Genomic DNA, 144,179 nt, shown 5'->3' on the forward strand with positions numbered 1-144,179 from the left:
CATGCTAATGGTTTGTCAATTTTATTTATCTTTTCAAAAAACCAACTTTTTGATTCGTTGATCTTTTGAATTGTTTTTTGGTTTTCAATTTCATTCAGTTCTGCTCTGATCTTAATGATTTCTTTCCGTCTGCTAACTTTAGGATTGGATTGTTCTTGTTTTTCTAGTTCTTTAAGGTGAAGTGTTAGGTTGTTCACTTGCCATCTTTCCATTCTTCTGAAGTGAGCATTTAATGCAATAAATTTTCCCCTCAATACTGCTTTTGCAGTATCCCACAGGTTTTGGTATGATGTATCATTGTTTTCATTAGTTTCAATAAACTTTTTGATTTCCTGCTTGATTTCTTCTTGGACCCATATGTCATTAAGTAGAATGCTGTTTAATTTCCATGTGTTTGTATAGTTTCCAGAGTTTTGTTTGTTATTAATTTCTAGTTTTAATCCATTGTGGTCTGAGAAGATACATGGGATAATTGCAATTTTTTTGAATTTATTGAGACTTGATTTGTGACCTAATATGTGATCTATCTTGGAGAATGATCCATGTGCTGATGAGAAGAATGAATATTCTGAGGTTGTTGGGTGGAATGTTCTGTAGATATCTGCCAATTCCAATTGGTCTAGAGTCTTGTTTAGATCTTGTGTTTCTCTACTGATTCTTTGCCTAGATGATCTGTCTAATATTGACAGTGGAGTGTTCAGGTCCCCTGCAATTATGGTATTAGTGTCTATTTCCTTCTTTAGGTCTAATAGAGTTTGTTTTATAAATCTGGCTGCTGCAACATTGGGTGCGTACATATTTATGATTGTTATGTCTTCTTGATGGATCAGTCCTTTTATCATTAAGTAGTGTCCCTCATTGTCTCTTTTTATGGTTTTTAGTTTAAAGTCTATTTTGTCAGATATAAGAATAGCCACTCCAGCTCGTTTTTCTTTTCTGTTTGCATGGTAAATCTTTTTCCATCCTTTCACTCTTAGTCTGTGTGAATCTTTATGGGTGAGGTGGGTCTCTTATAGGCAGCATATAGTTGGGTCCTGCTTTTTGATCCAGTCAGCCAGTCTGTGTCTTTTAATTGGGGAATTTAAGCCTTTAACATTAAGAGTTGTTATTGAAAGGTGTTGATTTATTCCTAGCATTTTATTGGTTGTTTGGTTGTCTTAGGTGTCTTTGTTCCTTGCTTTCTGATTTACTGTTTGGTTTCTTTGTTTGTTGGTTCCTTAGGTTGTAGATAGTGTTTTTGTTAGCTTGTTTTCTCTTCATGAATGCCATTTTTATTGTACTAGCGGGTTTAGATTTTTCTTAGGTTTTTATGGCAGTGGTAGTTATTTTTCAGGAACCAAACCCAGTACTCCCTTGAGGATTTCTTGTAAGGGTGGTCTTGTGGTAGTGAACTCCCGCAGTTTTTGTTTGTCTGAGAAATATACTATTTGCCCCTCATTTCGGAAGGATAGCCTTGCAGGGTAGAGTATTCTTGGCTGGCAATCTTTGTCTTTTAGTATTTTGAAAATATCATCCCATTCCTTTCTAGCTTTTAGGGTTTGTGATGAGAAGTCTGATGTTAACCTGATTGGGGCTCCCTTATAGGTGATTTGACGCTTCTCTCTTGCAGCTTTTAAGATTCTCTCTTTGTCTCTGAGTTTTGCCAATTTGACTATGACATGTCTTGGTGAAGGCCTTTTTGGGTTGAATACGTTTGGAGATCGTTGAGCTTCCTGGATCTGAAGATTTGTGATTTTTCCTATACCTGGGAAGTTTTCTGCCACTATTTTGTTGAATATGTTTTCAATGGAATCTCCATTTTCCTCCCCTTCTGGAATACCCATGACTCGGATATTTGAGCGCTTGAGGTTGTCTGATATCTCTCTCAGATTTTCTTCCATGTCCTTGATTCTTTTTTCTTTCTTTTTGTCTGCTTGTGTTATTTCAAACAGCCCATCTTCAAGTTCAGAGGTTCTCTCTTCAACTTCGACAAGCCTGCTGGTTAAACTCTCCGTTGTGTTTTTTATTTCGCTGAATAACTTCTTCAGTTCAGCAAGTTCTGCTACATTTTTTTTCAGAACATTGATTTCCTTGTATATTTCCTCTTTCAGATCCTGTATACTTTTCCTCATTTCATCATGATGTCTAGCTGAGTTTTCTTGTATCTCATTCAGTTTCCTTAGAATTATCACTCGAAATTCCTTGTCAGTTATTTCAAGGGCTTCTTGTTCTATAGGATCTAGAGTATGAGATTTATTAACTTTTGGTGGTGTACTTTCTTGATTTTTTGTATTTCTGGTGTCTTTTTTTTGGTGTTTATTCATTGTGGCAGGGGGTTTCACAGTCCACCGGTTTGAGACTAATGACTAACTAGGATGTTGCTGTGGTTGCCAATTTGGTATGGCTCCCGCCGTGACTGCTCAGTTGGCCTCTAGTGTCTTGTGTGTGTGGTTGCCTCAGGTCTTGGGCTTCTCCGGGGATCCACCTTTCTGGTCAGCTTGTACTCTGCTGGGCTGGTGGATCACGTACCACAGGGTGTGTGATCTCTGTTGAGCTTTCACTTCCTGTACAGGACTTCTCCCCGTTCCGTGTGCTCTGGCCCAGGCTGTTAGATCGTGCAGTGGCGACCCCACCGGGTGTGTGGTTTCTGTCGAGTCTCCGCCTCCCTGGCCGCACGTCTCCCCCCTCTGTGCACACTGTGCTGGGCTGGGGAGTGTCTTCTGCACCCCTCGTCTATCAGCTGGGCCTTCAAGACCCTGCTCAGCACCGCCTCGCCCAGGAAGTCTACCAGGTTTCTGCTAGGCACAGACGACCGGTCTCTCTGGGTGCCTTTGTAGCACTGTGTACATCTTTCTCGGGTCTTGTTCACCTTTGTATCCCCCCGGTATAAACCGAGTCTAGTGCCCGCCTGCAGCCTGCTCTCCGGCAGGTTCAAGCGGACCTGGGAACTCTCCTACCACACTATTCCCAACCAGAAATTCGTTAGGCTTTTTTCCAAACTGGTGGTCGCAGAGATGTTATCTGCCTCCCAGTAACAGGAAGTTTACCGGGGCCGGAGTCCAGGGTGTGGTGGAGTGACAGTCGGCCCGCCCGTACTTCCTAGCCCTCCCAACACTGGTCGGGACGCCCCACACCCCCAGCCCCACCAGAGGACCGCGGAGGGAGTGGGAGAGGAGGCCGGCCGCAGGGTCCGGAAAGCCCCGCGCCAGGCCAAGCAAATGGGCTCAGTGATGGCCGAGCAGGGCGGAGCTGCCCGCACCTGGGAAAATGGAGGCAGCACTGGGGCACTGAGTGGCCTGGTGGTGCAGGCAGGAGCCGCATGGGCATCCACCCCCCAACAGAGCTGTGCCAGGGATCACTCACAGTGCTGTGCCAGGTCGGGCGCTCGCTCTGTCTCTGGTTTGTTGCCTTCCGTGTTCTCGGCGCTGCCGCCTCGGGCTGTTCAGTCGCGGCGCCGCTCGGGCGCTCCCAGGAATCTTCTTTACTGCCGGCCTGAAACCTCGAATCCTGAATAGGGCAGCTGGCCGCCTTCAGTGCGGCCCCAGCCTCCGGGATCCTGGCTGCATCCACAGCAGCCCTGGCGCCGTGTTCCCTGTTTCAAGACTCGCTTTTGCAGCTAAGAATCAGTTCTTTTCCTGCTCCACACTTCAAAGCTGTTGCCTGTAAATGAGGCAGCCTCTCCTGCCGGGGGCAAAGTGGCGTTGAGCCCCCACGACCGGCCAGCAGCAGCAGTCCTCCAGTTTCTGAGGCTGGGAAGTCCAAAGTCCATCTGGTGGTATCTGCCACTGTTTCGAGACACCCAGTAAGAGGCTCTCTCCTTTTTCTCTTGAGGACCTATATCAAAACGCTCCATCTTCAGTTTCTGACAGTCTTGCTGCTTGTCCCTAGTGTCACACTGTCATTTCTGTACCAAACAGCACTACTGATGAGGACCAAACCCAGGACCTGGGCAGCATCCTGCTGAGCCAGCCAAGACCACAGATGTGTAGACATCTTTATTTCATAGCATTGACCTGCCCAGACATGACCCACGTAATTCCACAAAGATCTTCTGAATCAAGACGTTAACAGTAACAGGTGTGATAAAAAGCCCTCCGTGGAGGATCAGGCATCTTCATCCTGTCTTCTCAGCCTCCATAAGGGGAAAAAAATGAATACTTTACAAAGCTATTTCATAAAACGTGATGTTAAATGAACAACAAATTACTTTTTCTTTTACTAGCTTTTAATGCTAATAGTGCCATTTATTCCTGACCTTCAGAAATATGAGATATTTTAAATGACAACATAAAAAGAGTTCTTGTTTGAAAACGCAAGCTACTTTAGACTGCATATTATTACTTCTAAGTACAGCGTGTGTTAGCTTCTTTCATTTCAGCATCCCATGGATATCTAACTGGTATATATTTCAGTTGACATTTATTGTTCTCCTGCATACGTGTCAAATTCCTTAATGATGACTCTGACAAAGGCGTAGCGCTCGGTATATATAAATTACATTTGCTACCATATAATCAGTGTTATCTATTAGAATGCTATTTGTGACAAATCATGTTCAAAATAAAAATCGAATTGATTTTTTCTGTTATTTTAATATTGTGCCGCTCACAGCAAGCCTCTGATTGAATCTTAAACACTTTAATGCTCTATTTTTGTTTGAGGCAGATCAGAAATGGAGTTTTTACTATTCACAAAGCTAAAACAATTTATAAAACAACAAAATCAAATTTCAAAAAGCATCTTTATTTTCAAACCAAGGGAATAAATTTGGTAAAGCTATCGTTACAACTTAATGACAAAAGCCACGCACTTACATTTAATTTCTATGCATCCACTTTCATCCAAATTAGATTTTAACTTTAATGCAGGGTATGAAAAGCCTCTACAAGGCCTTTGTTTCTATCTCTTTTCCAAGCAATCGCAGGCTTTCTCCCGGCTGATACGAGCTCCGTAGCATGCTTTGTTTCCCTCCATCTTGGCAGTGGTTTGGGTTACATTCTCAGTGTTCTGGGTGCAGAAGGTTCTGTTTCTGAGATCCTTCAAAGGGGTATCTCTGAAGGGGGTGCCTGTTTGACCCACATTACTTACAAAATAAATCACAACTAGATCCTGGCTAGCACCATCCTCTTGGGTTAATCTGTGGTTTAGAGTGGAGTGGCTGAATTAGGGCCCAGGGGCCCCTATTTTTGTATACCCTCCAGGTAAAAAATGGTTTTCATATTTTTTTTAACGGTTTCTTAAAAATTCAAAAGATTAATAATATTTTGTGATACATGAAAATTATATAAAAATATTTCAGTGTCTATAAATAAAGTTTTATTGGAACACAGCCATCCATTCACTTCCATATTATCTGCAGCTGCTTTCCCAGTCAAATGGCAGAATTGAGTAGTGGTGATAGAGACCATAAGCAAATAGCAGTGTTTTTAGGCAAACTGGCATTGGGCAGGGGGTCTGTTACAGCTGACAGACCCCAGACCCTGGAGCCAGGGTCTAGGATTGTAGAGGGCAGAGGGGCCTGCAGCCAGACAGAGGAGCCTGCAGCCAGACAGAGGGCCCCGGGGAAAGTTGCCTTTGTGTGGCCTTCAGGAGAACACCATCAGAAAAGAAGTCTATAAGACATTGAGCTGGGTGCTTAGCTCCCCTGGGCCATGGAGTGCCTGGTGCCCCTTCTTGATGGTGCCCCAGGCTGGTCAGGAGAGGCGAGGTGCACCCTGCCCTCTCAGCCTTCGGAGAATCCCAACAAATCTAATTTGAATCCAAATGCACACATGAGTCTTTTGTTGGAGACACAAGTTTGCCTCTTTGGGGAGGCCATCTATATTTTGTGGGGGAAAGGGCCTGTTTTTGGAAGCCTGATGGAGGCTGGTGTACCCCACTCTCCCCATCCCCACCTCCTGCACCCACTTCCCCATGAGCTGAAAATAAGATGCTGCCAAGGAGAGGGCAGACAGATGGGGGCTCTGCCTGCATGGGAACCTCCCCTAAGGATTCTCACACTTGTGGGGTGCTCACCGAGGCCAGGCACCAGGGCAAACTATGTATATTTTAGGAAGAGGTCATTTGCTTAAGGAACCCAGAGGCCTTCTGGGAAAAGAGCCTTGGGGTAGGACGGAGGCTAACAAGCAAGGCCTAAGAACAGGGTGGGGAGATGAGGGGGTCCCATCTTCACTGAGCCCGTTAACTGTCACCTTTTTTGTTATTTTTGTTCCTTTCTGGTGTTTTTAGCTGTAGTCAGCAGGAAACAGAAGGCCTGCAAGTTTTATGCCTGCAAAATGTCATGCTAAGCCCTTTGTGTATGTTATTTCATTTAATCTTCCAAAATAACCTCGGGGAAGCTATTATTATCATTTTATAACTGAGACAACTGAGGCTTGGAGCAGTTACGTTTCTTGCTCAAGATGACTCAATAGTCATGCAGCAAAAATGGGTATGAGGCCCCCCCGAAAGCACAGCTTCCAACATCTTTACCCCATTATACCGGCTCCAGCACGTTTATTCTATTTTTGTGTTCCTCTTTTTTACCCTCTCATCTGTTTTCTTTCTGAATTGATTCTGTGTTGAAACCATGACTCATGTAGAAGTACCTCATGTTACTGTGACAATGGACACAGAGGAGACCTACAGGGACATGGCAGTATGGCATGAAGGTTAAGTGTGCATACCCTGGCCTCAGACTGCCTGGGTTCAATTCCCAGCTCTGCTACTTACTGTCTTTGTGACTTCGAGCAAATTGTGTAACCTCTAAGTGCCTCAGTTAACCCATCTGTAAAATGAAAATATTCATTACTAATTAAATAGGCTCGTTCAGGTGAAGCAAGCACTCTGTACTCATTAGCGCTGCTGCTGCTGCTTCTGTGTTTACTGTTGGCTAATCATGCCTGTTCTGCCTGCCTCACAGAGTAGAATCCCAGCAAGAACAATTTCAGTGATAAGTAGAGCATTTCTTTAGGGAGCAGGAGCTCTAGGTTCTGAAGCTTGTCCTGTCAGTAACTCACTGTGTGGGCTCAGAGACATCACCCCCTACCCACAGCTCATGTCAGCTGTAGCAATTTTTCCAGGTCTCTTTACCCCAGTGGTAGTTGAGAATACCAATATTTACAGAGCACGTGTGGGCCAGGTTTACCTACCTAACCTTCTCATCTTCATACACATTCCACTGGGTGGGCTCTTTTGTTACCTTCATTTTACACAGAAAGAATGTGATGCCCAGAGAGGTTAAGGAAAGCGTTCACAGTGACACTGCCAGAAAAACGCCAAGTTGAGATATGAACTCAGGGAGTGTGACTCCTGTCCACACACTACACAGCTGTGCCTGAGCAAAGTTAGAGCTGTGATTGAGATCCTGTTTGGAGCCAGCTGGTCACCACTCTGTGATCCGGGGAGCAGGGACAGAGAACCCTGGTGTAAGTTACCTCCCAACACCAGCCTCCAGGGGAACTGACCATTTTTTCACAGAAAGGGAAGAAAATGACCCCAAAGGAGTGTGTTCATTGCCATGAAGGTCAAACTATCCTAACAAAAGGCCCAGTTGGCCCAGGGAATTTTGTCTTATCAGGTAACGGAATTGTTTTTAGTGGCAAGAATGAGCTCATTACTGATGCAGCTTGTGCTAATAATGATAATTTGCTGAGCAGTAAAATCACCTCTCTACCTCCCAGCCCCGACAGATGACGCTCTAGAAATTATAGGCTAGGGAGAAACAGGATAAAGAGTACGAAAAGAACTGCAACATGGAACTGCTTAAACAAAAGGAGTTACAGATTTGAACTTGGTGACCTTAATTATGAAGTTGCAGAAGAATTAGACACTATTAAAGAAAATTTTTAATTGTTTGTATTCAATTTTGTTACCTCGGTCACTGGGTGGTTGTTTTTTGTTTTTGTTTTCTGTTAAACAGTTCAAGCCGTTTTTTAAAAGTTGATGTGAAATGAATCAGTCAAGGACAAATACTGGTGCACGACATGATTCAAGGGATAGTTACACGATGAGGGCAGTTGCAAGGAGTCACTTCAGTCCCCACATCTCCTTCATTTTATGGGAAAGACCCCAGTAACTTTAAGCCTGGAGCAAACATCTGCAAACTCCATGGGTTTGGGAGAAGGGCCAAGCAGACACATCTTCTGTGTCATTCATTTCTGAAGGACTGTGGAGAAGTGGCAGGCTGGGCCACAGTGTCCCAGGCAGGGGAGAGACTGATCCACTGGTTTCCTTTCTGGGATGGTGGGGGTCACTCTTCCAGGGTTTTAAGAAAGCTGGAAAAAGTCCCAATTATTCCCTGAGCTTTGCCCCAGCCCTTCGAAGAGAATGCCAGCTGCCTTCTATATTGAGATGTAACTTTTTTTCTTTAAACATATAATCTCTAAAAAAGTTAAAAATTTTATTAATCAATTCAAATAAAGATTTTTTTAATGACATTTTTTTTTCCTGATTATGAAAGGTATACCCATTGGCTGTGGATAACTGGAAAAAGCATCAACAAGAAAATAAAAATTACCAATAGCACCATCATCCAAATGACCACTACTAGCATTAGGGGTTAGTGCCCCTCCCTTTTTCAAACAACAAAAAAAATAGGATTATATTGTATGTGTGTGTAATACACATAGATTTGCTGCTACTGTACAGTTTTATGACCTCCTTTTTCTGTGTACTGTATCCTAACTATCTTTTCACAACAGTATTCTTCCATTATATTGGTAACGAACAAGTCTCACGGAAGGGCAATCCTTGTCCCATGTGGGTCCCAGTGCGCACCACTACAGGATCGCCAATTGCACCCACCAGACAGAACTTAAAGAAGAGCCTTTTTATTTTAGAAGACATCAGCTGGGAGACAGAGGGTAAGTCCCAGCTGCCTCTCCAATTGACTGAGGGCTGGGATTTATACAGGAAAATGCCATCAGGGAGACAGGATATCCTCAAGTGTGATGGACAGCTCCTTTGTGCTTTGAGAGATCGAACTGGGTGAGGCGAGGTGTCTGCTTTTGATATAATCTTAGTTCATCATTAAGGGCTAGCTATAAAGGGAAAACAAAATTAGTTCTACAAAATATACACGTGTGGAGGATTTCCTATGTTTGCACACCATGTTTAAGTAATGGGATGTACTGTAATCCCAAATCCTGTGGGCAGGGAGTTGTTGTTTTGTATGATGATCATGCTTTACACACATTCTTGGTCGTGTCTGTGAACAAGAGTTCTTAGCCATTCCATTTCTGTGCCAGGGACCTTCAGGCTGTGTGGTGAAACCAGTGAACCTTGTCTCAGAATGTCTTCAAATGTATTAAGTAAAATACATACCATTACAAAGGAAACTATAGATGTTTCTCAATTTACAATGGGGTTATGCCCTGATAAACATATCGTAATACAAAAATGTATTTAATACAACTAACCTACCGAACATCATAGCTTAGCCTAGCCTAAGCCTACCTTAAATGTGCTCAGAACACTTACATGAAATTTACTGAATACTGTACTGAAGGTGAAAAATAGAAAACTGTACAGGTGCTTGAAGTAGTTTCTACTGAACGTGTATCACTTTTGCACCACTGTAAAGTCAAAAAATCATAAGGCAAGGACTGTCTGCATATTAAAAATACTAAATATTATAAAAAGTGAACCTGTGAAATAGCCACATAAATGTTTCTTTATTCACATACTAACTAACAATATGTTAGAAAGTGGATATAGTAGCTCTAACTACTGTAATAAAGTAGTGATGAGCATTAACATTATTCCAAGTTGTTTGCAACCAATGCCATATGATATGACAAGATCTGTAATTTCTACCTGGCTAAGGTGACAGGTACTGCTGTGGCTTGTTGCTTATACTCATAAATTAAGGAAATACTAAATTTCCCTTGAAGGTTAGTGAAAACAAAGATGTAATTTTTTCTCATCAATGTTCTCCAACCTCCTGATTTCTACTCATGGAATCTTGGGAGTCCAAGGAGCCCAGGGAGCCCAGGTAAACATTCCATCTTTGGACAAAAATCCAGGAGTAGCTTGCTGCACCTTTTGGCTCTCCACACTTTTGAGCTTTTTGATCCAATGGCCTTGTTGCCTCAGAAGCTGTTTTCTTCTGAGTGTCTCAGCATGTGACTTATTTGGAAATAGGGCCACTGCAGGTGTAATTAGTTAAGATGATGTCATACTGGAATAGGGCAGGCTCCCAAGCCAATGTGACTGGGGTCCTTGTAAGAAGATGGCCTTGTGAAGACAGAGACATGCAGGGAGAATGCCACATGACGAGGAAGGCAGAGACTGGAGCCATTCAGCAGGGAACACCAAAGCTGTTGCAAACCACCCAGGCAAAGAAGAGGCAAGAGAGGACTCCCCATCAGATTTCGCGGCAAGCATGGCCCTGCTGACACCTTGATTTTGGACTTCAAGCCTCCAGAACTGTGAGACAATACATTTCTGTTGTCTTCAGCCACCCTGTTGGTGGCACTTTGTTAAGGTAGCCCTAGCAAACTAACATAGCTGGTGTCTGCCAGCTGGAAACTTCTGGGCACTGGGATTCTGAAAAACCAGGGCTGGAGTGGGCATGGCATCTGTGCCAGTGTTGGGGACATGCCACACCAAGACCCAGGATGGCTGATGGGGACTGGCTGGCCAGAGGGCTGGGCTAGACCTTCAGTGAAGAGCCTGGCCAGCTGCACAATGTCACATAGGGGTTAGAAAGAGATGGCCCCGACCTGGCTCTTCTCAGGGTCAACATAATCTGGAAAAAGAAACCCACAAAAAAAACCCTTTAGCATGCTGAGAAATATCCTCTTTATTCTCACACGACAATAAAAGGTCTTTAACATTAATGATGTGCTATTGCCAACAGGTCAGGGTGCAGGCAGCAGTTAAAGAATTCTTGTGATTAAATTTCCTTATTGCCCATTGAGGTGTGGGTAATGTGAGGACAGCAGGCTTTTGAGTCCCCACCGAAGGTTCACCCCTTCCTGGGAGACTGTATGCTTCTAACCTTCCACATACTTTGCTGAAGACAGTGGCTCTAGATGATAAATCTTCCTGTTGCATGCCAAATTTGGCCTCTGAGAGCCACACATCACTGGTGCTGTGGGGTCCTCTCCCAGGGGTCTTCTAAGGACAGGGCAGCATCTATCTGGAAGAGAAACCATCCACACTAGTTGCAGGCTGGCAGCCCAGCTAAGCAGAGAGGCCACTACAAAATTTTATCCCTTTGAGAAAATAGTAGGAAAGAAAGAAAGAGTCCTTCCTTACCTGGAATAGAGAAATCTGGATATTTTGGCAGCAGCCCTTCATGCTGCAAAACTTTTGGAGAAGGAGCAGGAGGTTGTGTGGTCCTAACTCCATATATTCTAAAGTAAGAACCAAAGTCATAGAGTTACTCCTATTACTACTAATAAAAATAGGAATAAATATAATATATGCAGGTCCTGTGCCAGCATGGCATGTTTATTTCTAATCCTTACAATTTATCCTAAACATTAGGATTATCAACCCCACTTTACTGAAGAGAAAACTAAAGCTACAAGAGCCACCCCATACAGTGCCCTGGTGTCCCCTGCCATCCCCCTCCCTCAGCACCCTTGGGCCTTAGGCCACTGCCAGGACAGGTGGCCCTCTTGGTTTTTACTTCCGATCACTCCTTGTAAACCAGCAAAGACCATAAGCAGGGCTGCTGGGGATGCTGAGCACAGGTGGGGAGCAGAGGGTGGCTGCCTAGGGGGAAGGCCCTGCAATTACAAAGAAGCATCTGCTATAAAACAAATCAGACCCCAAATAATCCTAGTGCTGAGGTGGGGGCATCTGGTAAACCCCTGGCCCAGATCTGCTCTTCTCCTTTGATCTTGCTGCCTGTGGTTATGATTGAGCCAGACTTACTCCTCATATGGTTTCAGACGTGCTCTCTTGGCCTGTTCCATGATGTCCAGGAAGTCCTTGTAGCAGTTTTTGGCCATGATAGCATACCTCGTGGCACAGCCCAATTCAGTGACCCTGGCTCTGGGCAGGTAGCCTCCCCAACCAGGGATTGGGGGCTCCTGGAGAGGTTTCTTTACATATTTGCATTCTGTAAAAAGACATCATGCTTCCTGAAGGCTTTGGGAAGCCACATAATGAGCAATCAATGAGCTCTCAAGTTAGCTGGCACCCCAATAGTTAACCCAGGGTGAACCCCTAGGCCTGCAGGTGTAATGAGAGCATCCACTCACTACTAGATGGTTGATTCTGTGTGCCAGGTAGGGGCTTTACACGTAATACAATTCTCTCACGAACTGTAAGAGTGTGGTACCATTATTACCTCCACCGTATAGAGGAAGAGACGGGGACCTTAAAGAGGCTAACAGAGACCTGGCCGAGATTACATAGCCAGGAAGTGGTAGGGCCAGAATTCAAACCCAGCTCTGTGTGATTCCCAAGTCCTTTAACAGATTCTGCTTCTTTCTCAGATTAATAACAAAGCTTCAGACATCCCTCTGTGACCATTTACATAGGGAGCAAATCAAGAGAAACACCTAGGTTAGGAGAAAGCATATCGTACTCAGCACCAGGAACCTGACTTCAGGTCAAGACTCTGACTCTGGCTGGTGGGGCGACCTCAGGCAAGTTTCACTGCCCCAACTGCCTCCTCCAGTTGCTATATCAAATTGGCCACTGAGTCCCAGAATTTCACAACTGGAAGGCACCCTAGGAAACACCTAGTCCATCCTTCCCTGCCCTAGATGAATAAACTAGAACCCGGAGAGGTGACGCAAGCTGCCCTAGGTCACACAGCAAATAGTCACCCAGCTAGACTAAATCCCAAACTCCTAGGCAGATATTCTTTGTAATGCTTGGAAAATTTTAAAGCACAGCAAGATCATATAAATTATCATGTGTTCTTGAAAAGCCCCCAAACAATTATAGTCATAACAATAAAGGCAACCAATCCATTATTTTTCCTACAGGCCTTTAGACCTTGAAATTATCTAGGTCAGATCATTGCTGTGTTTACTATCATTATACAATCATGTCATCAGTTGATGTTCCGTGCAAAACCTCTTCCAACACAGCCAGTACCTCGAGGAGCTGGACTCAAACTCAGGTCTGACTTCAGAGCCCATGCTCCGACCTCAGCCAAATGCCACCACCTCTCAAAGCGTCACTCTCCCCATCTTTAAGATGGGAATAACAGTCTCTACCTCATAGGGTTGTTGTGAGTGGTTAGTGAAGTAATGGTGCCCGGCACAAAGAAAGCAGTTAAAAACTGGTAACTACTAATCCAGAAGCTGATGCTAGAACATTTGTTGTGACTTGCCCAGGGGTTCTCAGTTCTCAGACCAACACCCTCTTCCCTCTGACTAGATCTGTGTCCCTCTTCCCTAGAAATATGTCATTTTCATTGTAAGAAACTGAGCCTCTCTGTTTTGCACTGACTCCTGGGGAGCTGGAACTGTGCTGGCTTCTGTGCTCTCTGCAGCTGCTCCGCTGGCCTGCTAGGATCTGCACTTGGGAACAGGGGTGAGGGAGAGCTGGCTTCAGGGAACCGGTACCCAGAATCATGGGGTGGTGCTCCCGGTAGTACTGGTGCAGCGCCCGCAGGACCGTCTCTGGGGAACTGACGGGCTTCAGTTTCGGGGCAGTGGCCACTGAGCAGCGAAATTCCTCCAGCTGCTCTTTATAGCGCTGTGTGTTCTCCTGGAAGGTTTTCAGACAGTGGTCCACGTTGTCCTCACTGGAGGTGCCCTGGCAGCTAAGGAATGGTACAAAGCCTGCAAGAGCCAATGGAATCCCAGCCTTTAGCAAGGCAGGCCAGCAAGAAATGTAGAAGCTGCCTGAACTCCCCAGAATTTCAGCCCACCATTTGGCATTTCTTCCTTGGCCAACAACACTGCATTTTTCCAAAGACAATTAATACAAGTAATGCTGCTGTTTCCACTGTGGCTGGGCCCTCCCAAGGCCACAAAAAATGACCTTGGAGCTGGGGAGAGAAGGCCCATTTCAAGAAAGGCAATGACAGTAATATTCTTTGATAGCCAAGCCCCTAATGTCAGCTCGAACGGCAAATGGGGAAAGCATTTAATGGGCCAAAATGATAGTCTGAGGAGTAATTGAAATTATTCATCTTTTTAAAGAGAAAGCTTATTTTCCTTGACACTTCCCAAATGCAATTTGGGATCTTTCTTGCTGGACCATCAGGAAATTGCAGGCTTATTAAAAGCAGAGACCTATTACACAAAAAGGTAAATTCATTATCTGCAAGACCCACCCCTAGAACAATTTTTCACCACTTCCCACAAAATAACATATAATCATTACAATTAGTATGGGTAAAACACAACTATTTATTCAAACTGGATGCTGAATCCTAAGTACTATAATATTGTCAACAATAAAACCATTTTATGAAAAAAAAAAAAAAAAGGAAAAAATGAGGAAAACTGGTGAAGAACTTGGTTTTGAACTGCAAAATAAATAAATAAATAAATAAGTATTTCTCATTATTGAAGCCCAACATTTTTGCCTTTATCCCTTGATAAAGAAAACCTGGCTTCAGGGTTGAAAGAAGCCACCCCCCGTCCCCAGCAGCCTGCAATGAGTTGAGCCACCTCTGGAAGAATCTAATTACTAGACTGATCTTGACAGTGTTGAAAGTCTTCCATCCACCATGCAGTCTCCCCAACCCTTGGGCAATTAAAACATACCCCAATGTCATGGGGGAGACCACAGAAACCCAGGGGCCTTGCCACAGTGGTTTCTCAGCCATCCGCATAGATTTTATATATGCATATATTTGAACACACGTATGAGAATACAAAGCTACCTTTATTGAGTCTCATTAAGGACCGAGACACTTAAATAAGTTAGGTATGCTGGTTCCTTTCATCCTCTCAACAATCTTAGGGTATCCCATGTAGTGGGTTGCACTGTATCCCCCAAATAGAGATATCCAAGTCCTAACCTCTGATACCTGTGCATGTGATCTTATCTGGAAACAGGGTCTTTGCAGATGTAATTAAATCAAGGATCTAGAAACGAGATCGTCCTGGATTTAAGCTGGGCCCTAAATTTGCTGGTTGGTATTCTTGTAAGTGAAAGAAGATGAATATTTGAGACACTGACACAGACACACAGGGAGAAAGGTCATGTGAAAAGCCATGTAGTAATTTGTCACAGCAGTCGTAGAAAACTAACACGGCCATATCAGAATTTTTTACTTACCATAGAAAGGCAAGTTACAGTCGCATAGATAGTGACCAAGCCCAGATTCAAGTGCAATTTGACAGAACCCAAAGCCTGTTCTCTTAACCAGCCAGTAGGACCAGAGTGAGCCTGGAAAACTTGAAATACTCCCCAAGGACCACCCTCCTGACAGTTGAGAGCTGAGGGGTTACAGGGACCCCTTGGTTTGTCACCCACAGGGATGTGACTTTTAAGTTCTCAGTAGCCCAGAAGCCTGAGGAGGAAGAGCCTTTAGGTAGGAATGACCAATTGTAGGGCATCAGACTTTCAGTGCCAAAACCAGGACAGTCCCAGGCAAACCAGGGCAGTTGGCCACCCTCCCTTTAGGGGACAGAGGAAAGAATGGAGTGTAAGAACAGCCCTTGTGGGAGACTTGAGAAAGCCCAAGTTCTCAAGTCAGGACAGGACACCCATTTGCTCACTGTCTCTCTCCTCACAGTATTGTGTCATCCTGGCCCAAATTTATTCAACAGGCACTAAGTGCTTCCTGCGTACCAGGCATACCCTGGGAGATTTGACCTAAGTTTTCTCTCTCTGTTTATCAGAACCTGGCCATCAGCCACCTTCAGCAACAGATTGCTCTCAATGTGTGTCTCAAAAGCTACGGCACCTGCACTGGCCCAGTCAGCTGGATAGAGATGGACAGTAGGCCAAGGCAGGGCCAAAGACCAGGACCATGGGTCTCCTGCCTGGCACGGCTGCGAGGCAAGGCCACACTTACCACTGTAGCCTGGTGTGATTGGCAGTTTTCTCATGAAGGTCTTGGAAGACTCCATGATTTCACACTCTGTTAATGAAGAGAAGAGGAAATGAAATGGTCTCATCAGAAGTCCCTGCCTAAAGAACTTACTGCACGAGTGTGAGAGCCTTTGGGAGTAAAGGAATGACTCTCCCAGGAGCTGGAGCTGAGAAGTAGTATCACCATCTTATCCAAAGCCAGCAGATATAGCTGGCTTCTGTTATAAACCAGTACCCTGGTACCAAGGGGCCACTGTCTTTTGTGTTAATTTAGATAACAGGTGTGCAGATCATCACCCACCAGTGTCTCCCCTCCTCTAAAAGCCCCCTTCCATCCATCCATCCAACAATCATAAACTATACACATACTGTGGCCATGAAATGTGACAGAGGTTGGGACTACAAATATGATTAAGACGGGGGCCCCCTGTAGAACTTTGGGGGAGGGGAGAGATGAGGCACACACCCCTCCAGAGCCCCCTTTCTCTATCCAGGTGGAATCAGTTGCAGAGATTTCTGCTTCCCCCCACCATCACCCCTAGGACATGCTGCAACCTCTTGAGATATTTTTGGTTGTCACAACTCAGGGGATGGCCAGGAGGCTACCATATAGAGGAAAGCCCCCCACAACAAAGAATTAAAGCAAGTTCTGGCTTGAAGGAATCAGGAAGCCCCAGATGGCTGGAATGGAGTCCCAGGTGGGTAAGCAGAGGGTGGTATGCTGGTGGGTTCACTGAAGCAGGAGGTTATGCGGGTGCTGTCTCTGGAGTGAGACCCCTCCCCTCCTCAGAGATCACCGGTGGTCCTCTCAGGGCCTGGATCTGGGTTCTGTGAATGCTGCCAGCTCCTACCCTGCCAAGCCAGTCCACCTCTTTAACACAGTGCCCTCGAAGCCAGGGGAACGGGCTTCCAGGTGGAGGGGAGGGCCCCAGGCATGAGCGAGTCAGCAAAGACGGGGATTGTTCCAACAGTTCGGCCCCCACCCGGCCGAGCAGGGGCCACGTCTAGGCCGGTCTAACCCCCGGTGCCACATGCGGGGCACCTGAGCAGAGGCGCCAGTCCCAGAGTCCGACAGCCCAGGCTGGGAATCCACGTCGGACAAATACCGACCACCTGCTGAGCAAGACGTGTTCTCAACGCTTTACACGTGATCACTGTGCCCTCTGCAGCCCAGGGCAGAGATGCCATTACTCTACCCATTCCCAGATGAGGGTGGCAAAGGCAACGTCCCTACAACACCCGTGCCATTTCATGCCCGCAGCCTGCCCGAGGGGCGGCTCCTACTGCAGTCCCATTTCACGGATGAGAAAAGCAAGGCACCGAGGGCTTAAGTAACGTGCTTGAGGCTTCTCGCATCCAACGGGTAGGAAGGGGTGACCCCTCAACTCTCAGGGGCAGAATGTGGTGCCCCAAAGTGTGAGGCTGGGGTGGGAGCCCACCCGGGGAGGCCAGAAAGCGCAGACACGGGCCCTCCCGTGCTCACCCGGTGGCGGGCTGGCTGCGGGCGGCCGGGGCCTTCTGCCCACCCCGGTGGCGGTGGCGGTGGCGGTCGCGGCTCGGGGCGGTCTTTGTGCGCTCACCTCGCGGGGGCGGCCCCCGAACCCCCGAGGCCGCCCCTCCCCCCCGCCCTCGGGGCCCCACAGGGAGGCGGGAGAACCTAGTGAACTGGGGGGCGCTCCCCCCAGCGCCCCTCTCAGCCCGGCCTCCGCTGGCTGTAAACTCGGGAAGTTGCCCAACCCGTATTTGGCCTCCGAGCTGTCCTCCACGTGTGGTCCCCCCCGCGGGGTGGCCAGGGGTACGTAGGGCTCAAGGTCAAAGCCAGCACTCTTCCGGTGTAGACACGGAGCCACTCCAGAGGGTGGAAGGGGGTGTCTGAGTCCGGCCAAAAGTCAGGGCTGTGTGAGGAGGCGGGGGGCGGAGGCAGCCCGGGGCAGGAGTGAGGCCTCGTGTCCCTGGCGGCTGCCACCTGCAGGAGCTGCCCTGGGCGCAGGAACCCCCACCCCGTCTGTCTCCTACCGGAAGGGGCCAGATTTTCAGGTGGTCTGGACAGGTGCAGAGGCAGAAAAGGGCATGCACCAAAATGAAGGGACGCCTGGGGAAGCTCGTTTCTTACCATCTTTGTTTTAGGGATGAAAAGAGGGTCTGAACCTTCATCTCACTGGATGGGAACCCACCACGATGTCAACCGCGTGAACCAGAGAGAGAGGGGAGGGATGGCTTTACAGACTGCCAGCCCCGCTGCTCCCGTCACAGAGAAGGAAACCGAAGCTGCCTGGTGCCGCTGCTTTCCAGTGCTCATTTGTTGTCTGTTTACTGCACCTCCCAGCCTAACCTCCCTTTACTTTCCTGGAAATTGAACTGCAGATGAAGGCCGGTGGAGCCAAACACCATTTATCCCCCTCTTAGAGTCCTGGGCCCACCTCAAGCCATCTGGAAGCTTCTAGAGCCAATTCTGGAGGATAACCCAGGTGTTAGAGCATGGAATAAACCCAAGGGTCTCGACACAGACAGTTTCATGTACCTGCTAGGATGCCAGAGGGCGGGGCCCCTGTCCCAGGCCTTCCGCATTCTTTAATGACTTGCATTTGGGTACTGTGGAATTGTCAGTGGCCACCCCTGTTATCTGCCTTCTCTGGCTAGACCACGTTCTTCCAACTCGGAGGGAAAAGGGGCTCTGTGGACATCAATGGAGACTTGGTTCCCAGCAGACAAAGGGGCTGGTCTTGTTGGAATGACTTAATAAAGCTTACAAAACCTAGGAAAGGACCTGAAAATCTATCTCCACCTGAGATGGGGTGGAGGGGAAGATCAGCAAAAATCTGTCTATAATTCTATTTACAAACTCAGAATGGGGGGGGAAAAAGTTCTAGGCCATGTGAGATCCAGAGTTTTGCTTTATTAGACATCCGTGAAGACAAGAGTTTGCAGACACAATCCTGTCAAGTTGTGAACTGCTGCAAAGTTCTGTGAAATTTGAATTTATCTTGTGAACAAGACCCCAATGACTGATATTTTAGGATATTGGTCTGTATTTCAAGCAGATGAGAGGTGTGAGTGACATTATGGCCAACAACTTTTACACTAGCCATCCATTTAAGCCATCTCCCAGCATAAATATGCAGCTTTATCACAGCTATTACATCTCTACAATGTGCAATTCGATCTTCAACTAATAATGCATTTTGACTCCTGTTTATATTAATGCATGCGATTCTTTGCTACCCTGGCAATTCACCAGACCTGGACTCTAAAAGCTAAACTTGGTCTAAATAACATTCTAAGGGTAGGGCGGGTTCTGTAATCTGAAATCATCTTAGCCATCATTCTGCAAAAGCACTCATGGCTCCTCCTCTTTCCTATCTTGTCTGTGTGTAACTTGTCTGTCATTCAAGATTTATTAATGCCTGCCGTGTACAGAAAGGACAGTTATGAAAGAAACTCTCAACAGTTCTGCTTCCAAGAAACATGAACATCAGACAATATGCCAGGGACGATTGAGTAATGGGTCAAGACAACAGGCCTTCCTGAAACTTTCTACGATTAGGAAACATTTGTAAGTGTACTTATCCAGTGCTCTTATTCTAGAATATTCAGTGGGGGAGAGGATGGATTTGGGGTTTCATTTGACAAGTTTAACTACTGGGGCTGCATCTCTGAAGCCAGAAGAAAGTTCAGGAAAATTATCACCCCCTCTCCATCACCTATTTGCCACCATTGCAGATTTCTATCAGCTCATTTCAGAGTACTAGACAAGGAGACATCCATAATGCAAGGCGGGAAAGGCTTGACACTAGCAGAGGATGGAGGGGCGTCACTATATTACTCACACTTACACTTAACCCAGTAGAAAGTCTGGGTTTGTGCTCTGCTTGATTCCTTCGTTTGACCCTGGCGTACTGAAAACATCACTCACGGTGGTGGACCACACTTTGCCCTTAGAGTGACTGCATTGCCCCACAAGGAGAGGTTGAGGACCCCGCAGAACACAGAGAGTTTCCATAAGCTTTTCTGCACAGTCACACTGCTTACAGAACCAGAATGTTCAGTTCTCAAAGTCTGGACAGGAGAATCGATACATTATCATTAAATATGATCTGTGACTCTTTGGGAAGGATGTGTATGGAGAAGGGTTTGCTGAAGCTGTTGATCCAGGTGGCCCATGTGTTCAGAAGAGTTTTCTGACCCTAGGCAGAGTTTTCTATTGCTCAGTCCTGCATACATAGTCCACAGCTTGGTATCAGCACAAATCGATGATTAGTGAGCACAATTAAGAAATGAAACTGGAAAGTAAGTCAATTAAGGACAGTAAGTAAATTAAGGACAGTAATGTCATCAACAAAAATCAAAGAACATTTTCTTTTTTTGAAACAGGAAAAACACATTGTAGAAATAAAGATTCTGTACAATATTCTAATACTGTATGTACAAAAATTATATTACTCATAACTGAATTGAAAAGTCTTATTTGGAGAATATGGCTGGCAACACCGATGAAAGATCCACCACATTTAGCTTTTGAAGCAGGGCAGGCAGCAAGAGAACCCTAGCAAACACACTTTATGCCTAGGTATGAAATCCTGCTACCAAGTTATGTGACTAGCTTTCTCTAGTTCTATGGTTTGTTCGTGTTTCACATTCTAGTAGGGAATTCTGCAGCAGGCGATGTGAAAAAGAAGACATGCTGAAATGAAATTTGAAATGCTACTTAAAATCTGCATGTTGGCCACGATAATGGGTTTGTGAATCCAACTTGCATTTGAAGTTCATTCGCTCATTCTCTATTCATTCATTATGCATGCCTCCACTGATTTAAAATTAGAATGAATTCCAGCAGGTGGAAAAGACAGCTTTGAACAGATCAAATGGGCTGTGAGTCAGATTCTTGATTCTTTTTCCTCAGTTGGCTCCTGAATATGAGAGAAAACTGGCTTTGTACAGTGGGGAAAGAGAAAACACAGACCAGCAGTTGGTTCCTCAGTCAGCCCTGTTCTTAGGGTAACTTATTGCAATCTTTTTCCTCCCCAGGCCCTTCCCATGAGGGTTAAAAGTGCCACCCCCAAGCCAGGTGGAGCCCCAACCCCACTCACCAAGAGGGCTAGGTGTGGGATCACTCCACATGTAAACCCTCTCCCAAAGGGAACCCTCACGGGAAGACCAGAGGCTGCAGGCTGTGGTCTGTGCTTCATCTTCAACAAAACCTGAAGTTGGTCTCTCAAATTTCAATTGAACCACAATCACCTGTGGTATATACTAAAAATGCAGATTCTGGCCCCCCTCTCCAAGAATCAACTTCAGTTAAAAAGGGATAGGATCCAGGAACCTGTTTTAAACAAGCACCCAGGCAATTCTGATGCAGGTGAACAACAGACCTGCTTTGGGAAAAAGGGGGAAAAAAACCCTCTTAATTCATCAAGTATTCATCTTCAAAGTATTTTTAGACAGACCTTTAAAAACTGAGGATTGCAAAGAAACATTTCATAGAACATATTCTCTTCCCATATTGCACTAATGTATTCCTTTCAAAATGTGGGAATAAGTGGCCAAAATTCTAAGGGGCAGGAAGGAGAGCAGGAAGGTGGGAGGTAACTTAAAATCCATATGCTTTTCAAGGCAAGGGGCTATTCTGGACTTCTGGACTTGATGATGAGAACAAGGTGAATGGCAACCTAATTTTCTCACACAGAATTCCCCCTAAGATTAACTAGAATTACTTATGAACTCAGAAATCAGCACGTGGCATTCTTGGAATTATATCACAGCTTATAATTTGGGATCTGTCAGTAACTCCTTAATATCCATTTCCATCAAAGCAAGTTTTTACCTGCTGAAAAGCTGAGGGATCAGATCTCCTACTCACAAAAATCCTAGTGACTACTTTACTGAGCCTCCTTGGAATTTAAATTCTACGAAAACCTAAAATAGTGCCCAGTATAGGTAGCAGTCTCCCACCTGTTTCAAATGCTCCCAGTTGCACTGAGTCACCACTTTTAATCACATGTCAATGAGAAGAAATTAACTGCATATGGGTGGCGTTTTATAGTGACTGCGATCCAAAAAATTGTAAAAGTCTCAGATGAAGATCTCCTCCTGGCTCGAAAATCTCATTTCAAATCTAGGAAGGTAGCAACGGGGCATCCCAAGTTCTACTTAGCAGAGATCTGTTCAAAGCAAGCTCAACCACTGCTGCAGAAACGTACTGATTCCCTTGTCACGTGCTGCTTTATCACTTTTGTTCCTATGAATATTAGCTGTTCTTCTAGAATCCTTGAATTTCCTATTCCCAAACCTCACTCTTAATTTCTGACAGTTTTTCCAACTCCAGTGTGCCCTCAAAAATCCCTAATTATTTCTAGTCCTGGTTGTCTTTATCTTCCCTGCTGAAATTCAGGTGGGCGATGGTGAGAGTCAAGGTGAGGGCAAGAACAGTCAAGGTTGAGGTCAGTAGATGCAGATGAGTTGAGTCCAAGGGGGCAGGTGGCGGGGAGGGAGAGTTAGTAATTTAAGAAGTCGATGCCGACTTTAACACTCTTCGAGGTGGCTATATCGATGGCCGTGGCCTTGATCTCGGTGTCCCCGAACTGCATGAGGGTCTGGATCTCCCTCCGGGCGGGCACCGCCGTGCTGCTTGTCCCCGTGAGATCCAGGCGGAGTGTGCCGCACTTCTTCACCCCAGGGTCAGTGATGAAGCTGACGTTGTCGTGCTCAGAGCTGTAGATGTTGATGACAATGACCAGCTGGGAGGGCTTGGCAGGGGTGTAGCTACGTTTGACCAGCTCACCCAGGGCCACGGACTGGTCGGCTGAGATGAACTTGTCAAAGACATCGGTGCACCAGCGAGTGCCGTCCTTCACCAGCAGCTTCTCGGGTGGGTGCTTGCCCTCCACATAGCGGTTCAGCACGCCCACCCCGTAGGTGAGTGGTGACCGGCGCACCTTGATGACAGCGGGGTCCAGGCCAAAGAGCACGGCGCCCTTGAGGATAGTGAGGCCCACGTCCTGGGGGATGATGACCCGGCACTTGTCACCAAAGGCAGCCTGCACGGCCTGCTGCAGGAGGGGCGCTTCGGCAAAGCCGCCCACCAGGAAGAGAAACTTGACGGTGGACACCTCGGGCTTCTGAAACAGGTCCCCTGAAAGGGAAAAGGAAGGGAGAACGTCCTGTCAGCGACCACCAGCAGGCAAGGTGGTACTGGGCCACCTAAGTCTGTGGGGAACAGACAAAACCACTCGGGCCAAATGAAGGTTGGGCTTAGTCTGTGCTCACTGAAGGGAATTTTTGTAGAGCTTGCCTCTTAAAGAAAGGGAGTTTGCATACCAATATGCTCAGGAATAAAAGCCAGAGCTGCTGCTAACTAGAAACCCGTTTTAACAGACATGTAGTGATAGTTTTAAGTAGGATTTGTTATGCATACATGAATGCTCCTAAAGCTCTCCAAACCTGTGGTTCTGTTAAGTCAAGGAAGGCTGATGTAAATAGTATTCTCTGATTCTTATAATAATCCCATCCCACCCCTAAGGGTTCTCATTTGGTAGGTGAGGGGTGGGAAGTGGATAGGGGAGCTTGGATACTGAAAAAGGTCCCCAGTGAGTCTGATGTGTGCCCCTGGGTGAGGGCCACCAAGGTAGCAGGATAACAGCATGGCCGATTCTGTGCCCTCTGGCAGGAAACTTCCTTTGGTTCTTACAACAGTTCCTTCTCCCCTAGCAGGGTAAGGATTCCTACTTTGTCCAGATTAGACAAAGAATATGCATTCCCTAGGGCCTGTCGCTCAGAGCTCCCAGCTCTCTAACTTTTGAGGTCAAACTGAAAGTCCAGGTGAGGACATGCTCTCAGCTGCTTTCCAAGGAGAGGGACACAGAGCCTGTGCCCAGCAACCTCCCGCATACTTGCCCAAGTTCTGCCACTCCTGAGGGGCCCTGGGTCCCTGCCAACCTGACTCCACATGCACTGGTTGGTAATGTTGGAAAAGGCTTTGCCCCACCAAGTAGCCAAACCCTGGCTGAGACTTACGGAGATGCTCAATGATGCTGTCGATGGTCGGCTTAAAAAGGGCATTCATGGCATCGGGACTCATCCTCAGCATGCCCTGTGAAGACCACTTCACAAAATCCACACTGTGGGAGCGTGGCACAGAAAGGAACCAGCAATGAGTGTCTACACAATACCCAGGCATATCTGCGCAAACATATGCCCTGGCAGAACATCTGTCACATCTCAGGGGCAGAAAGGGGTTTGAAAGTCAAGAGTGCCTTTGGAAATCCCCTAAACTGTCCAGACCAGGACCTTTAGGAGCCCCAAATCTAAGATGTAACCTCTTCTATTTCTCTTTGCTCTTGGCTGTGGGTGACCTTTCCTTGCGGTAGTAGAGGCCAAAGTCTAGTGCAAGGCAATTAGATAAATAAAGGGATCTCTCTGTTTTGGAGGAATGCATTTTGAATCTAGCAGTAGTTGGATTCGAGCATGTTAAATGCTCACATGAGGTGTTTATCGCACTGCTACATAAGGTGACAAGTGTGTGCATTCAGAGCCATCTCCTCTGCCTTCCAGGAACCTGTCACATGACAGGGATGAGTCTGATCTTACTGCATGGCCCTACCAGTCTCTGTTAAAGGTGCAGTATGTCCAGAGGTAGCAGCATGCAGCAGAAAGAGCACTGAACAGGGAGCTGGGATTGCGGGCCTCCATTCTGGCCACCTCCACCCGGTAGCTATGGGACTTTGGGCAAGTTGGCCTCCATTTTCTGAATCTGGTCTTCTCATCTGGAAGTCAAGGGTAATAGAACTTGCCTTACCTCCCTCACAGGGCTTGTTGTATAGATCAAGTTAAATACCATCTCTGTGAAAACACTTTGGAAACTTTCTGGCACTAAACAAATGACAGGGATTGTTTATTACCCAAACCCACAGTGTGTACCCCGCCTATTCTAGAGTTCAAAGGGACCAAGCTAACAGTGTTTTTGCCCCTGAAGGAAAGCACACACTAGCAACACAATCTAGATGCTGCCAGATCTCCCAGACCAGTTCTTTCCATAGTGTAGGCCAAAGGACAATGTGGTAGGTGTGGAGTGACCCCATGGCTGGCTGTAGCCAGTTTCCTTAATAAAAGGGTTGACAGGCCCCCTACAACTGTGCAGGCAAGACTTGGGATTCCACACAGAGAGCAGGTGCCCAGTGGGGCAGAGAGAGCATCAGCCCCTTAAGAGAGTCTGGCTTGGCCCTGCTCCAAGGGCAGGAAGACCTGGAATCAAATCTGCTTTGTTTCCCACTAAAAGGAACCAGGGTTTCTTATGGCCAATTCCAGATATGGAGTAGGGAATGTCTGAGATGAGCCAGGAGTGTCTTCACATACTGGAAGGCAAAGACACTGTCAAAAACCACTAGTGTCCTGTCAAAGGGACTCGGAGCCAACCTGAAGAGGCTCCTACTGGCTAACATGGGAGAATTTGAGCATTGACAAGGATATAACTGTCATGGTTTAAAATACACCAGATATGTTTAACTCCATGAATTCTTAATGATACTCCCCTCATGTACCCATAAAAGAAAAAAAAAATGCATTAGCCACTTTGGAGGATATTAGGAAATCAAAATTTTTTTTTTAACTTATAAATGGAGAGAAAGAATCAAGCATTTTCTTCCTTTTTTATATGAACTGTACTTCAGGTAACCAGACCACTGAGGAGAAAAGTTTCGCCCTGCAGAAAAATTCTAGCTAAAATAAATGAAGAAGGGGTGACAGACCAAGATGATAATCATGTGGCAACCCTAAGGAATCAATGGACCTAAGCAATGATCATCAATGGCTGCTAAAATCACACAAGAAGAGACAAGGGGACATTATGTGTCCCCTGCTGTGACGCCGTAGGAAATACCACCACTCATGAAGTAGACTTGCCAAAAATTTGAACTTGAATTTGATTAAACCTCTAAATCAATCTCCAAAAAATGATACCAGGGGACAAAAGAACATGTTTGCAACACTGTGGGCATGCAGTGAGCAAATCTCAGACTGTAGGAGGCTCTGTAGGACAACCAACCAGTTTAGACATCTAATAAGATGTAAAGGGGAAAAAAAAAAAAAAAAAAAACAGGAGGGGAACCTATGCACGAAGTGGGACTTGAGGGGCATATCACATAGTCACTATGCACGGCCCTCACTGGGATGCTGATGCAAACCGAAAAAAGAAATGTAAGAGACAATTGGAAAAATGTTAATCTTAACTGGATATTTAACGATATTGAAGAACTGCCAATGTTTAAGTGTGATAAGGTATTGTGGTTATGGTTTAAAATTGATTTCCTTTAGAGCTACATACTGACATATTTATGAATTAGATGATAATCTATCTGAGATTTTCTTTAAAATACTTGTGGGAGGGTGGATGAGGATCTAACTGGCCAGGAACTGACAACTGTTGAAGCTGGATTATTGGGTTCATTTTACATGGTAAATGTTTGACATTTTCCTTTATAAAAAGGTTATTAGAAAAAGATAACTATAGAAGGTGATAGACATAAATTTGTTTGACTGCGGTAATCATTTCACTATGGATATGTATATCAAAAAATTTTGTAAGGTTAATAGAAACCTATGATTTTTGTCTATTGTTATTTTTATTTCTTGGTGGCTGGCTGGTGCAGGGAACTGAACCCTTGACCTTGGTGTTATAAGGCTATGCTCAAACCAGTTGAGCTATCCAGCCAGCCCTTATTATTTTTTAAATTCAGCTTTAAATTATCTTTCAAATAGGTTCATTTTGCAACCAGCTGAGCCACAAATGGTTGCCGGCAGCCAAGGGACTCAGAGTTGCAGAAAACCTAGACTCTCATGGGATACACTCAACAAATACATACCGAGCACCTACTGTGTACCAGGTTCTCATCTAGACACTGCAGATACAGCAGTGGCAGAACTAAACTTCCCTGCTTTCATAAAGCTTGCATTTCTTAGTGCATACTACTAGCTCATAGGTAATATTTCCCAGGTCCCAGGCATCGTGCTAAGTACTAACATACATGCATTCATTTCATCCTCACAACAACCGGTTGAGGTCATTGGAATTGTTATCCCCACTTTCCAGATAAAAAGACTGAGGCATAGAGATATCAATTCACTTGCCCAAGGCCACACAGCAAGCGTGCAGAATTGGAACCCTGCCATCAACACGATCCACCCCCTAGAATGTTCTGAGCCAAAGGCAAGCCTGACTCACTTGCTCTTCCTCAAGGCGTGCTCCACGCTGTGCCCACGGAACTTCTTGTAGTAGTCAATGAAGGAGAAGGGAAGGGTGATGTTCAGGGGGTTAGTCCGGTCTGGGGCAGCCGCCCTTTTGCGAGACTCAAATGCGATCATTAAGTCAACCCACGCCGCAGGACGTTTGATTTTGAATTGTTCAATAAAATCCTCTCCAAATATTTTACACAGAAGCTTTTCAAATTCATAATCTACTCCTAAGGATCCATAGGGTCCACCTAAGTAGAAAACAAAATAGGAGCCCATGATAGTTAAAAAATGCTCACAACTGAGTCTAATCCCTGAGAAACAGTCCTCCCTGGCGTTTGTCTCAGAAGCAAGCAGCCTGAAGCTGGAACTTTTTACTTACTCTTCAAGTAGTATGTAAAACCCTTGGCTGCTTCTCATTCCATGTGGAGAAATTTTTTTCTGCAGAAATCTGTCATCAACGATCTGTCTTAAATCAATACATTTTAAATAAAATCAGTACTTTCATCTAACTAGGAGCATCATGGCATTCCCACCCAAGAAATCCAAGGCAAGATCTGGAAAATCAGCAGGACTGTCTAGTCCCTGTGTAATCTACTAATTATTCTTTATCCTTCCTCCCCTTCTACCCCCAAAGGAAAAGCGCATGTTCTTTGGTTTGACAATCTTGATCCAGCACCGGGTATCCTGAGTCCTTCCTAGAAGGCTGACCTTAGCGCTAAGACCTTCCAGAACTTTCAGAAACAAACTCCCTTGGCCAGGATCTGAAACAGGCTCACTTTCTGCCAAAACTCAAGTTGCAGTGGTCTGTTTTGAAGAACATTTAATGTAAAGCATTTTGCTTTACAATTTCAAACAGGCATTAATGCTCTTTCCCGCCTACAATCCCACATACTGGTGGCACTGAGAGAATAAAGCGCTGACAGGAATCTGAAATGACTGGAATAGAACTGCCTGGAAACAGCTCGGGTATGAGAAAAGTCACCATGCAGTGGCTCACCTGTTGCTTTATACAGTTCCTTAAGGTGTCCCTCTGGTAACCGGATTTGATGAACTGTCAGGTCTACAGTGCCACCGCCACTGTCCACAACCACATACTTGTCACCTGGTACAAAAACAGTCATATTTTACATAGACCACTTGTCAACCCCATCTGAAACAAGCTGATGGGTGATAACTTGGCATACCCAGCTAAGTACCTTCCACACTTCTCATTTGTACCATGGTTTTGCTGGTTAGCAGCACAGCAAGTAATCCATGATGCAGAGAATACAATCATGTGTGCCCAGGAGGGCCAGCCAAGCATGGATGATGAAGAACCCAGATGAGCGACTCCTTAGGTCTAAAACACTCATGTCATACAGTGCTGCATACCTGGCACACACAAGTGGGCAACTTCCTGCCATGTGAATAGTGCCATAAATTTTATGGCACTATTCACATGGCAGGAAGTCTTGTGTATTTAACACAAGACTTACTCTGGAACTGGTGAGTTCCAGTCCCTACCTTTCTTCTGAAGAGTCTGCATGATTTTACAACATGCAAAATTACAGCTCCCAGAAGAGCTCTCCCTGTGTCAGTGTTCTTTAAAACCCACTGATTTTGAACATTTTTGAAAAGTGCAAAACAGACGAATGGGAATGCATTTTTGCTAGCAGCACAAAAACATCCAGCAAGAGCAAGGGATATTGAAGGACGCTACCTTCCTCCAGCTCGGACCAGATTTCTCCTATGACATTCTCCACCAAAAAGGTACGACTCTGCCGATTACGCCGGATGTGTTCCTTAGCTAGTGGCCAATGGAAAGAAAATGACGACAGGTAAGAAAGCACGAAAGAACAGACAGTCATCTACAGTCAGTGCAGGCAGCAGCATGAGGAAGTTTAGGGATGAAACATCTAGTGACACTTGATCAGAATGATTACACCAATACAATGTCGGGAATCGCAAAGCCAGCTCTCCCAGGAGAAGTAGCTGTTTCCACCAACCTCCATCTATCCATCTGCTTGGCAGCTTTGGACCACGCCCAGCTGAAAAGCTCACCTTGGTGAGATTCCTTTCCTCCAGTGATATTTTGCGGGGAATGAGTTAATAAAATCTGTTCCAGGGAGGAAGCTTTCTGCCAAACAGTCTGCAGTGCACTCAGTTAAACAATTTCACATCAAGTAACTTTGTCTGATACAAGGAATGTGGGGTATGTTTTCCTAATCTGGATCCTGGATAAATGGATCGAGAGCCATTTCCTTATCCTGCTGAAATCAATATGCTCTTCAGCCACCAGGTGGAGCATCTGAACCCGGCAAAGCCCTGCACTGCCGCCTTCTGAACACGGAGGGACAACCCCTGCTGGAGTCCACAGCCCTTGCTGGGGCTTGGGCTGCTGAGTGGCTGGGACACCTGTAAGGCAGAGAAGGCACAAATCACTGTCCTTATGTTCAGATGAGGAAATTAGGACAGGTGAGTTTAAGGGACTTGCGGTTCCCACAACTCTTGTCTTATAGCTTGAAATTAACCCTCAGACCACAGACCTTCATGCCTTTGAGATTTAACAGGGAAATTTGAAAAAGCAGACTAATGGAATGCTTGGAGATGAGAAGGTGCTGTGAAAGGGTACCTGGGAAGCAGCAGAGCACAGCCCAGGTGGGAATTTGAGCAAATCACTTAACCCCTCTGGGCCTCAGTTTCCTCATCCATAAAATGGGGATAATAACAGTAGGCCAAGTCCCTCATGGGCAGAGCAGGGACTGGTTCTCTAATGTAGTAATGTGTCCTCAGCACCCAGTGTGACAGCCAGCACACAGTAGGTGATAATGAAGACCAAGCACCTAGTATGAGAGCTGGTAGTCAACAAATGATAACCACTATAAATGATTTAGAGCAGCCCCCTGATGTTTCAGATGAAGGATCTGCTGCCCACCACTCTGCTGCCCCCTCCCCAACGTTTTTTTTTTTTAGTCCCTAAACTGGTGCTGCTGATTTTGAATCGCCGTACAAATCCCTCTGTTGCTGGTTATGCAATAAAGCACTCTCGACCCTCTAGCCTTTCAGCAACAAACACAGTGTTTGCAAGACAACTTCTCCCCTGGAGATTAGAATGGCAACTACCCAGGCTGCTCTAAGTTCTTCAGGGCCCGGTTTAGAGTAGAGAGGTAGGCATCCCCCAGGTAAAGAGTTCCCACAGGCCTGGGGAGGCTCCCCAAACTCGGGGCTTCTCTCCTTCTCTTCAGCACTGGCTCTAGATGAACTCATGTTACAGACCTTGAAGCAGGCATCTGATTTTCTAAATGATCTAGACAGCTAACAAAATGGCATTCATAAGAAACATCCAAGAGAGACTAATGAAACATGCTCTGAGCGCTCAAAAAATTATCCCATTTTTCAGGCAAATTAAGCCCAAGATTGTGAAAAATGTATCCTTTATTGATCTCATTAAATCCTTTAGGAGTAAAACAACACCGATGGCAAAGCCTGCCATGCCGGGAGCCCAGAGCCAGCTCCGCAGCTCTCCAGCGCGTCCCTGGGGCAAGCAGCTCAGGGGCTCCTGATGACGTAAGCCCTCGGCCTGGCTGCCCCCGACCGCGCCCACCCCCTTCTGGGAGAGACGTTCTCAGTGGTGCTGCTTCACTGCCCCTAGGAGGGGTGGTGGCCAATGACTTGAGGATTTTTAAAATCAAAAGACCCTCTGAGCACAGGGGGACAGCAGCTAATTCCACAAGCCACAGGACATAGACACAGAGCAGTGTGGGGTAGATATGACATGTTAAAGGAAAGAGAAACCCTAGGGGCCGGACTGTGGCTCACTTGGCAGAGTGCGGTGCTGATAACACCAAGGCCACGGATTCAGATCCTATATAGGGATGGCTGGTTAGCTCACTGGGTGAGCGTGGTGCTGACAACACCAAGTCAAGAGTTAAGATCCCCTTACCGGTCATCTTTTTAAAAAATTATAAAAATAAATAAAGGAAAGGAACCCCAAAGCTGAGCTCCCGGAGAAGGTCGTCATTGAAAAAAGGTTTCCCCCTAAAATGTGAGTGTTACACTTATAAAGTATTAAGAGCTATGCTACAATTGGCTAATTCTGACATGAATTTCTGTTTATGAACTAAGAATCACCTTGTAAGAAAAAAGCCCAGTCTTCCCTCTTTTTTCCAATGAAAACAATGAAGAAGGAAACTAATAAATACCTGGTCCTGAGTATTTAAAATGTTAACGCATTTGCTATATAAGAGTAACGACAGCCTTGGCATGCGAGGAGAGGCTGAGCATTGCCAAGAGAGGCTGAGCTTTGCCAGAAAAGGGCAAGTCCAGCCCCCAGATTTGGAGGGAAGCCTGTTTCCACTCATTCCGGGTAAATCACATCTCAGGCACTAACACAGCCACTGGCAGGAGGAGGCAGCAGCCTGATGACAAGTGAACCTTTGCCACTGCCTTATGGCTAAGGTTCACAGACTCCTAAATCCTGGGATTAAAATGCAGAGAGGTGGCCTCTGGGGCAGAGTTGCCTCTGTGAAAAGGAGCAGAAGACAGCCCAGTACCATCTGGACAGAAATGTGCATCTGCTCTGGGTGAGTCTGGGCCCAGTGCTTCAGAGAGCACAGAGATGGGCTTCAGGTGTGGGGACCAAGGAAAACCTGGGAACAAGTTTGTGAGGGGACAACTCAGTGACAATCCTCACTGATGTTTCCCTCTCATGGGGCCTTCTAGGGCAACCTGGGGGTGAGTTTCTGCCTCTAGCCCTCATCTGGGAACAAAGCAGAGCTCAGAGCTGGTGCACAGCACGCCCCCACCCCCAGCAGCGATCCCGATCAGTGCCCAGCCTCACGTGGGTACTTCAACCCTGACCTAGCTTGTCTGCAAACTCTGTAGCCCTGGACAGACCCCCAAAGCCCTAGAAACCCAGGAAAACAGTTCTAGAGACCAAGACAGTGACCAACTTGCATGCAAGTAACTATTAAAGAGAAAAAGCTCCTTAAAATACCCATCCTGGGTCTCCTCCCTAAGCAGGTGCACCTCCCCACAACTAAATGAGCATCACCCGGGTCAGGAAAAGTCAGTCCATTTCGTCTATATTTCAGACTCTCAGCTAAGACATATAATGAGCTCATCACACATGAAGTGGCCCGGTCAGTGAGTCAGCAATAAATCAACAGTCTTGATGGAGGTATTAATAACAGGCAAATGGGATTAGATTAAGAATCAGTTGACAGACAAGAAAGATTAAGAGCCTAGTAAAACGCAAGGCCAAGAACTGCTCTCAGGCATCCTTCAGGTGCTTGGAGAAAAGCCCCTCTGCCCCCTACACTTGGTGGGTGATAAACCAGGGTAACCACTGCTTAGTTTATGGGGTCCTTGGAGGGGCCAGGTAGGGGGGCTGAGCATGGAGGTGTTTACAGCCAACCTCCTCCTGGAGTATCTCGATTCTTCATCACAGCACTAAGTGCCTTTAAAAACGTCAGAGGCAGGGAAACACCCAGGAGTCAGAGTGGGAGAGAGCAGGAGGGAGGGGAGAGAGAGAGCAGAGGTACCCTGTGCAAACCCAGCTCCTACTGTGTCACTGCCGCTGTACCCATTGACCACCGCCTTGCTGCTCAGCTCGATCATCTGGTGTAGCCGCAGCTTCCGGCAGTAGATGGAGGCCGCCTCGGGCTCCAGGGCAATGAGGAGCTGCTCCGAGTTCTCAGGGGAAACCAGGCCCGCCTGGAAGACAGAAGCAGAAGCTGGGACCCAACTCCCTGGACAGGCCACTCAAAGGACACCCAGCCTGGGCTGACACCCCCAAGGAAGGGACACTAGTGCTCTGCTTTTTGGGGACATTCCCTACATAGGCCTCTGCAGAGCTTGACATCAGGTGGCACTGGGTACAAGGCCCCATCCAGGTACCCAAACTGTATAGTGGTCAAAGGAAATGCACAAGCACCCTCAGGAAATGCAAGGCTCTCTGGCCACGGGGCCTCTTGCACTTGGGGCTTGCTTGGAGGGAGTCAGGGAGAGTATGGACTGTGGGGTGCAGATGGGGTTCTACATGCAAGAGGTGGAGGGACAGAGTAGTGAAGGTCCCAAAGCTTTGAAAACCATCAGAGGATAGAAGGTAGATGATCTGTTTCCAGTTACAATGGGCTCCATGGTCTGAGCGAGAGGGAGCAAAGCCCACCCATTGGTGACCTCTGAAACAAACAGGACATTGCCAGAGCTCAGCTAGGCAAGCATTTGGTTCTGCTCTCCATGAATCTGACCTCTTATCTCCAGAGCTCTGGGACGGTTCCCGCTATTGCCTGCTGGGAGTGACACATGAGCAGCGGCTGCAGGAGGAAGCCCCTCCTGGAATCCCACATCATCCTTCGTTTTCTATAGTGTGGATTGAAAGTCAGCTGGCAAGGTATCTTATTCAAAGTCGTTATCCCTTCAATAGTTTTTATTATACATATATATTACACATAATAGTAAATATCCCTTTACTAACTCGGTCCCCAAGTTCCCATCTGTGGCTTCTAACTGCAAACATTTGGGACCTCGACCTGCAGTAGGTAGAAATGCTTCTGCCCTGTGACATCTGACCTGTCCCAGTCACAGCTCCTCCAGGCCTTAAGAAGGGCTCCTCCTCCAGCCCAGGAGGCCCGGGGAGCAACCCTTCTGAGGATGCTCAGAGAAATGAGCCTGGCTTGGCCTTGACCCAGGTCTCTGCCCACCTCCCATGGCCTGGAGCTGGAGCAGGAGGTCTCACTTGCTTGGGGAAGCTCTCCAGACATGCAGCGTTTCCTTGGTTGCCAGCAGGATGGAAGACAGAAGCACACTTGGTCCCTGTCACAACTGTGCTTGCTGTCTTTGTTGCCATTTCTTAGGGGATCTCAGGGTGCTGCCTTCGTCCCACACCCACTTTTGAGGAAGTCCCCCAGTTCTACACCAGACCCTTGAGGTTCAGTGGATTCTTCTTGTAGACCAGGGACAGGAGGTCTCCTAACATCACACATGCACAAGTAACCTCCCACCAGGATGAGCCAGCTCACAGTCATGGGCGAAGGGGCTTAGGAGGATTGATTATTGGGCAAGGAGGGAAGGAGAATTCAGGTTAGAATATTAGAAATTCAAAGGATCTTCAAGGCATTCACTTTATGTAGAAAAAAGCCAGGGCCCAGAGAGGTAGGGTGACCAACTGTTCCAGTTTGCCCAGGACAGAGGGATTTCCCGGGACCTGAGACTTTCTGTGCTAAAACCAGCACAGTCTTGCTCAAAGGTATCCAACCTGTAAGTGGCAGAGACAGCCAGTCGCAGGTCTGGTACCTTGCAGACCAGCACTCTCGAATCCACCTGCAGCTCTCCTGCTCTCAGTAACTACAGTCACTGGGGGAGCTTCTAACACTCCCTCCTGAGCTGGTTAAAAGGTACGATCTCTTTACCCATTTGCTCCAGGACAGTATCAGATGACACGCTGCCTCAACAGGCAGTCAGAAAGTTCTCCATAGTAACCACACCCAAAGTAAACCCAACTGATTAATTGATTATGTCTTAGTGAGACACTACCAGCAGGCAGGTGACTAAAATGCCTCACTTTGCTAGTACCAAATGCCTCACAAGTGGTAGAAACCCTTCTGGAAGATTGACTTCACAGGCCAGATGAGAACCATGCCTGTGTCCTGCACTGTCCACAGTGAACAGCCCCTGCCCAATTGCCTGGTGCCCTTGGCTATGCCAACCATGTGGGCAGTGTCTATGCCCATTGGCTCTGTCCGTAGATCAAAAAGGCTAGGTCTGCCCCTATGTGACATCAGTCAACAGGCCACTGACTCGGATGCATGCAAAGATTTTCCACTGCTCCCTACTCAAGTGGTTTAAGGTTCCCTTTCCCCCAGCTTCACTTTCTCCCGTGGTCACATTAGACATCCTTAGCACAAAGGTTAAATCCTTAGCTGAAGGTCAAAGTGCGCAGTGAAAGAGGACATGGGTCACACACATGAAGTACCATCAGGAATGGTGAAACCTCTAAGCCTTAATCCCAAGGGTCCCAGCAAAAAAAAAAATCCAAAATAAGATCAAGAGGAACCCCTTCTAAAGGATAGCTTGTGTGTTGATTTTTCCACTTTTATGAGGTTGCAGATCCAGGGCCTCATAGAAGCGTAGGAGCGAACAGGGCCAGCTGCCGCAAAATGGGGTGAGGAAGGACAGACTTGGTACAGAGAAGCAGCTGGGCCTCTCTGCGTAAGATTCTCTTCCAAAGTCTAGAAATTAAACTCAGGGGATGGCAGGGAAGCAGAGCCCTACAGTGGGGCCCCAGGACTCAGTGGGAAGGAAGAAAGGCAAAGACTCCACCAACTCAAAAGCCACATGACTATCATCATGTCCCATGGGATGTCACTCCACCAGGTGGGATTTGCAGCAGAAAGGCCCCCACATGGCCAACAAGAGCAACAGGGTCCTGGGACATGACTGTGGTGGCTGGGAGGGGAGACAGAAGAGCGGCACAGAAGCTCGTCATTCACTCCCCATGCCTCTCCTGAGATCCCGAGCAGGAGCTGACTTAGATGGGAAATCTTTACATGGAAAATCAAATCAAGTGCAGAGGAAGGAAGGGTCTTGAGTAAAATTATCTGACTCGAGGCCATCCAAGCATGCCTGGTGTGTGGTGACAGTTCAGCAGGATGGTCCCCAGCTGGGATGCCTCCATATCCTGAAGACATTCGGGCTGACCTGAGTCTGCCCCAAGCATCATGGGCTGTACCCTCGGGGGAAGCCTTCCACTTGTCCCTTCCCAGCTGTGCTGCCCTCGGCTCCACAGCAAAGTCTTTGACCCATTTCCACAAGGGGCTCCCCACTATACCTGGGAGAGGATACAGATGGGGAGCGGAGGTAAAGGGGACCCCACTCCAGAGGTGAGGAAAAGGCGAGGTGAGAGAGGGGCCCGGGCAGTGTCTGGGAGGCCCAGGACAAAGTGACCACACTTCTTTGCTTGAACCAGACTATCATGTTCCCCAGCGGCAGTGAGGGGCTCTGTCCCTACCAGCAAACTCCTATGGAGGCCACCAAGGAGAGCTGAGGAGAGAGGGACAGAGGAGGCAGCTGGCTCTGTACAAATTCCAGCTCCCAGGATGCCTAGATCTGCTTGTGGACTCCAAGAAAAGGAGGAAATGCAAAAGAATCGCCCAGACTCTCAAAAACCCAGATGTCTTTATCTCTCAGCAGGAGGACCCAGTGCCCGGAAGTATAGGCTTTGTTTCTGCACCAACGCCTGCAGTCACTCTCAACAGAAGTCCTCTGGCCCTGCAGCCCTCAGGAGACCTGTGGGTCTGTTTGCTGCAATTAGGCCAGGGTCAGCTGGAGCAGAACACTTTCGCTCTGCCTTTGGAGCTGGCACCTCACGGTTAAAACTGTGATGTGAGCTTTCCCTCCACTGGGGTCCCCGCAGCACTTAACATAGCCTGTCTCCAACTACACAGATGGTGCAGACATGTCTGGCCTCTCCTGCAAGATGGTGTGTATTTTAAGGGCAACAGCCAGGTCTTCCTGCCCCATAGCACACAGTAGGTGCTCAGGAGGGAGCTGCTGAATGAGAGAGTGGACCATTGCCTCCAGTCAGCCTCTATTCTGTAGTTTCCTGGCCCTCGTCTCTGCTGAACTTGAAGCAAGCATTCCACAGGCGTGACCTGGGGGTTCTACAAACACAAAGTGTCTGAACTCAGAACATGCCGCCCCACTGGACTCCTCCAAGAATCTGGGGCAGTGGGAGCCCCATCATAGCAGCTTTTAGGAGCCCTCCTTTGTGATCACCTGCTCCACCCAGAGGAGGTGAGAAAAGCGCACTCCAGGGAGGCCCAAGGAAGTGGTGCTCACACCGACGACCCCGCTCCCGGGCCCTCCTCCTCTGCCCTGCAGTCGCCTGGGAAATCTGCCAAGGGACTGTGTCTGCGGCTGAGAAAGATGGCCAGACTAGTTAAGTGCTCTGCTGGCCTGTCGTCGGGCTACGAACCAGCTACAGCTGCACCAGTTCTGGGCGTTAGGCAGTTTTGTTTTTCCAGATGTGATTACTTTTCACTACAGCTTGTTCAGAAAGGGATGCAACTGCAAGCTGTGTCCCCGTGTTAGACAAGATCACCATACATGTGGGAGCATCACTTATTTAACAGGTTTCTGGAACCTACTAGAGTTACACATTTTAGGCAAAATGCCTTTAGAAATGAACTGGACTATTTCCTACCCACGACCCCCCCAGATGCAGTGAAACTACCTCCTGGTTCTCAATCTTTTCTAAAGGCCTCAGAAGAGGGATCAGCTGTTCTTTCTGCTGCCATCTTTTCACTGAACGCTCTTAAAGGGTCTAAAGGTGTCTCGAGTCTGAGAATTATAAAAGATAGAGATTTAACCCATTTCTTCAAAAGCACTTGACACCAGATATGTTTCAGGAGTTTCACAGATGAAACTGTCTGTGCACACTGCCCTGCAGCCCTCATGGGCAGCGAGTCATAGACCATCCAAGCCAAGGCCCCGAACTCAGAGCTGCCTCTCACGATGCCAGATGCTCCCAGAGCATCATCCCACAGCTCTGCTTCCAGGCCTCTTTCTCCTCCATCTGTCAGGTGGGAGGTTGAAGCTCAGCCCCCACATGACTGTCCCCTGGACTTGTGCTCAGGAAGCCTCTGATAAGCCTCCATCCAGCTCTTCTGCCTGGAGTCAGGCAGATAGGATGCCCTTTGGGTGGAAGGGTTGGTGGCAGTCACCACATTGTAGAAGGAAACAAATATCCTCCTGATTAAATAAATACCCTTCCCATAGATGGATGCCTGGTGAGCACTCCCAGAAGGTCCCACAGCCCTGACAAACTGACCAGTCACTGCACCTCTTTCTTTTTCAGGCTAAAAATAAGAATTGACCTTTGACGGGTCAAACGTTTGTCACTGAAATCTTCCTGTGGGCTGGGAAATGACAGTCACAACTGTGAATCTTGAATATCCTTCCTGGGAAAAACTCAGAACGCAGGGCTGTGTCTTCACAGACAGTGGTGACCCAATGTCCCACCTTTGGGCAGTGCCTGAAGGGTGACTCTGTGAAAAAGTTTCATGATGCCCAGGGTTTCTGTGAACAGCTAAAGTGCATTTTTTCTCTTCCTTTTTACAGAACGTGTCTCTTTCTGGAACTTCCACCCTCTTCCTTCATCCCTATAAAAACAAATCTATTTTTGGCAGCACGAGCCAGATTCTCACGCTGCACAGAGGAAGGGAAGGGGAGAGCGTCAGGGGACGGGGCGCTCCCACCCTTGACCGTGTGTAAGTTGAACTCTGCATGCTGCTTGGAGTAAAGCCCTGAGCAAGCGCTGAACACAATTCATGACGCTAAGGTTCCTGTGGCCATTTTACTATATTCTGTGGCCCAGGGTTGATTCTGTGGGTGTTTTTTAAAGAAAGGCTCACACATATGGCCACAAACTCAACACCAGAGCTATATCTCCTGGGAAAGGTGGGCAGGATGTCTCCTGAGAGGCAAGATGTGGACAAGAGGACATACCCTGGTGACCTGCCACAGCCCAGCCCTCAGGTTTAAGACTCATAAAACTGACTCTCAGCACACAGAGGGTTGACCCAGTCCCCAAGGGTGGGTTTTCATACAGCCAGCGGTTTAGGTACAACAGGCACCAGCTCTGTCCCAGGGATCAGAACTGCAGGCCAGTACAGCCAACCATTCTTGCCAGGAAGTCAGAGCCTTATGGATGCCTGTCACGGCACACACTGTCTGCAAACAGTGTGAGAGCTGGAGGCCATGAGGGTCTGTGGCACCAAGGGGACCCCAGTGCCCATGAGGGCTGGGCTGGCCATCAGTGCTGGAGTACTCTGTCTTCATGGTGACACACACCTGCCATTGGCTGGCACACTGCTTGGCCACATCACTGTCCTCCTGCAGTGACAGCCACCTCTTCACCCCCTCTGTGGTGCCCTAGTGCTCTCTGCATGGCTCATACAGTGAAGTGCACAGAAGACAGTCGTATTTCCTTTAATCCCTGCAGATATGCAGTTTTCAGCCCTCATGCCAAGCTGAAATGGCCAGTTCATAGCCAAAGTCCTCATCTTTATTCCTGTCTTATTCAAATAGTCTTGTTTCCTAATCCTTTTCCTCAAGGTTCTCACTTCCATTCACCCATAGAGAAATGTCTCCGAACCCCAGCTTGAAATCCTAGCCCTGGAGAATCTACAGTGGAAATTCAACTCGGAAATGCATAAAGCCACAAAGAAAACCAAGCCCAGCTCCTGTCTGGACTGACCCCCGATTTCTCCCCCAGGAGGAAGCTAAGGAATGGGAAGGCTACTTGCTCCCCATGCCCCACCCCCACCCCCAGCCATGGGAGCCTATCCACTGCCTCCTAAGGAGGCCTGTGAATGCTGGGGGGGCTACGGTCACCACTGTGGGCATCTTGAGTCCTTCTCCTCCGGCCCCCACCCTTTCCACACTCACCTGGTAGGCAGCTTGTCTCATGAACTGCTTGGCAGGCTGTTTCCAGATGGCAGGCACCGTGATGACCCATCTGACATCAGAGTTCTCGAACTCTGAACCCGCCTGGTCACTCAGCTCCTAAAGTCATGGAAAATAAATGCAGCAGGTCAGCAGCATAGCTGGTCCCCGGGTACACACCTCCTGTGGCTTCACTGCGAATCCAGGCTTCCCACCACCTCTTTACTTTTGCAGGGGCAGCTGGCCAGTGTAGGGATCTCAACCCGAGACCTTGGAATTACTAGCACCAGGCTCTCCCAAGTGAGCTAACCAGCCAGCCTCGCCACCAACTCTTGAAGTGTCTATTCTGTAGCCTCCTGAACGTATCAGCTTCAGGGAGCATGCATCTGTTTTCTGAACATTCAGCAAGTGGGGAGCTCCAGCTCCTCTCACTCACTGAATGTGACTACAGCAGGAGAGAGGTGCATCAGAGGAAATCTTTTTGGCCACTTCCTAGTCATGTGACTTTGGACAAGTGGCAACCTCTCGGACCTCAGATTCCTTATCTGTACAATGGGTATAATGATACCCAACTCACAGGTGGATGAGAGGGTTGATAACTTACTGAGAACTTACCATGTGTCACTGCCTTATTAAGCAGTTTGCACACCTTATCTCTATTTACCCATTCGAGAATTCTTTTAGGAAGGGATTAGAATTGTGCCCCTTTTCTACAGATGAGAATACTAAGACTTAGGTTGCTCAGTACTTTTTGACCAATGTACAGCTGGCAAAGCCTGGATTTTGACCCAGATCCAGGTCTATATTGACTCTAAAGGCCAAGGTCTTAACTAAACTGTTAGGTGTGGTCTTGTATCTAGAACAGTGCTGGGCGCACATTGGTAATGATTAACAACTGGGGGCAGCTGTCATCATAGCTGTCATCACTGGCACGTACCTCACTGCAAGTCCAGCACCGAAGGGAAGTTTTCCTGACAGAATGGGAAGGATATGAACGACATGACCTAACCAAGAACCAAGCTGCCCTTAGCTTTTGGTTAAGGTTAAACCACATCAGTGGGGCCCATGTGGGTAAATGGGAAGGGTGGAAGCATCAGAGGTTTCCATCTGGTCCATGTAGACAAAATATGTCACTGCAATACTTCTCAGACTCAGTATTCCCATCTGTAAACTGGGGACAATAAAACTAACCCACAGCATCAGAGGTGAAATTAAATAAAAACACACATGGAATGCCTGGCCCAAAGAAGACCTCTGATGAATGCTAGTTGCTTCTTTCCTTCCCTCTGCCCCCAATGTCACGTTCACCAGACAAATCTGAAATCAAACCTAAACACACATGAAGGCTCCTCTGCATTTTTTTTCCTGATGATGTCTCGTTTTCCCTATTATTTCAAATAGTTGTCTTGGATCTGACCCACCCTCTCACGGAACTAACTTCCTCTTTGATCAATAAACTTCTTTTTTTGCCTTTTAAATTTTTTTTAAATTTTCAATTGGGGTAAAAATGTACGTACCATAAAATTTATCATCTTGACCATTTTTAAGTGTATAGTTCAATATACATTCAGTAAACTTTTTAAAAACATGTTTTTAAAAACACATCTGCTTTGGTCCAACATAAAGCACCCATTTTTCAATCATAATATTTTATTTCCTTGCAGGTCTGCACTGGGATTTAAAAAGCAGGTGAGCGGTGTGACGTGTGCAGAGGATTCTGAGCACAACGCAGATCACCCGGCGGGCTGTTTTAAACTCCTCAAACAGGAAAAGGGCTCAAAACACGAATGACTTCCTTGGATTGTCTGGAAAGTTTAGAGGAGCAGTTTGCTCCCCAGTGGGTAGAGAACATCTTGGAAGGAAAGGCACCTGATATGAAGTGAGGATCTCATTGTGTCGAGCACTTTCCTGGCATCCTTTCTTGAGTGACCAGACAGCTTCATTGATGTGTTTCTCAGACACTCCACTTTCGTAGATAGTCTACCTTAGCTTATTCTGTTCAGCATGTAATAATCTCCTCCCTTTGCATCCACCGGTCCCTAAAACACCAGCCAGCCCCTTGTGAAGGGCCGGTTCCTATACATCTCCCCAAACAGCTTTTTCTTATGGAACCTATTCAGGGCATGTTCCTGCTGGGAGAAGCAGCTACCTCTGAAAAGGCAGGTGCCGGAAACTTCCCTAGAGCCTCTGGCTGAGCTGAGGAGTTCACAACCAACCACCACGCTCCTTTCCTCCTGGCAAACTTGAAACACAAGCCAACGTCACAGACTTTCTCAAGTCCTAAATTTTCCCCTGGGTCCCCATGGCTCCTCTTCCTCACCCAGGGGCTCCTGAGCACTCTGCCTCTCTCCGTTCCTTCACGTGCTCTCAGACTTGCCTTGACACCCACAGACACACCTCACATGGTGCCTGGGCCACAGCACTGAGCCCCGTCCCTCTGCCATCTTTGATCTTCTGGCTGACGCAGGGCCACCTGTGTGCTCCTGCCCTCTGCTTTTCTGCGACCTGGAATGATGGGCTCTCCCCTTTTCCAGTTCCAAGCAGGCCTTGGGCTGGTCACCACCATCCTGAACACAAACCAGCCCCCTTCCCCCTCCCATGCCCCTCCCTCTCCTTCCCCTTTCTGGTGGGATCATTTCTTCCCAGGACCCACTCCTTCCCATCCTCAGCCCCCCAGCTTCTTGGTTGTCATGTTCCCTGAATGACCCCACCATGTTCAGAGCCTCATGCACCTTCTTCAGGACTTGAGTCAGCTGCTTCCACCTGGCTCCCCCAACCCTGCAGGTTCTTAGGACCCCTGGAGTCTCCCTCCCCCATGCTATGGTCTGACCATGTCTCCAAAATGCATGTGTTGGAAACTTAATCCCCAATGCAGCAGTGCAGGGAGGTGGGGCCTAATGGGAGCTATTTAGGTCATGAGAGATCTGCCTCATGAATGAATTAATGCCAGTATAAAAAAGGCTTATGGGAGTGAGTTTGCTCTCTTTCTGACACGTGAGGACACAGCATTCATCCCCTCCAGAGGATGCAGCATTCAAGGCTCCATCTTGGTAGCAGAGAACAAGCCCTCACCAGACACCAAACCTGCCAGCATTTTGATCTTGGACTTCCCAGACTCCAGAACCATGAGACACAAATTTCTATTCTTTATAAATTACCCAGTCTGTGGTATTCTGTTATAGCAGCACAACAGACTAAGACACTCTGACACTACCCCATGACCATGTCATTCCCCTACCAGAAATCCTTTGATGGCCCCAAGAACTTCTTGCCCAGGAAGAAGTTCCTTAGCTTGGCATTCACGGCTCTGCACAGTCTCATCCTGAGCTCAGTGTTCTGGCTCTCTCCTCCAGCCATGCCCATTTTCCACTCCCAGCTGCTTGCTTCCTGGAGCTGTTTGCTACGCTTCCAGTCCCCTTGTGCCATTCCATCAGCTTCAAGTACCCACCCTCCAGTTGCTGCCGTGAAACCTCGCCCCAGCCCACTTCCTGCAGGGAGCCTTCCCTGACGCTCCCCACTGGACAGTGTCTCTGCCTCCACCAACACCCAGAGTTACCCCCTTGCAACCCTGACCACACACTGCTGTATGCTGTGCTGATCTCTACACTGCTGCAACTTGTGTAGGATCTGGTACACAAAAGGTACTCAAAAAAACAAACAAAAAAGGTACTTGAATGGACGAAAGTAGTATCATATTCTCACTTCTTCCTTGAGTCTCTCTGACCTTATTTCTAGAATTCACTAAATTTCTTCTAGTGACCATATCATACAAATGCATTTGAAGTTCCCACTTCTTTTTGGATAAAGCTCAGTACATCAGGACTCTTTAATCATCTGATATACACCCACTCATTGCAATGCCTTTAAGAGGAGACCCTGAGTAGACAGCCATATTTCACTCCAAAATTAGCAGTTTGTGGCATCCTGAGCCATCATGGTCACAAGTACCTTTACAATCCAAGGGTACTTACCCTACCAGCTTCCTCCATAGGGTCTGGTGTGGGCATAGAGTAGGAGAAATAGCAGCCACCGTTTACCAAGGGTTTACTATACATCAGGTCCCGAGGGAGGCACTTCATGTCCAATATTTCATTTAATATCATGCAACCCACAAGGTATGGTTACCTGCTCCACTCTTCAGCTTAGAAGTGGGTATCAGAGAGATTAAGTACCTTGCCCGAGATCGCACAAATGCTAAATGTATCTCCTGTCTCTGTTTTTTCTACTGCAAAATAATTCACATATCATAAAATTCACCCTTTTAAAGTGTACAATTCAGTGGGTTTTAGTGTAGTCACAAGATTGTCCAACCCACCCCACTATCTAACTTCGTCATCTCCAAAAGAAACTCATTCCCTTTAGCAGTCACTCCTGATTCCCACTCCTCCCAGCCCTGGCACCACTAATCTCCTTTCTGTCTCTATGGATTTGTCAGTTCTGGACATTTCATACAAATGGAGTCATACAATATGTGGCTTTTTGCATCTGGCTTCTTTTGCTTCATATGTTGTTTTCAAGGGTCTTCCACGTTGTAGTACGTACGTATCAGTATTTAATTCCTGTTTATGGCTGAATAATATTCCACTGTATGGATATGCCACATTTTGTTTATCTGTTCATCAGTAAATGGACATGTGGGTTGTTTCTACTTTGTCATAATTATGAATACCACTGCTATGAACATTCATGCATACAAGTGTTTCTGTGGATGTATGTTTTCATTTCTCTTAGGCATATAGCTAGGAATGGAATTGTTGGGTCATATGGCAACTCTATGTTTAACCTTTTGAGGAACCGCCAGACTGTTTTCCAAAGCGGCAGCAGCACTGTACCTTCCCACCAGCAGTGTCTGAGGGTGCATCATGCCCTTCTGACTGCAAAGCCCATGCTCTTTCCCTAAAGGCTGTACCTCCTCTCCTAGCTAGCAGGTGCAGCAACCCTGGAGATAGAGCTGGCTCGTGTGTCACCGCCTAACACACCACTGACTGGCCATCAGTCCTACCTTCAGTGCCTGCTCCTTAAAGTACTGCAGGGCATAAGCAAAGATTTCAAGGGCTTTGACTTTCTTGCCATTTGCTGCCATCAGGTCTGTATCCATGGTGAGGTCCTGGTAGGGGAAGAGGAACAAACTAGTAAGAAGACAACAAAGGAAAAACATGCCTTCTGGCTTTGGGGACTGCTGCCTGGAGATCTGGGGAATCCCGGTGAGCAGTATTTGTGTTTCCCCATGTTTGAGGAGGCAGACTAGGATGGCACATCCCCCAACACAGGCCTGGCAGTATTGTCCCCTGCTGCATAGGAGGCTCTGTCTGTTCCCTCCAGGCCCTGCCTTCCCCATCCCCTCCTTCCCTCTCTTTCTCTCTCTCTCTCCTGGACCCTCTGGGAGCAGAGGTTTTAGGGAAAAAGCAGAGCCCACGAGGGGAAAGTAGGCAGCAGGCACCACTCGATGCAATTTACATACTATTTCCACACATGGACACTCATGGTCACCCTTGGGAGTCCCCTGATGGAGGCTTAGATCCTGCCAACTCACTGCGGTACATGATGCTAAACAGACACAAAGCTTTCATTCCCCGACAAGCTGCCAACCAAGGCACCAAAATAGCAGAGCTCCTATTTTAAGGCTCGCCCTGTCTATTCTGCTAGGAGCCCAGCATCACTGCCTCTCTTTCTCCACCAGAAGCTCAAGCAGCTGCTCAGCGTAGTCCTTGGATGGAGGATGCTCTGTAGAGCCCAGATGCTGGGTGGAAAGAGGTCATTAAAAAATGATGACCAAAGTCCCCATGGGGTGGAAATGGGCAGAGCGCAGAAGAAACAATCAGGAGGAAGCTCCCAGGTCTCCTCAAACCAATAAGCTCATTACTGCCAGGAAAAAAAAAATCAGTGGGGCCTCTGAATTGATCTAGGCAGCGTAATTAGGTTTTGCCTTCGGTGTGAGAAAGAGCATTGAGTTACTAAACTGGCCTTGTGCAGCCCATGGTCCTGTCCTGGCCTATCTGCACATGCTCACCCCTTCCAACCAGCACTTCCCACTCCTGGTGCTCAGCAAAGATACCCCAGATTTTGGGCAGTGGCTCCCAGGCTCAGAAAGGTGGTCGGGCACCAGGAAGCCACAGGCTCTAAATTGAAAAAATTAAATGGAAAAAATTCCTGTGGCTCCACCTGTACAATCCTGATACTCAGCATCGAATCCCATCAGGAGAAACGGGAAGGATTCTAGCAGAAGTTGGTCTGCGTCCTAGAGAGATGACCACCCTGATGAGCCTTGGGGGCCAAGGTGCTGGCTGCTGAGTTTCCCATTAACATTTGTTTCGTCATCTGCACAGACTATCAGCAGACAAATGAATGCAATTATACTTGGCACTAGCAATTTACTAGAATTTACCATGTATCAGGCATGGCTCTAAGAGCTCTATGTATTTTGATTCCTTTAATCCTTATAACAGCCCCGTGAGGAAGGCACTGTCATTGTCTCTGCTTTACAAATAAGGCGAAACAAGGCGCAGGGAGGTTAAGTAGCTGCAATTAAGTTTCTCGAGGTATTAGAGGCAGGATTTAAGCCCAGGCCACCTGGCCCAGAGTCTGTGGTCTTAAACATTATCACCACCCTGTCTCCCAAAGTACCGAGTATTAAGGAAAATTTATGAGATAAAATACTTAAATTGAAAAAATTCTATCCTATGTCCCGACCTTTTCTATAAAGGTTCAGGGTGGGGGTCACAATGCCTATTTGGATTACACATCTTACAGAACACTGGCTTGCTCAGAGCAGACCTGAGGCCATTGCTCTGGGAGTTGCGCCAACAGTTATTGGGCACTTGATGTCCTGAGCTCCCCCTCCGCCACACAGAGCGTTGATGTGCCAGTTCTTACTGGTTGTTACTTCCAAACTGGTTAGCCACTGCTCTGAGCCCCCCAAATGCCCCTGGCCCCCAAGTTGTTTCTTCAGGATCCTCGGATCTCCCAACAACCCGGCAACTGAAGGGGGGACTCCTGGCATGGCAGGGGGCCCCTAACACCCTATACCCCTGCTATAGCCACTCTAATTGGTCACTTTCCAAAACAAACAGGTGGCTAAATATTCTGAATAGCTCCCTGCCCACATGTACATCAGAAAGCCCCATGTATTCCATAAAAGTGTTGTGTGCTCCAGGTTGTTTCTAAAATCATGATAAATGAACATTAATTTCTGCTTGGGAGAAACTTGAGGGTCCTTGGATTGGAAAGACACACACCCCCCCACCACCACCACCACCGCAAGGCTGGAGGAAGCTCAGCTCTCCAATGTGGAGGACTGGGGCCGGGAGAGAGGCTCACTCACCCCAGTGGTGTGCAGCTTCATCTTGAACTTCTCCAGGTACAGCCACTGCTTGGCCTCGCTGGGATCCAGGTCGTGGTAAAAGTCCCTGGCGGCATACCCAAAGCTGTGGAATTTCCTCTCGGGAGTCAACAAGATGGTGGTTGGCGTCTTCTGATTGGACACACCAGGGTCGCCTCCTTCCCATCGTCTGCCACCAAGGGAAGGCAAAGGTTATGGGACCTTCATTCAAACTCCTAGTTCAGGCAGCACAGATGTGAGCACCTACTGTATGCATGACTGTTATAGATGTGGGGGCTCAGATGCACTTTGGTTCAGCTGGTTGAGTAGCGACTAGAGACACAACTTGTTAAAAAGACAAATAAGGTAGGTAGCTGCCAAGTTCTTGCCCGGTAACAAGGTCTGCCTTTATCCTCTCATTCATTGTTTATGGACATCTACTGGGAGCCACATCTAGCTGGTGACACAGAAGCAAAACATTCACGTTTCTGCCTGCACATAACCCACAGTCTGGTAGGTAATGTATTGTTTGCTTGTTTGTTTTTAATTTGCGAGCACTCAACAGCAGATAGATAGCTGGCTTGAGTCCTCTGTAAAACAAGGCAGGGTATAAAAAATATCTTATCCATCTTTTTTCTTATCAGATGGAAATGAGCAGCCCAGGGAAATGGCCGGAGGGGGCACAGAAGGCAGAGGTGCCAGCTGGTGGAGCAGAGAGGAGAATGCAGGACTCGGGGGAGACTTGTGGAAGTGAAGGACAGACAACTGGATCGCAAGGGAGAGAAGGACACTCCAGGCTGCTCAGAGGCGGGCAAGCGGAGGCGTGCATGGGGAATGCTAAGTGACTGAGCTGGTTAGAGAAAGAGTGTGTAAATGGGAAGAGTGATTGTGTAAATGGGAAGGGTGAGAAACATGAGGACTTAGAGATTTCATCCATGAATAATGGGGAGCCACTAAAGGTCTCAGAGCAGGGGCATGACAGAATCAGAGCTGTGAGCAAACTGGACTCACGGAAGGGGGACAGGAAGCCACAGGGCTGAAGACGAGGTCAGGCTAGCCTGGCAGCAGAGGTGAGAGAGCCATAGAAAGAGAGAGGTGGGGATGGAGGGTGCCGAGCAGTTCCAGAGGGAGAACAGGACAACTGCCATGGTGGTGGGCAGGAACCCAGGCACCCGAAACTTCTAGGTTTGGGGGCCTAAAGGAGAAAGTACCAGTCTCAGAGCTAAGCCCTGGCCAAGGAGGAGGCTGGAGGGGATGGTGGGAGCTGCAGCTGGACGTGCTGGCATTGAACTCCTGTGGAAGGGGGTGGGGAATGCAAGCCTGGAGTTCACGGATGAGGTCCTGGCAGGAAACAGACCAGGGCACCTCCACACAGCGGTTACGGCCACAGCGACACGATAGGATGGAGTGCTGAGGGGAACAGCAAGGGGGAAAGGTCCACATCCTGCACACTGTACACTAGGGAGGAGTCAGAGGAGGGAGCGATGGGGACAGACAGAAAGGCAGACACACAGATGCGGTGGAACAGGGCCGGGGAAGCTTCTCTTCCTTCTCTGGGATAGAAAGAAAGGGAGGAGAAAGGGAAGCAGGGTGGGGAGGGCAGGTGGGAAGCCCACGCTGCCAAGAGGCCAGGCCTGGCTCTGGGGCTGGCCCCAGCTGGCCGCTAGCCGTGTGACCTCAGGTGGAGACACAGCGTAGGAGGGAAATGAGCCGCCCTCCCTTGCCCCTGGGGAGGTGGCCGCCCTCCCAGCTGAGCTCATTAAGCATCAGTAGGACCACCACAGTCCAGATGGAGCACCAGCCCCCACTGGGACTTGCCGCTCAAATGGGTCTGGAATTGTCCCCGGCCAGTTTCCCAGTCGAGCTGCATCAGGATGCAGCTCCTACCCTGGGAGCCAAAGTCCCCAAGGTGACTGCATGGACACACAGGGACAGTCCCTGTGCCAGGCAGCAGCCCCACACAGAGCCTCTCACAAGCACACCTGTCATGACTATTAACAGTGAGATTTTTGGTGGATAATGACCCCATGAGCCTTTTCCCTTCAAATTTTTATTCCTTCGTTTCTATTTAAATACAAAAAATTAAACTTTCTCATTCATAACTTTGTCAGTCTGTATCATGGTTATGTTAACATGTTCTGATTGAAATAAAATTCCAATAGAACCAACCTCCCTCCAAAATCTCTATGGTAACTAAGATAACGCCTCTAGGGGCCCAGAACTATGGTGATGCTTCCTAAGTATTCCTCCCGAGCAAGTTCAAAGTTACTTCCACTCTTTCTTTTTTATTTTTGCTGCGTGACTATTTTGTGGAAATAAGGTTTCTTAGAACAACTGCGTAGAAGCGCATAAACACAAACATTGACTCTAGCTCCTAATGGCAGGTTTTTCTCCACTGGGGTCAGTTGTCAGGTCACTCTGGCTAACGGGTAGAATCCTGGTGGCACATGAACACCGAGGCTCTGGGGTCAGCAGGTCCACTAATAGGACCGGCTCTTCATTATTTCCTGATGAGATAACACTCTTATAACAGCCTCAGGCTGAACCACATCTGGTTTTCAATAGGAAAGCCAGGGCCTAAACCAAGATTGGGTTGGGGGTCACTTTTATCATGACCTGTGTTTTACACAGCACCTTATAAAACACCTAAAATCTTACTCTGGGAGCAATAACTAAATTCCACAATTACTCAGTTAAGCCATCCCCCTTCAAATTAGAAAATTGGGGTGATAAATCTCAGGTTCTCAAAGCTTTGAGGCGCTGCAGACTCTGCAGAAAGGTCATGGGTCAAGACTGGAAGAGCCCACATTGGTGCCAGCACAGATCTGAGTCCTCGTGGACACTGGATCCTATGTCTGGGCAGACACAAGGGCCTGCGGGGCTGCTGTGTGCACTGGGGAGGGGTGGGAGCATCTGGCAGGGAGCGTCCAAGGAGACCCAGAGCTACTTCACCTCAGGGTCACTGGGCTGAGATCCACCCCACCCTGCTTCCTCTCAGGCCTGGTGCTTTCTGCCTCTGGTACTGTCAACCTATGAATTCTCTAAACTGGGAAGAACTAGCACCTTCCTTGCTTACATTTTACTATGTGCTAAGCACTTAATAGGAAATCTCATTTAATTTGCACACACCCTGTGAGGCAGGTTCTGTCCCTATCCCCATTTCACAGATTAGGAAACTAAAGTTTAACAGGTTTGGCAATTGCCTAACATCACACAGTAAGTGGCCGAGCCAGCACGTGGATCACTTCCACTACAATCTATAGGTCTGCACCTATCACCCAGGCCACATGCTGGAATCACCTGGGCCAGGCTTCAAACACACTGCCCAGACCGCTCCCCAGACCAACTCAATCAGAATTAAACCAACGCTTCGCTTCTATGGACTGGGAACCTGGAGTCCAGAGGTCAGAAATGGCTTGCCCAAAGTGGCACCTTGATTTTGAGACAAGCTGACCCAGAATCCAGGGTCCTCCTCCCAAGTGCCATTCACCTGCTCATTGACTGATCCCTCCCTGCATCTCCACAGGTGCAGTGACTGGCAGCAGCCACCTGTCCCTCCTGCCCACAGCCCTCACCTCATCACATGGATGCATTCCGGCTCCTTGGTGAAGCTGTAGGCGTAGCCACTGGACGTGGTTCCAAAGTCGATGGCCACCACCACGAGAAATGTCTGCTGTTCCGAGATGTTCGGGTCGGCATCATTCTGCAGATAGACAGTGAGGCACTGGGGGGAGCGGGGGACAGCCAAGCCTGGCTTTCAGGAAGACACCCGGGGTGGTTCCATCCTGCTCAGCTGTGCACTCACAGCAGAGAGAATGACATTCCACGTTCTGGCTGAAGTCGGCCACATGGCGAGGCCTGGGAAGATGGCAGGCCAGTCTCAGCCCCGAGTGGCTCATGAAGAAGTGGAGGCACCCCCTGAGTGGAGGGCCAGGCCAGCTGGGTGGGCAAGGGCACCTGCCTGCAGCTTGCCTATCTCCCTCTATCAGCTGTGCATGCGGGGCTTATTCCGGAAATTCTACCATCGGGGTCGGAGGCTCGTACCTCCCTGAGCAGACACAATCTTCCTCCCACCGCCCTCCACGTCACTGTGCAGATCTCCAGCCACAGCCCAGAGTGCTTTGCTAGCTGTACCCTTTGTCCCTCCCAGGTGACCACTCCATCTGTGCCAATGTTTTCTGCCAGGACCCTGTCTGATCTTGCCACACCAGCGGGTGAGTCCTGTTCCTTAAGGGCCCAATGCCTTTCCTCATCTGTCAAGGCACTTGGTCAGGTCATTCCAGGTTTCCAAACTTTTTTTTTTTTTTTAAAGCAGTGTAGACTGTCTTTTAACTCCCCAGGACTCCAAATTATAAAACGAACAAACTTTGGATTTGGCATGCATTGGTTAAAGCAGGGCATGGGAACGCCACCCATCAGGCCTCTCCTCAGACTGTCTCCATCCCCGCACGCCCTGCAGCTCTTACAAGGAACCCTCAGGGTGCACGGTTTGTAAACCACAGGACCCAGCCATAGGTGACCAACCCTCCCACTTTGCCCGAAACTGAGGGAGTTCCCAGGACGTAGGACTTCCAGCGTAAAACCAGGACAGTTCCAGGAAACCAGGACCTATTGACCCCCCTGCCTAGCGGTGGCTCCAAAGCACTTCTCAGTGCGGCCCTCTTCATGGATCTCAGCAGCTGCTGCAAAGCCACCCTTCCTCCAGGGACTTTATTCCAATTGGCTATGTGTGAGCCCCTTTGAACAGCTGCCCAGAATCTCTTTCTGCCAGTGCATGGCAGGGTGCTAGCAACAGGCCAGTCCCCAGCCCCCCTCACTGCAAGTGGATTCCTGCTTGGGTGTCCTCTCCCAGGCAGACCGTTCAGAAGCAATTACACAGGCACAAGCGTCTGGACAGGGCAGTTAACCGTGGTCTGCATAGTGACTGCATTTCACCTGTTCACTGGCCAGAAATGGCTGCTCCTTCCGAGAAAATGCCTCGCAATCTCCAAGCCCTGAGTCTTTAAAGGGCTGCTCACACCCTGCCTGCTACATTACCCACCTGGTTCCAGGACTCCATAGCACTAGCCACACCACAGACAGCCTTTGCAGGCCAGAGCGGGGAAGGGGCCTAGGAGGGCTCATGTGTCTGGGGCCAAGTCAATTTAATCTCCTTTTAAACTTGATGGGCTACCCAGCAGCCTGAACTGAGATCAGACCCAGAAAGCAAAGGTAGCCAGTGCCCCCCACCCCCCACCCCACACACACACATTTCTTACCACAATATGGGAAGGGGACAGAGGCGTTATTCCCGTGTCCCCAAGACTCCGAGCTGGAGATGAATAGGCAGAGGTGGGGGCCGTTTCTGAAAGGAAAGACAAAGTCCATGCCTTAGAAGTGGCTCGGGCTGACCAGGGAGCAGAAAGATGGGCTGCGTGGCTCCTCCGGGCACTACTGCCGTGGACAGTCTCTAAGCCCAGACAGAAAGGTGGGGACAGCCATTCCAGCACTCCCTTGTATTCAGTATTTAGAACCTGACTCAATGAGCTGCTCCTTTTCTCCTAGTGACCACCAGGCCCCTCACTGTGTGCCACCCAACCCCTGCTAAGCAAAAGATGCTGCTCAGTCCCCAAAAGCCTCAGCTCCTGGCTGTGACCTCTGTAGAGCCAACTCTTGACCTGGGCTCCATGATGGACCAGTGGAACCTGTAGCCACCTGCGATTATGTGCACATTTTTGGGTGCATTTTCTTCGAAGAGTATCCATAGCTAAACGGGTGAGAGACACTTCCCCCAAAGACTTACAGCCCCTATCCTAGGAATACAGGACATGAGCGTAACCTCCAGAAAGCGCATCTTGCCCAGTGGATGTGTCACCTTCTCCCTCCCTCCACCAGAGCATGGCAAACTCATCTCTCTTGGGAGATACTGAAAGTTTTTGACATTCAATAAGAAAAACCACAGAGAAAAGGCACCTAGATTAGCATTCTGGCCCCTGCAGATGGGGCCCCACCAGGGACACAGGTCAAACGGGAGAAAGGCCGACTGCAAAGCAGCACGAACACCGTCTTGTCCACAGCCCTGCTGCTTGGGCAATTATTCAGGCACAGACATTTGTTCTGAAGCCTTCCCAAAGCCAGTGGCTCTACCCTGCGAATGGGCCCCCGAGAAGAAGTCACACTCTCCCTGGTCAGTGCTGGAAAGCTCCACGGTGCTCCCCCTGCCTGCTGCCCAGGATTGCAGGCCTCAGAGCAGCTAAGCAAGGACCACGTGCTCCCACTGCAGGGACGAAGCCCACATGCTGGGCCCGTTCAAACACCAGGCAATATACTGCTTCATTTAGTACACAGAAATACCTGGTAGAAAAAAAATGTGTAATTTTCTAAAACAATACTTGTGGACAAGGAAACCCAGAGGCTTTGAGGTATCTGAGAAAGGCCTGTCTGCTTCTAGAGGAGCAGGAGGAGTTGCTCCATGAGCCTCGTCAGCTCCATCACTTTGGGTTAATCCAAGCCCTTGCTGATTTTTTTTCTTCTTGGTGAGAACTCAAACAGCATCATTCCAGTAGGTTCCAAACAAGCTGAGGGAATGAAGTGAATCATCAGAGAGTGAACATGAAGCCTCAAGTCTGCACAGCCTCCTCCCCCTCTGCAAGCTCAAGGCCTTTCTCCTGGTAAGGCTTAATTTCAGCCTTTGTGAGAGAGGTGCAGAGCCAGGCCAGGTCATTACAGAGCAAAAAACCAGCTTCCTGGGCAAAGGACTTGAATAGATATTGCCTCAAAGAAGATGTGCAAATGGCCAATAAGCACAAGAAAAGATGCTCAACATCATTAGTCCCTAGAAAAATGCAAATCAAAACCACAATGAGATACCACTTGAATCCTCAAGGATGGCTATCAGTTAGGAAAAAAAAAAAAAGGAAAATAACAAGTGTTGCAAAGATGTGACAAAATTGGGACCCCTGTGCATTGCTAGTGGGAATGTAAAATGGTGCATCTGCTGAGGAAACAGTTTGGCAGTTCCTCAAAAAGTCAAATATGGAATTACCACATGATCCAGCAATTCCACTCCCCAGTATTCACCCAAAAGGACTGGAAACAGGACTCAGAGATACCTGTGTGTGAATGTTCACTGCAGCATTATTCACAATAACCAAAATGTGGAAATAACCCAAGTGTCCATCAACAGATGAATGGATAAACAAAAGGTGGTATATCCATACAATAGAATAGTATTCAGCAGTCAAAAGGAATGACATTCTTATATGTGCTGCCACATGGGTGAACCTAGAAAACATTATGCTAAGTGAAATAAACTGGACACAAAAAGACAAATATTGTATAATTCCACTTGTATGAAATATCCAGAATAGGCACATTCAGGGACAGAAAGCAGATTAGAGGTTGCCAGGGGCCGAAGAGAAGGAGAAAGAGAAATTATTGCTTAATAGGTACAGTTTCTGTTTGGGGTGATAAAAAGTTTTGGAAATAGCGGTGATGGTTGCACAATATTGTGAATAATAATTCATGCTACCGAATTAGACACTTAAAAATGATTAAAATAGCAAATTTTAAGTTATATATACTTTATCACAATAAAAAACATAATTAAGAAAAATCAACTTGCTCAGCTGGAGGGGAAGCTATTTCTGATTCCTATTAGCAGCCCTGGCCCAGTGCTCTTGAAAAGAGAAAGGAGAAATAAGCCCAGCTCCTAGATCAGTCTGCTAAACTCCACCATCTCTGCTAATCTCCCAGCACAAGGGCATGCCCCTCCACGAAAGCAGGGGGAACACTGCCTCTCCACCAGGGGGCCCAGACAAATGGTCCTTCCACCTGTTGGCGAGAGACCTGCGCTGCCCACAGCCCCTTGGGCAGCCTGCAGAGATATGCCATCCAGCACCAGGAGCCACCCTCTCTCCACCTGCTACCTGGAAGGCCTGCGGCCATGTGTCCACATTTGCACAGAAGGTCTTGGAAGAAACCAAATGTCTAATTGCCCAGAAAATCTGGTGTTGGCAATTAGCAAACAAGCTATTATCCACAGACAAACCATCCACCCCGCTGCTGCTTGGTTCTAATTATCCCATCACTCAGCCCTTCTCAGAGTATATCCTACGTCGACCCACTGGCTTGCAAAATAGCATGGGCTGGGCCACACGCTGAACACATGCCTTGGGCTCCCAGGGGACTCCAGAATACTTTGAGGGCAAGAACTAAGGATTTTTTTAATTCTCCCCTCCCCTGCTCCATCTGAAACAGCAGGAAACAAATCATTTGACTTGCTGATCACTCAGCCAGGCCTAGGGGCAGTTGAGCCTCATGGATTTCTCCATCAGAAATTAAAATTCAGCTACATTGTGAGATGACTTAAAACCAATCTGCAAAGAAGGTATGGAGGAGCAACATTTTCATAGATATTTGCATATCATGCATACCCACATCTATATATCTACAAACATCTAATCAAAGCTAATTTACCAGTTAATGTCCATCAATCCATCGTGGGAATATACACAGCCTGTAGTGACACATTGTTCTCAAGCTAATATTTCTTTACTTCACTATTTAGAATGTTGAAGTGGTGCTCAAAAATTATTGGGGAAAAGAATGTGGGCCTACCTTATCCCCTGAGGGGTGTGGGAAGTTTAAGCCTGGTTTGCTCACAGTCCCAACAAGGCTTGTGATCTTTCACTCAATAGGTAAATGATTAGGAATAAACACAAAAGGGTCAGTGGAATATTATCAATCTATGGATATTGACAGATATAAACTAATAGACACAGGAGAGAGCTGATATATGGAATGTCTATATGTACAAGGAATATGCTGCGTGTCCTGGACATCATGTATACTGTGGCCATTGTCCACCATAAAAAATACCAAATGCCATTCATTGTGGCCCTGTTTACATTTCTTCTGTGAAGCTAACAGAGTAACATCTACCCCAGGACTACTCCCACCTACCTGACATTCCAGTTCAGCACACACAGGTTGACATGGGCACACCGGGAACAGAAGCGAAGGGCGAAGGCAAAAGCTCGACATGAACACAGACTTGGAAGAAAGAAAGGAAGCCAAAGAAAAGAAAATTCAGACCCACCTGTGGAGGTGAGGAAGGAAGATTGGTAAAAGAGAAATGAAAAGAAAATCCTTTACCAGAAAATATGGTCAAGGGCAGAGCTGAAGAAGCTGGGAGTTTTAAGAAATACGTATTCCACTGTTCCAAGTAGATTAAATAAAAACCATCCAAAGTAACTTCCATTTCAAGCAATAAATTACACTGAAATCCCATAATGCAGAGGGATTCGATGATTTCACATCACAGAATCAGAAGAATATGGACCATTTCAAGAATACAGCACATCGGCCACAAAACTATGGTTATGCTGAGAGGGAAGGGACCTAAAGCTTTCTAATAAACAAACAGAAACTAATCCTCAGGTATCCTTTGTTATTAGTTTTAGCTAATTCAATGACATGACAGTCTTGTATAGTTAGTGTGTAATCTTTTTAGTTTACTGAATATAAAAGCAAGTTGATAACGGGTGTTTGTAGGTTCACTCTTAAACCTGGAAACCCCCACCTCTAACACATTCTTCAACCAAGTCACTTTTTAAATAATTTTTGCAGCAAAGAGGGGTTTATAAATAAATGTAAATATTTTTGCAGCAATGTAGAGGACAAATCAACAAAAGTATTACTCGACCAACAAGTTTCCTGTCACAGGATTTTTTTAGAACCCCAAACCAGGTGGTTGAGAAGGACCTACTTCCACTTGTTAGTTTAATCCTCATCACTTGCCTTAGTGGTATAAAAATTAAAATGTAGGCTTCATCTGAGTTCCTGCTATAAAATGCAAGACATGCATAATTCAGACACATTTTTATTTGCTCCTGGCTCTAATGGCTTTAATCAAAGCAGACGTTCTCAAAATAAAAAGTAGTCTTGATAAGAGAACCTCAAGGAGAGCCATAATTCATGAACCTGCCTGTTGCTCTTCTCTGCTGGAGACATTAGTCAGCAAATGGCCGTGAGCAGAATCATAGACTTTCTGAGATACATAAAATCGATCCTGCTCCATAAATACAACATTTTTAAAGATGAAGACAGAACCATTGGGCTGACGTTATTCTACGAAGCTCCAGACTCATGTAAAATGTGACCAGTGGCCTTAACAATAGCGACACACCAGCTTCTCCAAATAGTCCTTCTTGCTAGCTTTCAGATTTATGTGTCTATCGAATAAACACCCAATTTCAGAGGACTTTTAAGGTCTGGTCCTTACGATTTAAAAAATGAAATATATCTATTTTCATTTATTTCCTCCTGCTGGCTGTGAGATGACAGGTAGTTGCTGACAATTACCTAAAATCAGCCTATGTGGGAAAAATCTCTCTCTCTTTTTCTCCTTATATGCCCTCCCTGCAATGTCATCTTTGAAAATTGATCAGCTCAAGGTCATGTGTGGGTTACTGGCAAATATTTTTAAAGGAGGAAAATAAAAAAATCTTTTATTGCCCTGTAACAGGCTTCATGGCCAGCTGAACTAATGCATTATTACCGTAAGCTGAACTTCCATTTCAGTAAATAATTTATGGGCCTTTTTTTAATCACTGTGGTTATGTCCAGAGTAAATGGAAATTTTATTGGCATGAACTGGAAGACCCTCTCACAACAAAGAACACTGGGTATAAAATAACCACTCTCCAAACGCTAAATAATAATTATGGAAATGAGCATTTACTGTGGCAGACCATGCGTCCCTGGATGGTCCAGGAGATGAGATGAGATGCCCCAGCGAGAGAAGACGGGGGCAGCTGGGTTTCCCCAGAGACAGTGAAATCCTGCAACCCCAGTCTTCAACCCAGACTGTTGGTGGGGGGGTGGGGGACGGGGGGTTCACATTCTCTCTCTTAACCACAGGTTCAGACACTAGTTCATGGGCCTCCAGCTTGTGTCTCTGCGTGTCCTGGCAACTGCTGGGAGAAGTGAAGAAATGCTTTACAGATAAACAGTTTTCCTACTGATTTCTATGAATTACACTGAGCAACCTTGCAGCCCCTGCCCACCAGCTCCCAGCATCTGCAGAGGCTCCACCAGATCACCCCACACACAGTACTAAGATATTTCTGTTTGCTTGACTTCTCTCCTCTGGATTCTGGGCTCTCTGGAGCAGGCCATATCTTCATCTCCAATCCCTCAGCTCCTGACATAGCACAGGCACTCAATAAATGTTAGATGGATGGGTAGATGGGTGGATGGGTGGAAGGATGGATGGATGGTTGAATGGATGGGTGGACAGGTGGGTGGATGTTTCTACGTGTGCCCAAAAGTGGACTTAGTGACTATCCACAGACTTGGAGGGCCAGTGAGGTCTTTCTCAACTGAGGCATCGACTCCTCTGAGTTGGGATATTAGTAATACTAATTAGTAATACTAATACTAATGCCACATGCTGAGTTACCTCCAACAGTGTGGGATCAGCTCTCAAGCCACCTGGATCTTCCTCTCTCTGCAGACACCCCTTTTACCAGTGGAGCCACCATTGCTCCCAGCTGGAAGATTTCCTAAACTCCCCTCCCTTCCCATTCCATCCCCAAGCTCTGTCATTCCCACCTCCTGGCATCGCTCACATTCCCTCTCTCCTCTGCACAGTCACCACCACAGTCTTGGTCCAGATGCTCCCGACCCTTCAGTCTCCCTGCCCTGGGCCTGCTCCATCCAAGCCACAGTCGCCCAGCAGTCGCAGCCATCTGGTCAAAACCAAGGTCTGCTCCCACTACTCCACCTTGTCAGGGTTTTCCCCTGATCCCTATCCCCCATGGGATAAAGTCCAGTTCACTGCTGGCACCTGTCAAAGTCCCTTCAAAGTCCACCCCCTGCCTCCCTCCGCAGCCTCTTCTCTGTCCACCGCCCCCCATCCCTGGCCATACCAAACCTTTCCTTTCCACAGACCCTAGAACATCTGGGCTTGGTCCAGCCTCCAGGCCTTTGCACATACTGTTCTCTGCCTAAAGTGCACCCTGATTCTACAGCCAGCAAATTCTGCCTTGTAATCTGAGGACCCCTCACCTCCAAAATTCAGCCCTCTCTGTTTGAGGAAGAGCCTTCTCAGCTCCCCTGGTATAGAGGAGAAACTTTTTTGTTTGTTTTAAATTTATTTATTTGAATTGACACACTGTAATTGTACAGATTTATGGGGTACAATTTGATGTTCTGATATACATGTATATTGTATAATGATGAGAACCTGGTGATCCGCTGGCAAAACTCAGGGGAAATTCTACAAGACAACAGCCAGGTTTCTCCAAAAAATCATCACAAGGAAAATATACAGGAAAAGAGGGGAAACCTATAGATCAGAGATGCATTGGAATCCCTCAGAGGGCTTGTTAAACTAAAACACAGGTTACTGGCCCCACCCCCAGAATTTCTGATTCAAGAGGTCTGAGGTGGCCAAGTATTTACATTTGTAATGAAGTTCCCAGGCCATCCTGACTCTGATCCAGAGACCAACTGCTATAGTTTAAAAGAGACTTAAAACACACATCAACTCCAGTAGTTGCAATGTGTGGGCTTTTACTAGATCCTAATTCAAATAACCAAAAAATTTTACATTTATGAGACAGTTGGAAATGTAAACACTAACTGGATATTGATAATACTAAGGCATTATTACTAATAGTGTAGTTATATAATTTTTAAAAGAGTCCTTGTCCTCTAGGGATGCATTCTGAAATGTTTACAGATGAAATGATATGATGTCTGGGATTTGCATCAAAATTATATGAGAGGGGAGGGGCAGAGATCAAACAAGATTGGCTACAGGTTGATAATGATTGAAACTGGTGACAGATTCATGGGGGTTCAATATATTATTTGCTCTACTTTTGTATGTTTTAAATGCTCCATAATAAAGGAGTTGTTGTTTTAATGTACCAGTTACATAGGCACTCCAGGAGGGCAAGCCAATGTTTCTCTCAAATTTTTCACTGGAAATTATTGGAAATGTACAAACCCTGAAATCTATGGGGAAAGCTATCGGAGTCAGCACTCCCTGAATGTGTATTTCACACCTAGCTAAGAGCTTGCTCCGTAAGTAAGGTTGCTGTAAGATATGTCATTATTCGCATTCTACAGATGAGAAAATGAAGCCTAGAATGCTAAGGAGCCCACACTGTCAGGCAGGAAGTCACCAGCTGGACTTGGGGCTCTCTGACTCCACGCTGCACCACTGCACTATGCCAAATGCAGTCACAGTCAGAGCACCTGGCCCATACATGGTAAGCACTCCATACATATTTATCAAACAAATGAACAAACCAGTAAGAATGAGTTCATTTGAACCTACACATGCAGATTTTGAAGGCTTGGGAGGGTTTTGGACCTGGGTCTTAGTGTGGGTGAGGGATACACATCCTGCGGGCTTCTTGGGAGCTGAAGCTGTTGGGCCTAATAGACTTAAACACCCCTTGAAGAAGTCTGAACTTCAGCAAACACCATCTTGCCCCCTTGCAGACAGCAAAGCAGGCACCCAGCCACCAGCTGAGGGGCTCCCACTCTGCGATGGGCTCCAGCGGGGCCGCAGGTACAGGGCCCTCCTGGTAATCAGCCAACAGCTCCTATGCTTTGTAGCCTCTCTGCAAACCAGGGGCCTCAGAGCCGGCAGGAGGCTCTCCCCCACCACTGCTGGGCCCCTTCATGTCTGAGAAACAAGAGCAGAGGCAGGGTCACTTTAAAGACCAGGACATGTTCATTTTGCTTTGTCCTTCAGACAAGCTGGGATCCCAATGCCAAGAAGACTCGGTGGAGGCCTTGGCATCTTCCCGTGGTTCTAACCCCAGAAAGAAATGGCAAGCTGAAACAATGATGTCAGATATGACTCTGTAACCCTCTGTACTACAAGAGCAAGCTCTGAGTCCTCCCGAAAGGTGGGGGGGGGGGTGTGCATCCCCAGGACCAAGGATGCAGGCACACTGTCCCCCATGCTAAGTCCCCAGGTTGGCCTTGGCTCTGGGGCAGGTGGAGGCAGCAGGCTGGGCAGTCAGCTTGGGTTGCAGGGCCATGAGGGTTCTCTTAAGAACCTAGGCAAAACCAGAGCTGGCTCTTTGTTCTTAGAGGATCATAAAGAAAACAAAATGGTAATGACAAATCCTTGTGTTACAGGTGGAGAAGGCAGAGGTGCTGTGAGCCCAGGGAAGCGGCCTCACCTCTCCCCAGACCCTTCTTCTCCCTCTGTAAAGTAAGTATCGTGATCCTCAAAGCCACTGTCACTGTGTTTCAATGCCTGAGAAACCCTCTGAAATACATAAGAGCCCCCACCCACCACTTTCTGAATTCCTTCATGGGGACAGACATTTATGTATATGTTTTTCTTTAGGCTCTTTTGCAAGCTTATTTAAACTCAAATTATTCATTGGAAATTATTGGAAACGTACAAACCCTGAAATCTATGGGGAAAGCTATCAGAATCAGCATCACGGAATGTGAATTGCACAAGCTAAGAGCTTTACAGGTGTAGCTCATGACCTCCTGCTCCGTATGTGAGGTACGTCATTATTCCCATTCTACAGATGAGAAAATAAAGGCTAGAATGCTAAGGAGCCCACAATGTCAGACAGGAAATCACCAGCTGGACTTAGGGCTCTCTGACTCCAAGCTGCACCACTGCACTATGCCAAATGCAGTCATCATTTCTCATGAGAGACAGAATGTAAATCCCCACTTCACAGATAAGTCGATCATCTGCAGAAGTGAAGAGGTCATGACCACAGGGCATTCCCCAGTCCCGCCTGGTGGCCCGACTCATGGACTGTGTGGCTCATTCTTCCTTGGGTTGCAAAGCTGAGCAGGAGTAGCCATTTCAAAAACTGTAATTGTTCAAACCCAAAGATCAAGGTAGGGGAGACACATACTGATAACACAGAGATTAGAGGTTCAGGGTCAAGAAAGCCTGAGCCCAAGTCCCAGCAAGGCCACTTCCCAGATGCATGCCCTTGGGGGAGCTACCTAATTGCTTAGAGCCTCAGTGTTCTCACATGGAAAATGGAGGGCAGGGATGATGGTGATATGAGGGTACTTCAAAAAGTTCGTAGAAAAAATGAAATTAAAAGATAATATGGATCCTTCCAGGAACTTTTTGAAGTCCCCTTGTATTTTATAGGAGTGTTATGAGGGATAAATGAAATACCTATAAAACCTGGTGCATGGCAAGCACCCAATAAATTATAGATGTTTTTTTACTATCTATTATTATCATTATCATCATCGTCATTATAAAATAAGTCCAACTGCTGTAGAGAAATGACCATGTGCTCACAGAATGGAACAGGCAGAGCCCCCACCTACGTACAAGGTCAGCAAACACATTTCCTTTATGTTTTGCTTCCCCAGGCTTGTTAATCAAGGCTAAAAATTCCCCCTAGGCAGAAACCTGGCAAATGGAACCTTCAGGAAAACTCTTAATGATGGAAAACGTGAGGGCCGGTGCTGCCGGGGGTGAGGGAGACTGGCCCCGACTTCCCGCTCAGGCTGTCTGCTCACCCAGGGGCACTTGCAGAATAACCAAGGGAACTTGGGAGGCCGTGTGGCTGTGACTTCAGCCTTCCTGTCTGCTAAAATAAAGCTGTTTCACATTTTAAAACTGACCGGGCCAAGGTAGAAGCTCTCTCCCATTCCCAGGAAAAGATTCCACTCGTCTGGGCCTCTGGAAGCCCCAGGTTTAGACTTCCCAATTTTATCATGAACAGCCTTGATAGTTCAGTCTGCAGAGGCCACAGCACAGCTGGTGCTGACCGTGCTGCAGCTAACGAAAAGGTCGATGCCATTCCGGACCAGTTGGCCTCACACTGAGCGTCATCTTTCACCTCCCACACTCACCATCTGTCCCTGGCAGGGAGAGGAAACAGGACGTGAGGGCAGGGAGATGTGAGAGCTTGGTTTGCCTCCTTTGGCTGAACCCTCCTGATGAGGGAGAGTTCTCCAGACAGGAAGGGGAGCCCCTAGCCCACCATGCACCCCAAGCCTGGGGACCTTGAGCACAAACCTCCCACTCTCTGCCAGTGCCTGTGAGGATGGAGGCTTGGGCACATTAAAAACCCCACTGCAGAGTTCCTTAATGGAAGACAGGTCCCAAAACAGCTGTGCAGTCTGTGTACTGCAAAAAGGCACTGATCTTGGGGGACATCTCCCTAGCAGGCACCTCTAGCATCTACCTAGAGGTAGGGGCACCATTTTCTTACCACAAAGGTGCCATCCCAAGCCATGAACTGAAGGGCTACTGAAGAGTGGATGCCTTTTTCAAATGTTTGCACCCAAAGCAGACCTTTTTCTAATTCTCCCAAAAGCACCATAAAAGATAGCCATGGCACTTAATAGTCAAAAGAGGGAAGGAAATGCCTGGTAAGGTACTAAGTTCTGCATCCCTAGAGGAGTTCAAGCAGAGGCCAGACAACCATCTGTCTGAGCTGTAGAAGAGCAACGGACGGTCAGAAAAACTCAGGGGGGTAGAATGGGAACTAGAATTTATGGACTGATGGCAAGATTCACGGAGCACCTGCTATGTGCAGGGAACTGTAGAGGCTGCGTAGCTGTGGTTAAGCACAGGGGACTTGGACCCAAGAAGACTAGTTAAACCCTAGCTCAGTTACTTACCAGCCTTGGTGGATGGTGCCATGTCCGCCCAAAATCCATTTCTCCATCAACTAAATCTCCTGGGGTAGATCTTGAGTAATCCAAGCCAATCATAGAAACCCCTTCTGTTGGCTAATATACCCTCCGCCAGAAAAGTAAAATGGTGTTAAAGACCGAGATACACAAAATGGCACCTGAGAAAGTTTCCCGGAAAACCCCCACCCAGAAAAATCCCCTAGCTGCCACCTCACCTTCCCGCGTGCACAATTTTGCCTGCCTATGAGAAAGTCCCAGCTCAGCTTAAACCCCACTCGCTTCCCTCCCCTTCCTTCTTAGCCAATAGGAACAGTCCAGCTCAGCCTAACTGGATATAAAAGGCCCACCCCAGCTCTCCCTGCTGCTACTCCCACTTTTGAGAGGGCAGCCCGCTTGTTCATTTTGCCTGCCTAATACACTTTGGTTGAGTCCCTGTCTCCTGGTGTGTCTTATTTTGTGCTCGGGCCAGGGTTTTTCCTTTCACCTTCCCCTTGTCAATGACATACATGGGAATGGGTTTGTGACCCACTGTTCTGGCCAATGGGACATGAAGGGAAGTCTGCTTGGGATTTCTGGGAAGGAGAGATCCTGACTCTCGGGGAGGGCCCTGGGGAGAGGTGGACATTCAGGGGCTGAGGCCAGCACCTGCAGCCACCACCTACTGCCGGCCCACAGACACAGCCACCAGCAAAAGACCTTCCATCGGTCCTTGAGGAGGTCCACGAGCTGCAAGTCATCCTGCCTTGGAGGCTGCCAGTCCTCTGGACTTCTCATTCTGGGTCACAATTAATTTCCTTTTTCTGTAAGCAAGACAAAATCAGGTTTTCCATGCTTTGCAACTAAAAAATGATCCATAGCTGCACAATCTTGAACAAGTTACTAAACTTCTCTGTAGCTCCGTTTTCCTTACATGTTACATAGGATAATAATTACTCCTACCTCCCAGGATTAATGAGGATTAAATAAGAATCACGAAGGTGAAGGACTTAACAAGTGTTGCTATTATTGCTTCCACAGAGTCTCATTTTTCCTTAAAAACAAGCCAGTGAGGTAGGAAATAGGTAGTTATTAGCTCCATTTAACAGCGAGGAAATCAAAACACTGAGAGGTTCAGCATCTTCCCCAAAACACACAGCTAGTGAGTGCCTGTCTCCAATGTCCCCGCTCCTTCCTGCTGCCACATGCCAGCCCTCAGGTTCCAGGACTCTGTGACTTGCCTGAGGCTGTAACATTGGCACTTTGCAGCAAAGAGCAGTGAAAAATTAAAGGGTTTTAGAGGGAGTGGAAATGGAGAGTGACTGCTAATGGGTATGGGTTCCTTTTCAAGGTGATGAAAATGTTCTGGAATTTGATAGTAGTGATGCTTGCATAGCCTGTAAATACTAAAAACCATTGAACTTTATGATGAATTTATTCATATGATGAATTTTATGATATCTGAATTATATCTCAATAAAAAAAAAAATCAAACAGCTAATAGAAATTGCCTCATAAGGAAAACAGTCCCTGTCCTGTCTGCTCCCAGGAGCACAGCCCTCTACCCTGGGGGAGTGGACCTCAGACACTCCCACTCACCCTGGGCATCTCTCCCTCCCTCCGGGTGAGGGGAGGCCCAACCTCTGCCTGTCTAGCTGCTGAATGCAGGCTCTCCGACTGGGGCTGGAGCAGCAGCTGGCACTGGCCTCTCCCCAAACACCTTGCTCTTTGCAATACAGGAACTCAGACACAGAGCAGGGACGGCGCCCCAGCCCCTCGATGCTCTGAAGCCAGCTGGTCAAGAGCTGAATGGCCTAGCTATTCCCAAGGGCCAAGCATCCTGATGGGGTGGGCTGAAGACTTGTTGGTTCTCCTCACCCCCCCACCACCAGATAAGCAGTTTCAAGATATTCTGGAATAAATGTGGAGAAAATGCCTAATAACCTGCAGCCATAACTAGCCCTCCAGAGGAGTCACAGCCCCACCTTATCAGGAGGGCAAACTGCACCAGTGTCAAAACATTCTTCTGGGTGATTATTTGCATGTGCCAGCTGCAGGTAGCCAGGGTCCTGAGGCCAGGAGGGGTTCAGGAACCTGCCTGAGAAACTGCTGCTTCCAGAAGATAAAGAAAAGAGAAGGCAAATGCCAACAGGGGCTCAAAACAGCCCTCAGGGAGGACAAGCCAGGACCGCCTACTGCAGCCTGGAGGGGTGGCTTACAGGGACACCCCAGGAGTTACATGCCCATTCAGAACAGGCAGTCCTGGCACAGGTGCCCGCACATTCCTGGCATGGTGAGCTAAGACTACCATGTTGGGAGGAAGGAAAGTCCTTTCAGAGACTTTTTAAGACCTTTTAAGCTTAAAATCCCTAATTACCTCTTACCTTTTTAATACAAAATCTTCAATGATGGATTTACATTGTTACAAAGAAACAATTAGTAAACTGGGTCAAATTATTAATTAACTTTAGACTTTGCTAAGTTAAGCATGCATGGCAAAATTTCAAGAGTAAACACAGGACTCTCCAAAGGGGTAGAAAGAGAATATATAACCTCCAGAGCAGTAAAGGGAGATAAAAACAGACAAAGAACTTGAATGGACAATTCCTCCAGATGACTGAATTTCCTCGTCTTTTCCTAAGGAATCTAAAGGCCACAGAAAGGCACTTTCAAAGAGATAAGGTTTACCTCCCCAGACTCCTCCACAGAGCAGGAAGAAGACCCCAAGCCACGGGACCCATGGGGTCCCCCAGAATGTCCCATGGCCCACCTAAGGTCAAGCAAGATGAGGCTGACAGAGCCCCCTCCTTTTATACTGAGCCAACCCAGCTCCTGGCCAGAGATAACAAAAGCTGACCACCAAATTTTAATAAGCTTCTGGATTTGAACTTAAAGCAAATCAACTTAACTAAAAACAAAACAGAAAAAAAACTCTGGTGTGAATGACCACAGCAGAAGATGAGCAAATTAACTAAGACCTCTTCCTAATCCCTGTCCCCTCCCCAACCCCTCCCCCACCCCTATACTGAATGCAAGTATGAGTCTCTCCAAATCCTTTACTGAGCTGAGGTGGGACAGCCGGCCTCAACACCATAGGAACTCCAGGAAATAATACATGTACTATGTTTAAGGGCCTCGGAGAGTCTGCACAGATGGCCCCAGCTGCCAAAATATTCAGACTCACCCTGGAGAGTGCATGTTATGCATGCATGAGTGGCCTTCAGGACACAAGGCGTGCCAGGACCCCTTGTTCCAGCTCTGGCCCCCAGCCCCTGCAGTGCCCAGGTCCCAGGAATAGGACTCTGCCCCCTGGCTGCCATGCATGAATGGACAACTGCCCAAGCTTGGACTTAGGGAGGAGGTCTGGGCACCCAGGGTGGTCTGTCTCTGGCTTTCGTTACTGCTGTTCCACAGGACTGTCCCTCCCGAGATGCAGGCCTGCCCACTTCACTAGGCCTAACCGCACGCAGGGACAGCTTCTCTGGCTTCATTGTTATCTTTAACAGCTCCCTCTGGAACTCAATTCGTCAGTGGCCGTCTCCTCTGCAGAGTGGAATGCTCCAGACCAGTGGCAGAGTGACGGGCCCGCCTCCTGCAGGCGCACCCCCACTGAGCCCAGGGCGCCGACCGTCCCAGGTGTGCAGGGTGATGCCGCAGACTTGCAGAAGTGGGAGCAGGTCACAGGGACACCTGCACAGGCCCTTCTGCCCACCTTCGTGGCCCTGCCTCTCACGCTCTGCACGGACCCAGTCTGGGAAGGTCCTGGGTGATGTGGACACAACGCTGAGAACATTCTAGGTTAGTGGACAAGAAGAGCTCCAGAAGCTAAGCAAGCAGCTGGCCACAGAGCAGGCACTTCGGCATTAGCTGGAAAGTTGATCCATGGGACAAACCAGGACTGTTGTGACCCTCCCTGTGCAGTTGTCCTGTGCCCTCCCCTGCCCCTCCCCACCAGGCAATCTAAATATTGTAATTAAAAGCACAAGAAAATGCTATTTTGCACGTGAACTCTTTATTAGACACTGTGGTGAGAGCCGCAGGGGCGCCAGGACATCTGGAAGGGAAAGTGCTGCGTGAACACGATGGGGAGGGAACAGCAGGAGCGAAGGCACAGGGGAGTGGGGAGCTTCCCAGAGGCCTTACACCTCCCAGCTGGTCCCGCTGCCTCCAGGCTGCCCCGTCCCTCACATCATAACACCAGTTTCATCAGGGCTCGCCCAGCCTCCAGCACCTGCTGTAGCTCTCTACTGCCCTTCGTATCAGATCCAACTCTCTAACCATTCTAGACGCCTCCACTAGCCCCTAACCATTACTGCCCCCCATCATTACTGCTCCCACACAACCCCCTGCACCAGCTGGGCTGTGTTCTCTGCCATCTGGGAAGCCATCTGCCATCCCCCAGGCTCATCTTGTGTACTGTCTGCAGGGAGAAGGTGTCCTGCCACCATCCTTCACGTGAGGAGTTGACCCTCATGTCTGCCCCCAAACAGACATAGCCCCAAGCTACTCTTCCAGGAGAAGGGGATGGGCGTAGGCAGCCAGAGTCAGCCGGGCTCCAGGGGACACCCAGTTCTGTCCTTACCAGCTCTGTCACACACAGGACTCGGTCCCAGGCCTCAGTTTCTACAGCTACAAACTAGACTAATGACTGTCCCACACAGAGTTGCTGTGGAGACCACAAGGGCATTCATCTCAGAAAACTCCAGTACTGAGCTAGGTACAGAGCAGGTGCTCTAAAAGCATGGGCTGCACCTGTCTATTTGTTTGGACCCAGCACACATGTGCTGGCTGAGGTTTTCCAACTGCATCTCCCACCTGAGGGCCACTAAGCCCTCAGCCCTGGACCAGAGGAGACCCCACCCACTATCACATGTGTGCCCCCAGAACCGCAGCAGGCAAGCAGGGTGGCCACAGGCACCTGGGCCCCAAGGCTGGCCAGGCTGACTGGTGCTCATGCTTTGATGTCCCCAGCGTCCCTGCTCAAGCTAAACATACACCCACCCTACAGCCCAGAAACTCCCTACTAGGATTTTACCCGATAAGACAATGTAAGCATCCACAAAAAGATTTGCTCCAGAATGTTCATAGCAGCTTTTTTAATAATAACCGAAAACCAGAAACATCAACCAAGCATCAACCAACAGGAAAATGGGTAAACAAAGGGTGGTATAGACATACAACGAAATGCTATTCAGCAGTAAAAAGGGAAAAACTGTGGAAACACCGGACAGCAAGAATGAATCTCAAAAGCACCATGGTGAGTGAAAGAGCCTGGCCAGGAAAGAGCACGTATTCTGTGATTCCATTTATGTGCAGTTCAGGAATAGGCAGAACTAACTAATCTAAGGGGAAAGCTTCTAGAGTGCTAAAAACGTCCTGTATCTTGAGTGGCATAGTGGTTACATAGAACATCAGCTTCCTATTGCTGTTGTAACAAATTATTACCAATGAAGTGACTTAAAACCACACAAATTTATTCTCATAATTCTGGAGGTCAGAAGTCTGAAATAGGTCTCACTGGTCTAAAATCAAGGTGTCAGCAGGGCTGTGTTCCTTCTGGAGGCTCCAGGGGAGAATCCATTTCCTTGTCTTTTCCAGCTCCTCAAGGACACCAGCATTCCTTGGCTTGTGTCCCCTTCCTTCATTGTCAACACCAACAGCACAGCCTCTTCAAGTCTCTGACTCTGATTCGCCTGCCTCTCACTTACAAAGACCCTTGTGATTGCACTGGGCCCACCCAGATAAGCCATGATTATCTAGCAATATCAAGGTCCTTATTGTAATCATACCTGCAAAGTCCGTCCTGCCATGCAGTAACATATCGTATGTTCCTGGCATTAAGGCATGGACACTGTCTTAGTCTGTTCAGGCTGCTATAAGAAAATACTATAAGCTGGGTAGCTTATAAACAACAGAAATTTATTCCTCACAGTTCTGGGGGCTGAGAAGTCCAAGATCAAGGCACCATCAAATTCAGTGATGGTGGCCACTGAGAGCTGGTCAGTTAGTTCAGTTGGTCAGAGTGCAGCCTGGTAACACCAAGGTCAGGTGTTTGGATCCCAGCATCAACCAGTCCAAGAACAAACAAAAAAAAAATTCGGTGACTAGTGAGGGTTCACTTTCCAGGCCATAGATGGCACCTTCTTGCTGTATCCTTACCTAGAAGAACAAGCAAGGCACCTCTCTGGGGCATCTTCTTTAAGGGCAGAAATCCCATTCATGAGGGATCCACCCTCATGACCTAATCACTTCCAAAGACCCCACCTCCTAAAACCATTAATTGGTGATTAGGTTTTAACATATGAATTTGGGGGGACACAAACATTCAAACCAGAGAAGACATCTTTGGGTGGCCATTATTCTGCCTACCACACATGGGAATACACATATGCAAAAATCCATGAGCCGTACCCTTAACACCTGTATGCTTCCCGGTACATAAATAACACCAATAATAAGGATAAGGGGCAAACAATAATGGCTCCTGTAACCTGACCGTGGATGCCATGTTGCTTCTACAACTCTGCTCTAGCCTGAGCCCTCTCACTAATCCTCATACCCACTCTGTGCCTTTACCCTGTTTGATAGAAACTGAGGCACCACAAGAGACAAAACCTCTTGCAGCTGGCAAGAGGCAAAGCTGACTGGCCCCCAGGTCTGATAACTCCAAGCCATGTTTCTCCCGCTCCCTGGGGTCACCAAAATCCCCTTTTATAGGAGTCAGGCAGGGGACACAAAGGAGAGAGATGAGAGATGTTTCTTTTGATGCCCTGCTGTCATGATGTGGGTACAGGAACTTTGCCCTTACTCTGCCCTAAGAAAAACAATGGTACAACTGAGACAACTCGATGGCAGGGACAGTAAGGAGTGCTGGAGCCTGTGCAAACTGAAGACCCCACGCCCTGTCTAGAGGGGCAACAGTGCTTCGGCTCCACTCAACAGAGGAGTCAGAAGTCCAGACTTTTATGTGAAATCTTTCATTCTTTTTAATAATGGGCAATGAACTCAAATTTCCCAAGACAATGGTGAGCAAACATTTGTCCACAGGCCCCCAGTCTGCAGCCCGGGCACCCCACGCTGTCCCTTCCATCTGCCCACAGCAGCCTCGCCCTGGCAGAACCCCAGCTCTGCACTCCGCAGGGCACGGGGCACTTGCAGAGCTGTCCCTATCAAAAGGGACCTGGCAGCTCCTAGGGGGAGACACCTTGGAGGCAGCTGTAATTAGGCCTCCTGTCCCATACTCCAGATGGGACTGGGGGCCCTGCTCCCATAGCCAGGCACTGCGCCTGTGCCTGAGATCCCAGCTGTTTCCAGTACCAAGGCACCTCCAAAGAGAAGGGCTGGGCTTCCAGGGCCATTTGCCATTCTGCCCAAGGCCCACCTAAGGGCCCCTGACTATACCCAATATCTGGGGCCAGAGTCGACTTTGTCTTTACAGTAAACGTCGCTTCAACCCAGGGGATCTTGTTCCTATGCTCGGCCTCCACCCCAATGTTCCTACCCTCAGCCCATCCCCAACGTTTGCCCCAGATGGTCAGAGTCTTAGCTTGCTCTGAGCAAACAGCATGGCCCTATTGCCACTAGGTGAGCTCTTAAGCCAGCTGTCACTTTCTAAGAGTCTGTTTCATCACCAAGAAAATAAAGAGGCTGGCTCACAGGACACTGAAAGCCCCCACCTCCACCCTCCAGCTTTAACCACTTCTCACTCTGAGGATCTAAGTCACACTAACATGCTAATGATGGATAAAGACCCATGGCTGCATACAACAGCTCCCTCAGATCTCCACTAATTCAGTGCTTCCAAGATGCCTCAGTTTACCAAGCAGTAAAGTCCCCACTTGGAAAAACTGTGGACCTGACAAAGTGTTGTCACATTTTTATTTTTGCCAAGAACAGACATTAAAACTTTTTTTAATTAAACCTATTATCTGCCACTATATTCAATTCATAAAAGAAAGTAGGACTATATCAGTTACCTATTGCTATCAAAAAAAATTTTTTTAACTCCGAAATTTACCAGCTTAAAAGAACAACCACTTATTTGTATAGAATTCTGCAATTTGGGCTTTTCCCACTGGGGATCAACTCATGCAACTAAAGTCACTCGAAGTCTCAACTGGCGCCAGATGGTCCAAGGCAGCCTCACTCGGTCTGAGGCTTGCCCGGGCTGTCAGTCTGGGGGCTCAGGTCTCCTCTGTGTGGCCACTCCAACAGGACAAGCTGGATCGTCTTAACAGCAGAGTGACAAGTGGGCAAGTCCCAATGCACTGACAGGTGTTACCAAGCCTCTGCTGGCTTCCTGTTAGCTGGTGTCCTATTGGCCAAAACAGGTCACATGCTAAGCCCTGAGTCCAGGTGGGAGGGGACTCCACAAGGGTGTGAGTACCTGGAGACATGGTTTGCTGTAGGCTATTAATGTAGCCATCTACCACAAGGACATAATATCAGAAATTCTTCTTTAGATGGAATAAATTTAGCTTCATGAAAACCTACTAGTCATCCAGGTAACTTCTTCACAGACTAATGTCGGCTTCTCTTATCAGAGACCATCACTAATGAGCTCAAAGGCTGGCATTTGGGGAACACAGCACTTATCAATGATCATATTCTTTCTGACTGGGCCAGAGGTGGCCTCAGAATCCTTCCCAACACAGCCCTCCAGACAGCCTCCTCCCAGCCGGTCAGAGATGACACACACGATTCATATCTACTTGCTGCGCCTACCTAAGGGTTTGCACTGCAGAGCAGAAGATACCTTGGAAAAGAGGACACTGAAAAAACAACCCAAAGGAACAAGGCACCAAATCAAGTCGGCATGAGCAAAAGACTCCCTCGAGGTGGAACTCCAGGCACCGTGGCCCATGTGCGGAACCTTCCCCAGTCCTCAAACCACACCCTCCAGGGGCACACCTTGATGCCTCTTGCATGCCAGGCAATAAGCCTCCTGGGACAAAGGCCAGCACACATCCCTACACAGGTGGCCATCCCTGAGCAGGGCCACGAGACCCTCACTTTGAGCCAAGCCTCACCAGCCCTGGCTCTGGTACTTCATACAAACATGGGCCTGTCTCAGCTCTCAGTTCCAGTGGTTTCTCAGCCTCTGCCTGGCAGCACTGGTCAGCCAGCCTAGGGACTGACCCAGGGCACCTGCTGGCTCCACCCTCCCTCCTCCAGAGCCAATGAGGAGCAGGCTTGGAGGGCCACTGAAGACCATCCCCAAGCCCTGGCTGGATAGGAGCCCAGGGCACAGGCTGGGATCTTGTCAATGAGTGGGCCCCTGAGGGTCCCTCCCTTGGGGAATGGTCCAGTCTTTGGGATTCCCCATCTAAGCTGGGGCCTCCTACAAACCAGAAGGTTCCTTTATGATTAATTTTCTGAATGACAGAATCCTCCCAAGTTGGAATATTCTCTGTGTTGATGTAGTGGTTACATGACTATATATATTTGTTAAAACTTGAGGAATTATACACCCAAAAAGTGTGAGTTTCACCTTATGTAACTTATACATCAATAAACTTGACTTTAAAAAATCTCCCCAGCTGGGATCCCCACCTATTTAGCCAGCTCCACTCCCTCATCTGACCTTTGTGAGCCCCTAGTAGGTGCTTTAAATAACAAAGATTACGCCTAACATTGAATGCACACGTTTTTGTGTGCAGGGCAAATTCTTTACGTACTTGACCTCATCTCATTCTCAGTTCCATCCTGTGAGGTGCTGTTACCTACACTTTTCAGATAAAGTCACAGGGGTTCCGAGAGGTAAGTAACAAGGTCACATGGCCAGTAGGTGTGGGAGCCAGGACTCAAGCTGGGACTTTCTAACTTAGCTAGGCCTGTTCCAATCCACCAAGTGCCTACCCAACACTAGCTGCCAGGCATGGTGGGCTGGGTGTTTTTTATACTTAATTGAGGCCCAGAGAGGCTAAATAACTTGCCCAAGGCCACACAGCTCGTAAGAAGTGACACTAGGATTTGAACCTAGCACTGTCTGATTCCACAGCCCACTCTGCCTGACTGCCCACAAAGGAGGCCTGGGGGTCCCTCATACTGTCTACTACGCCCTCTCCTCAAGGACTGCCTGGCCCTGGGTGACTCCCCTCCTCACCCCTGCCCACCCCTTACCTATCTTAGCAGGTGTCCTGCCCTAAACCACCAGATGCCAACCCGAAGGGATGGACTGTCATTAATATCTTCAAAGACATCTTGCCAAGGCTGGTCTGAGACAGCCATGGATTAAAGACCTTTCAAGGGCATCTGTGCAGCCCCAGGAACCTGGCTATGAAGGGACTGGGCCCATCGGCTCCCCTATGCCAGAGCAAACAAGACTCCCACCCTCCCAGCTCTCCCAGCATTTCCTGGGGAAGAAGCCGAGGAGCTGGGGCGGGCAGACAACAGCGTCCACCAAGGTTGTGGCCACTCCTCTGAGCAGCCTTGTTCCCATGGCCTGCTCCAGGGTCCCGCTGCACAGGCCTTTGCAGACTCAGTCAATGACACATCCTCCACAGCCCTCCCACAGCTGACCACTCAGGCCTCCCCTGGAGGGTCCACGAAAGGTCCTTGCATTACACAGAACTAGCGCTGAAGCAAATGCATCAGATGTTATATTTGGCATCACCAGATGAACGATGTGTCCCTTTACTGCACTCTAACTGCTGGCCTGGGGAGACCACAGCTTGACCTGATGCCCAGGGTCCCTTCAAATGGGGCCAGCTGGCCAGTGCCACATGGACTGACCATGGCCCAGCATGCAGCAGGAGAACAGGCCATGGGTTCATACTTTACTCTCACGGAGGGATCCGGTGGTCAGTTACCCCATGCAGTAACACTTATGTGAGAGAAAGTAATTTCTCCAAGAAAGTACCAAGAAGCAAAATTTCCAACAGGTTGTACATTTATTCCTCATGTATGTACAGCCAGATAAGGCTTAGTTACCTGCCATCACACGCCCTAATTAATACTCTTTTAAAACAGACATGCTGCTAAGGGCCAAGGCACAGAAAGATGAGCAACCACCAATATCAGGTAAGAGAATGCACAAGAAAGAAAAGGAAAAAAGTCTGTGCCCAGGGGTCTGCCAGTAAGGAGTCTTTTATCCATAGCAATCTGATTTGGCAGCTTATTGCTTTGAGTTAAGCATTATTTCTTCAAATGTTTTCTTTAAATGTTACTCCTGCAAGGAGCCATAAGTCATTAATTTATTAATGGCAGAGAGGTTCAGATCCTCGTGCCATCTCTGGCTGCCTGGACTGCTGTGTTAAGAAGGATTCCGAGGTCATCTCTGGGTTCAGCTGGAAAGCGTGTAGAGGGAGTCAACATGAACATGGCTTTGCCAAGTGTTCTGGGGCAGTCTCTTCCCCTCCTGACTTCAATTTGCCCATGTGTAAAATGTGAAGGTGGGCCCAGCCCAGACATTTGACAACTTGGTCCCATTCAGTTGAAGATGCCACCCACAAACTCTGTTTTCTGACAACATCTTTCACCTCTGCTTTGAGAACAGGGCTCCTGATGCTTATGCTGTAAACGGTTTTCTATCCCAAACAGCACAGGTGGCCCCTCAAGGACACAAAAAAAGGAAGAGCAAGGAAGGAAGTGACCAGTAGAATTTAGCCCAAGGAAATATGGGGACAAACAAAGAGAGATCAGCCTGGGGCCTCAGAGTCACCAGGCTGGAGCCCAAATACCTATATCCTCTGTGTCCCCAGCAAACCCAGGAGTCTGGGTATAGGAACCACTGTTCCTCGTCACAGAAACCAACAAGAACACGGTGTCTGACTTACAAAAAATAGGAGGCCACAGGGAGATCATCTTACTGCCAGTTTATAAGAGGGAAAGGACACTGGCAAAACCCACTTCCCTCTGAGATCCTGGGGTACTGAGTGGGAGCTCCAGCCTACAGAACTTACTAGCCTCCTGGAGCCTCAGTTTTCTGATGCTAAAATCAGAACATAGTAGACAAACTCCCCAATAAGTATGCAGACACCTGGGAAGTAAAGCAGTCTCCAAAGTTCAGTAACTAACTCAGAAATGAGGTAAAGATAAGAGAAGTGGCCAGAGGGGCTTCCTACTGGCTAAGTCATCTGAGGCTCCACCTCACATCAGAACAGGTATTTTTAAATGACACTCTTCTCACATCAAATATGAATACAAGTATTTCTACCATAATGTGATATATTTTCCTAAAAAACTCCATTCTGCAAAAGCACACACTAAAAATAACAGGATTCATGGGAAAACAGGGTTGGTGCACATCACTCAACACCTATGGAAACTTGTTACCAGAATCTTTCTAAAAACAGTAACAGCTCCAATAAAATCTCAGCACCACTGCCACCAGGAGCTCAAGCTCCTCCTTTGGCAGGAAGGGCCTGGGAGCACTCACTTCTTACCAGACCATTCTCAGCAAAAGTAAAAACCCATCCAGAATGTCTCCTGTACCCAAGTTGCTTTAAAAGGTAACAGTTTCTTAAAGCTTATACTTTAATATTTTAGTCAAACTGACTCTGTCAGGTTAAAAACAGCCATGAATTCTTTGCAGCTCCTCCCATTGAGAGGTAGAGTCAATTTCTCCACCCCTTGTACCTGGGTTGGCCATGTGACTTGCTTTGCCCACGAGCATGCAGCAGAAGAGATTTTACACGGCTTCCCGAGAAGGCCTTAAGAGACCTTGCATCTTCCCCCTCATCCTCTTGCTGCCCTAAGACCACCACAAAAAAGAAGCCTGAGCTAGCCCCTTGGAGGACAGAGGACCACGTGGAGAAAGAAGTCCAGCCAACAGCCAGCACCAACCCGGAAGTGAGGCCATCTTGGACTGCTCAGCCCAGTTGAGACATCAGATGGCTGAAGTCACATGAATGACCACAGGCAAGATCAGCCAAAGAACCACCCAAAAGAATCATGAGCAAATAAAATGACTATTGTTTTAAGCCATTAAATGGATGGTTTGTTACACAGCAAAAACAAATACTTTGTGACATTTTGTAGACATTTCACTAATTCTTTAGTGCTTTGATGGTTTTTCCCTGCTTAGGAGCCAATAAACCTTTTCTTCAAGTCTCAATGATTTCATGGACCCTTGAGAAGGGGGTACACCAGCCCTGAAAGTGACAGTGTCTCCAAGGAACCTACTGAGATTGAATAAAATTCACTGTGTGCTCAACAATCCCAACTGCAGGGAAGGTAACACGCAGCAGGTGCACAAGGAACCAGACGGACAGAAGACCCTAAGGAGGAACTACTTCCAACATTCACACAGCTCCTGAGGGAGACAGAGGCTCTCTAACACACACTCCTAAATGTATGCAAGACCCAACCTTTCTGGCTGTGGTAGGCTCAGTAATACCCCACCCATCCCAAGAATGTCCGTGTCCTAATTCCCAGAACCTATGAATGAATATGTTGCCTTCCATGACAAGGGATTTTTCAGATGTCATTAAATTAAGAATCTTGAGATGGGGAGATTATCCTGGACTATCCAGGTGGACCTTACAAGAGGTCCTTATAAGGGGGAGGCAGAAGAGGAGGGGAAGAGTCAGAGAGGAAACGTGACAATAGAAACAGAGGTTGGAGCGACAGATTTTGAAGAGGGAAGGCTCCACAAGCCAAGGAATGTAGGTGACCTCCAGCAGTTTGAAAAGGCAAAGAAACAGGTTCTGCTCCCCTAGAGCCTCCAGAAGGAGCAGAGCTCTGCCAACATCTTGGTTTTAGCCCAGTGAGACCCATATTGAGCTTATGTCTGAGTTCCAGAAATGTAAGATAATAAATTTGTATTGTTTTAAGCCACTAAATCTGTGGTGATTTTTACAACAGCAATAGGGAAGAAATATACTGGATTAATTCCTCCTGCCCACAAAAATGTAATTTAGGACATTTATTAATAATAACAATAACAGCTAATATAATAGCTAACATTAATTCACTGTCTAATTCATGCCTAGCCCTGTTCTAGTGCTTTTCTTATATAAACTCATTTAATCTTCAAACAAAAACCATATGAAGAAGAAACTATTATAATCCATATTTTACTGATGAAAAAACTGACCCTTTAAGAGGTTAGGTAACTTGCCAGGGTCACAGAGCAGGTAAATGCCCAGAAATGAACCCAAGAAGTCTGGCCCCAGATCCCATGTTTAACCACGACACCTCCCAACTCAACCTAACAATGATAATAAAATGACTGACACTTACAAAGTGCCCTCGATGTATCAGGTTCATGCTAAACACTTCACATACATGCTCTCACTTAGTTCTTACAGCACCCCAATGGAGCATGGATTATAATTCTAGCTGTGGGTTTACAGCAGAAAAAACTAAGGTGCAGCAATGTTAAACCCAGATGTCAAGCACATCTGAACCCAGACGTGTCTGAGCCCAAAGTCCAGGTTTAACTACACACCCTACTGCCTGCCTCTCTCATCCCACTAGAGGCCCAGGTGGCCAAGAAGAGGACAAAGACAAGTAGCACAACCACCTGATTCATCTTCCAAACTGGGATACTTAGAAAGTGAAAGGAGTCACCACTAACAATTTCACTGGGACAAGAAACATAAACTAGAACTATCCCAACAAACCAGGACACATGGCCACCCTAAAGATAAGGGAACTAAAGTCAAGGCCCAAACTCTGCAGCTCAGGGTTTTCCGGAAGGCATGCGATGGAGCAGCTGCCAGCCCCATGGGATATCCGGGACATCCACAGCTGCCAGGTCATGGTCAAGGCTGGACAAGGAGGTGTGGTCCCAGCAGAGCTCAGAGCAGCATCTGCAAAGCCCCAGATCTGGGGCCTCTGCACAGCAGAAGAGCCTGTCTGAGGATAGAGGGGGAGTCCACCTAAGGGCAGAGGCCAGGCAGTTCTGGATAGAGTCCAGGATACAAAGAGACCTTGAACCCCACTGGCTGCCTCAGTCAGGAAACCTAGCAGGGATCTCAGAGCCTTGGCAAAGGGCCAAATGGTAGTCAAATGGGGCCAACAGCCTGAAGCACCCAGCTTTCCTCCAAGGTTCTGGGCCTGCTGGACAAGATGCCACATGGCTCTTGTGTGGATCATACTGGAGTCTGCCCCTGCCTACCTCTGGGATCTTGGGCCAGCCCTTCTCTCCTCTGAGCCTCCTGGGTAAAATACAGCTGCTGCTAACTGCCCTCCCTACCTCCATGGCATTCATAATAATAAATAACAGTAACAGATAATAGCAAACCATAAGTCAGAAAGTGTACTCAGCACTTAGCATGGTTTGGGGTAATTAAAATCTTCTCTGAGATGTGCACTATGATTATTCCCATTTCACAGATGAGGAAACTGAGGTGGGGGCAATGGGGTGAGTAAGTAACTTGCCCAGAACCCCAAAGCTGGTAAATGGTGAAGCTAGGATTGAAATCCAAGGTGACAGCCCCCGTAAAATCCCGTTGGAAGATTCTTTCTTCCCCACCCACCTCTCCAAAGCAGCACACCCTAGTGCAGGGTCCCCCAGAGGGAAAGCCCCATTCTCCTGGTGGGCCAGGCAGCCATATTTCACACTGGTTCCACCTGATTGTAAGACTCAGTGGAGGGCTTTGCAGATACACATTCCCCAACCCCATCTCCCTGGAGGGTCTAATTACAGTAGGTCTGGAAATAGGGATTATAACCACTCCCTGCAACCCCAAGTGATTCCTAAAGCTTTTCCTTTCCTGTTCAAGTCCCTTTCAAGCCTGATTCCATCAAAGGTAAAGTCTCGGTCTGGTGCTCCTGTGTCCTTAACTCCCTCTAGAACTCTCTAGTTGCCCTTTGTACCCAGAGCACAGCCTCAGCACCAAGCCTTCTGTAGGCAACAGCATCTACCTGAAGTTAATAACCTCGTTTGGGCTTCCATGCATTTATGCTGTGGTTACCTTCTGTTTATGGCAAGTGACACAAGTTTTCTATTCATGAATTGATATAGTCTCCTTAAAATAAATGCATTTAAAAAAAAAACAAAACAGTGGTTTGATTTTTAAAAGAATCAACAAATCAGGGTTTGGGTGGTCGGTACAGATGGTAGGATCAGGAAGGTGAACCTCAAGCACCTGAAGTTTGGGAAGCAGTTCCCTGAGGATAAGAAGTGCCTGTGGTCAACAGCCCTGGGCTCTGTTCTCATGTCACCCCAACAAGCTGTGTTACCCCGGGGAATGAACTTACTTCCTCTGAGCCTCAGTTTCCCCCTAGGTAAAATCACATTTGTGAAAATTAAATGAGATGACACAGGCAAAGCACTTAGCACAGAGCTGGAGCTTAAGAAAAATGTGCTGACTCAGCCAGCCCAGCGCAGGGGAGTGAAGCATGTCTGCTGCTCCATGCCATGGCCCCCTGGTGCCGAGGTCCCAGGTGTGACACCAGATGTGTGGTAATTCACTGACACTCAGAGCTGACTGTTCACTGCAAGAGGTCCTGATGTAACAGGTCTGCGGTGAGGCCTGGGCATCAGGACTTTAAAAAGCTCTTTGGGTGATTCTAACAGAAGAACCATTCAGGTAACTAACCCGAGAGGGACATCTGGTTGCCAAAACTTGTAGCTCCCCTGAGGCTACCTGCCCCCACCCCCAGGACTGGATCTCCTCCTTTCCCTCACTCTTCTCCACCCTCCCCGCCCCAATGGAATCTGCAGAGATGGGGGAAGGAGCTTGAGGAGGGCTGATTATGTGTTTTCCAGAAGAGAAGAGATACCTACATCACAGCCGAGGGTCTTGCTTCAGAGAGTGGAGTACTGCAGGTCTAAAGAATCCAGGGCCTGAACATTTTCCCCACGTAGCCCCAGGTTTGAGAAAAATCAGAGCAGCATCTGCCCCCTTAAAGCCTCCAAGGAAAGCAGGCCAGCTGGACGCACTACCACCCCAGGCAAGGAAACTGCAAATCTGCAATCCTGGTGGGCATGGGGGCGGGGGGCGGGAAGGCCACCTTCCCTTTCCCCTGTGGGCAAATAGCTCCACGAATTACAGAACCATTTTGTGGTCGTCTGTGATCTCCACTGTTCCCACAACAGACCTGAGCCGGCATCGTGTGCCCCTTTCACAGACAAGAAAGGAAAGTTGAGCTGGAGTTGACACGCAGTCTTTGGGCTTCCAAGCCAGTTTGGTCTTCTACCCAGCATACCCGCTGCTGCACATCTCAGAGAAGAGCAGGACTGGGGTCATCTGCAGTCACAGGAATGCAGCAAGGAGCTGCAGAGCCCGCTTCCACAGGGCCGCTTCATTTCTGAGCACTGCCACACTTTCTTGGTTGTCTCCACAGCTTGCCCTGCCCTCTCGGGGATGCCCAAGCCCAGTCATGTCCATGGATGCCAAGCACTTCCTCCCTGTCACACGCTGCTCATTCATTAAAAGCCCCATTCCTCCCTGCCATTCTAATTATGCATAGCAGTAATAAAGAAGCTTTCTCCCTTACCAAAGTGCCTATTTATATGACAAGAGAGCATTTCGCCCCCACAAGATTGAGTCGTCACTCAAAGCCACTCTGGAATCAAAGCCGCATCTCGTCGGCCTCCCCCGTCCAGCCTGGCCCACTCTTGAGCGTCCATGTTTCTAGAAGCACCACTGTGGAGTGGGCAGGATGTGGACACCATTCTCCACTGCTGTGTCCCCTCATGTCTTGCTGATGGAAAGTCACTCAGCACACACTAAGGCATTTACTGAGCACCACTGTGTGCACTTACTAAGAACATGGAAACGAAAGACAGTTCCTGCCTTTGTTGGGAGAATTGAGAGAATCAGCCCAAGCTTCTAGGCTCCATGACTGACTCATCCCAACTCCAGCAGCCACTGGCTGGGCAAGTTACCAAATTTCCCAAAGCCCTCATTGCCTTATCAGCAAAACGAGGTAATAATAGTAATACCAACCCCCTAGGGTTGTTGGAGGAGTAAATGGGATACATGCATATAAAGCTGGCACATAGTAGGCACTGAGTAAATATGAGTTGGAATCACTAATGGTTAAGAACTGAAGGCTTTGGGACCACACAGGTGGATCCACCCAGATGGAAGAGTCCAGGAAGGCTTCCTGAGAAGTGACGCCTGAACTGAGTTTTGAAGGATGAGGAGTCAGCTAGACAAAGAGAGGATGGCCAGGGAGGGAGAACTGCCTCTCTCAACACAATTCCCTCAGGGCCTACGATGCATGTGCAATGGGAGGCTGGACAGCCTGACCACCTGGGCCCCGAGTCTGATGGCCCCTTCCCAGCTGTGCACAGCTAGGTTTGCCAGCTTTCTCCTCCGTGAGATTGGGGTAACTCTCCCCTCACCTCGTCCCCCCCACATAGAGTCGTCCACTCAACAACCAACACATGTGGTTGGGGCCAAACGAGATCTCAGTATTCCCAGGTTTCAGCATACACTAAATCCTCAGTAAATGCCAGTGTTTAAAATGTTTGTTTTTAAGATAAACTGGCAGGATGGTAAGAATCCCACCTCCAAAGCCCAATGCAATGTCTCCAGAGGCACCCTCAACCCAGGCAAAGCTGCCTGCCCACTGCTCTTCAACCCCATCCCCTAGAGAAAATTACTAGGTTTCCACTGCCAGGCCTAGCCCTAACTCGGTCACCACAGGAGTGACCCCAGTCTGAGCCACTCTGTGTTCCCCCTTGCCCGGCTCAATTCATCTCATGCTTCTAGGGCTCCACGTGTCCACCAGCTCAGGGTATGGAGGAGGGGGCAGGACTGAAAGTCATCTCGGCCTTTGCTGTCCAACACTCCAAAGAATAAAAGGTGGCCCTTCAGAATTTGTAAATTTACCAATTTAAACATCCTATTAAGGAAATCTGCAAACACATACAAAGTGAACAGAACGGTAATGAACCACCACATACCAAACCCCAGCATTTTTGTTTCTTCGGCACCTCCACCCGCTTCCCTCCCCCACCCCCTTTGCCGGGGAAGATTTTATAGCCAGCTTTCTGGCACATCCCACCACCGGGCTCCCACTGGTCACAAGTCCCTACACAGTCTAATACCTGTGGCACTCATTCTTTTGCACCAAGAGCATCTTTGAAATAATCCCCTGAAGCACAACCATTTTTAAGTATGTCCCTAATAAGATCCTAATTTCTGACCACAGCCATGAGGGCCACACAGGATGGTGGTGAAGGGCTGGAGCCCTGGAAACAGATGGCCTGGGTCCCAACCAACACTTCCTAGACATGTAACCTTGGATAGGTCATTCAACCTAGGTTTAGATGCCCCACCCAGTAAATGGGGAATGCTGGTAACATGTTTGTTTTGAGTCTTAAAAAAATAAAATAATGCATGTTCGCTGTCCAGCACAGAATGTGCACTGAGGAAATCTTAGAAATAGATGTGTTGGGGGCCAGCCCCGAGGCTCGCTTGGGAGAGTGCAGAGCACCGAGGCCGCGGGTTCAGATCCTATATAGGGATGACCGGTGCGCTCACTGGCTGAGCGTGGTGCAAACCACACCGTGCTGAGGGTTGCGATCCCCTTACTGGTAAGGAAAAAGAAAAAAAGATATAGATGTGTTGGGGTGAGGGGGATGAGCAGACTCTGCTCCTATGAGATGCTATTAATATCCCCCATTTTACAGAGGAAGGGATAGCAGCCCAGACAGGCACAGTGAGTTGCCAAGCACAGCCTGCTCTTCGGATTGCTCTGTGCACTAAGTCCATGCACTTGGAATTCTGACCGGCTGCCCTGAACTGCAGATTACTGCAAATGAAGAAACACTCCAGAACAGACCCAGGAAAGCAGTGGCAGGTGACCTAGCACACCCAACATGTGTCTTCCCATCCTGGGACAGACACCACACAGTGCCCCAGTGTGTGTGTGTCTGTGTGTAGGGTAGGAGTACTGAATTCGATTTCACAGGATGAAACTGTGTGGGAGAGTGTGTTGGGGATGGATGCACACCCCTGCTCACTCTTCTGATTGGACAAATCCCATGCCCAACCTTGCATCTGATACCACCACCCACTCTTTATCCCAGCATGAGACAAGAAATTGCTTTACTGAACTCTCAAGCTTTAGCAATTCAGATGCCCACCCTCCATCATCATCCTAATTTTTTTTCAAGTTAAAGAAACAAGGTGAAAAAAAAAGAGTCAATCCAGTTACTGAGTGATGTTCAGACAAAGGCAGCTGCCAGCCCATTGCCCACGTTTGCCAGCTGAGGAAAGACAGGGAAGAGGGGTAGATCCGGGTGCGCGTTTGGGCACAGCCTGGGCTCCAGCGCGCCTCCCTGGGGGGATCCTGTCACGATCCCCCACCCCGCAAGCCTGCATTCCCCCATCACTGCAGTGCCCTGCGGGGAGGCACCTCCCAGAGCCAGAGCCGCAGGAACAATGGGCTGGGGAGGGGGCAGGTGCGGCTCGGAGCGCAGCAGAGGGCGGGGGCCGGGGGAACAGACAGCAAGACAAGGCACGCAACGCCGATGGTGGCTGCGCTGCCACTGGACTCAGTTTCTCCGACTTTGGGGTCCCCGCAGAGCCGAGAACTCCTTTTCTGGCTGGATTTCCCTTGTGTGTTCGTGCATTTTAATTGCATCCTCACAAGGCGTCTTGCCTGTCGATCCGGGGTGAGCTGCCCGGCCGCACTCCCCTCCGGCTGCGGCTCCACTAAGGCCCTGCAGGTCGGGGACGCGCGGCGCCTCCAGGCGCCCAACTTTCCCCACTTGGAGCCCACAGGAAAACCAGAATCCTGGCCAGCCCGTCCCCTCCGCTGGCGAAGCCTTGATTTACAGCCCTGGATTCTGAGAGCTGCTCCCCCACTTCCCGGCCAGCCTCCTTCCCTGGTCCTCTCCGACTCCCCCCTCCCTTCCATCTGAGCCCTGATCACGCTCCCCAAAGAAAGCAGCCCTGGCATATTTGCAAAATGCAAGCGTCCGTCCTCCGCACTGCCTCCCCCCAAACCTCCCTGCCAGGATTCTCAGTGCTTCGCCCCTCCCAGCACAGAGAAGCCCTGGGGATGGGCGGGGAGGTGGGTGGGATGCCTTTAGGCCCGGAGCTGCACCCCCATTCCCAGTGCGAGCGTCCGGCCGGGCCGGGATAGGGTATGGGGACAGATCCAAACCTCTCATTTCTCCCAGGCTCCCACCCCCGCCTCGCTGAGTCACGCAACGAGCCTCTGGGGATGACCCGCCACCCAGCAGCCGACCATTTACCGGGCAAGCGCCGGCCTCCCACTCAGTGTGCAGGGGATGGACACGGAGAGCGGTTCTCACCCGCACTCGCACCCGGCCCCGCAGGAGGCGCCACCCCGTGGCAGGGACGGCCTGGGGACTCCAGCGGGGTCCTCACTGCAGTGTCCGCACCCCGGCCGGGAGCAAACCACGTGACCGGCGAGCCGCCTCCTGTCCCTTGGGCCCCCAGCTCCGTCCGCCAGGGCAGGATGGGGCGGGGGCGTCCACTTTTCCACTGCCCGCGAGAGGGCTGGGGTTACGGAGCCAAGCGTGCCTCATTGGTCCCCTGCCCTGCCAGCCGCAGCCGCAGGACCCACACCCAGCGCTCACCTCGGGGCCCGGTGTCGCTGCCGCCGGCCTCCTTGTCCGCCATGGTCGCGCCGCCCCAGCCCGTGAAAGGAGCCTCCGGAGCAGCGCCCGTGCCCGTGCGGGTTCCTGTCCGCGTCCTCGGCGGCGCTCGGGCCGGGTGTGCGCCGCGAGGCAGCCGAAGCACAGTTCTGACGCTGCCGCGCCGCAGCCCGGGCTCCTCCCCGTGCACCTCCCCGGCCCGCCCCGCGCCCCGCCCCGCCGAGCCCGGGCGGCTGGGGAAGGCCGGGCAAGGCCGGGGAAGGCGGGCGCCGCGACCGGCCCTGCCCGCGAGCTCCGCGCCCCGCCCGCCCAGAGCCGGCCCTCTGAGGCCCGGGCCCCTCCTCTGCCCGGCTTGGGGACCGAGCGCTCGCCGCAGAGTCGGCCGCGGTGGGGTTGGCGGCGCGCCCGGGGCGCACGGCTCGGCGAGCAGGGGGCGCTGATTGCAGGTCCCCGGGCCCCGCCGTGCGTGCGCTCTTTGGAGCGCACCGAATGACAGGGCCTGAAGCCCTTCGGCAAGCACCGCGCACACACCCACTGCCCCTAGGACGCCCGTTCCGGTCTTCACTGGTTTATTTCTCTTCCCCAGGTTCGCAGAGGAGCAGTCCTGGACCCGCGCAAAGGCGAGCTCGGGGGACCCCGGCGCGGGCAGGACCAAGGCCGCAGACCCAGGAACTGCGCGGAGGCCTGCCCCGGGTTCTGCTGCGGGCGTCCGCCTCCAGGCCGCCTGCGGGACTCCAGGGCATCTCGAGACCAGGGAGGCGCTTGCCGCGGTGGCTGAGTCGCGCCTTCCATATGTGGGCTCCGGCCCATGGAAGTCTGAGAATAACGGTATTAATAATTCAGGATTTCAGTGGTGAATGATTCATACTTCTGTCCTCCAGCTCCACCACACACGCGCCGCTGGCACCTATTTGGGCCTAGCCAGGCAGCTCCTGGGTCCGCTGTGCACCACCTGTCTTGGCAATGAGGGAAGTAATAAGAATCTAATGACCACACCTTTGGGGTCCTTCCCGGGTAACTGGCACTATGCCAGGTGCTTAAGTGTCATATCTCCTTTTCTCATAACTAGCATTTTGCAGGTAAGGAAACTGAGGCTTGGCAGGGTTAAGTGATGATCTCAATATCACACACAGCAGGTGAGCTGCTGAGCTGGGATCCCCACCCAGGTCATCAGGACCAGCTATTTCTCACTTCCTGAGATGGGCAGAATCTCCCAAAGGGCACCTAGGGGAAGCTTCACCGTGCAGCCCCCTTATGGATGATGGGGTGGGCAGAGGACTGCCAGGAGAGTCCAGAGACCAGGCTCTGCTCAGAAGTGATACGTTAAAAAAATGAACCTCATCTTCTGCCTGCACTAAAAATCCCAAATGTACAGTCCCTGGCTGTGTGTGAGACCAGTCAAGTTACTTAACCTCTCTGAGCTTCAATAGCCTCATTTGTGAAGTGGGTATAACAGGAGATCCCACTCCTGAGACTGAAGAGAATTAGGTGAGATGATGCATGTAACATGCTTAGCCTGGGCTCTACTGCATGGTAAAGCAGCCCCAAAAGCATTAGCTATTAAGTCACAGGCATCTTTTTAACATCAGGCAATTGCCATTTGTGCAGGGAAGTGGGCAGTGGACGCACATGGGGTAGGAAGCACTCCCAGAGTGTAGACACATTATCACGTGTTCCCACAGGGCGCCCTCTCCCTACCAAGGCTGCTGGCTTGCTAAGACATCCCACCACCTCAGAGGCAGACCCAAGAGATGAGTTCCCAGTGAGGGACCTCAAAGCCAGGAGCATGTGGCACCCAAATGTGGACAGGAGGAAGGGTTGAGGCACTGGTCTGGGGCAACAGCCTGGCTGAGCAGGCTCAGGATGGAGAGGGGAAGGGCCGGCCCTGGCCCTTTATCAACCCCACAACCGCCTTCCAGTTCTGCTCAAGTCTTCCCACTGAGTGAAACTGGCTAAACTGGCTGGGCTGAGGCCACATGAGTTGGAACATGAGAGGGCAGGGACAGCCCCCAGCACTCTGTCCATTGAGTACCAGTATCACAAGGACATATGCCTGGGCAGTGATGCCAGAAAGAACTTTCTATTAACGTGGTTCTGATTGAGTCTCTCTTGCACTTAAAACCACGCTGGGCTCCCCCCACCTACATACAGGAAAAAGTCCTAACTCTTTAGCATGACGTTCAACTCCTTTGACAATAGTGAGCCCCAATGTTACTCATCTGTATCTCTCCCAGGACACCTTCCCTCTACCCAGCCTTCCCATGCCATGATCACAAGCTGCTTCTATCTCCATGCTGGGCACCCTCTTCACATCCCTCTTCTACCTGCCCACATCCGGGCATTCTTCAGAGCCCCAGTCCAAGGCCACCAGCCCCCCACCTCCTAGGACACCACCCCACCCGGGTTCCCATGGTATTCCGCACACCCACACACCACGATTTTTCTCCTCCCTCCACTCCCAGGCAGCTCAGCGCTGTAGAGGCTCTTCTGTCTATCTGCAGAGATGCCCATGTCCACACCCAGGGCTGGACCTTTCTCCAGGACTCCAGACCTACCGGGGGTCTCCCCAGGGTGTCTCTCCAGGCCCCTAACACTCTACCAAAGCCCATCCTCTCCTGCCTGCCCTCCTGGGGGCTGCACCACCCACCCGCAGCCAAGCTGCACACCTGGGCATCAGCCAACACCTCCCTCAGTGTCCATCCAAGTGCAGTCGATTTCCAAGTCAAGTGTTGCCCGTGGGCCTCTGAAATCTCCTCCCCATCCTCCCTGCCTCCACCACTGTCCAGGCGCCCCTCGTCCTGCGCTGCCTGCGTGCCTGCTGCAGCCTCCTCACAGGGCTCCCGACTGCCTGTCCTACCCCACAGCCCGTCTTCTGTGAATCTGGTCTGCCCCTGCCCTGCTCCAGTTCTCTCCCCCAACCCTGACTTCGTCAATCCCTCCCATCCACCCCACCTCTCTTATGCTGGCATTTCAAAGACATTAAAATGTGTTTGATGCCTGGATCACTAGTCCCCCTATCACCAGCAACCTGGAGAACTACTTCCCCTCCTCAGCACGGCCCTCTCAGCTCCAGGAAGCCTCCCTGCACCCCAGGTGCTGGCCAGGGTGCCCCTCTTCAGTGTCCTCGTGGCACCCTGTTCCTCCCCATCAGGCACCTGACCCCGGGTGTCAGGATACGGGCTTTCGCAGCTTGTCAGAACCAGCAGGAACCCCACAGCCCCCACCCGTCTGCCTCCTGCTGTGGAAAGGCCTTGGGCGCCATCTGCCCTCACTGGCCCCCCCAGCCGCAGTGACATGAGAGCGCATGAGGAGGATGGGAGATGACATGCAGGCCCCGGTGCTGTAGGGAGCAGAACAGTTTTGATTTTCAGGGGAGCATAAAAGGCACTGCACACTCTGTCTCGGGCTTGCCCTCACAGCTTTAATAATCATCAGGGTAATTAAGAAGCGCCCTGGTGAGTGCACGTTCCACCAGCTAGGTGCCATGATGGTCTCACCTAATTCTCATGGTGGCTCTCACTATTTTACTGGAGAGGAAAGAGAAACACACAAAGGTTGCTCGGGCTTCCTCTGGTCATCAGCAGCAGGGCTGGGGTTCAAGGCCAGGCTTGACCCCATGTTGCTGGACATCAAGGAAGGGCTCCCATGTTCCTCCCTTTATTCCAACAACAGCTAGAATTATGTCACCCTTCTTCTACCAGGTCCTACGTGAACTGGCCTCCTGACAGTTGGTGACCTCGGTGCCTTCCACGCTCCCAAATCCCCCAAGCCTTCCCCAATTTGAATATGCCAAATCTGGTCCCACCTCAGAGCCACTGCCTGGGACACATCCCCCAAGAGGATCAGGTGGCTCGTTCCCTCACTTACTTTGGGAAATGTCAACTTCCCAGACCACCCTATATAAAACTGCTGTCTCATCCCCAGTGGAAGCAAGCTCAGAGAGCACGATCGTGTACTGCACCGCTCGCCTCTGTATCCCCGTGTCCAGAACAGCACCTGGCACACGTCAGGTACTCAGTAAGTGCTTGACAGCAGAGACACTGAATCAGTCCACGAAGCAGGAACACAACAGGCTGTGCCCAGCTGGGAGGACAAAGCCCGCTGACTCCTGGGGGCTCACACGCCTTTCTGCAACCTCAGCTACATCAGGGCATGCCCAGCCTTGTGGGAGGCTGCCCTGCACCAAGTTCCCTCAAGCCCCACTCCAAAGGCTCCTCCTCACAGTGCTCTCTGTGGACACACTACAGTGCCCTCCATGTCATCTCTCCTCCACCCTTGGGGTTCTTGGGGCCCAGGATGTGGGCTGCAGTGGGGTTGGGTAAGAATGTCCCCACCCCCACTAGTACCAATTACACATCTTAGTTGGACACCCGACTCCCAAAAAGTGGCCCAGCCCAGAACCAAGTCATCATCTTCCAGTCTCACTGGTCACTCCAACCACATGAACCTGCCCTCAGGTCCCCAAAGAGATGATGCCTCTATTGAGAACCTGTTCTCCATTCATTTTACCAGACAACCCTGCCTCCTCCTGCAGGTCTCAGCTTGGATGTCACTTCCTCCAGGACACACCTGGGCCTCCAAGACGGCATGAGGCCCCTCCCCTGTTCTCAGTCCCAATCCCCCATGCACTCCTATCATAGCACTATCCCTGCAATTCTGAGGTCAGTATTATTAATAAGCCCATTATACAGACGACAACATTGAGCTACCGAAAGGTCACTGAGCTAAGAAGCTGCAGAGCTGAGACTAAACCTCTGAGATTAGAACTCAGGTCCTTCCAACTGCAGGTGGCCTGTCTCGCCCTCTAGCTGCAAGCTCCTTAAGGGTGGGTCAGCCACGTCCACATGTGCAGCCCCCAGACCCAAGCATAGTGCCTGGCACAGAAGAGTTAAATATTGAAGGAAAACAGTTCCCGCAGCTTTAGGCCTTTTCACCCGTTCCAGGATACTCTTCACCCCCAGCCCACAGATATTTCCCTGTCAACAGGCCCCCTCTGTTCTTCAGCCCCCCCAACCCCCCCTCCATATCAATTCATGCAAATAGAAGCCAGAGCCCAGAGATGGGCCCAGCAGCCCCACCAGGCAACCCTGTCACTTGTACTAACTGCCAACTGTGAAAAGGGCTAGACGCATTGACAGGGTGGGCGGATGGAAAGGCAGCCGAGTCCTCTCGTCCCCAGCTCAGAAGATACTGAGGAACATTTGCTGGGAGATCAGCCACTGAGGGCGGTGGGTCCTGGGCACATCAGGACCTGGTACAAGGAAAGTACAATAGGAGGAAGCGGAGCGTTAGAGAGCATGGGGCCAGTGACTCCCTGCCCCCCCTGAGGGGACCCGGGGCACACCTCTCTAGGTCTGCTCCTTCCCCTGTAAAAAGGGCCCAATAGTCATAGGTAAGATAATTATGGGAGATAATGTACGTAAAAAATTCAGCTTAGGGCCAGGCTATCTATGCCACAGTAAATATGACATTTAATTTACATATTTGGACCACAAAAGTGCCTTTTCCTTGTGTATTATAAATTACAGAATGAATCTAAGCAAAATTTTCTCATCTGGCAAAGACACACAGAAGATATGCGGGTGAGTAGCTATTTTTAAAATGTTTATCAAAAAAATTTTTTAAGTATAAAAAACACTGATACTCATTCAAATCTGAGCTTTTATGAAGGAAGCTTCCAGTAAAAGCTGCTTTGTAATTTGTGATATGTCACCAGAATTTTATTTATAAACTGAATATCATAAAAGTGACTCCTTTCTAACAGACTTGCTAAAGCAACATAAAAACCCACAGCAAAAGCCTGGGCATATGTCAGACTCCTTGACCTCTGACCTTCAGTGCATTTTAAAAATCCAACCTCAGAGCTGAATCACAGTGGCCAGCGTATACATCTTTCCTCCCCTTGGTTTCCCACCCCATCTGCTGTGACTCAGCCTCTCCATTAACATTCCAAAACACACTTCACATATACAACACTGCTGCCGCGTGCCTCTTCCAGGGGAAAAATTCAAGGGCCAGAGGAAATTATTTCTCCAAATATCACAATCACTCAGGCCTGCAATGTAAACTTTAGAAATGCCTGCTCAGGTAATGGAGGGTTATCCAAATATTTTTTGTAAATATTTCAAACAGTAAAGGGATGGTCTATGGTTACTCTCTCAGCAGCATTCTCAGAACTGCTCCAACCCTGACCCTGCAGAACTCCTGGTTCAGTAATAAGACAGGACATTCTGGAAGCCACATCTAAAGGAAGACAATGCAAAACTGAGACAAGTTTCAGAGAAAGAAAACCAAAATGACTGAGTGGCCTGGAGAGTTCACACGAGGGCTGCAACAAACCACAAACTACAAAAGCCAAAGTTTCCATGTTATAGAAAAAACTACTTTCCTCTTCTCCAGCTCACAGCCAGTTGCCTGGCTCACAGTAGGTGCTCAGTAAATGCCTGTGGAAAAAAATGAATGGTCCAGTAAATAAATAATGGAGTGGAAACCAGGGCCCAGAGAAGCTAAATCTCTTGTTCAAAGTCACACAAACAGGGACAGAGCAAGGGCCAAACTCCAGCCCCCTGCCTCCCAGCTCAGCTCGACCCTCACTGCCCCCTCTGCAAAATGTCAAGTGGGAGGTGGCTCCTGCTAACTGTGATTGATTGGCCACTGGGACACTGGACAAGGCAGAAGGCCCTTCCAACTCCATGGATACGAGTGTGGTGATGAATTAGCAACGCCTGCCCCCAATAGGGAGTGTCCACTGTGGCATCCATGACATGGTCTTGTCCCTTCTGGGACCCCTTGACCTACAGGATCCCTCCTCTCTAACTTCTAGAATTCTAGAACAGGCAAAGATAGCACCGTGTACTGTGCAAAGATAAATCTGACCAGATCCTGCTACCTGGATCCAGCTTCAAATGCCAGGAAAAGCCTTTGAAAAATCAAATCTTCCTTAATCACGGTGCTGCCCTGGTCACCTGCAATCCTAGAGCTGCCTGTCTAGATGGTTCTCCCCATCCCAGGAACATCCACGCATCCTAGATTGAGGCAGGCTGGTATACCCTGTCAGTCTGCACAGTTGTGTATATTCTTCCTGGTGGCAAGCTCATGGTCACAGAACTTGCCTGGAGAAGAGATGCAGGCAGTGTCTAGAGTGATCGTGTTATCTGGGCCAGAGGGCTGAGAGCTTGGACAGCATCATCAAAGAACAATGCTTGAGCAAGTCTCAAAAAGCACCAGAGTGAGGACTGTACGAATAAGTCACTATCCTCACTGCTACACTTCTCATGAAACCAGCACAACTGGGAATGACACCTGCAAGAATAAGCTTCAATATTGTGCCTCTGGGCCTCAGTTTCCTCATCTGCCAAAGCATGCCCAGCTCTTCCCTGCCTTCCCTCTACTGTCCGCTGTCCCCACTTTATACTATCCAACTGACTCACCTCAAAGTGTGGCTCCTGGGAGAGTCCCTGCCTGACCCAAGCTGTTGTTCCATATCATATCATGCCACCTGTTTCTCCATAGCACTTATATACGTTAAGGCCATTTTGAGCTTTTGTTTATTGTGAGCCCCCCATTCTCCCTCTAGGCGTGACCTCCCTGTGGGCAGTGGTAAGAATGAGCATTTATTGAGCACTCACTGTGTACTGGGCATTGTTCTGGGCACTTTGCTCCATTCGTCTTCACAGCAATGCTGACGAGGAACCCATTTTACAGGTAAGGAAACTGTGCCTTGGTTACCCAAGGAGTAAATGGCCGAGGAAGAATTCGCCCCTCGGCAGTCTGCTGTCGGTAGGACACCCACATCTGTCCTGCCTCCAGAGGAAGAGCTTGTGCAGGGATGTGTCCCCAGCACCCAGCCCAGCACCTGGCACATAGCAGGGCCTCAAGAAACATGTCGAATGAATGAACTAATGATCAAATCGGAAGACAGAGTTACAGTTTACAAGGCACCCTCCCGTCTGTCCTCTCGCTTGAATCATATGGCAGCACTGAGAGGGAAGTGTCACTGTTTGCAACTTTTTTAAGATGAGAAAACTGAAGGCCCAGTGAGACCATGGGCAACCTTGGCCTGAGGTGGTAATTCTAAGGGGCTGCTTTAAGCCACACGTTTCTTTCAAATTTTGTGCTTTATTTAAAAGTTGCATGTACGTTTTGTATTCTATTCCACAATATATCTACATTTGTTTTCTAAACATAATTAACATCTTAAAGTTCCATAACCTGTTTTTAAAATGTTTTATTGTGGAAAATTTCAAGCATCCACAAAAGTAGAGAGAATGCTACTCATATAATTAACCCCCAGGTACCCATCACCCAAATTATTAAATTTTTAAAAAACGACTCTTTAAGTAAAATGGACTCTCCCAGGAAGAAATCAAAAGAGCCGTCACGTACACTTTATGTGTAAATATGCTCGTTTAATTTTCATGATCCTCCCTCTAAGAAGTACACACTTATATTGGCTTCTTTTTCAGATGGGGACATTGAGGGTGGTGAGGTTGAGTCACTTGCTGAAAGCCCTGGAGCCAGAAGGGGCAGAGCCGAAGTAAGTTCCCTAACACAAGTCAAGAAAATGGGCCCATGTCCCCATTCTTTTAAACCTAGAGTTTGCATTAAAGTCGCTCCGTTTCCAGAAACATCCCCCTCCGGACCAGCTGAGACACCTGGTCATTCATCCTCTCCCTCATTCATTCTCTCCTTCCATCAGACATGTGCAGGACCCCTCTCTTTGCTGGGACATAAAGTCTAACCAGACACAGACCCAGCCCTTGAGGAGCACTTGGTGAAAAGGAGAGAACAGACAGACATAACTGAAATTTAGGGCAGATCCTGTCCAGCACCTCTGCAAGTGAAATTTACAAGGAAATAGCTCTGGGCCTCACCTACCCCTGTCTCCTCCAGCAGAATGCAGGGGCAGGGGCAGGAAGCAGAGTGGTTAAGAGTGTGGGTTGGGGAGTTTGATATACTTGGGTTTGAATCCCAGCTCCATGCCTTCCTAGCTGTGCTGCCTTGAGTGAGTCACCTACCCTCTCTGATTCATTGAAAAGAGGGTTGATAAAACCCCCATATACTGGAGTCATTGGAACATTACATTAGGTAATGTTTAATCCAGTTTCTCCAACAAGGGGAGCTCTCCATCAGTGTTGGCCATTATATTGGTTACGACCCACAACCCACTCTCATTCTCAGTAACGACTCCCAGCTTGCCTGAGGCAGAAGTTGTGAAAGAATGTAGGCATGTGCAAGCCCACCAGGATGTTTTTCTTAACTGGCCTTTCCTCAGAAAGTCTGTATATCTGGAAAATAAAATAAAATTTAAAAATAAAAATTCTCAACCTTCCCTACTCAGCTGGCCAAGGGATGTCGGCCACGTGTGAGAAGAACGATCTGGTGGTCAGTGGAGCAGGAACAAAGATGCCTTGTTGTTTGCCAGCCCAGTGCTGGCACGCTGGCATGAATGCCAGGATTCTGCAGGGCAAAGCCACAGGCATGGGGCCAGGATGGCCAGAGCAAGGGCTGAGGGCTCAGGTGAGTCTGGGTCCTCTCCAGCCTCTCTCCAGGGTAGACAAGGACCAAGTGGGCCCCAGAAGGACACCTGGCACACAGAGATCACCTCACTAACTGCAGTTATCACTATGATCAGTGGTCAGAGAACATCAGACCTGGTCTCAGGACACTGGGCTCCAAGACCTGGCTCTGCACGGATTCGCTGTATGGCTTTGGGCAGGTCACCTAGCCTTCCTGATGCCCAGTCTCCTGATCTGTATGATGAGGATAAAAATCATACTTATTCGTCCTGCCTCATCCTGTCACAGACCTGTGGTGGACTCCCAAATTGGTCACTTCTTCATTTGTGATCTTAATTACTCTAAGCCTTACTTTCCTCCTCTGTGAAATAGGGATAATTATATTGCACCCACCTCCAGGGCTGTTGTGAAGATTCAATGAGGTCATGTGTGCAGAACGCTTGGCCCAGAGTCTGGCACATAATAAATGCTCAACAATAGAGCATGGAGGCTCGATGGTAGAGAATGACTGCGCCGCTGAGCTGAATACTGACACCAGTCGTCTCCTGCGTATGCTCGCTTTACGCAGGGCACTAAGCCACACACTTGACTACCTCACTTCACCTTCCCTAAACAACAAGACTCGTGCCCAGGATGGGGAGCAGCCCTCTTGGGTAACATGGCAGGTCCACAAGCCAGGCCTTCCCTGTCCCACCCCGGCAGGGGTCGTCTCCGTGCAATTTAATCACCAGTGGTTACGCAGTCAGGTAGCAGCCCCAAACTGCTCCACCAGAGCCCTTCCCCAAGCTGGCAGGGTGGTGGGAGGGGAGAGAAGGGAGTAGGCTCCTTCCCTAGCCAGCCTGCACCTGGACAGACGTCACCTGTCAGCTGCGGGGATCACGCTGCCCCCACGCACTGGCTCACCGTGACCATGGTAAGTGCTGAGATCTGGATAAAGGTAAGAGAGTTAAAAAAAATAAAACTCTTTATCTTATCCCTACAAAGATTGGTCACTTGCTTCATTTCCTATTTTGTTTGATGTCCTGATCAACTTCTAAGGTTGGAACAAGAGAAGAATTAAAGAAAAAAAAATCAAAATATTAAACTTAAAAAAGTCAAGTTTCTCCTTCTTAGAAACTAAGAAAATTGAGGATAAGAAGGAAAATAGAAGAGAATATGGTTTGTGTCAGTGTGATCTGACATCCTTGTGAGTGTGTGTGTGTGAGAGAAAGCCCAAGAGCTAAACACACAAAAATCACAAGGAAATATTCCTAAGAATAAAGTAAACAGTTAAACAAGCACATGAAAAAATTATCAATCTCACCAGTAATTTGTACGTGTGTGTGTAACAGTATATATGGTTAAACACCTATTAAACATAGGGTATAGTATAAAACAGTAAAACAGTAAAATCTAATGACAATGAGATGATGGTGAAGTTTACACTTTCCTACATAAATAGATAGTGTCATCATATACCAAGTAGTTTTATACTTTGGGAAATCATACGGTAACATTTAAAATACTTTGACCAGTTAATACTTCTCTTAGAAATGTATTCTGGGTCACAAGAAAACAACTATATTTACCCACTTATTTAAAAATGTTAATTGATGCAAGGAGTGCAATTGAATAAAACCACAAAGATAAAGGTGGTGTAGCAACATGGGGAAATGTCACGTATATTATTAAGTGAAAAAAAAGCAGAAAAAGTACATGTATATAATGATTATAACTACGAAAATTGTGCTTGCAGACAGATACTAGGACGCAGAAAAATCAAACAGTTGTGCTAAGGTGGAGGGATAATGAGGGAAGCTTTAAAGCTTTATAATTTTTTTCTCTATCTTCTTCTTTCTCTAAACTCTTTCCAGAGACAGACGCCTCTCAGTTCCAGGGGAGGGTGGGGGGCTCTAATTCCTGCCTCAACCACTACTCTGGCTCCAGCCATTTGATTTGGTTCCTAAATTATGTTGCTGTTCCTTGAAACTGCAGTTCTCAAAACAAACTGGCCAGTGTGTGTGTGAGATCAGATGGCAAACAAGCTCCAGCAAATACTTGATTAGAGCAAACACATTAAACTGTGTGCTATGGCCAAGGAATTTCACATTTGGACATGAAATGTCAGTCCCCACAAAAGGCCTTCTGAGGCCCCACGAGTGAGCTCAGAATGGCCGTCCTCCCCTGAGTTCGCCTGCCTTATACACAGGCAGCCCCTGGGCACCAGCCCATGCAGGGTGGGGTTCACTCCACCCCATCTCCCAAGGCCTGAGGTTGCCTCTTAGCCTGGGTCTCAGGCCTCTTTGGGAATCTTAGAAATGCTCGGACTTTGCAAACCATTTTGAGGCCTGCAAAGACCTACGTGGTGGGAGTTCATTCACTCATTCACTCATGTGTGCACTAAAACAAGCATGCATTAAGGGGCTATTATGTATCAGGCTATGAGGATAAAAACAATGGAGAGAATACATGGACCCTGCCCTGAAGGAGATCACAGTAATCACGGGGAAATATAATTTCCAATGAATTGTGGTCAAGTTAGGCCAGGTATAAAGTTGTGCCAAGATCAAAAGCTAATATTTATTAAACACTTACTAGATGCCAGCCAGGCTTCTAGGCCATCTCCACAGAGAATGCAATTCATTGTGGATTATGTTTAATCTACTGGATCTTCCAACAACCCTAGAGTTAGGTAATAGTATTATTTTCATATTACAGATGAAGAAACTGAGGCACAGGAAGGGTCCAATAATTTGTTCCAAAGAAGTTTGAGACCTGCAACTCTGACCAGACCATCCACTCCAGCGCTCAGGCTGGTAACCAAGCAGCCTCTGTCACAGTGTGGCTTAGCAGGGCAAGAAGGAGCTGACCAGCAAACGGGAGGACTCCTGGGGCTCTCTGTGTGAATCGGCACACTGGTGACTGGGTTATGCATGTGTTCCATGAGCTGGGATAACAGCATGAGTCTCCCAAGGAGGAGCAGCCCCTGAGAGGACAGACCCTCACCCCCAGGTCTGAGTGACAGGGTTAAGGATCATGCCCCAGACAGCAGGAATTTGTTGCTTAGGGCCACACTGAGTTCACCTGTGTAGAGAGCCAGCCCCTCTTCCAGGGTCACCTGACCTCCCTCCAAACACACCTTCCTTCAACAACAGAGGGTGACAGGGACACTCTCCAGCATTAGATTTGTCAAGTCCACACACTCTAGATGAGGTGGGGAAGAGAAAAAGTCACATTAAGAAACAGATTGTCTTTTAGGCTGAAACCAGGCAGTCTAGGTCACGGTTAGGAGCACAGGCCTGGGCTTGATTTCTTGCTGCATGAACTTGGGCACTTCTTGGTACTTCAGTTTTTTTCATCTGTAAAATGAGGATTATAACTGTACCTACCTCATAGGGATGCTATGAAGATTAAATGAGTTAGCACACGTGTGCAGAACAGCAGCTGACATGTAACAAGTGCCAATAAATGTCAGCTACTACTGATTATAGACTGAGAGCTCTATCCACATAGCCACATGTCCAGATAAATACAAATCCCACCAATCTATTTATCTGTTTCTCTATCTACTAATACATATGCATTTAAAAGAGTAGGAGATGCACTAACATATTAATAGTAGTCATCTTTGCATAGCAAGATTATGAGTGATTTTTATTTTTTTCTTTACACTCCTCCCCAACCCCCGCAACATTTTCAACAGACAACATGCTTTTCTTTTATAATCAGAACAGAATCAATAAAAGGTTCTTTAAAATCAAATCAACAGTAGTGTTGCTAGGTGATTTAGAAACAGGATGGGGTCAGAGAAGCATGTCTCAATGCTAGGTGCCTAACACTGTTCGGAGAAGGTACCTCAAAGCATGGATTTCAGTCTCTTTGGAAATCTCAAATCACCCTTCAAATCAACACCTATGTCCTGCCTTCTGAGAAACCTTGCTAACTCTGCTCACCCTCACTCCACTCTTGGTCCCCTTCCACTTAGGCCTCCTCTAGGCAATGCCTCATGACTTCTGGCTGCTGTTTATAGACCACCTCTTAGGTGCCAAGCTCTGGGATAGCAACTTCACTGGGTGATCTCTGAGGTCCAGAGAGAAAATGACTTGCCTGGGACCACCCAGCCAGGAGGGAGCGCAGCTGGCATTCAACCCAGATCTTCCAACCTCAAGTCCAGGGCTCAGGAGAGCTCCATGATACAGGGAAGTCAGGGGTTACAGGCACATGGTCAGAGGCCAGGAGAGGTGACTCCTTTATTCTAGTTACAATCCTTGCCTGTGGGTCATCATTTGGGTGTTAACTGTGTAAGTGTGTTTGTGTGCACACGCATGTACGTGTGAGTCTGTGTGCATTAGACAGAGAGAGAATAAATTTATAAAATGTTTTTCAAAGACTCTAAGAACAGATAGAAACACATGGAGCTTCTTCAGTTTATTAAAGGATCAGAAAAACTGAATTTAAAGCCAAGAAAATAAAGAGGGTGGACATGGACCCAAATGAGTAGAAAATAGAAAAGTCTGATCCTGTGGAATGTTTTGGGATAGAGGCTTGGCCTGATTCTAGATCCTTGTTCTTGACCACGGAATCCTGGAAGTTCAAGGTCAGAAGGAACTTTAGAGGTGCTGTTGTCAAATCTTTGGCTCCATGCAGAAGTCCTTTCTGCCACACCCAGACAGCAGCTTGTTTCAATATCTTACTTGATGGAAACTCAGTACCCAAGAAAGGAGCACATTCCCTCATCTCAGAGTGTCAGCACTCTTCCTCCCATGGTTTTCTTCCCTTTGGTCTTAGTTCCATCCTCTGGAATAATGTGGAACAAATATGCCCTTCTATCCAAGAAAATTTCTGTATCCATTAGGATATCTCCAGCTGTAAATGATAAAAAAGATCCTGACTCAATAACAAGCAACTTCAGAGGCAGTTCCATCCCCATCTCTTCGGCTCTACCCATTTCCACTGTTGGCTTGACCTCAGGAGGGCAGCAAGTTGGCTGCTGCAGTTCCGTGCATCCTGTTGAGCCATTAAGGGTCCAGAGGAAGAAGATGGTATGTCTCCCTCTGAGTCTTTCTTACAGGAAGCCCCGCCCCCTCCCCACCAACCTCCTCTCACTTCTCATTGGACAGAACTGGATCACATGACCACTCTGAAGTCTGAACCAATCATGGGCAAAGACAATGGGATTACCTTAATTGATTTAGATAGATCTGGGTTCATCCCTGAGCTGGGTACAGGGTCACCTTCCATGAGGATGGGCAAAATCAGGGTTCTCCCAGCAAGGAATAAGGGGGAAATGGATGGTATATAAACAACACTGGCTCTGACAGCAGCCACTGCGTGGTTTGCAGAGTGGATGACATCTCCTGAGGTGCACATTGGTGGTCTGTGCCTACCCAGGACTCATTCATTGCCCTTCTTCTGTGGCAGCACCTGTTTTTGCTCTGAGGAATTACTCTGCTGACACTCTCAATCCAGGAGCCAGTCCTCTCCCAGGCCTGGCTGATCAGCTTCTCTGGCAATTCTATCAGCTGCCACATATCCTTCCAGTACATTCTTCTTTATAGCTTCAATAGCCAGACTCAGTCTCTGTTGCTTGCAGTCAAATAACTCTAACCAGACCATCAGAGAGCTCCACAGTCTACCCTCTTGGTCTGGTGACAACCTAGGACAGAGTACAGAGTCCTGGAGTTTAGAACTGGGAATCCAGAGTCAGAATCTGCATTCTCAGCAATCCTCTGACCAGCTGTGTGGCCTTGGATAAGTCACTCAACATCTCTCATCAGTCAGTCCCTGGCATCTCCTTGAACCTAGCAGGGATTGATAAAAAAGCACATGAATGTGTCCGTCCAACTCAAGAAATCTCTCTGCAGTCAGGGGTAATAATAACCTAAGAGTCACCGTCCACTTGTTCAATGAATAATCAGCTGTCAAATCACATCCCCTCTCTACACCTCAGTTTCCTCATTTGTAAAGTGGGGATACTAATAGCATCACACAGGATTTTTTAGAAATTACACAGAACAATATTTATGAATGTATAAATGTGGTTTTTTTCTACAATGCAATTCTGACCATGACTTGCCCCTACTTTAAATCTTCACTTCCCGCTCATCCCTTACCGGATGAGGTCCTGAAGCCCGTGCTCCCAGGCGAGGACTTCAGCATCTGGGTCTGGCCTAACCCACGACCCCTCCTCCCCACATCCTCTGCATGTCACATGCCTGAATTTTCAAACTGCCTGGAAAACTCGCCATGTTCCTCGTTTTCACCTTAAAAACTCCTCTTGCTCTTTCAAAACTCAACTGGGCATCCCTCCTCTGGGCAGCCTTCCCTGAGAACCATTCGCCCTCGCCCCTACCTCGAACAAAGCCAACCCTTCTCTCCCTAGGGCATTTCTTCATTTACACTCAGCAGCGATTTGTGCCTGTCTGTCCCTGACACTCAGCTGCCACCGTCTTAAGCAATGTAACTGCAGCATGGTCACCTCTAACATGGCTCTAGACACCTGGTAGATGCACCACAAAGTTTTGTTGCTGACGATGACAGAGTTGACAGGGGATGGAAAGATACATCCTGCTGTTGGATGAGGGGTGGCACTATCAACTTAGTATTCAACTTGAACTCATGCATAGTGAAAACTTGCTGCTTTTGAATGGATCTATTTTTTTCTATCTCATGGCACATGTGGGCCAGAAGAAGTCAAATGATCTTTTAGTCAATATTTTAAAATAAAGTATTTTCAAATGACACCAGTGAAACATGATCATTTTCAAACAATAAAAACAAAGTAACAATAAATGTAAGGAAAACAAAAATCTCTTCTGAATACACCACCCAGAGATATGATATCCTGATGGTGGTCTCTGCAGACCTCTTTCCTGTGCATACATTACATCTGTCTGTATAATGTCACTGATCTAGTCTCTCCAAGTCCACAGGGCCCCAGCTTCCCAGAATCTGGGTGGAACTGCCCCCAGCAGGGTGGGGCCAGGGAACCTGCTATTTGGGGCCCTGGTCCTGAGCAGAGACATAACTGGCCCCAGTCCCAACTTGGGGCCATCTCCAGGCAGTCACAAAGGAGTCATTTTTCTTTTCCTCATGTACAAAATGTGCTCTGGAGTGGGAGTTTTTCTGGGTTCTGAGATTCAACTCAGTTGGCAAAGATCATCTGAGGTTTTCCAAGAAAGTCAGATTTAAAGACAGCATAGACTGAAGCTTTATTTTTATCCAAAATAATCATGAATTATGAAAGCCATTAGCTGGAAGCTGGGGGAACAGCAGGCTTTTGTGGAGAAAGAAGAAGCCTGAGTAAGATCTGGACACTGATAGGACCATTGAGTTTAGGAGGAGCTCGGCAATGAGCCTCTGTCATGTCCCTGTATCCTTTGGTGGGGCATTGGGTCATGCGAGGATATCTGTGGCCAGAGGCTACAGTTGAGTTGATGTTAGGATTTTCCCAGTGCCAGGGCTGAGTCTCACTGGACCCACCTTGGACCTCTGTTATGGCTGCCAAGGCAGCAGTGAATTCTTTTATAATCCTCTTTGGGAAAAGCCCATCCACTGGTACTACCCTTGGGAAGCCATAACCACATATGGATTTACAGTTTGATCCAGCAATCCCACATCTAGGGATCTAGCTACAAATACAAAACAACAATGCAAAAGGTTATCATCATGGGATGAATAATTGCAAAATATTGGTAAACACACAAATGATCACTCGTAGACAAGCTGAATATAAACTATGGTATACCCACAAAATGAAATTCAATGCAGCCATGGAAATGACGAAAGCCCCTATGAATTGTCATGGAGCAATTTCCAGGATATATATTATGAAGAAAAACAAGAAAAATACAAAAGACTATATAGAAAGTATTCTACACTTTGTGTAAGAAATGGGGAAATTTGTACATGTTCAGATTTGGTGTTGGCAAAGGTATTGATGCTGTAATTCTAAAACTTTTTTTTTTGTATTAAGGATTAGACAAATGAGTAGATAGGTGATGTTGGGGACCAGGGTTTTGACTTTGGGGAAGGGAGATACAAATATAGAATGAGGGAAGGTGAGGAAAAACATATGCTATTGGATGTATCAGTAGAAACTCATGTTTTTTTGTTTTTGTTTTGGTTTTTGTTAAACCTAGTTCTGTTCACTGGAAAAACCTAGAAGCAATGACATTCCAGCAGCAATGAGCACACCCAGCATCCAGAGTTTGGTTTCTAAATATCATTCTCCACTAAAAGGAACATGGGCTCCTTGGTGATATGGCTGATGGGGGCAGGAAAAGTACATGCTAAGCATGAAAAATCTTGTTGTGACACAAAGTAAACATGCTCAAAGACCAAACAAGTAATGCTAAAAAGACACAGGAGCCAGTGTGAAGGGGCTCCCACTGACCAGATTTGGAACAATATAGGCAAAAAAACAAACAACAAAAAAAAGAGGAATATTAAAGGTAATTCATCACAATACACTGAATTTTAAAAATAGATCTAGGGGTTCATAATAATATTAAAAACAAAACAAAAGATATTTACAGAAAGAGAAAAAGAAGGAAAGGAAGGTTTTAAGGATATAGGAGCATTTATTGTACTATTCTTGTGGTTAACCTGCAGGTTTAAGAACTTTCAAGATCGAAAGTTGAAGAAAAAAGAAACACAAGTGTAGGGAGGACACATCAGTTAGATGCTGAGAAATGGGTCAGAGGCCCCCAGGAGCCAGTTGTTCTCAATGGGGGTGATAGCGCCCCCCAGGGAGGGTTTACAATGAACCGCCTCCCAGTCCTCCGCGGAGTCAGGGTTACCGCTTTTGCCCTATTATGGACCAGCATATGCACAGATATGCTTTCCACTTTCTGCCCAATGGGAACATACTCTGAGAGTACTTCAAAAAGTCCATGGAAGGGGAGGGGGGGAGGGAGAAGGGAGGGAGGTTTTGGTGATGGGGAGCAATAATCAGCCACAATGTATATTGACAAAATAAAACTTTAAAAAAAAAAAAAAAAGTCCATGGAAAAGTAGAATCAAAAGATAACGCGAATCTTTCCATGAACTTTTTGAAGTACCCTGATATACCCCGTTCTGTGCCTTCATTTTTTCTCCTCTCAACGTGGTGCTTGGACTTTGTCCCAAACCTATAGAACTGCTGCGTTCCTTTCCGTAGCGACTCATCACTCCATTGCACAGATGGACCTTAATTCCTGCAACCAGGTCCTGTTTGATGGGCATTCGCTCTCTCTCACTGTTTGGCCACGTCCATCTCCTCTCTTCTCCCTTCTCTACCCTCAGTCCTGGGCCAGCTGGTACAGTTGGTCACCCCACCTGGGTGCCAAGTGGCTGCTGGCTCAGAGAGGAGCCACAGTGTGCCCCTGGGTGGACGTCGCTGCCCTCCAGCAAGCTGCTTCAGACGCCCCCCACCCAGGCCCCAGCACATGGGTAAGAAAGGAGCTTCCCACTCGGCTCACAGAGGCTGCCTCACTCCCTCCTTGGAGGCAATCAGAAAAGTCCATTGCTCCCTCAGTGGTTTTAATTGCCTGGAAATGACACCAAAAAATTAACCTAGATTGTCATTTCCTCCCCACGATTCAATGGGCTTGGCCCGGCTCTTGGGAATCCCACTCTTTTAATCATGTTTCTCTTCAAAATCACTCTTGCTAGCAGCAAGGAATGCCATTCACGTATCTTTGGTTCAAATCATCTCTCACCTATTCTGGCCTTGTAATTTAATAATCTAACAATTTTGTGAAGAGATTTCCTTTAAATAAAATGCCAAGGACCTGAGAAGAAAAAGCTAACATAGGCAAAGGCAGGGCGCCCAGGGAGCTGCAGGGTTTGCATCTGCATCTTCCCCAGAAAGATCCATCAGGCTGACAGCCAAACCCGTCCCGGTGGGGGAGTGGAGATGCAGTCCCCTCCACTGGAGGAGGGGACACCTGCTGTGATCTGCCCCCCAACTCATGACCTGAGAGGGGCTAGGGAGGGGAGTGGAGGGCTGGAGGAGGGGCATCAGATCTGGTTCTAGCAGGTCCTGATGAGTCACTTCATAGTGTCTCCTTTCCTCATTGACCTGGAGAGAAATTTGGCCCTGGGGACACAGGCCCTGGGAGGAGGCGGCAAAGAGGCAACCAGAGGACAAGGGCTTGGGACACATAGGCTGGAAGGGGCCAAGGGCTACATGGGAGAAGGTGGATGCACTGATTCCCCCCCCTTGGTTCATGTGCTGTGTCCTTCCCCCTGCCCCCACCAGTGATGAGGAGGGGGACCAGACAGGAGAGGATGACCCTCCCCCTCTGTGAGCTGTTGGGGTGAGGTTTGGTCCCTGGAGCTGGAAAGCCTCCCCAACACTGCCTTCTCTCCCCGACCCTTCTCTGCCCACCAGCCTCAGGCCAGGCAGGCCACCCCCACATTCCTGCTGCAAACAGCCTCGGGTGGGGCACAATGATTATTTTATTTTTCTGCAGAAATCCACAAGGGAGGAGAGGTTGTTAATACACTTTGCACTGTTACCAGTGAGACAGGCCACTGCAGAAGAGGCAGTAGTTGGCTCAGAAATCCAGGCCACCGAGGGCTTTAAACAAAATGCCAGGCAAGAGACCCCTTTGTCTCTGCTGCCCAGTGTGTGATTTCCCTACCTAGGCCACCAAGTTTCTCCCAGCAGGCACTGCTCCTCCTGTCACCCTGCACCCCAGGGCTCTGGTTGCAGCCTCAGGCTCGAGTCTGTGAGTGAAGGAGAGTGGTGCCAACTCTAGACTGCTCCACACGGGCTCTGCGAAGTCTCTCTTGGCTCCGGGTTCCCTAATTGTACCTTCTTTCAATAAGGAGTAACTACCTCTTCCAATCTCTCATTTCCCCAGTACCTCACAGGCAGAGCTACAAAAGCAGCCCATGAAAACAGTTTGGCAGTTCCTCAAGAGGGTGAACATAGAATAATCAAATGACCCCACAATTCCACTCCTAGGTATATATCCAAGAGAATTGAAAACCCAACTTTACACAATAACTTAAACACAAGTGTTCATAGCAGCACGATTCACAATAGCCAAAAGGGGTACCTAGTCCAAATGTCTACCAACTGATGAATGGATAAACAAAATGTGGTAAATCCATTCAGTGGAATATTAAGCCATAAAAAATAATAAAGCACTGAAATATGTTATGACGTGAATGATACTTTGAAAATATTACGCTAAGTGAAAGGAGCCAGACACAAATGACCACATATGGTATGAGTCCATTCAGATGAAAAGTCCAGAATAGGCAAATCCATAGAGACAGAAAGACAGATTCGTGGTTTCCAGGGGCCAGGCAGAGGGGAATGAGGAGCAACCACTAACAGGTACGGGGTTTCTCTTTGGGAAGATGGAAATGTTCTGAAATTAGATAGTGGTGATGGTCGCACAGCATAATGAATATACAAAACCCCACTGAATGGTACACTTTAAAATAGTGAATTTTATGTCATGTCTAATTATGTCTCAATTTTTTTTAAAAAAGCCTGCTGAAGTCACCCTGACTTAGACCCTAGGGCAGGCTTGTTCCTCATCAACTTTAACTCCAAGGTCTGCTTCCCCGGGTGTCCCAGCTCTGCGTGGCCTCCGCTTCCCATGGGCACGCTCTCCGGTCTGCACTGGACTGACCTGCGGGACATGGACACTGTGATTCTTGCCCTCCCCGTGTGCCCCCCGCTGTACAGGGAGCAGACTTTCAGGACAGGTTTGGGGAGGAGAGGGTGACATCCAGCATAGCACAGAGAGACATAAAAATCAGACTATTCAACACCTCTATCTTTGAAAGTCCCTTGGCCAGGCCACCATCAGGTCTCCTCTCTAATCTCTGACCTCTCTGACCACAACCTCCCCTTCCTGCAGCCACCAAACTTCCTGCAGGGCAGACTCCCTATGCTGAACCTCCAGGACTGCCCTTCACAATCGAATGAGCCTTTTTTTTCTTAAGGAAAGACCAGGAAAAAGGGGCTTAGAGAAAGTCAAGCACCCAGCTACCAACTGGTGGGGTGGGGTCTGCAGCATAGATCCTTGTGGTCTCCCACTGTGAGGGCTGGAGCTTGGGTGAAGTGTCCCCATTACAAGAGCTGGGCTAGGGGCAGCCAAAGCATCAGCAACTACCCTTGGGAGCTGCATCTTTTACTCGAATGATGCTGTTGGTAAAATTTGTCCAGCTGTCCCCCACCCCCATCCCTACCCCCCAACATTTGCTTGGCCCAGGGCAACTGTGGGATCAATTCCTCCAAGTGCAGGACTCAGGAGCACTTCAAGGCTCAGCAACATGCTAATTAGGTTTAGGCGATTGAGCTCAATAAATTAGAGCAAAACAGCTATTGATTCTGTTACCAGCTCTCCTGGAGATGCACAAAGCAGCACTCTGCAGACCGCAGGGAGAAACATGAACAAAACACCTCAGAAGCCCATTTGAGCTCCAAAGGTTTGGTTTTTATAGTAATTTTGGTGGGTTTTTTTTTTTTTTTTTAAGAAAATGCTGATTGGAACGGACATCTTAACAAGTGCAGGCCTCGGCTCCTTGTACTTGAAATTTTTTCCGTCTTCCATCTCAAGCACTCTCACTAGAGTGCCAGCTCTCAGGGAGAAAGCTGCACCAGGCAGGTGGCTGCAGAGCTCCAGTGTCATCAAGGCCATTCCCTCGTCTCACTCAGAGAGAGGTGAACAAGCCGAGAGGTGCCACCGCTTTTATTGTGTGTCCTTGGTGCCATGCACTCAACATGTTGTATCACAGTTGATCCTCAAAAGAACCTGCTAAAAAAGGTGTGGTGCAATCCTCATGCTGTGGATGAGAAAACCGAGGCTCAGAAAAGGTGGCGGCTTTTCACAGTCACGCAGCCACCAAAAACAGAGCAGGAACCCTTGTCTCTCATGTAATTACTGAGAGTTTGGTTTTTGTGGACCCCTGTGAGCCCTGCTGGTGAAATTCAAAACAAGTCCTCAGATAAAAGGCTTCCTGCAGAACCATCAACGTAGCCCGAAGGTGCAGACATGAGGAGGTCCTGTCCAGAGGCCACCTTGGTGTGCTCGTGGTGTGGCTGACAGCCAGACCCCACGTGGACCACGCCTGGCTAGACCAATCAGACCCCTCCTTCGGTTTGGGAATGTGTGAGATGCTCAGAGAAGAATGCAGAGTGGCTCAGGGCGATGGCTCAAAGCCAGGAGGCACATGGGGGCAGCAGGAAGCAGACCCCACGAGGCAGCAAGGTGGGGGAGGGGGAGAGGGTAACTGAGGCAAGGTAGGAGGAAGCAGGTGGCCAGGGGACGCTGAGCCCCCATGTGGCCCGCCTCCCAGCCCCAGCTGGAACAAGGGAGGGTCTCATATTCCTAGAGGCTCACCTGGCTGCCTGGCTGTCACCGAGCTCTTTCCTTCTCCTGTCTCCCATGAGCTCTTCCCATAAACTCCCTCCCTAGGCAATCAGAGCAGCCCTCTCTCTGTTCTCTGGAATAAGGGCCCAGCCTCCCTCTCTCCAACCTTCTCTGAATTTGCTTAAAACATGAAAGCCTCAATTGCCTGCAAGTTTTTCTGAGGATATCTTCAGGTCACTCACAAATCTCTCTGGGAGGAGATTTTTATTTTTAAAAGGAAAAACTACTTTTTGCCATGGGCTCTGTGTGCTAGGAGAAGCAGGGGACAGCAGGGTTGGGGTGGGCACCCTCAAGTGCATTCAAGGGGCCCCAGTTTGCAAACCCCAGGGTTCAGCTACTGCAAAAGGTGGGATGAAGAAGAGGGAATGAGGGCCACATGTATGTAGATGCAGACAGAGGCTGCCCCAGGCTCAGAACAACCTAGAGACGTCAGGTTTCCACAGTTTGAAGGCTGCACCCAGCTTTCTTCTCGCAGAGGCCCTGGGTGGGCTGCTCCACGGACGTGCTAGAAACAGAGGCACATTCACGGAGAAATAAACCAAAGAAGCACACTGGGAGCTGGTGCCCTCAGCAGCCACTGGCTGGGAAGGATAAGCAGCAGGGAGGAGAGGACTCTGATCCAAATAGGACATTGAGGACAGAAGCCAACACTGGAAACCTAGGGGTGCACCCAGCAGGGAACTCAGCAACAGGCCCGATGGAGGGGGAACCGATAGAGGAAGAGGAGCCACTGAAATCGTTTAAGCCGTGCTCAAGGCCAGGGCAGAGCCTGGGTCTGGACCATTTCCAGGACCTGGATGGAGGGTTCCGGGAGGATGTTCCCAGAATGAATAAATCCAAAGGGATAGAACAGCAATTGCGAAACCTCCTGATGGGGAACCCCAGCCTGCCAGCATATTCCACGAGCGCTGGTGGAGAGGCAGGCTGGCAGCTCCTCTGCAGTGGGTGGGGATTTCTCCCTGATCAAATGGAACTTGCCTCTCAACCCACAAGAGGCACAGGTCCAGAGGGTCACTGCAGGGAAGGGGGGACAATGGCGAAGGGGAGAAGGAGCTTTGGGTTCCAGAAACACAGAGTTGGGAGGCTGAGGGGGACGTGGCATCCCTCAGGCCCACACTGATGCCAACTCCAGTCCAGGCAGGCTGCTGCAGAGGCCACACCCTCCCAACCACGGCCACACCTAAACGTCCCCAACCGTATTTCCTGTTTTCCACCCTTCCAGATGAGCTGCACTCCATGAACTTGGAGATGGATAACATGGGAGAGGGCAGGCCAGGACAAGGCGGGATCTGCACTGGGGCAAATGGTTGGAAGACGGGCCACTCCCTGAGAGCACAGTGGGGGGCTGGGGGAGGGTGGGACGCGGTGAGGACGATGGGGCTTCCACCCTGGGACATCAAGCCTCTTGGATGTCTCTGGGACGTCCAAGTGGAGCTGTCCAGACAAGGCTGGCACAAGAGGAGCCCCTCAAAGTCTACCCCCTTGCTTCAGCGGCTGGCAGGAAGTGCAGAGCAGCATGTACAGAGCTGCAGCCAGCGGGACCCAGTGCCAGGCCTATGTGAAGGCACTCTCAGCGGTTCCATTCCAGCCCTTCTCAGATGTGGTACTGAGACCCAGAGACGTAAATCACAGCTGCAAGGCAGGAGAGCAACTGGGGCTGAAGGTGTCTGGCTCCAAAGCTCCACATTTTAGTCCTGGGTCTTGCTACCTCTGCTCTAGGAGGGCGTGGGGTTCTTCAGAGAAGGGACTCACTCCAGCCAGCACCAAGGCCCCTGGCTACAATAGAAGAGGGGGTGGGCCAGGGGACGCCCAAAGACCTGCAGCCCCAGCTGCTTCTGGTGACTCCCCCAGACCCCCTTCCTTCTGTTCCTTTTCTTTGCAGAGCAGCCAAGGCCCCAGAGAGGCAAGAGCAGCTCCGCCTGGGCCCGAATACTTCCCCTATCCCCCCGCGAGGCCCAGGGTGAACTTCTGGCCCTGCAGGAGGCCCTGCTTCATTCAGCTGCACAGCTCATGAAAGCAGGTCCAGCTCACCAACAGCAAACCTCAGAGCTTGTCTGGGACCACAAGTGACACCCACCCAGCAGGCAGACAGGGCAGGAGACCTGGGAGCTGCTCCTCATTCAGGGCCAGCCCGGCAAGTAAGGACTGTCTTCCCTGTTCCTGGCAGGTTTCCAGAAGGGTGGCACAGCCAGAGTGCAGTTCCACCTCCGTTCTGTCACCTCTGAGCCTCACCTCGGCCTCAACTAACAAGAAATAAGCAAACAAACAAGCAAATCATTCTCTGCTTTATGCCCTGGCCAACCTGCCAAGCACTCAGGGGGCACCTCAGCCAAGGGTTGCCAATTGCAGCCTGAAAAAGTCGTTCTCACTGACCCAGCAAGGGGTTCCTCTCAGCTAACAGTTAAGAAGCCCTGGCTGGCCCCTGGCCCTGGACAAGGGCAAAGCTGCAAAATAGCCCACAGGGAGCTCACGGTGCCTGCGAGGAGGAGGCAGAGGAGGACAGTGATGACAACAACAGTCATTACCATAGTGAAGAAGGGAAGGACTTGAAGCCAGCAAATCTAACTGCAAGTTCCAACTCTACCACCATTTAGCTGAGTGACCTTGGGCAGATTACTCAGCCTCTCTGATCTTGAATGTTATTTGCTGTGACATGGAGGTGGGGGACATGTGCTCTACAGCAAGTGTTTGATTTAATATTTGCCATAGAGCCCACTGTAAGGATCCCAGGAGATTCTGGCCCAAGACCCAGGCGAGTGGTTCTCAAAGCTTGGTCCCCGGGCCGCAGCATAAACATCTCTTGGGAACTTAACAGAAATGCAAATCCTCAGGCCCCATCACAGATTTACCGAAACACCGGGTGAGGCCCAGCAATCGTACTTCACACGCCCGCTCGACGTCTGACAACCCCAGATGGAGAAGTGCTGATGACACTCTTCAGTGTCTCCTAGGACGTGCCTGCTAGAGGACCTGCCTTCTGAAGCAGGAGTCTGTGGCCCAGGGATATCTCTGTGGAGGATACACTGGGGAGGGGTATTGAGAGGCAGGTCTTCTGCGCCCCCTTAGCCTGCACCACCAGAAAAGCCCGGGCCCACCATTTACCAGACCCCTCCCCAGTGCCGTGCCTCGCCCACGTGGCCGCTGGCCCCAACCCACCCAGCACATTGTGGAGCTTCGGGTCCTTGTCCCCAGCCCCCGGCTGCTGCAGGTCCCACTCCTCCTGCCTCATGATCCCCTGCTTGCTCCCACCCAGCTGCAGCCTTGTCTCCCCCTCCCTCCCCCAGGGCCTCAGGTCACCCCAGCCTCAGACAGCTTGCCACGTGACCCTCCAGGCCTCTCCCTCTCGACACAGCCCAGCACGTCTCGTCCCCACCGGCCACCCCTCCCAACCACGCCACTTCTCTGGGGAGCCAGCATTCCCGCCCGTCCTGCAGCGTCTCTGCTGATTCACTCTCTATCAGTGTCCTTCCAAAAGCCTGGCTCAGGTCCCCCAAACAGACCAGGCCAGAGCCGATAAGAGTAATTGCTGCCATTTATCAAGTACTCACTTTATGCCAGGAATGCACGAGTCCTTTACACCAGTCACCTCCATAACTCACAAATCTGCAAAGGGGCGTTATGACCCCCGCTTGACAGATGAATGAACTGAGGCTCAGGAAGTGGGGAGTCCTAGGGTCACACAGCGTCCCACAGCCAGGGAGGGGGGAAGCTGGGGTGTGAGCTCACTGCCTGTCTGGCCCCAAAGCCAGCTCCGTCTGTCACCCCAGGCTGCCTCCTCTGGAGAACCCCCGAGGAAGTGGGGCCGGCACACGGGCAGCCTGAAGGCAGAGTCTCTGGAGCTGGACATGGCCGACATGTTTTCTAGAAACAGGAAATGTAATATTGACCGTGAGGTTGTTTCCTGCCTGGTCTGTGTTAGTTCACCTTTTCCCCGAATCTTCAGGACAGGTGTGCTCCAGCTGATAGCCTCTGATGCTGGACCTTCAGAGCACCAGGAGAGAGGGCATGGATGAAGGACCCCTTCTCCCCGCATCTCCCGGGAGTCACTACTTCTCTGTGTGCTTGGATGGCAGGACGGTGCCAGGGCCACTCATTTGCTTGTTAAGGGACAGGAGACCAGATGACTTGGGGACATCAGAGCACAGAAGTAATAGGGAGATGTCAACCCCTTCCTCAAGTCCTCACTGAAAGGACAGCCTGGCCTGGCCCTGAAGCCCCCAGGCCTCTCTGTCTGTGCATCTGGGTCACTAACTTCTGGGAGGGGACCTGTGTCATCCCCCACTGCACGAGAGCTCCTGGGCCATGTGGCTGTGCCTTCTCCTGTGGCCCCCTCACAGTGCCCAGGACACAGCCAGCCTGGGATAGACCTTCCTATGCTAACTCCTCAAGGCAATTAAACATACTTGAGTTTTAGTTTTTTAAATTGTAACCTCCATATGCAATGCTCAAAAGTCTAAAAACAGGTAAACCATGGACTTAATGTCATCGAATTTGGATAGAATTAAAAACACTACTTAGGAATGTGTTTATTTTGTACAGGTATCTTTGAAAGTGGGATGCAAGTCTGATCATTTAAGGAGGCAAAGCATCATCTAACCTGCTTAACGGCTGTACCAGGAACCTGAACTGGCTTCGAGAACGGGAGATATTGACAACTTGGACTGGGTTCAAGTTTGCTTTTAATTTGATTTACTCCTGAAGCATCAAAGAAGCAACGCGAAGCATGAACAGGAGCTAAGAAAGCCTCTGCGTGGACCACTGTCCCCATGTGAATTGCTCTCTGACATCTCAGTGGGGAGCAATGCAGGCTGGGCTGGAGGGGTACAGAGCTGTGACATGCTCCCCACCACTGGGTGTTGAATTCTCGCTGTGTGGCACTGGGCACTCTCCCCACATCTGAGGCTGTCCTGCAGTCCTTCCCATGTCTGCCCTCTCGGGAACTTTCCACGGGCAGCTCAGGCGTGGCCTACCACACTGACAAGAGGCCAAAATAATCCCAACAATAAAGGAGATCATTTAAAATGGCATCTTTTAGAATGATGTCTGTTGTCTGTTTCTTGGCAAACTCTGCATTCCCCACACATGAGAAGTCCTCAGATGGACAGAGCCACAGGGCAGCTTCAGTGGCCTCTTCCTACCTCCTCCCTCCCCGTCTAATGCCTCCACCCAGTTCCAGCTCCGAGGAGCTGCCACTTAGGCTGCCCTGTGTCCAGACCAGACAGGGACATTTGCCACAGGAGGGGGCACACCCAGAAGAGTGCTGGTAAATGTTTCATAACTGGCTCTCTCATGGCTGATTTCTGTAGCCTTTGCAGATTTCCCTGGTGCACATATTCTCACCATGGCCGATTTTCAGGTACTAACCTGATGTCACCAAACAGGGAGTTGGGAAGAGACACACACCATTTATAGTGTTTCTGTCATATAGCTACAAAAGATGTAAATAACCTCAAGTGCACAGATGATAGGAAAATGCATTAAATATTTAGAAAGTGCTGAGTTTTTGTTATTACCTTTGGTTTTGATATAATTTATTCGATTGTCATATTCTATCATTTAATATTTAATAATGGCTGTCTTTGACAACTGGCTCACAAAATTCCTGCAAATTTAACAGTGGGCTCTCAGGAACTGTGGCCGGCCAGCTCCAACACATGGCTGCGTGAGCCCGAAAGGGGAAATGCAAAGAGCATGCCCCTGAACCGAGACCCAGGATGGTTTCTTGACATTTCCAAACAATATAGCCTTTAAATATGCACATGTTTTTGCTGACTGCTAGTAGGTCCCACACCTGCAAATGTACCTAATGTTGCACAATGCAGTTAATTCACAAAAAGGATGGCTGGGCACTGGCCCCTCCCACTACAACCTCAAGGTGGCGCTCTAACAGCAGACCTTGAATGGAAGGTTCAGAGAAGGAGCTACAGCAGTTCTTCAAAGCAGGGCCGGCCTGTGGCTCACTCGAGAGAGTGTGGTGCTGATAACACCAAGGCCACAGGTTCGGATCCTGTTAAAAACAAACAAACAAACAAAAAAAAAAAACAAAGCAGACTGGGCACCCTTAAGAACACAGTTCAAAAGGAGCACTCTGACTAAAGCTTTGTGTCAAGAGATTCTTCTCTCTTGCCCCATAATTCCCAAAACCCAAGCCTGGCTTCATCAGAAAGTCCACGGCAGAGTGGAAGGGTCCACCTGCCCTTGGGTCACAAAGGCATTTCACTCTGATGTAGGTCAGCTTAACTCCTTCCAAGTTAGGCAACAAAACAATCCTCTTAAAGTTCTCAAACCAACCACCCTCACTCATGGTACCTGATTTCAAAGCCATCCCAGGACCTTCAGCTCCTGTTGCTTCCCTTGGCAGCATCACCAATTGCCACATCATGGATGAACTTGGGGGGGTGGAGGAAGGTGCTTACCAACAGCTGCAGTAGCAATCGGCCAACACTAAAGATCCAGCAGGATTTAGATCTGAGGCAGATCTTTGTGCCCAAACCAAACAGGAGTATGAGGGGAAAAGAGACTAACTCCCACTGGAGAGACCAGGGCAAGGCAGGGCTTTGAGTGAGTCTTCAGAGAGGGATAGAATTTCCCTGACAGGGATGGAAGGTGAGGTTGGGGCACCTCAGGGCCACGATTCCCTCTCTCAGAGAGAATTATGCCCCTGCTGCCCCAGCCGTGGCCACTGACTCTCTGCCCAATGAGATGTGAGGTCCAGTGATACTCTGTGAAGACACCTTGGAGCAGAGTTGCACCCAGCCCACAATGGACACTGGGGGTTGTTTGTTCCCAAAGTTTTACTTGGTCTATCTTGATCAATAACAGGGGGAGACAAGACAGTGTGAGCAAAGTTCCAGGAGTCAGATAATGCAGGGCATGTTGGGGAATGGCACAGAGCCCAGTGCAGATGGAAAGTAGGGTGGTGTGCAAGTAGCCAAGGTAGAAGAGAGATGGGGCCAGGAAGGTGGCTTGAGGACAGATTCTGAAGTGTTCTGAGCATTGCATTCTCATAGCCCCTGCTGCCCCTTCCACACGCACCAGGTGGTCCCTCAACACCACCCGTTTAGGGGACTACAACACCCCTTTCCCCTGAAACAAACAAAGACAGGTGCGAGCCTGCCCTGCAGAAGCTTAGATCTACTGAGAAGGCCGCACCCAGGCAGATCTCCAACGAGAGACCACTAATTAGACCAGAGCAAGCTGTTTCGGTATTGACTCATTCTCACTCAAACAGGGCCGCGAGGAACAGCAGTAATTCCTTGCAAATCTGCAAAGCTCTGTCACGTATTTGTCTCCTCCATCGCCCACCACACCCTGAGCCTGTCTGAGAACACACGACTTAGTGGCTTCCCTGTGGGAGCAGGGTCCTCGCCCCAGAGTCTGATTCTCGACTGTCTCTGTTTCATGGACCCTTTGGTCATCTGAGGAAACCTATGGAGCCCTCCTCGACTAATGTTTTTAAATGCATAAAGTAAACCACAAAGGGTCACCAAGGAACCTAATTACTTGTCAAAAGGATTATCATATGCTTTTTAAAAATTGTGCTAGGTGCTTCTTCATTCACACATTAAATAACAAAGATCTAGTAGAAGTATATAACACGCGGAATTTTGAAGTAGATATTTAAGAACATCTACAAAAAAAAATAATGTGATGTAAAAATATCTGTGATTTCTATGGGTGACAAGTCACAGGCACTGCTAACACTATTTAGTTTGTTGCCTCCGTTCGTACTTGAAGATAATGCTAAATTTCAGCCAGAGATTGATGAGAATAAGGACATGAGCTTTTTCCTATACAAGTTCACTGTGACTCCTTGACCCCCTAACCCACTTATGAACCCCTGGTCTGAGCTGCCCTGTGATTCACTCTCTCTGCTACTCGATCAGTGCCTTGGTGAACCCATCAATTACTGTTATGATTATTAATGCTGCTCAGTCAGCCCTGAGTGACTTCACACTGCACATGCTCAGATGCTCTCCTGGCTCTCTCTCGTTTACCCCACCCAGGGAGAAGTGCTCCTCTGGATGAAATGTCTCAATAAAGGCCAAGGGGAGGAATGGGGGAGGGGTGGCAGCAGCAACCACGTGGTCGTGGGTCCAAGGTGAGGTCAAGGGTGGCCTCTCCTGCAGCCTGTCTCCGGTTCTCGGGAAGTCTCTTCCCCTGCCCGTCTGTGCTGATTGCTTAATTGTTGCTAAAAGGATCAAATTCAAAGCACTCAGCCTCTCCCCTGCCACTCTCTCGCCTCACTCCTGTTTTTCATCCATCTCCCAGCTGTCAGCCACACCGAGAGCTCCAGAGGCTGCCACAGCCTCTGTCTTTCCCGGTGGCCCGAGGCCACCTGTGCTGAGCCTGCTCACGGGGCCTTGGGTCCAGTTATTAAATCTGACTCGACGCAGAAAGAATTTCCTAAAACGAGACTCAAGGTGTGCTAACCATAAAAGAGAGGACTGATTTATTTTACTATGTTAAAATTAAGAACATAACTTTCACCAAAAGATGCCAAAAAGACAGTAAACAATGTCTCAACCTGGGAGATGATATTCATTACACCTATAACTGACAAAGGTCTGGTGTCCAGGGTGAATAAAAACTCCCACAAGTCAGTCTTAAAAATGAGAAAAAGGCAGTCACCAGGCACTTCACAACAGAGGCCGCAGAAGGGCAAAGGGACGTTCGTGGAGATGCTCAACCTCAGTTGCCACCAGGAAGATACAAAGTGAGACCACAGCTGGAGTTTCTCTGTGTGGGGCTGAAGCTGCAGCATGAAGCTGTCGGTCTGGCTGCAGATGCTGAGCCCACGTGTCTGCAGAAGCAGAGGGGGAAGGAGCAGCCCCCAGACGGGGCAAGCAGGGGGTCCAGAGAGGCCCCCGTCCCGCAGGTCCTCGACCTGCTGCATATCTCTCCGTGGGCATCGTGAGCACCCTGTGCCCTCATAACATGTTCCGCTTTTGCTTACACTGACTCCAGATGAGTTTCTTTTTTTTTAATTATTGATAAATTTGACTTTATTAAAATTAAAACCTTTTCCCCTTCAAAAGACACTGATAAAATGGGAAGGCAAGCCACAAATTAGGAGAAAATATAAACGTGTATCTTATAAAGGGCTTGTGTCTAGAATATGTGAAGAACTTCTAAACTCAATAACAAGAAGATAAACAAATTACCAAAAAATAATGGGCAGGGCTGGCCAGTTAAAGCACTGTGTTATAGCACCAAAGCCAAAGGTTCAAATCCCCGTACCAGCCAGCTGCCAAAAAATAAAATAAAATAATGGGCAAAATATTTGAATAGACACTTTACCAAGGAAGAGATTTAGATGGCTAGTAAACACCTGAGAGAGGCCGAACCTTATCTGTAACTGGGAAATGAAAATTAAAACCTGAATGAGATACCACTAGGCCCCACTAGAATGGTTCGATTCAAAGACTGACAAATACCAAGTACTGGTGAGTTTGTAGAGAGTTTCTATGACTCACAACCCAGAGAATCTCGACCAGTCAAGGACCAGCCCAAGACTCTAAATGCCGGATGTGGGAGAGGATATCCTACTGGCCTTCGGGACGAGTGTCCTGAAAGCCCTCATTGTGCCCAGGGCTGGCTTCGGGGCTTGGTCCCTCCATCTCCACTCAGATCCTTTCCTCCCCATACTCCTGCCATCGCTGGAATGTTCAAAGCCAGGGGCGGGGGGGCGGGCAGTGAATTCTGGAATTTCTGGAATACAGGCAGGTGCTGATGCCTTGCCCAGGCGCCATCGATCGCCAGATCCTAGTGCTGCTGTGGGAGGGACAAGGAACAGCCCAGCCCAGACTTGCAGGCGGAGGTGGTGACTCGGGCACATAGAGTGAGTCATGGGCTCTGGGGCAGTCCTGGCTGCTGGCACAGCCTGGCATCAGTGCAGAGAGTCACAGAGAAGCAGCCCTGCCTCAGTCACTGCCCTCAGCCCAGGACTGCCAGCCCCGACCCAGATCCCCGCCTGCCACCCTGGCTCCCCTCTAAGACTCCTCTTCAATGCAAGGGCCAGCAGGTGCCCACCCCTGATCACTCCCAGGCTCAGGGGAATGCGCGCTTATGCTCTGCTGTCCACCCACATCCTGTGTTTGTCATCTCCCTGACACACACAGACACACAACTCCACATACCCACCTACCCCGAGCACTGTCACCCCCTCCTCAGGAAATTGTCCCAACCATCTACCAGATATTCCAGCCAGAAGACAGGGACCCACTTGATCCCCCCACCCCGTTAAGCGCCTCTGCCTGCCCCACTGCTCTAATACCCTGAGAATCAGCCTGTGCCTTCCCCTCCCCCTCCCCCTCCCACACCACGGACTGACGGTCTACCCCTAGATCCCCACCCAAGGGGTCTAACTTCTGTTCCCTGCCTACATCCCTGTGTGTCCCCAGGAGACATCCAAAGTCATCTGCCCACTTATGAGGCCTCTGCTGATCTAACTGCACCTGTGCCCTGAGAATGTTTGTAGCCCCAGGAGGTTCACCTATGAGGTTAACATCAGAGAAGCCCCACATGGAACTTGTCAGGTTGTTCTGCAGGTGACAGAGAGGGTTCTGCAGAAGAGGCTTTCAGCAGAGCTCAGCAGGTGGGGGGACGAGGTGAGGGCCAGAGCTGGGCCAGGTCCAGGCAGGCTCCGGGGAGAACAGCCATGGCCTGGGGTGCGGTGGGGGTGGGGCGGGGACGGGTGGGAAAAAGCTGGAACAACTCTGGGCTTGGTCCTTAACCTGGGCTCAGGGCCACGGGGAGTTCTAAGGAGAAGCTCCAGGGGTCTGTTAGGCATGTGTGCGTGTGAGCACATTTTTCTGGAAAAAAGATTCAATGCTTTTGCCAGAATCTCACAGGGGTCTCTGATACAAGAAAGGTCTAAATCACTGTTCTCACAGAAAAGTGTTCGTCCTCATTTATAATTAAAGGACTGTAAATTGAAATCGATGAGCTATTTTTTACCTCTCTCAGCTATGTTCATCCCTGCCTGCCACTGAGAATATCCTGGGGAGATTTTTAAGTGCCAACGCCCAGTCCCCTCCCATCGCACACACGTCAGATTCCAATTTTGTTCTGGGATATGGAGTATGGTACAGGAATTGGCCTTTTAAGAAAGCTCTTCAGTTAATTATTTATTTATCTATCTATTTTTTTCACCTGGCCGGCACAGGGAACTGAACCCTTGACCTTGGTGTTCTAAGGCTGTGTTCTAACCAACTGAGTTAACCAGACAGCCCTCCCCAACTACTTCTGACTGCAGTCAAGATTGAGAACCAGTGACCTGTCAGAGTGGCAAAAGGCACAAAGCTTGGAGTCTGTCTTATACATCTGGGCGGCGGTGCAGAGTGGTTACAAAGTTCTTTGGAGAACAATCTGGCAATGAATATCAAAGCTAAAAGTGCCTCTACCCTCCAACCAGCAATTCCACTTCCAACAGCATTGTGGACAGGAGAACTTGCACCAGTGCTTAAAGTGTGTACACAGGACACTCACCGCCCACTGTTCCTAATAAGCAAAAGATTGGTAAGAACCCCAACCTCCCCAGCAGGAGCATGGTGCACCCACATAATAGAATACTCTGTTGCCAATAGAAAGCGCTCCCAGGCAGCTCTCCGAAAACTGATGTGGAAGGTTTCCAACATCACCAGCAAATGCAAACGAGGACCTCAGTGGAGGATGTGGTTTTGAATGTATACACGCATATCTGTATTTGTATAGGCATCCAGAATCTCTGCAAGAATCTTATTTCTAAAATCTCTCAACAATTATTGCCTTTGGGAGAGAAAGCCATGGAGCTGGGTGGGAGAGGAGACTGTTTTCAGCAGCATCTCCCTTCTGTATTGTTTGAATTTTTGTCATGAATATGACTACTTTTTCCAAAAAATAAAAATAAAAATAAACTAAGAAGGTGGAAAGAGAAGAAGGGAGAAGGAGGGAAGAGAAGGACAGACAGCTACAAGGCACAGGGTCCAAGACATGGAGGGCCTGGTCACGGAGGGGATAAGGGAAGAGGAGTTGGCGGGAGTGGGACACCCTGAGCTCAAAACTGGCTTCAGCGTGGGGTGGGGGAGCCCTCAATGCCCCCGGCTCAGGTCAGACCCTGAAGGCAGGAGTCGGTGAGGCCCAGGGTAGATGTGGGGCAGTGACTTGGCTGAGGGGGTAGGCGGGCTTCAAGGGAGGTGTGGCTGGGGGCAGGTGGAGGCTGCAGGAAAATCCCTCTCTCATGCCACCTCCATGCAACACCTTTAAAGTACATCTGAAGATGCTACACCAAAAATAGAGGCAGGAAAAATATCTGTGTCACGGCACAAACTGGAAGCCAAAGCACATCCATATCTCAACTCTGCTCTGGCCGAGTTGTTGATCAAAGCACATCCTGCAAAATTCTGGACCCTGGTGAGCAGCGGGAAGCAGCTGTGCGCACAATGTCCTGCAAACACCGCCCTCTTGTGGTGTGGCCGGTGAACTGCGCTCAGGTCCACAACTGGGCCGCATGTGTATTATGAACTGGAGAAGGAAAAAGTACAATTCTGAAGTGAAAACAAGTACAGATGCAAACACAAAATTCATATTTTAAATACAGTTCATGAACTGGCTCCAAAGTAACTCTTCCCCCTACGTAAAACAGCTTGTTTTTTCCCCCAAAATATATATTCTCACTGTAACAAATAATATCGAAAAGCACTAAGAAGGGACACCTGCTATCACCAGGCTGTGATCAGTAGCTCTGTCAGCATTTTGGTGAGCGTCCCTCCAGACTCCGTGAACACACACAGAGATAAATGCAAACCTGCAGCAGTGGGACCCTGCAACACACTCCGTTGTGTAGCCTGAATTTTTTTCTCTCAATAATTGTATTTCGGACATCTGCACAATTAATACATACTACGTCATCATTTTTAATGCTTTAAATTGTAAAAGTTATACTTATGAAAATATGCTCACAGATAATACCACACAAATGAGAGAAACTATCCATTAATAGGGAACTGGTTGAGTCAATTACGATATATCCAGCAGAGTACAATGCAGCTATTAGCCTAATGCACTAATGTGGCTATATGTCAAAATTATACAATGAAACAAATTTACATTACTCAATAATAGGTATAGAATTATCTGATTTTACCTTACTTATTTTATGTAAATATTATATATATATAAAATAATTTAAAAATAAATATTTTTGATATAAAAATATATAAAATATATATATGCCTCTATCTGAGGAGAAAATGTTTCTTCAAAGATACTCAAGAAACTCTCTTAGGGAAACAGGATTGGGAAGGTGAAAGATGACTACAAATTTTACCTTTTACTTTTTCTCCTCTCCATTGTATGATTTTTAAAAATAGTATCCTCAATGATATTATTCCAAAGCCTGAATTAAATAAACCATGACTTAATTAAATAATCCCCTGTTGATGAAAACACAGGTTGCTCACAGTTTTTCTACTAGAAGCAAAGCTATGACGGCCAGATGGTGTGTGAGTCACTGTGCACTCGTCTGACGGTCTCTGGATAAATTCCCAGGCATGGAGTTGCCAGGTCAGTTTTTAACAGTACGTTATCCATGACACTATCAACACAGCACAGAGGAACTCTGACACGCCTGCACTCCACCCACGTGGGCTTTTCAAACTCCTAATGTCTGTTTCTAGGTGGGGAGGGCATCGCCTCTGGCCATGCTTGGCAAACCCTGGCAGTGCTGTGCCCAGATGTCCCTCCTTATGGCCACACGTCCACGTCCACTGCCATCCTCGCTGCCTTCGGTCTATTCTCCCACAGCAGCCAATGTGAGCCTTTTCCATCAGACCCTGCTCACTCCCTGCCTGCGGTTTCACTCCACTACTGGAAATCAATCCAAGGTCCTGCATGCATGGCCCATGGAGCCCTACACGATGTGAGCCCTGACGACCTTCCTAACCTGTATCTTCCCCCTGTCCCTGCCCTCACTCCACACGGGCCACACACTGGCTGGCTTGCTGTCCCTCGCTCTCGGAGCACACTCCAGCCCCAAGGCCTTTGCACGTGCTGTTCCCTCCACCTGCAATACCGATCCCCTAAATAGTCACAAGACCTCAGCTCAAATGTTTCCTTTCCAACCACCGTCCCATAAAGGGCACTCTCCCCTCCCAGACGCTATCTCATTATCCACTTTTCTTTTTCTTCACAGGCCTGAGATTGTACCTGACATCTACATGCTCCTTTGTCTTTGATGTTCCTCCCTCCCTAGGTTAGAAGGGCCACAAGAGCAGGAACCTGCCTTGCTTGTGCTGTGTCCCCAGAACCCAGGACAGGGCCTGGCACGGGTAGACCCTCCGTGAGTGTGTGTTGCTTGAATGAATGAAAGCTGTGAACACGTGGATGTCCAAAGCTTGAACAGACGAGATGTGCATTTCTCTCAACTGCTCCAGAATGAGGTCAGGTGTCTTTAAATCTTTTCCATAGATGAAGCTTTATCAAGAAAATCTGACAGAACCTTTTAAATGCAACAATTTAGGAGAAAAATCACATCTAGTTTATTACTCAGGAAAAATACCTTTCCTCCAAACTGGAGCAGCACATCCTCCCAACGTACCTGCTCCTTTAGAGAAAAGCAGAAAGGTTAATGTCGCCCCGTCAGAGTAAAGGAGCCAATTAGTGCAAGCGTGATTCAGAAGAAGAATAGAGGTTAATTGCCTGGAGGCCACACGTCTCAAATGCCTAATGCTATATCATTATTCTTTAGCTACATATTATTCATTCCATACACTTAACTATTCCATCTTATTACTAATTAGTAATTCCTTATCCTTACATTTTACCCAATTCAGGCTGTCATCATAGGACCCTCCTCAGCCCCCCTATTCCCCAAAATGTAACAAAATTATTGAGAAAAGGTTGGCACAGCCTCTTCACTACCTCCCACCTCCACCCCCCACCAGCATCCCCGGGCTCACCTCTCCTCTTCCTTAGGAGTGCGGTTTCCCTGGCTTCTGTCTCAGCAAAGATGCTTCCCTCCTGCCCCAGGCATTCCTAATAATCTACGTGTCCCAGGCACAGGCGAAGCTTATTTACTAATTGGGCAGAAGATGCAAATTCTTCCTGCTCAGGTATCCCTATTCTCTTGAAAAGACCCACAACTTGGCACCTTGGAAATATTAACAGATCAGAATTTCCTGGGAATGTAATAATAATAGTAACAAGAATAATAATGCTGGCCATAAAAACTGTACATTTTTAGGTCTCATGCTAGTGTATTTTACATGCATGATTTTAATCCATATGACGCCATGTACATGTATCTAAGCACATGAGTGGGGCAACCCCAAATCCAGCCCCAGTTCTGTAACTACGCAGGATGGGAAAACCCATGGGAAAGTCATTTTCTCATTCAAGTTCCTCTTCCTGCGTGTAGATTGTTTGAAACTGCTGTTCCCTAATCTCAGAGGCTCCTAGGTGCCTAGAAAGCCTTCAGAGCACCCTCCTCTTTTCAGCTGATATATATGGGGATTGAAACCATGTTCCTCCTTCTCCTCGTCATAGACACATGGGTCAGAATATGGAGAACGCAAAACTAGCCAGAATCCCAGCGCGCTTTGGACTTGCTGGGTGGCAGAAATTCTGCCCTAAGAAATGACACCGTTTTCAGGGTTGTCTCTGAAATCACAGCAGCAAGACAAAGTACCTGATATGGAGGCCGGTGTTTCTTCTTCTTTTCATGGGGTAAAGATGCTTCTGATAAAATGGACTGGGGAGTGGTTCCTCTTTTTCTGGAATTAATAGTCATAGATTATGAATCAATTACGTGTACTAAAAGACAAGCTTGGAAACACATGCAAGGAACAAGAAACTATAAAGAAAGACCAAACAAGTTTGGCAAAGAACAAAATAAAATTCCTAGGACTGAAAAATGTAATAATTAAAGCTAAAACCTCCTGGATAAGAGAATCAGTAATTGGAGGATAGATCTGAATGATTTACTCATCAAGGGAGAATTGGAAAATATGAAAGGAGGTTAAGAGACGATGAATATAAAGTGTTTAAAGCTCTAGAAGAAAAACGAACGGCACAGAGGCAATTTAAGAAGAGATGAGGGCTGAGAACCAACCAGACATAATGAAAGCTATCAATCCCTGAATTCAAAAAGCCCAATAAATGCAAAGCAGGAAAAAAAAGAAATTCATGCCTGACACATCACAGTGAAACTTCTGAATACCAAAGACAAAAGGAAGATTTTAAATGCAGTCAAGAAGAAAAGATAGATAACCTTCAACAGAGCCAATAGTCAGACTGACAGCTGACTTCTTATCAGCAAGAATGGAAGTCAGAAGAATGGTATAATACCTTCAATGTGCTGAGAGAAAAATAACTATCAACCTAGAATTCTGTGCACAGTGAAAATATACTTCAAGAACAAGGTAAAATAAAGACATTTTCAAACCAACAAAAACTAGGAGAACTTGCCACCAGCAAGCCACAATAAAGGAAACTCTAAAGGATGAATTTTAGGCAGAAGAAAAGTGATTCCAGTTTGAAGATCTAAGATGTAAGAAGGAATAAAATGCACAGAACTTAAATAAAAATTGACTGTATAAAACAACAATGATAATGTCTTGTGGAGTTAAAGAAAACAAAATAGAATTAAAAGATACCACAACAACAGTATGCAAATCAGGAGACAGAAAATGAAATTAAAGTGTTCTGACTGCCTTGTACTGTGCAGAATGGTAATGGTGTTGGATATCTCTAGATTTTGATGAATTAAGTTAAAATTATAATTTCTAGGGTAGCCACTAAAATAATGAAAACAGAGTATATAACCTCCAACCTACTAGAAGGAGAAAATGAAATGAGAAAAATAATTGAAAAGATAAAAAGAAAGGAGAGGAAAAGAAAGATCAAAAAGCAGAAAGTGAAATGGTTCAAATTCTAATGTATCAACAATTACAATAAACATAAAGGGACAAAATTCTCCTAGTAAAAGATAAAGATTATCAGATAAGATTTTTAAAAATCTAACTATTTGCTATTTACAAGAATCACAACAAAAACTTAAACATATAGGAAGGTGGGAAGTAAAAAAAAGGGGGGGAATATATACAAGGTGAGCAAAGAAACTGTTAGTGAAATGACTACATATTGGACCATAAATCAAATCCCAACAAATTTCTAAGGATCAAAAACATACAGGACATGTTTTCTGATCACAATTCATAAATCAGAAGCCAACAGTAAAAGGATAATTATTTTTTTAAAAAAGGATAATTATTTTTTAAATTCACACATTTGGAATTAAGAAACACATTTTTAAATAATCCTTTGGTCAAAGAACAAATCATAATTAGGATTAAGATAATATTTAAAACTGAACAATAAAGAATATATTTCATATCAAAATGTGTCGGATATAGCTAGAGCAGTAAAGAGAAACTTATGGCTTTAATTGCTTACATTTTTAAAAATAATAAAAAGAAGAAAGGCTGAAGATTCTTGAGCTAAGTATCCCTCTTAAAAGTTGGATAAACAAAAGCAAAATAAATTCAAACTCTCTCAAAGCAGGTCTTTGTGGATTTCAGTTCACCTTCACACCCCAAAATGCAAAATAGCCTTCTCTACCCTGGACGGGGCTCTTCCATCCCTGAGTCAGTTTTTCTCCAAACACAATAGGCTGTCTACTGGTAGTAAGGAAGATGATTTTCAGTGGCACTTGGGCACATAGTTATTTTAATAAATTTTTTAAATAGTTTCCACCTATTTAAGACAGGTAATGATAGTTTTCTATTTATAGCAGTGAAATAAGATTTCCTTTTAAAATATATTTATATACTAAGAGGATGGAATTCAAAGGAAAGTATTAGATAAATAATGGTACAGTATTATTTGCCAAAAAAAATTTATTTCTAAAATGAAAATAATAGTTCCTGTCTCATAGCATTAGTATGAGGATTAAATAAATTATACTTATATAATATATTAAATAACATATTTGAATTAATATATTACTTGGAAAGCATCTGAGCAGTCCCTGGTACTTAACAAGGACTCAGTCAATGTTAACTGTTATCATCATCATCATCATTACATTACTTGAATGTTATTAAAATTTGGGAAACACCAACTAAGGCTCCAAAAACAAACTTAGACTGATGACAAACCCCGCAGGGCAAAGTAAGAGTAGAGAAGGCTGGTCTCTGCAGCTCCCTCTCCCTTGGCATACCCTTCCTCCCCTGCCCTGTGGGGCTTGCTGCTCCAGGACTCGGCCTCACATGTCCCTTCCCTGTCATGTCCCACCCCATGTATCCCCCCATCCAAACCAACTCAGCCCAGAATCCAGACAAACTCATTCAAGCCATGGAGCGGAGTGTAGGGCTGATGGGGCTTAGAATGTTGCCCCAAAGTTTCTTGAAAATCTTCATTGAAGAGGACAAAAGCCTTCTCACTGAAAGAGAAGACCCGGTTGTAGACTTCTCACCATCCTAGCTGAATCGCAGGGCAGAGATTTGGGGCAAGGTGTCCAGTCCTGGGGCATCTCCTAATGCTGAGACCCTGAGCCCAGCCCACCCTCTGCTTGGGGTGGAGAGCATTGACCTGGAGCAATCTAAGGGCACCCTGCTGAGGGTAACTGGCCTGTACGATTTGACAAGAGTGATATCTTTGGGTGTTTGAGATCTTTTCCCACCAGGAAAACTTCTGTCATTTTCAAACTCTCAATACATCGTTTTTCCTCCTTCTTCAAAGATGATTCTCAGAGTTAGTTGCGGCCTTCTCCACTGCAACACTTTTATTTTCCCTGAACGATTGTTCCTGCTCCTCGGGGGCTCCTCTTGATGTCTTCCACGAACACTCCACAGAAGGGAAATGCAACAGGGTGGGATACATTTCCCATCCCTAGGAGCTGGCTGAGCGCACTGACTCTCTGAAGCCACCAGGGGGAGCTACAGCTTTCTCTTTGGAGCCCAGAACTGAGCTGCCTGAAGTTCCTGAGCTGCTCCAGGACTGTCATGCTAAGCAGAGGGGCTCGTGGGACACCAATAGACACACAGTGGGACACGTCTGTGTGAATCCTCTCTACTTAGCGGGCTGGTGCACAGGGCTGACAGAGCCCTGCCGTGAGGGCTGCTTCTTCACTTGGACCCTTAGGTTGTGGGTCCCCATCTTTGACGCACCAGGGTCTTACTCTGACTCTGGGACAGAGGAAGGACCCACGGACCAGGAGTCAGACACTTGGGTTACTTATGATTGTCAAATGTGCACTATGAATTAGGTGCTACCGCTCACTCTGGGAGCCTAGCGGGGGATGACAGACCTGAACAAATCACTTGCAATTACAGGTTTAACAGAGAAAATCACTTTGCAATTAAAAACGTAACAGCCCAGGCGCTAAGAAGGGAAAATCCATCAACTCTGTCTAAGGACTGGCACTGGGGAAGGCTTCGCAGAGAACCAGAGGGGACAGCTGGCTTTGGCCAGAAGCCCAGTCAGAAGGACCCTCCAGGCAGAGGCCACAGTTTGGGCAAAGACACTACAGTGGAAACTTTGAGTGGTTTAGACGTCAGGGAAGCTCAGCGTTTGGGAAGAGAGGCAAGGCAGAGGCTGGAACACGATCAGGCGGGGCCTTCTAAGCCAGGCTGAAGGGTTTGACTCTGATGCTGTTTCGGCGTTGGCATGACATGACCACGCCACTCGCCTGTGGTGTGGACGGTGGAGGGGATGGAGCGAACAGGTGAGGGTAGAGGCAGGAAGCCCAGTTAGGAGGCCCCTGCCATCTTCCAGAAGCCCTCTAAGATGACATGGCCACCAAGGTGAACAATCATGCTGGTTTGCCCGATTTGGGAGGGGATCCCAGGACTCAAGACTTTTAGCTTTAAAACCAGGAAAGTCCCGGGGCAAACTGGGACAAGTTGACTCCCCTACTAGCCACTAACATAGCTGTGTCCCTCTCCTGATCTTACCTTTTCTGTCATAACCTTACCTTTCTCATTTGTGATCATAACCCAGGTCAGCAAGTTTCAAGTGAGTTTCAGTAGCGCAGCACCATCGTTAGACAAAATCATACCCAGAAATCAGCATAGAAAACACACAAAGGTGGAGCCATTGAGGTGAGAGTAAAGGAAGAGATAGAGATGGGGGTGTAGGACTGACAGCCACTGACCCAGACAGTTAGAGGGTCTCCCCAGCTTTATGAACGTAGCCAAAAAACCCAACTGAATTCAAATGAATGTTCTGGTCCAATTGCAGACTACACTAAAGAGTAACATTTAAATCCTCTCCAAAATCGGTCCACTTCTTTGAACTGCGCTAAGTCCATACTGTTTCTCTAGTTTTTGTCTTGGAATAAAATCTAATCCCTCTGTGAACTGACCTTGAGCCAAATGATCACTTCCTTCTGCTTGAGATCCTGGCAATGCACTGCTCAGCCAGAGCCGTCAGTGACCATTCTGTTTGACCTGGGCCATGGTCAGGGGGAGGCAGGCAGGGCCAGCCGGTGGGACACCCAGGAGCTGCTGCCACTCCCTGAACCATGTGCTCCCCATGGGGGCTGACTTCTCCCTCCCATGACCTGGTCAGGATACCTGTTTCAATGTCCCAGGCTTGAAGCTATTTCTCACCCCTGGACATGGATGTGGCTGGCTTTGCCCTGACCCACGGCCCCAGGCAACTGACCATGTCTGAGCCTTGAGCTGTCTTCAATCCCCCTCACAGAGCCATGTGCACAGCTCTCAGCACTGTCCACGGTTTCCTCTGGTCACCTTCCAACCTGTTCCCTAAAAACAGGGGCTTCTGTAGTTTCATCCACTAGACAGCATCTTGGGACCCAGCTTGTAGGTTAAATATTGCATTTGGAGGCAGGAGGTGTGGTTTCAAATTCTACCTTCCCACATACTGCTGGGTGACCTGGGCAAACACACACACACACACCGGGGTCATTCCTCTGTTCTTACAAGGCCTGATCCAATGGGCAGGGAACTGCAAGCTTCTACTAGGGAATATATTAAACCTCCTAGCTTTCAGGAATCTGCTCAGTGATGACCATTTGCTTTTCTGTGTCTCCTTGGGACTGCACACTCCAGGAGGGAGTCTGTACAACTGCCTCCAAGTGCTTGACATGCAGTAGGTGCTCAGTGCGTGCTCAGTGAATGACTCCTTTCCCTTCATTCAGAAAGATATTGGGAGAACTTACGATGGACCAGCCACTGTTCCAGGTGCCAGAAATATAGCAGCAAACAGAACAGACCAAAATATCTCCCTGCGTGGTGCTTACATTCTACAAATAACCTACGAATGGATACATGGGCTGGTGAAGGTTTTCTGTTACTGTGGTTTGGTTTGGTTTGGTTTTTTCCAGGGTATCCAATAGGAAACCCATTTCCTCCTACACTAATTCCATCTCTCCTTCCTAATACCCACAATGGAAAAGGATGAAATTGAAAGACAAGAAAGCTGATACCCATGGGAACCACTGGATTCTTGCTAATAGAGGGTTCCAGGTGAAAGCCACAGATGGCTCTGGCTTCAGTACTAGCCAAGAACATTTCCCCCAGCAGCAAGTCAACCTTGGAGTGACACAAAAGCTTTCCATGATGGCCCCTGCCTTCCCACCCACTAACCCCAGGCCTGCTCTATCACAGGGCAGCTCACAAAAACTCAAGTGTGTGTCACCAGGTGGGTTCTATGGTCCTCCCCACTTCTATATCCTGCTGTGTCCTGAGAGCAGGATCTCAACTCATCCTGAAACCCTGGCGCTCAATCGTGGGCACTGAGGCCGGCTTTAGAAAAGAGGGAGCCATGAGCCACCCAGCACCGCCCAGCTGTGCAACAACCCCTGCTGTGCCCCAAGGCAGTGCTCATTCTCTCCTCTTCTCATGTGAATGCCAGGCGATACCAAGAAACACAAAGGTGCCTTGCACTCCATCACTGGGATGGATTCTTGGCTGGAGGAAATGGGGTCTTTTACAGGGCGGCCTGAGTTCAGCAATGCCCATCACCATGCAGGTCTCAAGCCTGCACCGACACCTTCTCCATTCAAATGGAAACCCTCATCTAGACCTCGTCTGAATGCAAAAAGCGAGAGTGTCATCCAAAGATGCCGCCTTGCAAAATTCTCATTTCATTCCTAATGCACAAGAACTGTGGCAGGGGTGGGGGGCAGGGGGACGACAGAGCAGAGGTGCTTCAAAAATCATATGTCCTTGCCCGGGACACTGCCTGCCTGCAATTTGCTCTGACTCTCGGTCTTTTTTTATCTGTTTCAGAGGAATATGAATCACAGTTAAATTCTACCAAATAAACAAGCTGTGTTTTAAAGTTCTGTACAACCTGCAATTTTAGAAAGGTTTGATGTGGTTGACACTAAATTGATTTCAACACATCCTATTTCCGGTCTAATGCTGGGTTTCTTTCATCAAGAACAAATGTACTCATAATGGCTTGATTTTAAGTGAATGGACTTAGCGTAAATACATAGGAAGCACAGGCACTCACATTAATCTTCTTCCTTTTTTAAATTTAAAAAAAAAGTGTGTTTTACTTCTCAAAGATTAATTTCCCATGAAGTTTTCATGGCACGTGCATCTGAGGTTTTCAGGTGTAAACAAGCAATCCTGCTGCAAACTGAAAGCTCACTTGGGTTTTCATTTTCACCAGCAACAGAAACCTGATGCCTGCCAAGCTCAGGAAGTTGTCCTGGGTGTTAGAGCCCCTGTCCCGAGGGTGCTCAAGGGAAAGTTGGAGAAAGTGAATTCTTAGCATCTGGTCACCCCACACTGAAAAACTGGATACCCTGCCTTGCACTGGATCTAAAGTCAAGCATTCCCATCATCACGATAACTCAGAAGGACATAGCAACCACAACAATAAATTGCACAGAGAAAGTTTATTTCTTATCAACAAACCTAATGCAAGAGTACTTCAAAAAGTTGGTGGACAAATAGAATTAAAAGATAATGTAAATCTCTCTATGAACTTTTTGGTTTGTTTTTCTTTTTTGTTTTTGCTGGCTGGATAGTATGGGGATCCAAACCCATGACCTTGGTGTTGTAAGGCTGCACTCTAACCAACTGAACTAATTGGCCAGCCCTCTGTGAACTTTCTGAAGTACCCTCCTCTGTATTAAGTTTAAAAGTCCTGTGGCAAATTTATGCATGTGATAGAATATCACAGAACCACTCACCAAAAGTAAAAAAAGGAGTGCATATGAAAACTGATGAAATCCAAACAAGGCTTAGTTTACAATATTGCATCAAAGTCAATCTCCTGGTTTTGATTGTTGTACTGTGGTTACGTAAGAGGCTGTCTTTGGGGGGTGTGGGGTAAAGGGTATGCTTATTATACCACTTTTCGTGTATAAAAAAACGTACCATCACCGGTTGTACTATGTTTGTGACTTCTGTATGAGTGTAAAATTATTTCAAAATTAAAGGTTAAAGAAAATGTGTGGGCTGGGTAGAGTGAAAATAGTCACACTGGTGAGAGCATACACTGGCACAGTCTTTCAGGAGAACAATCTCACAGTATCCACCAAAATACAAATTCACTAACCCAGCAATTCAACATCTGGGACCACACGCATACACACAAATACACACATGCACACATGCTCTGGCAGGGAGCACACAGGGACAAGGCATTGTAGTGAGAAAAGCCTGCTGGTGGGACTGGAAAGAGACTCTGGGCAGGAGGAAGATCCATGGGCCAAGGCCCAGGTAGTGCCTTCCCATGTTGGTATCTGATGTCCATATGCACTCGCCAGCTGAATCTGGGCATTCTAATAGAGCCCCCAAACGAAAAACCCTCCCCTTTAAGTCAGAGTTTCCAGGAAACATCCACCACCTCAACTTTCTGCGTGGGCCTTTTGTTCCTGGGAGATGCACTCTCCGTGCTAGAGAAGAGCATTTCTTGGATGATACGTTCTGTGTCTCTTGGAAATGATCGGAGCATGAACTGTATTTCCAGAAACCAGCTGTTTCTCTTTTGAACAAGGCACATCTTTGTGCAAAATACATTCTCTTAAAGGAGACAAAGGGACATGAGCTCCATGAAGGGCATAAATACCAAGTTTTCTTTCTCCTCTTCTCTGTTACCATGGTTCATTCATAATCTGTTTTATACAAATAGGCCACTTGTAATTTCCTCCTCCAAATCTGGACATCTCTGTTTAAAATCCACCACCACCACCCCCTTTTGAAAATGACACAAGTAAGCCATTATTAGGTTCCTCAGTAAAAGATGCAAACCCATAAGTGCATTGAGCAAAATGTGCACTTACCTACGAGAGAGGTACACACGCATCTGCATCCCATCTCCCTCCCTCTTTCCTCCCCTCCCTTGCTCCCTTCTTCCCTCCAGAAAGGGGGAGCATGCATTTTTTCTTTGAAACCACTTATTATTATTATTTTCTCCTCCTAGCCATTTCTAGGACTGATTTCCTGAAATTTTGAATGCATTTACTTGCTTCATGTGTTGTTTTTGGCTACCGTGGATGCTAAACTCATAAAACACCCCGATGTGTTGAGTTCTACCAACGATACAAAGGGTGAGGAGAATGGAGGCTGGGTTTGCCATGGAGTTATTAAAGCCTGCTTCAGGCAGAGGTGGCACCTGACTCCTCTGGTGTCCTATGATGTGAGGGGTTGGGCCTTGGGAAAGCAAAGTTCAGGGAATCCTACGGGCCCCACATTTGCAGGAGGGGCTGGAGAGCCTTCATCCTGCACGACATATGCCCTCTCTGAGTCCCTGGGATTCCCAGCCAACTCCACCATGGTCTCCCTCCCTTCCCCTCTCTTCAACCCCCAGGTCCACCCACCCCAGCCCAGGCCACAGCAAGATCCCTCTGCTGAGGCATCAGGAGCGTTTGTGGGAAGAAATGTTCCAGTGTGTTCCTATGCAACAAAGTCAAGTGCATGTGTAGGTGTTCTGTGTTTTTACAAACTCTCCTCCTTGGTTGTTATAAGATTAAAACAATTTTCTCCCTCGGTAAATGCTTCTCTTCAAAACCACTGGAAGCACATAATTCACCAGCCTATTTGTGGCTCCTATTTTCTTGGGCTGGGAAGAAACCTTGATTGTGGGGCCTGTTTCCTTCCAAGAGGCCAGGGCTGAGCAAGTGATGGGAAGCAGAAGTCCTGTTTCGGCAACAGCTCTGATCAGTGTTTCATTTATTTTGAAGTTCAAGGAAGACAGGTGAGCATCGTAGGTATCTGGTAGGCACGGATAGTGGGTTGTGAGGTAAATTACTCTTTTATCCTCACTGAATTTAATGGACACTTTCATTAAAACGGCAGGGAATTTTAAGGTCGTTCTATTCCTATTTTAAAACTATAGCTGAATTCTTCCGTAAAAAATGCCTGGATCATTTTTACTGCTGAGAAATTTAAACATTTTAGCCACGCAGCACGTTTTATTTTCCTTAACAATAACGGGAAATTCACGCATACCTGAGGAAACAGAAACAGTACTTAAAATCACAACGGATTTCAAGGAAAAATGAAATCCTTCTTTTCATTTCCTTCTTTTGTGTAAAGAAGGAAATGAAAAAGCTGGCCTGGCTGATGGGGGGGGGGGGCAGGATACCAACTTGTGTTTGTCCTTGAAAAAATTAAATTCACCTGTCACTGATCAACGATGCCAGTCTGCCACCATGCTACTGAAAAAGCATCCTGCTGACTGTAAACAGTTCCATTTAAGTGACTGTTTACATAATTATACAGTGAAACATTGCAATCTTTCCGATTTAATACATGTTTTAACAAGCCCTTCAACTACAGTGTAAGCTTCTATAATCAAATCAAGTCTTTTCAATTAAAACACAATTAGAAAAGGTGTCGTGGTGTCACTGTCACACTTTGCTGCATGAAAGGATTCAAGAATTGCTTGGCTGGAAATCTGAGCTAACCCAGGACACAGGAGCATGAACGCCACGTTGGACCACCCTCCTGCGGTGGAACCAGAGCCTGGGTCTCTGGTCCTACATGTAAGACTCAGATTTGCATCCTTTGGCCATTTCTTTGTGATCTACTGATGGCAGCAGATGAAAACTCAGGGCAGCCTAGAGAGCGTGAAGATACCTGTGGCTCTGAGCTTGACTTCCACAATGCCAGCAAGTATGTCATGGGCCAGAAGAGGTGGGCACAAAAGGTCACAGAGAGATATCCCCCTCGCCCTGGCATGAGTCACAGTATAATGGGATTCTAGAGGCAGGAACTATTTTAGACATCACTTAATCTCACTCTTTTATTTCAAAGATATAAAACAGGGCTCTCAGAAGGTACATGATTTGCCAAAGGCCATAATGTTAGTCATTTTTTGAAACAAAATAAAATGTGCACCCCCTCTCTACCACCCCCAACTAGATCCTTATTTCTTAAGAGCAGATATGCAAAGGAGCTCTAGCTCACAGACCTGAGGGTGGCCCTAGTACTGGAGGCCTTCAGGAGAGAGATGGTTTCATTCCATCTTGACACCTCAGTAACAAAGGTCAGATGTGGAAGGTTGGTATCGCAGGTTGAAAAGTGGCCCCCAAAAAGATGTGTTCACGTCAAATCTCTGAAACCTGTGAATGCTATCCTATTTGGAAAAAGGGTCTTTGCAGATGGAATTAAGTTAAGGATCTTGAGATAAGGAGATCATCTTGGTTTACCCGGTCACAAATCCAGTGACAAGTGTCTGTAAAAAAACACACAGATGAGAGACACACAGATACAGAGAAGAAGGTGATGTGGAGACAGAGGCAGAGACTAGAGCAATGCAGACATAGCCGGGGAGTGTTCTAGAGCCGAAAGAGGGACTGTGGCCTTGCCAACATCTTGATTTTGAATTTCTGGCCACCAAAGCTGCTAGAGGATACATTTCTGTTGTTTTAAGCCAGGAAGTTTGTGGTAACTTGTTATGGCATCCAAGGGACCACAATACCATTGGCAAAGTGCAGTGGCCACATGCGTACTGTGCTTTCTGACCCAGCGGCCACATCAGCGGGCTCCTCTGGCCTCTGGCTGGGCCTGGCCAGTGCAGGGAGGAGAGAGGTGAGACAGGAAATCCCCGGCTCCCCTCCATGGCAGCTCCGAGAGCTGGCTGTGTCCCTCCTCCAGAAGGTCACAACTCTCCAGGCATCCCTCTCCAAGGGACTCTAGCCCTGCCCCTACACACACACACACACACACACACACACACACACACACACACACACACACACACACACACACCTTACCCGCACTTTTATCAACAGTCTCTGTATCAAAACTTCCCCTCGTTAATTGAGATGAGCGTGCCATGTGCATCCTGCCAAGAGCCTGTTAATACAGTCTGTTGAAGTAGTAATACTTTTATCATATGATACTTTTTAATCTATTTTATGGCAAATTTTATTCTATCAGTTTTATGGGACATTTGACCCATTTCGGAGCACATCCACTCCTTCAGGACGTTTCACTCCTAGTAGGTCAGTGGATCGTCCTATTTTCTCTGTGAAATAGCAGTGGTGGGTGTGGCTGTACCACTTGGCCATTGAGGGGTGTGAGGCTCACAGAGGCGACTGTCTTTACAACTGTCATGCTGCAAGTTTGGAGCTGAGCAAGGATCACAATGCAGCCTTTCAGCCCCATCTCTGGGCTCTTTCTTAGACTAAGTCATAGGCCAGGAATGGCAAACCCGTGATCCTCAGTCTGCCAACACCTCCTCACCCACGGCTACGGCAGATGGCACCAATCAATCACGATACTCTTTCAGACCGAGTCCAGACGTTGTCCTAGGACCTTTCCCAGCACAGCTCTCTGGGGGGCCAGACAATCAGATAGAACTGCTGGGCACGGTGCCTCCCTGTCACAATCTCACAGGCCTTCCTCCACGATGTCTCCAGGGCATGATTTCCCAAGGCAGTGTCCAGGACACTAGTCCTCCAGGTTCCAAGACAATGCCCTCTTTTTCTCCAGAGAAACAGTGCAGGGCTGGGGATTATCTGAGGGCCTTCAGGACGTGTGGAGGAGCAGGAGTTACTTCAGAGTTTGCTAAGGAGCCTTCAGTTTTGCTGATGAGGACCGCGAGCAGAGGGAGAAGGCGGAGAAGGCAGCTTGGCTAGTGGTGGGAACGAGACGGAAGGGACGTGTCAGCTGCTCCTGGGAGAGGAACTTGAGGGGACAGCCAAAGAACTTCAAGAGGACTTTTAGGAAGTTTAGATACAAGCTGGGAGGTGTAACATCCCCCTCTGTTGGTCACTCCTAGAAACCTTCAGTAAAGTCCACATTACAGCCATTCTTTTGCCTTGTGACTTGGGATGGGGCGGATGTAACGTGGCCGACTTCCAAGCTGAGAATTGTGATCACCCCACAAGCACATCAGAGGCTCCGAGTCCTGCCGTCGAGAGACCTGTGGGACCTGAGTGCAGCTTTCCCTAAACCCGTTCATTTCCAGAACCTGTTTTTTTCATGGTTCAACTTACTAATGTCCAGTGAGCATCTTGCTCCACAGAACAGGCAGCTGTATCATGACAAGATCCACAACTCTGCTGCCATCTTCCTTATTCGAATCATGGTGTATGAGTCCCTCCTCTGGAAGACAGATGGCCTTTCAAGTCCAGGCGGTTCTCGACTCCTGCACATCGGACACGACAGCTCTTACACAGTATTTATTTAGGGAGAGCCCTGCACTGCCTTTCCTGTGTCATGTTCAGACTTTCCTGACCAAGGCAGGGTTAGGGCATGGGGTGCCACCCACCAGGTAACAATTCAGTATCATTTCCCCCAGCAGCTGGTGGGGAGGGACAGGTGGGTCAGGAGGGACTTCCTTCCACAGGGCTTCTCTTCCTCGGCTCCCTCCTCCTTTTCTGATGGCTGCCTCTAGCTCCAGCAGCAGCTGGCAGGTAGGCAGGGGGGGATCTGGAGGCAGCTGAGGAGTGAGGGGGAGACACAGCAGAGGGCTTGGGTAAGGACCCGGGGGAGATGATTCCTGCCACCTGGCTCTGTTGTGCTGGCTTTTCCTGACATCCTACATATTGACGAGGCACAGTTATTTGGGGGAACGTTACCAGCACACACCACCCCTGGGGCTATGCACAACCTCAGCTCTCTGGTACTGGGGTTCCATCACCCCCATCACACACAGAGGGAAACTCCTTTCCACCCTCATTAGGGCAAAAGCTCCAAAGTCAGACACACCTGGATTCAAAGCCAGATCTGCCACTTTCTAGCTTGAATTTGGTCAACTCTCTAAATTTCTTGAGGTCCTGGTCTCCTCATTTCTAAAACTAGGGAAGGCTCCAATAAAGTGAGTAGTCCGTTGCCTGGCTCATAGTAAGTGCTCGACAGAAGTGAGAGATACTGCGGCTGCTGATGATGCTGGTGGTGTTTTTAGCAACACATTTCAGCGCTGCAAGGGACTGTCTGCAGCAGAAACCATCTCCCCTCTTGGGATTGGGGAGGAAGGGTGTTGCAAATATTTGCAGTGCCAAGGCTTAAAGGGCTTTCTGCTCTCTGGCGCCTCTCCAGGCCTTCCCCTGATACTGCATCTGGAGGAACCTCTCTCCTAAACAGGATTCCTCAAGGCAAGTGCAAAGACGGCTGCTTCCTCTTGGGTATAAACAGAACTGGGGGAGCACTGGAAAAAGGGAGACCTTCAGAGAGAAAATGAACAGCTACCTCAAACCTTTCATGGCAGGAAGCTGACAGCCTAATTGCAGAGGGTCCCTAGGGAGGGACACTGGTTGGTTTGTGGAAGGCTGTGTGGACCCCAGAAGTAGAAAGCAACTGAAGCCCACCAAGGGAAAACTCCAAAGAATGTGAACTCTGAGTAGCACTTAAACAAAACACCCAGCCAGATGAAGGCAAAGCTCCAAGTCATGAGGTGTTCCAGCATCCCAAGGTGTTTCTTCTTTTGTTTTGGTTTCTCCCTGGTTTGGACTCTAAACTTCCTTTATTAATTGTGATTCTCTGGTTTTACCCTCCGAGGTGGAGATTAAATGCTGAGCTGGCAGGAAGCGCTCTCGAAACCTCCCAGCTGCTGCAACCTGCTTCATTTTCAAACATTGTTCCCAGAGACCGGCTCAGCCCCTCGCCCCGGTCCGCAGGCACTTCCATTTAACTGACCTTTGCCATTATAAACCCCATCAGTGGGAGTTAATCCCTCCTGATTCAGAGAAGGGTTTTTTCTTTTCTTTCCTTCTACCACCTTCCCCCGCCCTTTTCTTTTTGAAGGTAAAGTTATGTTTCAAAACATCTCTTGCATTTATATATACAGTTTTTATAAGCACAGTCCTTTCATACTCCTTATGTCAATTATTAGAAACATTAGAGATGCGGGCCTGAGAAGACCTGCAGATGGTTTAATCCAGTGGTTCTCAAAGATGCCTCCGGACCAGGAGCATCAAAATGACCTGGGAGCTCGTTAGAAATGCAAAATGTCTGGCCCCCCTCCAAACCTACTGAATCAGAAACTCAGGGGGCCGGGGCCAGCAATCTGTTTTTACAAGCCCTCCAGATGATTCTGATGCATGCTCAAGGTTCAGAACCTCTGTGCTACTCGAATTTTCTGATTTAACACATAGACCTATGGTCATTTGGTCAAGGTCATTCATTCATTCATCTACTCAACAAGTATGCAACGTTGTGCTAGGGATTAGGGGAAACATTAGTGAAAAAGACAAATGTGGTCCTGCACCCATAGAATTAACTTTCTACAAACAACAAACAACGAAACAAAGAAGATAATCACAGGTTGTGGTGAGTGCCACAAGAGAAACAAACATGGGAATAAGACCAAGATTAACTGGAAGAGCTGAGAAGAGGTGGTCCGGGAAGGCCTCCTGGAGGAGGTGACATTTCATCAGGAGCTAAGGGATGAGCAGGAGATGGCCATGTGAACAGGAGGCCACAGCTTGGACAAAGGCCATGGAGGGAGAAAGCACTTGGCCTTTTTCTGAAATAGAAATGCTGGTGTGGGTGGAACTTAGTGAATGAGGAGGAGAGAGGCCAAGGTGGGACCAGACAGGGAGAAAGAGACTAGGCCAAGGCCATGCGGGGCCAGAGCTGCACACCCTATTCCCATGAGCACTGGGCTAGGATTCCTGGCCCAGGGGCCACCTCTGCAGGACTCCTTCTGCTATCTGTAGTCAGTCCTGAATCACCTCACCCAGTCTCTTAGACATTCCAGGATCGGGGAGCTCACTCCCTCCCTCAAACCAAAAGCCAGGCAGCTGGCCCAGCTCCAGACAATTCTGACATTCCTTTATATTGGGCCTAACTCAGATTCCCCTTTCCTTTAGGTATTTAAAGAAGTCATCGGCTTGGCCCTTCCCATCCCTCATCTCCTCTTTGTCCAGGCTAAATATTTTCACATCTACTACAAGGCACTGTGACAGCACTGTGAAGAGGGTGAGTTCTGGAATCCAATTGCCTCCACTCAAGTAAGGCTCTGCCCGTGACCTCTGGACCTCAGTTCTCCCATGTCCAACCTGGACATAATAGTAACAACCCCTACCGAGTAGGTTTGTTGTGATAATTAAGTATCTTAAAATACACAGAGGCATTCGGTGAGGTTGGTCACCATTGCTGTGCCTCAGGGCCCAGCTTTCCATTCACAGCAGCACCCTCTTGTCCTTCCCTAGATGGCACTCTGGGTCAGCGGTCACCCCATGTGATCAGGCCAGGACAGAATGCAACGGGGACTATTCCTTCCCAATCTGGCCATGTGCCTTCTGGAATACAACCAGAGTCCAAGTGGGAGAGAGAGAAAGCTTGCCACTATATTCATCTGGGAAAAGTGGCCCTTTTCCTTAGGCCCTACACATGTGACATAAGTATACTCTATCTACTTTCTCCTGGCCTTAATAAAAGAGTTGGACCCCACAACCCTAAGGAAAACTGGTTTTGTCTTTCATGCACAATGGAGTGACTTGCAGCAGACCATCACTGCCCCCTCAGCAAGGAAAACTGAGGTCAAATACAAAAACTTGCTCTGTGACAGCACTGAAGAGCTGCTGAGGCAACCAGGACTCAAGGGGACAAAAATCTCAGAGGAGGTGCCATCGGATGACAAGGCAAGCTGACATTCTGCTGCCACTTTTTACTGCAGGAAATTTACTAAGTCTGGGTGTGAAGCTAGAGGTTGAGGATCTGGTGAAGGACCCGGGCAGTGGATTGCGACGAAGAGGCAGAGAGACAAGCAGAACTTCAGGAAGCATCATGGGAATGGGGGGACAGAAAGCAGGGCTCTGTGGGGCCAGGACTCTTCTGAACAGGAAGGCAGATAAGTTGGCCCTATACACTCCCACTTTCCCCCTTGAGACATTGACAGTTTCTGAAACTATGCCGGGCAGAAGGAGGCTAAGAAGCTAAGCAAGAACACTTTGACAAGCAGAGAGGAGTTTCCAGCCACCTTGGGATGCTTAGGAGGTAAAGATTAAAGTCCAGGATCCACCAGAGAGGAGAGGCCCTGGTGAACACTCTGGGCTCAGCTGGAACACCTGTCAAAGGTGAATATAGCTAAATCCCTGATCAGATTACAGCAACCAGCTCCTGCTTTATCTGCCACAAAGGAAAGGGGCCCATCTAGAGCTTCTTCACATTTTTATACATAACACCTGGCATTCAATTAAAAATTCTTGACATGTCTAGTAATAGACTAGATAAACAGACAAATAGAACTAAATAACCAAAATCCAAAAGAAAGAAAAGACAATAGAAACAGACCCTCAGGTAATCCAGCTGCTAGAATTAGCAAAGGCTTTAAAGTAGGTATGGGGGACTAGGAGGTTAGCTCAGTTGGTTAGAGTGTGGTGCTCATAACACCATGGTCCAGGGTTCGATCCCTGGACCAGCTACCACCAAAAAAAAAAAAAAAAAACAAAGTAGCTACATAAGAATATTCAAGAAAACAGAGGAAAAGATGGAGGAAACAGATTAAGATGGAGAATTTCAGCAGAGAATTAGAATCTATTTTTTTAAAGAATTAAATTAAAATTCTAACTGAAAAATATAATAACTAAAAAGAGAGTAGATGATTTTAAGGGCAGATTAGATGCAGTAGAAGAGAAAATCAGTGAATCTGAAGACAGTTGATCGAAAATATTCAGCCAGAAGCACAAAGAGAACAAATAAAGGAAAAGCCAGAAAAGATTTTAGGAAAAATATGGGAACATATGAAAAGGTCTAACATGTAAGTGGAGTTCCCAAAACAGAAGGAAGGCAGCTGTCAATAAGAGTCCATATGGGGCCCCTCCCTTTTGCCTCCTATCCTTTCTCTTATCTGTGTTCACCTGTGACATCTCACCAAGTAAAAGACATTTGCTGTCTATACACACCTGCAACCAAAAATGAACTTTTTTCCACACCTGACTTTGTACTGAACTCCAGCCAATAACAAGTTTCAGAATTTTGCTAAACAGTCAAAATTGGAGTTTCTCTGCTAGGAGAGATACTTCCCCTAGCCCCCCACCCCCACCCCACCCTGATGACCCCTCACCTAGCTGTGTCTTAGTGGAAAGGCCAGACCAGGCCTTGCGCCAGACCAGGCTGCTTAGTGCCAATAGGGGAAGGACATTTCTGGGACCTGCTGAACTACCACCAGGTAGGGACATCTGGGAATGGACAGCATAGACCACTGCAAAATTGATACCATCTCTTTTGCTACCATCACCTTCCTGTTAAAATATTATAATTCTCCTGTTCTCTGCTGATAAAAAGTAATTGGCTTGTAAATTTGTTTTTTGAGAATACAGCCTATGCTATAGAAGGAAATATGTCCCCTCCAACCAGAGCTGAGACTCAATTTCCTAAAACTCATCAGATGGGGAAGCAGCCTGGAAGGGACAGTCTTACCTTTTCAATCAACTGGGATAAATCCTAAATTCTTTTCACATGGTCCATGTATTAGTCTATTAATTCTGTTGCTTATAACAAAACACCTGGAACTGAGTACTTTGTAAGAAAATGAAATTTATTGCTTATAGTTTCTGAGGCTGGGAAGCCCAAAGTCCAGGGAACACATCTGGTGAGGGTCTTCTTTGGTGGTGGCCCCACGGCAACCCAGGGGTCTCACATGGTAGAAAATGGCAGAGCAGAGAGAGTAGACTTTTCTCATGCACTCTCCTTTTAAAGCCCTCAGAACCATGCCCCTTGCCACCATTATTAATCCATTCACTGTGGCATGGTCCTGCAATCTAATCACCTCTTCAAGGCCCCACCTTTCAGTGACCATAATAGGATTTCCCACCCTCAAGAGTTACAGTGGGAATTAAGGTTCTAATATATGAACTCTGGGAGACACAATTCAATCAATCCACAACAGGCCCCTCATCTTGCAATTATGCAGTTTATTTATACAGCTGATTACTGAACTCAACTATAAGACTTCAAATTTATCTGTGGTATTGGGTAGGTAACCCAGTAACATTTTAATTAGCATCAACTCTTTTCGGACTTTTGAGATCCCTGTGAACCCAGCAGCCAATCAATTAGCCATCCTCTCCCGACTTTGGGTCACCTGTAAATCTGACCAGAGTAGTAGATTTCTTCTGCCTCAGATCCTAAATACAAAAATAAAATAAGCAAACAAATAAACAGAAACCCTGGGGAGGAACTAGGAGATTGGCACCCTGTTTTACATTGGAGTGGGTTGTCCAAGATAACATGGGCAGGGCCAGGACTCTGCCATGTTCCTCTGGACCATTCACTCCAACTCCCACCTAAATCTGCCAGCCACAAATTCTGCTTCTCAGTGTATCCTGCCTGCTGCTTAACATCTGCTGTTGACGAGGCTCAAAAACAGAAAGCTTATGCTGGAAGGGCTTATTCCTAAGCAGACAAAATATGTATCTCCAAGAGGTCCATGCTTCTGCTCTGGCTCTCAGCTTCCACCCCAAGATGAAGGCTACTCATACATACTAACAACCATTCATTAGGCATTTCCGGTGGGCCAGGCGCTGTGCTGAGCTCTCTGCATGGACCATCTCAATCAAACCTCCTACACATCCTCCCAGGTGGGAGATCATTTTCTCATGTTTTGAAAGAGGAAACCTACTAGGCTTGGAAAAGTGAAGTCACTAGCATGCCGGTTGCAGAGTTAGCAAGTGGCATATCCTGAACTTGAGTCTCAGTTCCTGACTGCATCGCCCTGATGCATAAAGCCAGTGGTCTATCCTGCTTGAACCATCTCTGGAGCACCTTCGTGCTCCAAATCACCTATTCTTCCTGCAACATTTGTATCATCTGACCCTTGACAGAGAAGCCACTGTACAAATCCCCCCAATCATTGTTCTGCCATCTCCAGGGGCAGAGGACCTGGCCCGGTCCCCACACTGTCACAGGGAGCAAGAATGTTGGCTATGTGCCAGGTCATGTGATGCTCCAAATTATGGTTTGATCACTGCACTCTCAACCTTTTCTCAGAGGCCTGGGAGTTTTCAATAGCACCAACCCCCAACTTCACAGCGCCCAAATCATTTCACTGAAGGAGAGAGCGGAGGAGGCGCTTTATGACTTACTAACCCAAGGCTGGTGTGACACGCAGCTATTGACAGCACAAAAGGTGCCATCCTGCTCGCGGCAAACAGCTCTGATGTCTAATTCAAAGAGCCTGACCCGTGAGGTCGCCCAGGAAATTTGCTGCTCACAATAATGTTTTGAAAATGGGGGTTTTCCTTCTTTTCAGGGTGATATAAATCTTTCTAATGAGTTTAAAATTGCCTGGAATCCTCTATGGAGTTTTTGGTACTATGGTTTAAAGACTCCTTTTTATGCTCTGAGTTACAAAATGCTTCCAACTACACATTTGCTCAGCTATTGTATCGTGACTGAGTTTATTTTTCTCTTGGGGAAATCGATCCTCAGGCTGTGTTAAAACAATTCCCACACTGGTCAACAAGGGGGATAAAAATCCAATCACCTGAAGAAAAGAGAGTTGAAACAGTATTTCAGCAATTAAACATGACATCTATGTTTAATATCTTTCCTCCTTTGTATATATCAATTATACTGTTGAATATTCAAATGAAATCTACAGTTTGCCAGAATCGTCTATCATCTGGATTGTTAACTCCAAACTATATTCCTTAGGCAGGAATAAATAATTATTGCAGCCTACTCCCCCCTTTTTTTCCCATGTAGATTTATTTCATAGTTAATCTTTTTTTGGCGGGGGGGGGGGGGGCAATTAACAAAGGAGAAACTCCATATACCATTTTTGCCTGGGGATCTGGAACTAAAACTTCTACTGCCAGTGGCTTGCGATTTTCCCCAGTTCTCTGAAGCTTTTGAGATCTAATTTTTTTTCTAGCAGAAGCTTTTTGTCTGTAGTGAATGAACCCTGGCTAAAAAGTCAGCTTGCTTAAAACAGTGGAGTTCCAGAGACAATAG

General features: G+C 48.1%; 2 protein-coding genes across 2 annotated transcripts; both read right to left on the reverse strand.

Moving 5' to 3' along the window:
• Positions 1 to 10,955: 10,955 nt before the first annotated feature.
• On the reverse strand, positions 10,956 to 15,959 carry SPMIP5 (sperm microtubule inner protein 5). The gene is made up of 5 exons (XM_063101654.1): positions 15,905 to 15,959; positions 13,494 to 13,712; positions 11,845 to 12,031; positions 11,221 to 11,318; positions 10,956 to 11,101 (listed from the first exon to the last, which is right to left on the reverse strand). The coding sequence occupies exons 1-5, from the start codon at positions 15,957 to 15,959 to the stop codon at positions 10,956 to 10,958; spliced, it is 705 nt and encodes a 234-aa protein (XP_062957724.1).
• Positions 15,960 to 22,176: 6,217 nt separating this feature from the next.
• On the reverse strand, positions 22,177 to 85,079 carry HSPA12A (heat shock protein family A (Hsp70) member 12A). The gene is made up of 12 exons (XM_063102800.1): positions 84,969 to 85,079; positions 52,147 to 52,232; positions 50,464 to 50,591; positions 46,892 to 47,078; positions 44,573 to 44,677; positions 39,574 to 39,690; positions 32,667 to 32,838; positions 28,844 to 28,930; positions 28,142 to 28,246; positions 27,134 to 27,392; positions 23,932 to 24,035; positions 22,177 to 23,050 (listed from the first exon to the last, which is right to left on the reverse strand). Exons 1-12 carry the CDS (start codon positions 85,009 to 85,011, stop codon positions 22,413 to 22,415), a joined length of 2,031 nt encoding a protein of 676 aa, XP_062958870.1. The 5' UTR covers positions 85,012 to 85,079; the 3' UTR covers positions 22,177 to 22,412.
• Positions 85,080 to 144,179: the final 59,100 nt, after the last annotated feature.

The sequence above is a fragment of the Cynocephalus volans genome, chromosome 7, assembly GCF_027409185.1.
Source record: "Cynocephalus volans isolate mCynVol1 chromosome 7, mCynVol1.pri, whole genome shotgun sequence".
Taxonomy (NCBI): Eukaryota; Metazoa; Chordata; class Mammalia; order Dermoptera; family Cynocephalidae; genus Cynocephalus; species Cynocephalus volans.

Coding starts and splice junctions, on each gene's coding strand:
- SPMIP5 (XM_063101654.1), bottom strand. CDS start 15,959: ATGGAGTCTTCCAAGACCTTCATGAGAAAACTGCCAATCACACCAGGC. Junction 13,713..15,904: donor AATCACACCAGGCTACAGTG/GTAAGTGTGGCC, acceptor TGGCTCTTGCAG/GCTTTGTACCATTCCTTAGC. Junction 11,319..11,844: donor CGTCTGAAACCATATGAGGA/GTAAGTCTGGCT, acceptor TTCTTACTTTAG/AATATATGGAGTTAGGACCA.
- HSPA12A (XM_063102800.1), bottom strand. CDS start 85,011: ATGGCGGACAAGGAGGCCGGCGGCAGCGACACCGGGCCCCGAG. Junction 32,839..39,573: donor TGAGACAAGCTGCCTACCAG/GTGAGTGTGGAA, acceptor TCTGTCTTCCAG/GCGGGCCTGGTTTCCCCTGA. Junction 27,393..28,141: donor GGAACTGTATAAAGCAACAG/GTGAGCCACTGC, acceptor TTTTCTACTTAG/GTGGACCCTATGGATCCTTA.